Consider the following 127,072-nt stretch of genomic DNA (forward strand, 5'->3'; position numbering starts at 1 on the left):
AGAGGGCGCTGTGTAGGTGCAGCCAGAGGCGGAAATAGGGCTGCAGGGCTGAGCATGCCTTCCTCTCTGCCGCTATGGAAACTCTGTGAGATCCTGGGTGCTGTTCCCAGCCCCTTCCACTGCCAGAGAAATTGCAGACTGACGTTGCGACCCTCCCTGTTATTTGGGAGTGTTGTGGAAGGAGTTTGCACGGCAGCTCTGGGGTCCTGAGGTCACGTGTATAGGCTGCTACAGTGGGGCAGGTTGTTTGTACAGAATGGTGTCAAATCAGAAGCATCTTGCAGGGCTCCTTCCTTAGTTGGGCCACCACTTTGGACCACAGGATGGGAAAAATTCAGTCCGAGAGGACTGGATGACCACGTGGCCAGAAGGATAAGAGTCAGGCATCGGCTTTGGCTGGGTCAGAGAGGATTGGCCAACGTGAGTCTGTTTGAGGAACTTCAATTAAAGACATAAACTTGAGATTGAGAAATTGTTCCCCTGAAGCTGTCCAGGAATCCCTGGGTCGGAGGCAGATCCTTGGACAGTCAGTGAAGCGAGGGAGGGTAGCCCTGGAACCCGGGAGTGGTTTCCTAGGAGTGGGCACCAAGCTCTGGGAAAGCCCAATTTTGAGGTCTCGAATCTCTGCATGTGGTAAGTTAAATGTTTGAAACTAACTTGCGTGGAAACATAGAGTTGAAGCAACAGCATGTTAAATTTCTGAACACTCCCAAGGGAGGGAGAGGGAGAAAACGTAGCCTAGTTGTGAAAGTCAGAAAAGTGAGAAACTGAATGTGTAGATTCAGTGGCCACTTGCATCAAGGTCCTCCAGAGATCACACTGGAAGACCGAGTTAGAGTGCAGGGTGTTTGTTAGGAGGTGCCCTCACCATTGACACCTGTGGAAGGGAGGGGACAAATCAAGAGGGGACACGTTGCCTCCACTGATCCCATGGAGAGCTCAGGAGCTGGAATGAATCATCAGGGCTGCCCTCCGCTTGACATGGAGGCCCAGCCCTCATATTCCCCCCCCCCCCCCCCAGAGTTCTCAGCGGATTTAGGCCACCCTGGGGCTGCACACCATGGATCGTGGGCTCTCTGCAACCGAGGCGATTCCTGAAGAGGCTGCCAGCTGAAAGCACCTGTGGACAGCCCTCCAGCAGCCCGGGCATCTTGAAGGCAGATCCAGGCAGCACATCTCTGTGCCCTTCACGATATATTCCCTGGACGCTTACACTCCACGCGCCCCACCGTTCTCACCCCCTACTTCTCCCGTAATATCTACCCAATGGCCTGATAGGATTGGGGTGCAGGCTGAGAGGAGGTAAAGAGTCCATCCAAGGGACCTAATGGTGCTCAACGTTATGAATATTCCAGTGTTCTTCATGTGATCGATTACTAGTTTCAGTGATTAAGAAAAGATGCTTGATGATTTCAATCTTCTTGAATTTATTAAGACTAGTTTTGTGCCCTAACACACCATCTGTCCTAGAGAATGGTCCAGGGGCACTTGAGAAGAATGTGTATTGTTGCTTTTGGACGGAATGTTTTGTTTGTATGTATCCAAATCCTTCTGATCTAACACTTCACGCAGGCCAATGTTTCCTTATTGATTTGCGTCTGGATGGTATATGCATTGATGTGAGTGGAATATTAAAGTCCTCTATTATTGTACTGCTGTGTCTTTCTCCCTTCAGGTCTGTTAATATTTGCTTTATGTGTTCGGGTGCTCCAATAAAAATATTTTATTTTCTATATGGACTCTATAACATTTATGGCATTTCTTCCTAAACGTATGGTCATTTTCCTCCTCCTTTTGCATTGGTAATTTGGTGGTGTCTTTCTTGGGCACCCTCCCTCCCCCGCCCCGGGGTCGTAACTGCGTCGGGCCCGGAGGGGGGCCAGGGGAGGAAACTGGCCAGGTAACATCTGGGTGAGAGCGGTCCTCACACTGACGCGAGACCCCCGCCCCCCAGCAAGTCACCCAGTCATCTCAGGTGCAGGTGCACAACGGAGGAATCCCATAATTCCACAGAGTTCTCGAGTGGCGCTGCCGATTAACGGGAACGCAACCGGTAGCCGGTTCCACCGGGCCATCGCCCTAAGCCATGCGCGGTGGCGGACACCTCCCGCCCCCGCCACCGCCTCCTCCCCGCGGCCCGGCCCGGCTCGGGTGGGGCGGGGGCAGAAGCTCGGCCGCGGATTGGCCGGGAGTAAGATGCGCCACGCGTTTGAAAGGCCCAATCAGCGCCCGGCCTCTCCTCGCCAGCCAATAGAAAGCCGGAAGGGCAAGCAGAGGGGCGGGAGTCGTTATTTGAACCGGGGCGCCGAAGGGGCCGCGGTACGTCTTGCCGCTGGAGTCGGGTGTGGGTCTCTTCGAGCCATGGAGGGCGAGCCCCTGGGGGAGGACGCGCTGCTGTGGCAGCTCCGGGACAGCCGCCGCCGCTTCCAGACGCGCATGCAGCGGCTGATAGAAAAGGTAGGCCCCCCGCCCCCCAACCGGCCCGCCGGAGTCGGGGAGGCCGGGCGCGATGGGGAAGGGGAAAAACGGGGCTGGGGGCTGGGGTAAGGGTGGAGGCGGCCGAGCGCGGGGCCGAAGGTGGGGGAGCGGGGTGGGAAGGGGAGGGGAGAGGGGGTGGAGAGGAGGCAGCGGGATTGGGGGCGCTGGGGTAGACAGGGGAGGTGGTTTGGGGGCGAGAGGGTGGCGGGCGGGTTTGGGGGGGTCCTGCAGACTTCCAGCCTTGTGCTGGCACCTCCTCAGCCGGGTCAGGGCCTCCTCGCGGCCCTCGGAGCTGAGGGGATGCCCCTTTCTCTCCCGCAGTACAACCAGCCCTTCGAGGATGCCCCGCTGGTGCAGATGTCCACGCTGACCTATGAGACACCCCAGGGTACGGAGCCATCCCCCCCTTCTGAATGTGTACAGTTCCGAGTGTGAACAGGATAGTGTCGTCCCAGAGTTTGAAATGCTATCCCTGCTCTCTTGTGAAAATTTTGTCCGCCTAATAAGAACTAAAACATTCCTAGTTCCCTTGAGCCTATAAATTACTTATTTTTTAAATTACCTATTAAAAACAGAATTCTGCAGATCCATAGACACACGCTGGTTAAAAATACCCCCTGTCTGACCCTGTCGGTCTGGGCCGGTTGGGATATTTTTTGGTTTTGGGGGGGGGGGGGGGGTGTAATTTTTTTCTGAGTTTATTTTTGAGAGAGAGAGAGACAGAGTGCCAGCAGGGGGAGGGACAGAGAGGGAGGGGAGACCCAGAATCCCAAGCAGGCTCCAAGCTCTGAGCCGTCAGCACAGAGCCCGTCCCGGGGCTCAGACTCACAAGCCGGGAGATCATGCCCTGGGCCAAGGTCGGACACTTAACCAGCTGAGCCACCCGAGGCACCCTGTGGGCTGGTTGCTTTAACAGCCAAGGCTGTGTCTCTGTTTCTTCACCTGTCAAATGGGAAGATGGTAATAATCTACTTGATGGGGATGTTGTAAGTTACAGGAGCTCCTTGTGAAACTCTTGGAACAAGGCCCGGCTCTTGTAATCACTCTTATTGACTACTTTTTGACCTGTTTGACCTGGAGTATTAGCTGTCCTCCTTGAGATTCTGAGTACTTGGAGCTTGACCTGAATATAGGGAGAAGGAGCCATTCCGTTCAGTGGTTGATGTTGTAAGCTGACTTAAATCTCCTGGATTCTCTTTGGTAGCTGGGTGAAGAAAGTTTGCACTGGGTGACGTCGGTTCCTCCCCCTCTGTCTTATTACCAACTCATTAGGACCCGCTAATGAAGCCAGATCTCAGTTCTGCCCTGCATTGGACAGACAGGCACTAAAAGCTTCATAAGATCTGCTTCTGAGGTTAAATAAAGTTTTAGCTCTCTGCATTTTTAGCTGACCCAGCCACACCTTGGGTGAAAAGTTTGTGAAGACAGAAGCTAAGATAGTCCAGCTCCAGGCCTCTGTTGCTCTCTGGTCTCATCAGGCAATGACAAATCTAACCGGAAGGCAGGACTCAGGGCTGGGTAGGAATCATTCCCAGGGTGCCATCAACAGGCTTCATTCACTATGTTCTGATGCGCTGTTTACGCAAGGAGTGGTCTGGCCACTCCACATATCTAGAATCCTACTAACTTCACTGCTGAAACTCACTTCTGACTCCGGTTTAATGAGAACAGCCTGTTAAAACGGATCCCTGAGGCCTCTGGCATCGGTGCTGGGTGCAGATTGAGTAGGTCTAACGAGCTCCCGGCTGCTGATGGTACAGTTCCTCTGTCCTGTTGCTCAGCCTGGAGAGGTACTCAGGGGAGCGCCACCGTGACTAGGGTTAGCTGACCACCCTTGTAGCATAAACTCCCGATTTAAGGCAACGCCGTAGGGTGTAGATCGGAGCTAACACTCCCACACCGATTATGACGAGGACAGGAGGGGAGGAATAGTTGTTCGCATGTGTGGATAGCTAAGGTGTGCCCTTTGCTTCTGAGAGTCTTGTGTTTTTGATTCTCAACAGCCCTTTGGGGTAGGTGCTGTCCTTAGGATCATGGTTTCCTAGCAGAGGATGCAGCAAACAGGAAACAGCCCCATGTCACTTAGCCAAATTGGCAAAGCCTTGACCTGACGGAGCACATTTGCTCGGCGTCACCCTGTTCCAGAAAGGCCACAGGGCACAGTGGCCAGGAGCACAGAGAGTCACTCCCCTGGGTTCCCAGCCTGGCTCCACCACGTGGCTGAGCAGCCCGGGCTGGTTGCTGGACCCACTTCTTGCCTCTGTGTCTCCGTCTGGCCAGTGAACTTGGAAAGTAGGAGTTCTGTACAGGTGAGTTGTAGACACCGAAAGAGGTGTACTTGGAAAGTGTTTAGAATAGAGCCTGGAGCATTGTAAGCACCGTGTGTGAACGTTTGCTAGTGTCCTTGCTGGCAACCATCTCAACCCAAGGATCCCTTCTTGTTCACTTGAATTTACCTGGGGGCAAATGGAGGCTTAGGGAGAGATTAAGTATTCTTGCCCGGGTTCTGCTAACGAGTAAGGGGCAGGACTCCTAATCTCCGTGTTTACCCTGCGCTTCGGCTTTGTTCTAGACATCTAGATTGCCCTCAGAAAGTGCTTCCGGTCTATATGTAGTATATAGATTGCTCTCAATAAATATATTTTGAGTACAGCACTTGGCACATGTGTGTTCCTTGTTTCTGCTTAACTCTGTGGCTTAATGACGGAATTGGATAATCTGCCTCCTAGGTAGGAGATTTCCATTAATGACAGATTTCTGTCTAATCTTAATTTTTTTTTAACGTTTATTTACTATTGAAAGACAGAGTCAGAGCGTGAGCAGGGGAGGGGCAGAGGGAGAGAGAGACACAGAATCCGAAGCAGGCTCCAGGCTCTGCTGAGCTGTCAGCGCAAAGCCCGACGTGGGGCTCGAACTCACGGACCGCGAGATCATGGCCTGAGCCGAAATTGGATGCTTAACCGACTGAGCCACCCAGGAGCCCCTGTCTAATCTTAATTTAAAAAAATTCTTTTAATGTTTATTCATTTTTTTTTTTTTTTTGAGACAGAGACAGAGCACAAACGGGGGAGGGTCAGAGAGAGAGGGAGACACAGAATCCGAAACAGGCTCCAGGCTCCAAGCCGTCAGCACAGAGTCCGACGCGGGGCTCGAACCTACAGACCGCGAGATCATGACCTGAGCCGAAGTCGGACACTCAACCGACTGAGCCACCCAGGCGCCTCTAATCTTAATTTTTAAAAAAAAGACTTCCAGCCTCACAAAGATGAGAAACAACAGGTATCAGGAGCGTGGCTTGGTTTCCGTAGATCACGTCTTTCTCTGGCCGATCACGTTGGTTTTCTCTGAATGCAGACTGAACAGACATTCAGCGGTCAGGATTGTTTAAGCGGTAACTTTTCTCTCATTTCTCTTCTGAAGGATTGAGAATTTGGGGTGGAGGACTAGTAAAGGAGAAAAACAAAGAACAAATCCAGGTATTTAATGTCCGTTTTTATTGCTGCCATGTGCTGCCGTGCGGGAATATCGATGTGAATAAAGGCGTAGGTTAGCTGTGACTGCACCGAGGTCGCCACGGGGCTTCTGTTCTAGGTCTTTCTCACCTGAACCCCCCCCTTTTCCTCTAAGGGTTTGCTGAGAAGTTTTTCTCCTGTTGCTCGTCAGGTAGCAGGAGGAGCTGCGTTGATGTTTAAGCCTTTTCTGCCCCCGCTTCCTCTGCTGTAGGCCAAGGGGTTCTTGACAACAGCCCCACATGCAGGGCTGGCCAGTGGGAGAAAGCTGCCCCAGCCCCAGCCCCTGCCCCTGCCCAGCCTTAGCTGCATCTGTGAGCTTAGTTTGTTGGGTCCTTTACAGAAAAGCCCCAACCCAGTTCCTTTGAGGAAAGAAACATGCCTCCTTTCTCTTCTGCAAGGGGAAGAGAGTAGGGAGAGGGTACAGGGTCACGCTTCTTTCCGCATGGAGCTGTTTTCCAAAACACTGTGTGGTTTCTCCCGGGTGTATCCACTGATGCTGGGGCATCTCGGCCTGTTATGTTCACGGGAGGTGCCGATACAGCCTGCCCGCCTCCTGGGAGACCCACGGAGTCTTGCTACCGTCATTTTTTTGCAGAGATGTCTAGAATTCCCTTAACGACTGCCTCCCAGCCCAGAAGCCTGTACCCCAGAACGAAAACGTCAGGGTTAGGGTTCCAAAGCAAGGAGCGGCAGTTCTGAAATAAAATTTCTTCCTGATTATTTGAATCACACCCATAATACGTTTGGTCGTACAAACGTTAGAAATACATACAGCCATTAAAATCAGCCTGACTCCTATAGTCACTGAGGATGTTTTCGTACAATGTAATTCCCGCCTATAATACACATATTTTTACCCCTTCTTCTTTACATACTATACACTGTGATCATTTCTTTTCATCATCCATTGTATAATTCAGTCACACTTCTTTACTTACTTATTCATTAGTTTTTAATCTTTAATTTTTGAGAGAGAGAACGAGGGGAGGGACAGGGAGAGAGGAGCTGGGACAGAGGATCCAAAGCAGGCCCTGCACTGACAGCCCGATGCAGGACTCAAACTCACAAACTGTACCAGAAGAGAGGCCTATGAGACCCCTGCTCTCTCATATGCTAAAGGAAGGAGTGTAGGTTTGTTACGGTGGCTTGAAATGTGTTCTCACTGAATCAAGCGTGTCTTTATCCACTTCCGTGCTTTCAAGGACTCCCCGGTGAAGACTTTCGAGGATGCCCCAGACAGCAGGAGCGGCGGTGACCCCGCGGAAGCCGAAGCCCGAGGTCTGGCGCTTCCTGAGCCCAGCACACGAGTCCTGGGAGTGGGTGAGTGTCCCTGCTCTAGGAATTGGGGTCGGGAGGGACATGCGTCCCTGTGATGGCATTTAAAGCCCAGATTCCTCACGATGACTTTTTCCAAGGCTTTTTTAAAAGTGGGAGCATCTTAAAGTGCCTGTCGCTACTGTCTGCGCTCCCCAAAGGAGCTGTCTTGCTGTTACATCCGTGGCACCTACACAGAAACAGTGCTCAAGCGTTCTTGAGTAGTGGACATACGCCCTCCCATCATTTTTTAACTTATTGCCCCCTCCGTAAAAAAATTAATGTCAAAAATATAATGAAACGCCAGATTTGCCGTGCAGGCCGTGTTTGAACTGCTGACTTTTTTTTTTTTTACATTTATTTGTTTTGGGGAGACAGAGAGAGAGAGCACAAGTCAGGGAGGGGCAGAGAGAGAGGGAGACACAGAATCCGAAGCAGGCTTCAGGCTCTGAGCCGTCAGCGCAGAGCCTGACACGGGGCTCAAACTCCCAAACTGTGAGATCATGACCTGAGCCGAAGTCGGACGCTTAACCGACTGAGCCCCCGCCAGGCACCCCTGAACTACTGACTTCTACAGAACGTTTTGCTGCCCAAACCCCAACCCAGCCTGTTTTCCGGGGAGTCTGTCATCACCATCTTTCTCTCTCTGGTGTCTCTGTCTGCCCTGGGTGCATCTGTTTGAACGTGCTCAGGTTCCACCTTAAGCACACAGAACAGAGTTCACGGCTCTCCCGGTCCCGTGTCCCTCTGTAGCCACCTGCCATGGGTCACTTCCCTTCTCGAACAAACTTACAGCCGATGCCCTGCTCCACTGCTACGCTCTCTTCCGCCAGTTCTGTGCAGGCTCCGGCCTCCATCGGGAAGGCGTAACTCTCCGTGGTCCCAGCCTCCCCCATTGGCGACTCCCACTGGCATTCTGTGGCTTCTATCCCATTGCCCTGTTGGTGGCATTTGAAGCTTCTGGAAATCCTGTAATTGGCCTGTGGCCCTGTGCCCGCTGGGTTTTCTTCCTTCCCAGCCCCTCTTAACTCCTCTCTCCACTGGACGCCCTTTCTTGAGATTGGTCTGAGCCCCTCACTCTGGCAGAACCCCCATCCCAGACCCAGTCTGCATGTGTTTACTGCCTGTCAGCCTCTCTTCTTGAAGACTTTGTCTAAACTCGGCAAATCTAAACTGGAAAGTCAACCTAGCAGGATTCCTATTGGCTCAAGGCCTACCACCGTCTTCCCTGTACAATGAGCCAGACACCCAGCCCCTCCTGCTCTCCTCATACCCAAGACGTCCCCCTCCTGTGCCTTTGCCTCCCACCGTCCCTTGTGCGGCTCTGCCCCCGTGCCCCACCGCACCCCCACGGTACCAGCCCCGCCCCTGCTGACACCTGCCATCGGAACAGACCCCCCCCCCACTTTCACCCAAGCTGTCTACACCGGCTCTCCTCCTGGTAGCAGTTAGCCAGCTGGGTAGACAGGTTTGTAACTGGTCCTGAACCCCCATCTCCTGCCGGCCCTGACCTGCAGCCTCTGTCCGCCCTCCCCAGCCCTCGTCCGGCACCTTGCCTGCTCTAGCCGTCTGTAAAATGGGTTGAGTCCCACGGGGAAAACTGGCGGTCATTCAGGGTAGAATTAGACCTTAAGGAAGGTGTTTATTCGCAGGCGTTATCTGTTGACTGGTGTTGATCGAGATTTTGGCCCCACAGATCCTTAGGTCCGTGAGTTTCTGGACCGCTCAAAATAACTAGAAATGTTTATCCTAGAGCTGCACTGTCCAGTGAGGTGGCTCCAGCCTCCTGTGGCGAGTCAGAGGAACTGAAAGTTAAATCAAATGGAAAATTTTATTTATGTGCCTCACGAGCCACACGTGGCCGGTGGCTGCCATACCGGGTGGCAGGTGGGGAACTTTCTGCCATCACAGACTGGGACGGTGCTGGGCTAGAGCGACCCAGCTCCGAGGACCAGAAGCCACCGAAGGAGCTCAACGTGACAGAAAGCTGCTTCCCTGGCCTCTACCCCCTGAGGCGTGTTCCTGTTCTGATGCATTTGTTGCATTACTGATAATCAGGACAGCGACAGATGGCTGTGTCCTTATTAAAGGGAGCGCCCTAGAACATACTCGAGGGGTGTAAAAACTATTCTTGAGAGGAAAACGCAAGCTTTCTTTAAAATTCTTGGGGTGCCTGGGGGTTTAGTTGGTTAAGCGTCCGACTTCAGCTCAGGTCATGATCTCACGGTTTGTGAGTTCAGGCCCTGTGTCAGGCTCTGTGCTAACAGCTCAGAGTCTGGAACCTGCTCCGGATTCTGTGTCTCCCTCTCTCTCTGCCCCTCCCCCCACTCATACACTCTGTCTCTCTCTCTCTCTCTCAAAAATAAATAAAAATTTAAAAATATTTTCATAAATAAAATTCTGATTGAGATTTCCTTTTTTTTTTTTGCTTTTAGATTCAAAAAGCGGTGATGATGCGTCTTTGTGTCCGGAAGATGTAGTCGCTGGGACCTTCATGGTAAGACCTGCCCTTTGTGACGAAGGGACCGAGCCAGGGCTTGGGGTGCGTGTGTGTGTCCTCATTTCCGGTGTCTTTTTTGAAATCCTCTTGGGAGGCTCACCCTTTGCTGACACCACCCCTCCCGTCTCTGGTCCTGCTTTCACATCCCTCAAGGCAGCAGGGGCCTCCTTCCATCTGGCGCGTGGCAGCCCTTACTGCCCCCGGTTCAAGCCGGATTTCCTGAACTCACATATATGTCGGGCGGTGTTCCCTGTGCAGACGGAACAGTCACAGTTCACGGTGTGCCCAGTACCCTTGATCGAGCACGCTGTGTTGAAAGTTAGGTTCTAAGTTGGTCTTTGCCCGAAGAGACAATGTCATAAGGAAGGTGTTTCTAGGAAGTATTTCCAGGTCAGCCCTTGGAAGCCCATTTAGTCCACGAGGTCACGAGATCAGGCCATTGTTCGGTGTCTCCCAGGGTGCCCCCGTGGTCCCAGGAACCACCTGTCTCCTCTTCCCCCGACTGGGTCTCATCTCCCCTTCCTTCCAGTGGGATGCACGGGGAATACACAAAGCACGCAGTCTGCTGGGGGGTCTTTCCTGGCCCCAGAGTCAGGCGCTAGAATGGCTGTTGTATGTGGCTTTTCTCGAAAACTGCTCTTTTTGTGAAGAATTTGCCCAAACACCCAATGTGTGACCTGTGGCGTCTAACTAAGTAAGGTAGTGACAGGGGTCCGGGGGGAAGGCTGTACGTTTTGGAGCATTACAGGGGGGGGCGGGGGTGCAGGGCTAGGTGGCCCCAGATGTAAAGAACTTCCTGAACAGTGTGCGTGTGTGTTATCCCTGGTCTGCAGCCACTGAGGTGCAGAGAGTGAGGGTCAAGACCCCCCTGTCCCCAGGGCATGGGCAGGAAGGGAATGGGGGGCCTGTCTCCTGAGCCAGAGTGCTGAATGTCCTTTCCTGTGAGCACACTGATTGGGACTAATTCTAATAGTTGAGTCCTGAACTCACCCAAGAATATTCAGATGGTTTTAAATTGTTTCCTAGCAATGCCATCACACACCTCCCAACAGGCTTATGAGGGTGGTCTTTGTGTTTTGGGGGGTTTTTTGTCTTTTTACTTTGGGATTGTTGCCACTGGATGAATTATCTAAAGTTGGATTTCTGGGTCAGGTGGATTTTCAGAGGGGCGGGCCCACTTTGCACCGCTAACAGTGAGGAGTGAAAAATGACTTCGAGGGGCTTCATTTACCCACGTGTAATTAATGAACTTGCCAGCTAGCTCGAGAATCTGAGAGCTCATCCGGACCCAAAAGCTCTCAAGAACACTGATTCTCTCTTGTGTCAGCCTGCAGAGCCCTGGAGCCCTTTGAAAAATGAGTTACGAAGGAAGTACTTGACCCAAGTGGATATATTGCTACAGGATGAAGGGTGTTTAGAGGTAATGTGTTTCCCAGGAGGTGTCTTCATATAATTGAATCATAACCTAGTGATACACCGAGGTGGGTTAATCAGGTTTTTGTTCGCTCTCCGTGGAGCCTGTAAGGAGCCTTTGGAGCAATTGCTTCCCAACTGTTTCCCTCCCAGGCTTGCAGACGGACGCTCACCTTGTGGGGGCGGTCAGGGAAACCCGTGGGGTGCGCCCTCCGTCGCCCACTGTTCTGGGTGGGGGGGCGCTCACAGAAACGTAGGGGGCCCCACCCCCAGGGGAAGGGATTGCTCCCACCGCCCCACTTCTCCCCACTTCCACCCTGTCCACGGTCACCTTGCTGTGGAGCGCGTGGGGGCTCCCAGAGCGTGACCGACAGAGCAAGGGTGCCAACCCTAGTTTCTGTCACGTCTTCCCATAAAGAAAACATCTTCATGTCAAATAAGTAGGAGGTACTCGTTGTGGGATGACTGACTACTTTATCTCAAAGGCAGCAAACAGGAGCATAGACGTTTCCTTACTGTGCTGCTGACCGGCGAGGATGCTGTGTCTGAGGCCCGTTGATTTGGTGGGGGTACCGGGAACGGCCTTTCCCTTTAACCTGGAGCAGCAGGAGGGCATCCTGGGGTGGGGGGGGGGGGGGGTAGCCTGGAGGTCACGTGGGCCAAGTTCCCAGAGGTTACTGACACCTCCCCCCACCATTGCCGGAGGCCTCGGCCGCTGCGTCGGGGAGGAGCAGCCGACCTCACCGACCCGCGGGGCTCGGCACTGCGGCGGGGGGCGTCTGAGGGCGCCCAGAGTCGACACGTGTTCACATCGCCGGCTTCGTTTGCAGTGTACTGGTGACGGAGGTGGAGAGGACGCACGCGTGACACTGACCCCTCCCCTGGCCTCGCCTGCCGGGCCTGCCCCTGGTAAGTGCGACACAGAAACTGCGTGAACCGCCTCCCGATCGCTGTTGGCAGAGTCGCGGCGCCCCTACCGCTGGGCACCCTCTGGTGTGCTTGACATAAACTGTTCAAGACACCAGCACCTAACAGGCGAAAGCCTCCTGTGTAGTCGGCAAACTGCTTGTTTCCCCTGGGACTCCAGCACGCTAATTGCTGGTTAGCTCTTCAGCTCAACCTACTGTGGTGAAAGTTTTTGACTCTCCGGAAACACAGGATTCCTACACCCTCTGCTCGCGTTTATTTGACAGTCAACCTGTTGTCGCAGTGCTTCTCCATCCCCTGCACACCCAGCGCCCACGCCCACGCACACAGCACCCCCTTTCCTTGGCATCGTCTGCAGGTGCCCGTCGCCTGGGTCCCTGCAAACCCCACCCCGAGGCTTTGGCGCCAGGCCACGACTCCCGCCTGCGTCCCTGCCCGCAAACCCTTCCCTGGCTTGGCCGTTCCTTCCGTGTGCGCCTGTTGGCATCCTTCCGTAAGCAAACGCCGAGTCCCTTCGTGCCCTAATTCTGTTCCTTCCTTTATTCCCACATGCTTTCACTTTTTAAAAACAATTTTTTTCTAGAATCAATAAGAACCCATGGGCTTTTTTTTTTTTTTTAATTCACATATTAGTAGCCACTGATGCCCAGTTGTCCCAGATCAGCCTGCAGGAGCCCTTCATGCTGGCTTCCCTGACCTCTGGCCTGCCTGTCCTGTCTGTTTTTGAGCACTTTGTCCCCCCACCATGACCTTGGCCCCACAGGTGTTGCCAGCACCAAAGTCCTGCACTCATTAGGTTCGTTGTGCAGTGCAGACTGATTTCGGAACCACAGCCCCTGCTGCCACATGCTTGCCAGTCTGCTGAAGAAGGTTCAGGAGTCCTGAGCAGCTCTTGGATGCTCAGACAGTATCCCACCAAGGGTGCACGTTCAGAGGATTGTGTTCAAAGTCACTCAGATCCTTTTTTCTCTTTCCGTTGTCATCACTTCGATACGCACTTGGGTTCTTTTTTTTTCTTTTTTCTTTTTTTTTTCTATTCACTTCTAGAGTTCACCTTATCCTTGTTGGTTTAATTTAATTTATTTATTTAAATTTTTTTTTAACATTTATTAATTTTTGAGAGAAAGAGACAGAGCATGAGGGGGATAGGGACAGAGAGAGAGGGATACAAAATTGAAAGCAGGCTCCAGGCTCCGAGCTGTCAGCACAGAGCCCGACATGGGGCTTGAACTCACGAACCGTGAGATCATGACCTGAGCTGAAGTCGGACGCTCCATAGACTGAGCCACCCAGGCGCCCCGGTTTAATTTTATTTTTTTTAATCTATAAAACATTTAACATGGTGTGAAGGTCAAAGCTGTACGAAGAGGCATATTCAGGAGTCCTCTGCCTCCGTCATCTGTCCCCACAGGTAATCGGCGTAATTGTTGGGTTTCTAATCAGACTTTGAAAGGGCATCCAACGTGTAAACCATCACATGGGGGAGGAAGACCCCTTTGGGGAAGCTGGGGTGGAAAGTAGGAATTAGAGTTTGATAACTAGAAAGAAATCTCAGGGGAGAATCTATTCTCACGTTTTCGTGGAGTTTTTTCTCTTGTTCTTTGAATCGTCATCACGATCCACCCTTTTCGTTCTGTGGTCTCTGCAGATGGACCGTCTTGAATGGTAACACTTTACTCTGTGTGTTTCCCTCCAGGACGCCGTGGCCGTGTGTCCGGAGAGAGTCCTGGTGGCCCAGTGAAGCCGGCTTCACGCCCCTGCTCAGCAGACCTGGCCGTGGTGCCTAGAAGTGGCAGTGTCTCGTTACAAGGGACGGGGGGGCACAGCTTCTCAAGCAGCCTGTCCTTCGAGCCCGACGACATCTGTGACGTGACCATCAGCGACCTGTACGCGGGCATGCTGCACTCAATGAGCCTGCTGCTGAGCGCAAAGCCGTCCTGTGTCATCTCCACCAAAACCTCATTTGTCCTTCACAACTGGAGCTCGAGGAGGAGATGCTCCAGGAGCAGAGTGAACAGGACTCATTGCCGAGGCGGCAGGCGCCCTCACAGGGCTTCCCAGGAGAGGCTCCCAGTCCGTGCCGGGCCAGGGAGGGACAGGGGCGCCTTAAGAGATTGTGAGAACATACTGGACGCCTCTGGCCAGAAGACGGGTTTAAAACTGGACAAAGCTTTTCTCGAAGTAAACAAACCCCAAGTCCTTAAATGGGGTCCCAGTTGGAAAGAGTTTGAGGAGTTAAGGAGTTTAACACCCCAGGGGCGTTCTTCATTGCCTTATGGAGACTCCCGTGCAGTGTGTCATCTGGATCAGAATAGATACAAGGCCTTAAAATGGTTAATTTCCCCTGTAAAAATCGTTTCCAGACCAAGAATACTCCCAGGCAAGCGAGGGAATCATTACAGGGAAATTGAAATCAGATTTGATAAGCTTCATCAGGAGTATTGCCCCAGTCCCCGGAAGCAGCCCGTCCTGACTTCCCTCCCGGAATCCTCGGCCGTGGACGTGTACAGGGGTGGTCCAGCGAGCCCTCGTGGCCCCCGGGGCTTCGAAACCCGCAGGCTCAGTGGAACTTTCGGCACAGCAGAAGCTAAGAGGTTAAATGAGGCCTTTGAAGAGCTGGGCGAACGAGCCGGGGGAGCAGGGAGATGCCTGCAGAGAAGGGGTTCCCCTCCCCCGCTTCCAGAGACCAGCCCCGTGCAGAGCCCACGCCGCTCTGAGCAGACACTCCTTTTTCAGGGAAACAATAGTCTTGGAATACTTAGAAAGTCCGCCCCACCCAACAGACCTACTTCAGTAGCAGGGGTGCAGCCTCTAAGCTGCGGCCGAGATCGTTACAAGGAAATAAAAGAAAAATTTGACAAGCTTCATCAAAAGTATTGCCAACAATCGCCTCCGCGGACGAAGGCACTTTTGCGCGTTGGAGCATGTCCAGATAAAGCAAGTTTGGAAGTTCAGTATCAGAGAGGCACCTTAGGAAAATTAAACCCAGACTCTGGCTTCCAAAGTCCCCCAAAGCTGTCGGCGTCACCCCAGCAGAGCATAGAACGTCCACTGCGCTTAACCGCCACCGAGGCTCAGCCATTAACATGCCTTGTGCTCACTGCCGCTAGGGGCCATCGGTCCCCTCCAAAGAGACGCCGATTATCAGATTCTGTGCTGTGTGGACAGTGGGCCAGTTCCCAGGATTCCTCGAGAGTGGTGGGCCAGCCCATCCCAAGGCCGGGGGAGAGGTCGTCTCCTCACAGCCCAGCTGAGAAAAAAAGGTGCGTTTCCGTTCGTTGAACGTGGGTGTTTTACGACAGGATGCTTCTGTGTTCGTTTTCCAAACCCTCTCCAGATTCTTTTCCTTCCGCTGAAATCAGCGTGTAGATCAAGCACATGTCCCTGTGTGAGATGCATCATGGTGGGGCTGGACATGTCCTTACAGGGAATGTTTTACACGTTTTCCCCTGGGATGCATGTAGGGGACTTCTCTGAAAAGCCTCAGGAGGGCTCGGTCTGTCCTTGTCACACTGTCGTTCCCGACCTCTCCTGGTCTCACTCAGAAAACAGCTGTCGTAGAGCAGAACTGATCTGGAGGCAGTGCCTTTCCTTGTGCTTCTGGATTCCCTAGTGGGTCCGGAGCGGGGGCGGCCCGCCGGGGCCACGGTATCCGTGCTGGGCTTTGGGGTGCACCCGGGCCGTCCCACCTCGGCCTACACTTGCGTTTGCACAGATCACTGAGGTCAGGTTTGCACGTACGAGCGCCACTCTGCTTTCTCCAGTGGCGGTGAGGTGGGACGGGTCACCGCGGGCTGTTAGACTTCATCTCGTGAGCTCCGGGCCTTCCAGCGAGCACTTGGTGGGTCTGCAAGCCGGGGTCCCGGACGATGCGGCTCTTCTGACGGGTGCACGTGTGGGGTTTAATGCATTGGTGGTGAGGTTTCCTCTCCCCTCCTCACCCCGTGCGGATGGCCGGCCCCCTCGGCAGTCGTTCAGATGGGCCTCCTCTGCCCTGAGTGTCCGTGTTCTCCTTTTCCACCTGTGCCTGTTTGTCCTGTGGCCCATCCCAGGGGACAGTGCGTTCCTCTCCCAGATGAGCCCCGATGAGCCCTGAGTTGTCACTGTCCCTGCCCCTCAGTGACCCCGTTGCTCCTGCCCTGCCTTTGCCCACTCACGCTTCTCAGCGTTCAGACCCACGTGGCTCCCCTCTCGGCAGGTGTTTCCAAAAACCGCGGGTGCTTTGGCTACAAATGGGGCTGGGTGAGGAAGACGACCCCCTCCCCGCCCCCGAATGAGCCCAGGAAGCCGGCATTGAAGCTGGCTGACCGCTTCATCAAGGTCAGAATCATGGTCCGGTCCTTTGTCCTCTCGCTTCCGCGGTCTTCGGCTGCCCCTGTTTTCTCAGCCTGCAGTCTGGCTCCACAGGCACCACACGTCCTGTGGCCCTAACCACGAGGTAGCCTTCGTCAGGTGAAGCGGACCCGCCTTGTGATTGGTCTTTCTGGTCAAGGATTGAGGTCAGGGACCTCGGGTGAGGCCCAATGTGGAGCTGGAGCAAAGTGGGGGAGTCTCCCAGACCGGGAGAGCGGCCTGCATCCCAGGAGGCCCCGCCGAGGGCCGAGTCATCTGTCTGCCGGGTGGCTGGCTCTTCCCCTTTAGTCCGGGCCTCTGGCTCCTTGCCTGCGCCCGTCTCGGACCAGGCCACCTGCAGGGCAGCGCGGAGCCACGTTCCGAGTCCTGTGGGGTTGAGGCTTTCGGGGACCGTGGCAGGCACTTGGGGGACACCTGACCTTCCTTCTCAGCTGAGAGGGAGTTGGTTTTCACCGAAGGCAGCTCCTCAAGTGAGAGCCGTGCCCGAGGTGGCCCAGCCCCGACCTGTCAGAGCGCTCTTGTCGCTCTGGCCCTGCTTGTCTAGGCCTGCACCCGCTCACACGCACCCTCCTGACCTGTTCTCTATGTGTCGTGCCCCTCAGGCTCACCTCTGTGGCTTTCCCACCTTGTCCCCAGGTTTGCCGGCAGGTCAGGCCACCCGCTGGCCCGACCAGCGCAGCGGGGTCACTGCCCCCCGCCCTCTTGTGCCTCAGCTGCACCCGACCCCTGCTTCCCACCTCGGGAACCCCCCCCCCCCACCGCCTCTCATTCACCTGCCCATGAAGGGCCACATGGAGCAGACACCAAGGTCACGGCCATGAGCCATGCCTTCTGTGCCCAGCAGTGAAGCACGGGGAGAACTCAGCCCTCCGTGGGGTCCTCCCGGCTCCCCTGGAATTTGATAAGTCGCGGTGGCCGCCCCCGGGGGCCTTTCGCAGTTCCGTCTGAACCCGTGATACAAACATACTTAACCATTTCCATATTTTTCTTCTCTCCCTACTTAAATCATAAATGTCTTAAGGGAAGGGACCAAATCTTCCCGAGCTGTGACTACAGAAGGAATTTGAATGGCTAACGTGTGAGTGCTTTCTGTGTGGAACCTTCTTTACACCCGTCTGCCTGAACCCGCACAGGAACCCTCTGATGAGATCGCTGTCATCCAGCAGGCAGGTTCTGTGTCTTAGGTTACAAATAAGCGAATGAAGCTGAAGCCTCGGGACTCCTGAGTCCACACTCGCATTCGAGGCTGGGCCAGGATTTGAAGCCAGTGGGCGTAACGACTGGCTCACCCGCCTGCCCAGGGGCATTGCCTTCGGGTGGGTCTTTACCTCCCTTTCGCTGTTTGTTCAGTGTGGTGGCATTTTCTCCAGTGGACCCACCAATATTTACATATAGGCAGTGGAATAAATATAAAACAGTCCAGCTTTCGGTGGCTTGGGAATTCTAGTGGAACTGTACTGAAATCGTTTCCCTTGTCACTTTTTTTTTCTTTTTCTAAAGGAAAGAACAACACGTCTTTCAACATGGAAGAGAAAAGTGATTTTGTGTTAGAAAAATTCAAAGCTGGAGAAGTACATAGCCAACTTCTTTTAGACTTTTGTCCCTCTTCTCCTTTACGTGTGTGAGTTTTTTGTTTTTTGTTTTAATCCTCAAGAATATGTGAGACTTGGCTTCACTTCCCTGCCCTTCAAAGCAAATTTCCGTGAAATTGGTCCCATTGAAATGACTCTGAGTTCTCGGTATCGAAATTATTTGAATAAAGTTGCTCAATTAAAAGTTTTCGTGTGATCCTTTATAGACCTGTTTTTCTCGTGTGTTCTTTTTAAACTGTAGACATGTCCTGAGAATGCTCTTTATTCCCTGTAGGTAGAGAGCAGCGTTGGAGACGATGGCCCTCGCGGAAAGAGCTGCCACAGTTTAGGTTCAGAACCAGGGACCTGCTCTCTCCCATATTAGGAGGGAGCAAGTTGAAAGTAGCTCACCCATGACAGGCCATTCCTAACCTCTTCATGTTTTTAGCCGAAAACGTGCTGTTCTCAGACAGTCCCGGGATTCTTGCCGCCACAGGCCTCCCCTCGTGGCTCGTGGTTCTCGTCGCCACTGCTTATAATAGGGTACCACGGTGACTTTTTAAATAAAATATTTCACACATTCAGAACACGGTGACAGCCAGTGTGCCAGCCCACGTATTGCCGTGTGTTGTGGATTTCTTGCTTTAAATACGAAGTCAGAGGGGCGCCTGGGTGGCTCAGTCAGTGAAGTGTCCCACTTCGGCTCAGGTCATGATCTCACAGTCTGAGTTCGAGCCCCGCGTCGGGCTCTGTGCTGACGGCTGGGAGCCCGGAGCCCGCTTCGGATCCTGTGTCTCCCTCTCTCTCTGCCCCTCCCCGCCCCACACTCTGCCTCTCTCTGTCTCTGAAAAATGAATAAGCCTTAAAAACATTTTTTTAAATACAAAGTCAGAAATGTTAAATTTTGCACACCTTTCCTTCCTGATACTATGTGCCCCTTTCCGCCTACTCCTTCATGCTGGGACCACATTACTTGAGTGTAGGAATTAGCTCAGGCTGCCTTAACAGAATCCCACTGAACAGGGACCTTACACAGCAGAAACTTACTTCCCACGGTTCTGGAGGCTGGGAGTCAGAGATCCGGGTCCCCGGACAGTCTGCTCTGCTGAGGGCCCTCGGCCTGGTGTCTCTTCTTAAAAGGGCACTAATCCCTTCGTGCAGGCCCCACCCTGGTGACCTCATCTAAACCGAATCACCTCCCGGAGGCCCCACCTCAGATTCCATCACACTGGGGTTAGGACCTCCATATGTGGATTTGGGGGTTCACGTTTGGTCCAGAGCCGTGGGAACCAGAAGGGCTGTGCCGCTCGCAGCAGAGAACATTCCAAGAGCCTTACCCCTCACGGGCAGCTCACTCTTCCTCGGCACAGGCTGGCAAGGGGCTGCTGGCCCAGGCACCAACAAGGCTGGGGTGGCCCCTGCAGTTCCAGACCTTTCCCTTGTGTTCCTAAGAAGAGCACAACCCACTCTCTGCTCTTTGTCGGGAAAAAATACCCTTAGCCAAAACGTGCCTTGCCCGCACCACCACCCCCTCCAAGCCCCGTCCCCCCATGCCTCCTGCCTCATCCCTAGTAGGCCTGTGCTGTTGTCTCTGGCCAGGCCAGGCCCGGCTGCTGCAGAGACTGGGAAACCGGAGGTTTGATTATCATCTACAGGAAGAAGGCAAGGGGGAAGAGGTTGGGCATGGGTCTTAGCTAATTATTATTATTATTATTTTTTTTTTTTTGAGAGAGGGAGAATCTCAAGCAGGTTCCATGCCCAGCACAGAGCCCGACACGGGGCTCGATCTAACGAACCACGAGATCACGACCTAAGCCGAAGTCAAGAGTTGGATGCTTAATCGACTGAGCCACCCGGGTGCCAGGGGTCTTAGCTAATTTATGGGATCCGCCAATGAAGGACCCCATAGGCTATATGTGGGGTGGTCTGTGTCTTCAACGTGCACATAGTACTGCTCGCCTTCTGCAACTTGGTTTCACAAGAGGTGTTTGCACTTGACGGGAGGTGATGGGCGCGGGTGTCTCATATCTCAAGAGTTCAGGTGGCTGGCTCCCCCCCCTTCCTGCTGGATGTCTGCTGCTAAGGACACACGCACAGCCGTGATGCGTGCGTGCGTGGGCTCACCCGTGGCTTACGTCTAGAGGGGCCGGTCGTGGACAGGTGTGTCTTCAGCTTCCCTAATTATTGCCAAATCGCTTTCCCAAACGGTTATTTCAGTTTGCGCTCTGGCGATAGGAGAGGTCCCACCTCCCACATTATTGCCACCAGTCAGTGCCACTTGGGGGGTGTGAGACGTATTGCAGTTTGCATTTCAGGGGTCCTGGCTTTTCAAGCGTCCCCTCAGGCCTCTCTTTTAACTGGCTTTGTTTCTTACCGATGTAGGATATGTTCTGGATGCCCGTCCAATTGTATGAACCAATCTCGTTTTATATAAACTGCAAGTGGCGTCTATCTGTGATTTGTCATTTAACTTTATGGCATTTTATTGCCCAGAAGTTACATGTTAACAGAATCGGATAGCTTAATCCTTTATTTTTTTCTGGCCTTTGCTGTTACCTTTTAAAGAAAACCTACTCTCAGAATAAAAAATACTCTATCGGTGGGGCACCTGGCTGGTGCAGTCGGTGGAGCATGTGACTCTTGATCTCAGGGTTGTGAGTTCGAGCCCCACATCGGGTGTAGAGTTTACTTAAAAATAAAATCCTTTGGGGGCACCTGGGTGGCTCAGTCGGTTAAGCGTCCGACTTCGGCTCAGGTCACGATCTCGCGGTTCGTGAGTTCGAGCCCCGCGTCGGGCTCTGTGCTGACAGCTCAGAGCCTGGAGCCTGTTTCCGATTCTGTGTCTCCCTCTCTCTGCTCCTCCCCCACTCACACTCTGTCTCTCTCAAAAATAAAACATTAAAAAAAATTTTTTTTTAAGAAAATATTTTTAAAAAACACTCTATTGTCTTGCGTCTTCGCTTTCCAAATTTAGGCCTCTAAGCCGTCTGGAAATGTTCTGCACAGGCGTGAAGGGGATTGAAGACTGTTGTCCACACCTGTGGCCCTTTCCTCCGTGCCTGTAGTGAATGGCTTGTCCGTTCCCGCCTGTGTCTGAAAATACCCTCACTATCTATCCCACGGGAGCCACAAAACAGTGGGGAAACCAGTGGGGTCCCGGGAAGCCTGTGGCGCACCGACGATGATGCTTTGCGCTGTCCAGCAGCCCCCTCCCACCGAGGGGCCCGGGGTGGCGGCTGCCTTTGAGAGTCCCGCGGTTACCTGCTCAGGGGGCAACCGCAGACTACTCTGTTGACGGCCTAAGTGCAGGGAGCCTTCCCTGCCCGCCTCCCCTGTCCCCTGCCTGTTGCTTGGACATGACCTTCATTTGTTTCCCCTTCTTGCGCCTCAACCGGGTTCTGTTCCAGGCTTTGCCGGGTCCCTGCCCCAGCCTGTCCCATCCGGCCCCACGATGGGAAGAGTGAGGACAGGCCCGGTGTTGTGTCGCTTCCTGGAGACATCGCCCATCGTCCCCAGGCTGGTGGGCACTCCCCCCTCCCACCCACCCCTGCGCCACTGGGGCACTTCCACCCTCCTTCTTCGGATGTGTATCGCAGTCCCCGGAAGAGATGCCTCTTTTCCCTTCAAGGGTGGGGTCCTGGGGGGCAGGGGCCAGACGGCCGCCTGCCTCCCCTCCCTTCCCGGCACAGCGCCTGGCAGGGGACACACCGTCAGCGTGGGGGGCACAAACGTGGATTCAGACCCTCACACGATCCGGGGAAAGCGGACGTACAACGACCCCATTGGAAGTAAATCCTCCCTTTGCCCCACTGCCTGGGCTCGGGGACGTTGTCACCTTCCAAGTCAGGAATCCGTACTCCAGACGGCAATGGAGCCTTATTTTCCAAGGGAAGCAAAGAAAGGGACACTGATTATTTTAGGACGATGCTTTTTGTACAAACTAAATTAAAAAGCGGCTTGCACGGCTGTGGTTGGGCACTCTGAAGAGGCAGCCTGCGCTTTACGTGCGGACCATCTAGCAAATTCCTTCGGGAGAAGCCAAAAGCTGGTGCTGACAGCAAGTATCCAAGACTTTGAGGGTCTCCAGGGCTGCCCTCCGGACCCCAGGATCCAAGTCCAACTGCAGCTCCTGGAGAGCTGAGAGTGGGCACAAACAGGAGAGGCGGGACCCCGCTCGGCCGTGCCCTCTGCCACGGGCAGTGGAGCTGGTAGGAGGTCCCGAGGCCGCTTGTGCGGCTAGGGGCTCACGCGGGCTGCAGAAGCAGAACCCTTAGTACTCGAAATCAGAAGACGGCAGGGGAGCTGCGTCTACACACACACACACACACACACACCCCATCTCAGCCTTCTGTTACTTCTCTGGGACAGAACTCGCGTGCGGTGTAGACCAGTTGAGGGATTCAGGGTGGAAACATCTCATAGACATTTGTGATGGGGAGGCGGGCAGAAGGCCCAGCGAACGAGCGAAAGGCCTCCCGGGTCAAATCGTTTTCTTCCAGAAAGCCCCCTGCAGGCTCGTCTGTCTCTGTGCGCCCTGATTACACGCCCCCGTCCCTCAACCCCGCCAAAAACAAAAACAAAAAAAAGAAAAGAAAAGAGAAAAACAAAAAGACAACAAAGGGTGCGCTGGCTCTTCCCCAGGCGCTTTCTCTAAATTCCCCGAATGAGGTCGAGGACTCCGTATAATTGAGTTTTCTCTACTTACAATTCCGTAGTGCCGGAAAGTCCAGTTTCTCCAGGTGATGCGCAGGCATCTGCTGCATAATAATTCCTAAAACGAGAGCCAGCGAGATGCTCATCACACAAATATTAGGCCAGTGGGAGATTCCGTTTGACCTTAGGAGGTATCTGTTTAGGATTCCGCTGAAGATGCCTAGCTGAGAATCAGGCAGGTGTGCAGCTGGGTGTGATAGGACGCGTGCCGGGGGACTTCCGCCTGAGTCTGGCCCCTCCTCGGCCTCCTCCCGCTCCAGGCCTGGGTGTGGCCCTCAAGGTCCCTCCTGCATCCGGAGACATCTGCTCGCTCACCTGCCAGGTCGCACGCAGCAATTCTGATCCTTGGCAAGTTACTATTAACGTAGGTCATTGTTTCTAGCAAGAAGCTATAGAGAACAGCAGGCTTTTTCTGAGTCTGCAAATAGACACAGGATGGACAGAGCCATGGAGGATGAGGCCTTAGAGATGGGCTGCTCACAGAGTGGGTTCTCATCTGTCTGATGCGGGAGGGTCTGCCCAGAGAGGACAAGTGCACATCCCAGCATCGCACAGCGAATTATTAGCTGGGCAACTTAGGGACTTTCAGCCCCCTGTTACCTTCTGTCTGACCCAGAGAGGAGATCCCATTGGCCTTTAGACTCTGTGGCTGTCCCATACCATAGCCACTGGCCACACGTGGCCCTTGAGCACTTGAAACGTGACTGGTCTGAATTAAGTGTCAGGTGCCTCCCGCATTTTGAAGACCGTACCCCCAAACTGGAACATACCCCGTTAATAATGGCACATTGATTGCATGTTGACATGACAATGGTTTGGATCTACTGGGTGAGATAAAAATCTATGATTGTTTGGTTTCCCCTCTTTCTCTTCTCTTAACATGGCTACTAGAAAACGTGGGGGTATGCGGCTTGCGTTATCTCTCTGTTGGACCGTGCTGGCCTTGACGCTTCACGCCTGGAAGGTGAGCACATGGTCACGGGAGAGAGGTCTATGGCAGCCGTGACCCAGAGCCCCAGGCCCCGGGCGGCCCTCCAATAGGCCCACGCCCTCAACCTCCTCACCGGGATGGAGCACAGCATCATCTGGAAAACAGTCATCTCCTCCGCCGCACTGGTGTTACTTCGGCCCGGGCTGTTCTCCAGGGCCTTCCAGCCCCAGAAGTGCACACACTGAAACATGGTGGTCATGCAGGCCTGGAGGGGCACAGGGCGGGAGATGGCAGGGAGGGCGCCAGGCAGACCGAGGGGGTTCCCATGGTCTGGGGGTAGGGGTGGGGATGGCAGGGCTGGCGTTCCGTCGAGAACGACGGCAGCCCCGGGAAAGTGTACCTGCGACCGGAGCCCCGCCAGCTACGCAGCCCTCTTGTCCCTCAGTCAGCAACCTCCGTGCCCTCAGCAGCCCTGCCCAGGACCTGCCCCTCTGGGAGATTGGGGTCAGGGGCCTGGCAGGGACAGATAGGACCGGGGTGAGCTTTCTCATTCCCAGACCTTCCCTGAGAACTGCAGCAACCGAGCCCCCCGGCCTCCGGCCTCTGACAGGGTTAGTTCACGGAAGGATAGGCTAGGAGACTGGGCAGGGGGGTGTGGAGAGGGGTTGGGGTACCTATTCGCCAGGGACACGCAGGGCAACCGTGTGCCTGGAACCAGCCAGGCCTTTGCCTCCCTTGTGGCCTCCCCAGCCCCCACCCCTCTTTGCCGTTCCTTCATTAAACCCTCTCGGCCGCCTTCCCAGGCGTTCCTTCCCTGAGGCTCACCCTGCAGGACAGCTGCTGATACAAGGTGAAAGACCAGTGGGAGCCACTGATGGATTTGTGAGGAGAGAGTCTCTGAGGGCTGAGAACTCATGGGCTGGGTCACCAGAGTCCCCGAGGCCGAGCAGGAGTCAGGAGTGCCCCACAGGATGCCCCTCAGCAACCCACAGGTGCCGCCAGCCCACCCCACCCCGCGTGGACACCCGCAACCCTCACCAGGGCGGGACTCCCGGGACCCCGGAACTGGAGACTGAGGCAGTAGTGGAGCGTGAGCTGCTGAGTGCCCCACAGCTCTTGGGGAGGGGACAGAACTGCCCCTAATCTCAGCCCCCTCTCCCCCGCCCCCTGCCCCAGTCCACACAGGAAGACGTGTGGAGAGAGAAGACAGTGGTCAGGGTCACGGGCCTGCACGGGGTGAGGGGAGGCGGCCGGACAGGCAGGAGCTGTGGGTCTCCCCTGCCTCCCCACACCTGAACGGGCAGAAAAACCAGGCCCCCGAGAGGGAGGGGAAACGGGCCACTGAGGAGGGATTTAAGGCAAGTCTGGAGCGTGAGCGGGTCACAACACCCAAGGGTGATGATGGCAAGCTGTGGAATCCGCTGGAAGGAAAAGGAGGCTGGGCAGAGGGTGCCCGCAGGCCGTGACTGGGGGAGAAGACCGCCGTGCCGTGCTCCCCACAGCGCCGAGATGCCTCAGCAGGCCGGTTGGTGGGTCAGCCGGCCGGACCCCCTCCCCAGCCCCACGTGAGGAACGGGGCCAACCAAGAGGGACATGGGGAGGGCCTGAGCCCGCAGACACGCCTACGTTCTCCTTTGGGGACCAGAGGTCCCCACACTCTGGGCCACAAAGAGGAGGGCGCGTCTCACCTGGGCTGCCTCGGAGCAGGGGTCCTGGCAGTGCAGCATGAGGGGAATCCAGGCTTTTTTCACTTCCTCCTTGAAGAAGTGTTTCCTAGAGATCCTGACCAGCTTTGCCAGCTTCCCAAACAGGACGAAGGCTTTTAAACGCAGCAGCTCACTGTCCTGTGGTCGACATGTACAGACGAGTCCTGAAATCCAGGACACAAGAAGCCCAACGAAACCCCAGCCACCTGCCTCTCCGTGGACCCTTTGGGCTGCCTTGGCCCCCGCAAAGGCTTCTGGATCATTCCCTCAGGATGGCGGCCCTCCGCCCGCCACCACCCACGTGCCCAGAGAGCTTCTGCAGGCTGCGAGGCATTAAGAGGAGAGGCTCACACCCTACGAGCAGGGGAGGGGTCCCACGAGTCCTAGAACAAGAGGTTTTGTTTTTCTTTTGCGGGATCCCAGGATCGGCTAACGGATGCGTGGGCACCAAGTCAGACCTGAGGCCCCTCCTGTCCCAGAGCACGTCTTTTGTCCTTTCTTACGGGGATAAGAGGTGCTCGCCCGTGTGTGTGGGCACGTGGGAAGCCCCCAGCGAGGGCCGGGACCGAGTAAGGCCACGATCTAGACTCACGTTGTCGAAGAAGGCCCTGCACCGCTCGGAGATGATGCCGAACGAGGACCCCACGTCGCCCTCCCGGAGCTCGGCCAGGATCTTGGCCAGGGCCTCCATGCCCTCGGAGGTCACGCTGGTGACCACGGGCTCCCGCAGGGAGCCCAGGCACTTCTCCAGTAACAGCTTCCGGTGCTGCCTCACCTGGGGTGCGGGTGGGGGAGGGGGCCACGAGGAGCTTCAGTCCCCACCTGGTTCACCTCCCCCATTGGCCAGAACACACCAGCCCCGGGCCCTCAGCCACCCCCCCTCCCCACCCCAGGCCCTGTACCCTGGGCCCCTGAGCTCAGGGTCGGGCGCAGGACCTTCTTGGGGGCACCCAGGGCCATGTTGCCCAGGGCACGCAGGGAGAGCACCCTCAAGGCCTCGTCCTCCTGGTCCACGCCCTTCTCCAGCATCAACACCGTGGGCTTCAGCAGCTTCTCCTGATACAGAACTGGGTCGCTCATGAACTAGAAGAGAGAACTTTTTACAGTCACCGCCCATACAGGCCCCTTTCTCAGCCTCAGGATGGGACGTGTGATTAGACGCAATGCACAGAATGGTCTCTGTGAAGAGAAGAGGCTTCAGAGCCCCAGCTCCCCGGGACCAGCTCTGGGCTCCTCTGCCGGCCGGCTGGGGCCCCCGGCAAGTCACTTAACTCCTCTGAGCCTCCGTGGCCTCGCCTGTAAGAAGGGGCTGACACCAGTACCTGCCTCACAGGATGGTCGGGAGGCTTCATGGAGAAATACACGGGAAAAACCTTGTACGTTGTGACCTTACGTTCATTCAGTTACCCTGACAAAGCAGCCACCGTGTCCAAGAGCCGTGCCTGCTGGGCCTGGACAGGAGTGCACGAGGAGTGTGAACTTCACTCATCTGGGACTCCGAGAGTCACAAGGGGCCCAGCGCTCAAACTGCCAGGACTTCGGCCAACGGGGACCCCTCTGGCGTGTGTGTGTGCACGCGCACATGTACGCACACATGAATGTGTTTTCGATAAACCTGAAGAGGGGCGCCTGGGTGGTTTAGTCGGTTTAGCGTCCAACTGCGGCTCAGGTCATGATCTCAGGGTTCGTGAGGTCAAGCCCCGCGTCGGGCTCCGTGCTGACGGCTCGGAGCCCGGAGCCTGCTTCGGGTTCTGTGTCTCCCTCTCGCTCTGCCCTTCCCCCACCTCTCAAAAATAAACACTAAAAAAATTTTTTAAAATAAACCTAAAGAAAACGAAACACCGAATTGGTGACTCCAAAATGGGAAATGTACTATCCAGCCTTCTACAGAAAAAGGTTGCCAATGCTGCCCTAGGTGATGTTGGGCGCCTAAAGCATGTTGGGCATCATGCAGCCAACACAATTTCTCCTAAAAGTTTTCTGGCCAATTCCCTCAGGACCCCGAAAGTGCCCCAACTGCACAGAAGGGGAACTGGACCCCAGCAGCCATCACACCCTTCCCCGGTCTTCCTGCCTGGCAAAGCCCTGCTGACCCCTCAAAACCTTCCTGGGAGGCCTCCCCCAGCACCACCGACCCCGGCGAGAGCCAAGGTGCCCTCATCCAGGCTCCTGGGTGTTGCCGGCACTCAGCACAGCACGCCTCACTTAGATGCGCACCCCGGATGGTGTGACGAACCAGTGAATGAACACGTCCCCTACGGGGTGGGACAGTCTCCGCCCCCTGACTCAGATGCCCCTCAGAGCCTGGGCTCTTGCCCCAGAGAGGAGCTGGGGGGGCACCCCCTAGCCCCCACCCCAGCCCACCCAGCCCTCCGCGCCCTGAGCCTCACTTCCACGCAGACGGCCGTGCTGCTGATGCGACAGCTGAGGACATCCGAGTCCATGCCCCTGAGCACCAGCTCTGACAGCCGCTGCCTGTAGCCCTCCATGTTCCGCATGCAGAACCTGCAGGGGGGGACAAGGCCAGGGGGCCGGGAGGGCTGCTCAGCCGCTGCCCTGTGGAGCTGCTCTGGGGCTGGGCGCCCGGGGGCCATGTCTTAACCTCTCTGGGCCTCTCCCTCCTCACCAGAGGGCTTTGGTCAGGGTTTCGCTGGAGTACCCACTTTTCGTTTCCTTTTTATAAAAAGGGACTCGAATGAGGGCCACTCGTGAGTGACCTGGACCCAGGAAGAGCTCTCCGCCTGCCCCCTGTGGCCTCGAGCGAGCCCCACCCTGCCTCTGACCTCACGTTTCCTGCCTTGGAGGGGGAAGGGTTGGAATAAAAGATTCCCTCTGCCCTATACGTTGCCACCCCAGAGTCTGGGACATGGGTCGCCTCGGGAGCGAGGCATGCAGCCGTGATCTAGACCTCCAGCAAGGAGACGGCCCCGCAGGTCCCACTGCCCGGCACGGGGAGCCCGGACGCCCACCTGGCCAGCAGGCCCGCGCCTTGCAGGAACGTGGAGCTAGTCTGCAGGAGGCTCCACACGCCCTGCTCCTCCAGCATGCGAACCAGCTGCTCGCTGCTGAGTCTTCTGAACAGAAGCTTCATGGACTTGATCGTGATCCTGGAGGAAGGTGGGGCTATGTCTCGATGAAGCTTACCCCGGGCGCCCCCAGGCACTGAACCCGGCTCAGAGAAGAGGGGGTCCCCCTGTCCGCCGGGCCGAGCTCAAGGAGCTAAGGGCGATCACGTGGCAGAGTGGGTCCTCGAACAGCAAAAACCACACCGTGCTGAACTCATGTGAGGGAGGGTTGTGGGATCTGCTTCCAGAAGCTTCTCCCCATCAGGAGAGGACAACAAGGCCTCTTGGTAGAGGTGACTCTTGGGATCTGTGACTTCCAAGAGGCGACGTCCAGCTCGGGCCCACTGCTTTGCCCGCCATACCCACCCACCCCCGCCCTCAAGAGCACCTCTGCAGATTGATCTCCTTGGGCAGGGTCCCCATGTGGACGAGTCTCCATGTCTTGAGGACAGGCGACACAGCCTCTGGCCCCTGGCTGCCGCTGAGCTGCAGCAGGAGGGTGTAGATGAGGTCGGGGAAGAGGTCCAGGACCTTGTCGTCCATATCCATCTTCTGGATGAGGAGGTGAATGGTGCACAGGGTCTGCAGAGACAAGGGCTGAGGCGTCAGGGCTCCTACTCTGAGCCCCCACGGAGCCCCGGGGCCCGCCCCTGTGACTCACCATCAGAGGGTCCACCGCGGCCAGGCGCCAGATGTCAGCTTTGGAGGTGGCATTGGCCCTGGGGGTGAACCTCGCCTGCAGCCGGCCCATCAGCCCATGGAGCATCGTTCGGGCAAAGGGCACGTTCTCAGCCACAGCCAGCCACACCTCCGTCAGGTGGCTAACCAAAGACAAGAGACAAGGACTGTGGGTCTCCCACCTCGTACCCTGGCAGGTAAGAGCCCCTTTGGACCCCCAGGCGAGCCCCTGAGTACGGGTTAGACTCCGGAGGCTGAACATCAGGGAGGTGGAGTGAGCTGCCTAAAGGTTGCGTAACTAGAACCCAGGTCCGTGACTCCACATGCTGCTGTCTTTCTCTGCCACGCCCTCCCCCTCGCCCCCGGGAAACTGCGGCTCCACCACTAGGTGACCTTAGAGGCACCTGCCAGGCCTCCTCTCCGATGATTTTATAGGTACGTCCAGCAACAGCTGCCAAGGACCCAATCTGTCGGGTCCTAAGCAGCTTGCAGAGAGCACAGCGCCTCCTGCTCTCAACACGCCTTTGAGGACGATGTTTTCATCTCTGTAGCCCACAGAAGGGGGCAGGAGGCCTGCAGAGGCCAGGTAGCCTGCCAGACTGCATTTGAAGCAGCTCCCCGCCCCCCAAGTCCAAGCCTGTGGCTCTGCCGAGAAGGGAAGGTCCCCAGGATAGGTTAACGGGCCGGGTGTGCACAGGTGCAGGGGAGCGGGGGTCTGGGGGGGCTCTAAAAGGGCTAAAGTGGCAAGTCTGCCAAGATCCAACGGAACAAGGAGAGGCAGACACGGCCCGTGTGAATCCACAAAGCCAATCACACGCTTGGGCTTGGGAGGGCACCTGACCGGGTGCCCGGTGGCGGGAACCGAACGGAGGCGTGGGCACGTGGGCTCATCAGCAACCACTTCTCATAAAGGAGACGTCGGGGTGTAAGGAGACAAGAAAGCAGGACCTCAGCCTGCGACGGCAAGAAACAACCGCGTGAGCCTGAGGGACGACCTGGGTTCCAGAAAATCTCAGCCTGGCCGCCACCCCGTGAGACCCTGAACACAGTCCCCAGCTCTGCCGTCCCCAGATTCTTGACCGTGGAAACTGAGATAATAACAGGGGTTGTTCTGAGCTTCCAAGGTAGGGACAGTTTGTTACACAGCGATAGCTCACCAGTATAGCGAAAGCCAGCGTGACCCGGGCCGCCAAGATCGCCAGCCTCACGGAGGCCACACAGGGGCCTGCACTGCACGCCCCCCCCCCCGCCCCGCCCCGCACTCAGCACTGCTCCGAAAGCCACCGTCCCCCATCAAATCAAGCAATCCGCACTGCCCTCCACCCACAGCACAGCCAGGCCTGCCTTTCGCCCGGGCCAGCCCTTGAGGTTCTGGATCTGAGGCCTCTCTGTTCATGTGACAGCTTGCTGGGTGACACCTGTCCCCTCTCCCTCCACCAACGGTCTCCAGGCCTGTCTTTGCTCCGCAGCCTTGGCTGCTCTGGGGGCAGCGCCCACCCCTTTCTGGGTTGTGCCCAGGGAACCCCGGTACCATCGCAAACACACGCCCCCGGTCAGGTGAGATGCTGCCAGCTGCCTGTGTGACACGGTGACAGAGATGCGGGGACTCAGCAGTCCGTGAGGATAACACCGGGAAGCAGGGGGTCATGAGGCCACCTGAGGGGCATGAGGTCCTGCCAGGTCATCCGTTGGGCACCTGGACATCCCCTCTCAGGGCAGCACTTGGAAGGACAGAGGGACAGGGTGGAGCCCCTCTGAGGCCCGCCCGGGCCTTGGTGGCCACGTCCTCAGGTGTGTCCTAGAGTGGCCCAAACTCAGAGGGTGCCCAGAGTTCTGTTCTCCACAGAGAAGGAAAGGGCTGCCGTGGGCAGGGTCCAGAGGGGACGACTGAGAAACTGCAGGGTCTGGACTCCAGCTCCGTAGGATGGACCTGTAACCCTGGGGTTCTAAGTCCATGGTCCTCAGGGGCCACACCTCCCGCAGGAGGGGCAGGGAGAGCGTCTGAGCCAGCCCAGGGTCAGACGTGGCACCACTCAAGACCCCGTCCTGAGATACGTCGGTGGTGGCGAGGCAGGCATGGCCCGGGGGCTGTGGCTCCCTGTCCGGGGCGCCCACCTCTCCATGGGCAGGGGCTGCCTCAGGAGCGATGTGAGGACCGTCTCCTGGTGGTAGTGCGCCAGCAGGAGGATGCCCTCGATGAGGAGACGCCGCACTTCCGGGTGGTCCGCCACGGGCAGGTGGACCAAGATGGCACCCAGGATCTCAGCCACCTGGGGAGGGGCGGGGCATCACCGGCACAGCCTGGGCCCCCACGGCGTCTGCCCTCCCCCACCGCACACCCCTCCTCCAGGGACTCTCGCCCAACTGGACAGCGGGCAGGTTAAGCCACCAGCTCATCTTTTGGTCTCTTCCCGGATTTTATCATGTCTTCTATGTAGGGGGCAGTATGCTCGGGGAGAGAGAGCCATGGGCGTCTGGCCCACTGGCCACTTACTAACCGGGCTACCTTCAGCGTGTCTCTTTCTCGTTCCAGAACTCCACTTTCTCCTCCTCTTTACAACCAAGGGTTTGGGGAGGCCTTCTCAGAGAGTGTGGCCGGGCCCTTACGTGTCCCTCTAGCCTAGGCGCCCCGGGCAGCCCCAGGCCTCGGGTGGCCCAGCCACAGCTCTGCTACCTTGTCCTCCAGCTCCTTGGTCCGCCTCTGGAGGAAGGTGCCTATCCAGGTGACGGAGGCCTTGTCATGCCACAGGTCCATGGCCCCAATGTTCTCACAAAGCTTCTGGATGAGCGAGACCACCTCGTCACAGTTAAACTGCATGCAAACCACCTAGGACCAGAGCACAGCCCTCCTGGGGTTCAACAACCAAGTTTCGGGCCAACGCCCTGCCCCCACTTGTCATCGCCGATGCCCCCCTCTTCCGCCCGACATCGCAGCCCCAGCCCGGGCCCCCGCCATCTCTCAAAACATCGCCAGGGCCTCCTACCCGTCCCCCTGCCCGGCATCTCACCGGCCCCCTCACCAGCCCGCTCGAGGTGTTACTCCCCCACCTCAAAGACTCACAGCTCAGTCCAGCTTTCACAGGCTTCTTCTGGAAGGTTCCCCAACCTCTCCCACACCTCACGTACCCAACGCCGCCCACCCCACCTGAACTCTGCTCAGGAAGCTTTACCCGAACGTTGCCCATGTTTCCTTCCCTCAAGCTGTGCCCTGAGCCCTGGCGCCTCGTGACATCATCCTGCCTCCCCCCACAGGCCCCCTGCTCCAGAAAGCCACCTCGGCCCCCTGAGGTGGAAGTGACCCCGCCCCTCTGCAGCTCTGAGAGTTTGGGGGTCTAGTGTGCCCATGGGCCAACACCGCTGTGCAGGATCCCGAGTTTAATTCTTCCTGGGGCCCCTCCACCCTCAGTGCAGCACATCATAGGCATGGAGACGAGGTAGGTGGGGACTGTGGGACTGTTAAGTACCTATTACGTGCCAGGCATCACAGCGGGGAACTTACATATCGCACACCGTTTAGATACAGAGGGCGTGGGTTGGACCAAAAGCCATGGGGACTGTGATCCCCTGGAGGAGGACGAAGCCTGTGTGGCCAGGCTGAGCAAGGTCCCAGGCCTCAGACATGGTCCAGGCACTGGAGTCCAGCCCAGGAGCCGACACGACCCTCCCAGCGTGTCACCTTGGCGATTCTGGAAGACGCACTGAAAATCTCCTCCATGTCCAAGCCCTGGAGATCCTCCTTACATTTTGCAAGCTCCAATTCCTCGGAAGGGCCCCACAAAGAGCAGGTCTGGCTTGCTGCGGGGAACACAATTTTAGACACGATCAGAAGGACAAAGGACCCACCCACAGGCCACGTCAAAATGGCTTCCTGCCCTGGCCCATGGGGTTGGGGTTAGGGGCTCCCTGGCTCTGAGGGCCTGGACCACCGTCCAGCATCTGAACATCCCATCTCTTCTTGCCTTTGCTTTCATTGCCCTGTCTCCCCACACCACCTCTGCACACAGCTCAAATGCCTGCTTTCTGGGAGGCCACCAGCTGGTGAGCCAGAGGCAGAGTCTTCCCTTCTGAAGGTCACCACCCCGCATGTGCCCCTGAGGTCATGTCTGGCCGCTTCTGCTGTGTCCTTGGTATCTTTGAGCTGTCGTTTTCCCAGTGAGGCCCCTTAATACCCAGGACATGCCCTCGGTGAGTTGTGCCAAACCAGGGAGCCTCTCCCTCCAGAAACTTCCATGGCCTCTCACCAAGTTCTGCATCCCCTCCATTACCTCTGCTGGTCACCCTTGTTTGTCTATACAGAGAGGCCATGCTCCCCTAGGATTGCCCCACAGCTGACACCCCTCCCAGCCTCGATGTCTTCATGTCTCCATACCATGAAGATCCAGCAGGCTGGACAGGACATCCATCGAGGCCATGCGGGTTCTTGTGTGTGAGTCACAGGTGCGAGGGGCAATGAGTCCAGCCAGCGTGCCAAACTGCCCCAGCTTCAAGGGGATCTGAGGGACAGGAGACCTCAAGGCTCACACCCTCTGTCCATCCATGCACACCAGGGGCTGCCCAGGGGTGGCATAACGGGCAACCAGAGAGGGTGAGCCCTGCTCGAAGGTACCCCAGTGGGGCCCCTGGAGGCAGAGCAGCCAGGATGCAAGGGTTCTGGCTCAGGCCCTGCCCCTCCAGCTGCAGGCCCAGGCTCTATATCAGGGCACCTGCCTTGTTCCTGTAACTGAAACCTGGGTTCAAATGTGAACTCCCCCCCCCTCCCACCCTGCCAACCTAGCTGTGTAGCCTGGGCAGGCTGCTTAGCCTGGTGCCCTCGTGTTCCTCATCTAACGGAGCCTCCCGTTTCAGGGGATGTTGTGAGAATTATGTCAGAAAATCCAAGTGATGCCTTCTGCACAGCGTCTGGCCTCAAACCTAGCATGAGGGTAGGCCCTGGCCTTGCTTTCGCAAGTTCGAGCCCGGCGTCAGGCTCCATGCTGACAGTGCAGAGCCCGCTTGGGATTCTCCCTCTCCCTCTCTCTCTCTCTCTCTCTGCCCCTCCTGCACTCTCTCTGTCCCTCTCAAAATAAATAAATAAGCTTAAAAAATAAAGTGTTCCCTCTCCTCAGGGATCGAGACGGGAACTTTGCTGTGGGTGTCAGAGCAGCAGGCTGGGGGATCAGTGCCCCGGGACTCACGCAGACACCGACGCTCTGCACGTGGATCTGCAGGAGATGGAGATGGAGATTCATGGCCTTCTCCCGCTCCCCTTCTCTCTCCGACAAGATCCACTTTTCCAGGAGCTGTGGGTAGAGCCCAGAACACAGAAGGGGACATTAAAATCCCAAGGCCAGCCTTTCCCAGCTGGCTATTGCCCGCCTTGTCTCTCCCACTCAAGACTCTGACTTCCAGAGGTGTTGGGTGGTTCTGGATACTTCTGCCTCTCCTTCTGGGCACCCCTGCAAGGGAGATGCGGCTGTGGACAGAGAGTCCACAGTCCCCAGCTAGCCTCACCAAGATGGCGCCTGGCTGATGTGTTCGGCCTCATTCCAAATGTTTGCCTGCAGGTGAAGGAGGCAGGATCGTCGCCCACCTTGCACCCCAGGGCCTTAATGTTCACACATGCAGTAGCAGTAGCAGTGCATGAGGCCAAACTACTACAACTCGGAGGAGAAATACATCGATGGTGAGATTCAGAGACCTCAGTACCTCTTTCTTAGAAACTGAGGAACAAGAAGATGGAAAATCAGGAAGGAAAGAGAAAACTTGAACAACACTACCAACCAGCTTGGTCTAACTGATGTTTAGGAACACTCCACCCAACACAATATACAGGTGCACACAGAGCCCTCACCAAGATAGACCATACTGTGCAACAAAATAAGTCTCGGTTGATTTAAAAGGATTTGGGGCACCTGGATGGCTCCGTGGGTTGAGCAACTGACTTCGGCTGGGGTCATGATCTCGCAGTCAGTGGGTTCGAGTCCCGCCTCTGGCTCTGTGCTGACAGCTCAGAGCCTGGAGCCTGCCTCGGATTCTGTGTCTCCCTCTCCCTCTGACCCTGCCCCACTCACACTCTGTCTCTCTCTCTCTCTCTCTCTCTCTCTCTCTCAAAAATAAATAAACATAAAAAAAAATTTTTAAAGGATTCAAATTATACAAAGTATGTCTTCAGACCACAACGGATTTAAATTAGGAATCAAAAACAGGAAGATCTCTGGAAAGTCTTCCAACATTTGGGAAGTTCTAAATAACCCATGGGTCAAAGAAAAAATTAAAAGAGAAATTAAAATGTATTTTTAACTGAAACAAATGGGAACACAACGTATGAATATTTGTAAAATGCAGCAACAAAGAACAAAGTCAGTGCCTCATACTATCTGATCTTGGTCATAAGACTTATTATAACTAACATTACAGTAATCAAGATAGGATGACATTGGTGTAAAGACAGACAAATACATCAATGGAGCAGAACAGGTACCGGATACAGACCCACACATACATGGCCAATTGATTTTTGACAAAGATGCAAAGATAGTTCAATGGACAAAAGTCTTTCCAACAAATGGTTCTGGAACAACTGGTTATCTGTGTATAAGCAAGCAAACAAACAATTTTTTTAATGTTTATTTACTTGTTTTTAGAAAGAGCATGCATGCACGTGAGCACAAGCAGGGGAGGGACAGAGAGAGACGGGGAGAGAGAGAGAGAGAGAGACAGAGACAGAGAGACAGAGAGACAGAGAGACAGAGAGAGACAGAGAGAATCCCAAGCAGGCTCCATGCAGAGTTTGACTTGGGGCTTGATCTCACAATGCCATGAGATCATGACCTGAGCTGAAATCAAGAGTCAGACACTTAGCCAACTGAGCCACCCAGAGGCCCCCAAACAAATTTTGATCCATACCTCACACCATATACAAAACCTAACTCAAAATGTTTCATAGACTTAATTATAAAACTTGAAACTACAAACTTCCAAAAGAAAATCTTTGTGAGCTTAGGTTAGGCACAGACTTCTTAGGTATAACACCAAAACCATGATCCATTAAAGAAAACAAATGATAAGTTAGATTTCATCAACATTTTGAAGCTTCTGTTCTTCAAAAGACACTATGAAATCAATGAAAAATACATCACAGACTGGGGGGAAATATGTGTAAATCACATATCTTATAAGGACTTGCTTTCAGAATATATAAAACCTCTGAAAACTCAATAAGAAAGCAAACAACCCGATTTAAAAAAAAAAAAACTAGCCAATGCCCTTCAAAAATGCCAATATTATGAAAGATAAAGAAAGACTGAGGAATTTTTCCAGATTAAAGGAGATTAAAGAGACGTGGCAGCTAAACACATTGGGTAATCCCGCTTAGAGCCTAGATGGGGGAAACACCTATTGGGGATACTATTGGGACAATTTGTGAAATTTCAGTATTGGCCATTGATTAGAATACAGCGTGGTATCATCAACATGAAACCTCATGATTTTTATCATTGTACCATTTTTATATAAGAGGGCATTCTTGTCCTTGATGTTTGCAAGTAACTCTCCATGGTTCAAAAAGTGTGTGTGTGTGTGTGTGTGTGTGTGTGTGTGTGTGTGTACAACAAGAAAGATAAGGGAAGAGAAAGAAAGATAAAGAAAATGTGACAACTGGTAAGAACTGTGAATCAAGGTGTGAAGGGTATACAGGAGTTCTTTGTACTGTTTTTGCAACTTTTCAGCAAATCTGAAATTGTATCAAAATACAGTTACCAAAACAATTTTTAACACATACCCCTGTTTTCCATAGAATCTGGCCCTCAGACCAGCTTTCTGAGGGGCGTGGCCATCCCTGGCTCTTGGCCCTCCACCAAGGAACTCACATGTACCATTTCCTGCAGCCCTTTGGGGTCCAGCTGCCTCTGCATGAGGCCCTCCATCAGGTGTTCCAGGGCCTGAAGCGCATTTGCGTACAGGGTCTATGGCCAAGAGAGGAGAGCACTGGGCAGCATTGAGGGAGTGTGCACAGCCACCCACCAGGACTCTGCAAGGACCCGTGCCAGGGCTGGGAAGTATGAAATGATCTGAAAACCACCCCTTTACTTCTGCTTAGACTGGGTTCTTTACACCCAAATTCTCATGTGACACACAAGACCACCTCTGAAGAGGAACCCATTTTCCAAAGGAGGAAACTGAACTCCCAGAATCCAGTTCTTCTGACTCCCCATCCAGGACCAGGACTTTGAGGCAGAAATGGCTACCTGTCCACAAAAGATTTGTCCTCCTTCTCCAACTTGTTGCTGGGAAACAGCCATCCAGTCAGGAACTACATTTCCCAGCACCCCTTGCATCTAGGCATAGCCATGTGACTGAGTTCTGGCCAACGAGAAGCGGGCAGAGTGGCTCATACATCCTCGACACCCTTTCTCGTTCTCTCTTCCTCTACCAGACGTCAGTACCCACGGAGACCTTGGGCCACGCATGGAAGATAGTGGGGCCTCTGCCAGCCTCGGTTCCTGAATAATTGCACACAGCAGCTCCCTCTCCACCCCCACTGCCAGCTGGACTTGACTTGAGTGTGAAATAAATCTTCTTGTTAAATCATGGAGATCTCAGGGTTTAGCTGTTACAGCAGCTAGCATTACTTTATACTAACTAATAGAGCCTACTGCACTTTGCTGCACTCACAGATGGTTGAGGATGGTGGGCTCTCAGCCCTGCCCAAGTTATTGGAAACTTCTAAGACCTGACCCAGAAAATGAGGTGGCCCAGAGGGACCTACCTGAATGGACTCATTGTCCTCTAGTGGGGGTTGAAGAGAAATGACAGAGTGAATACTGATATCCATCAGTTCATTGTTTTCCTCTGTGGAGTAGAAAGGCTTCAGACTGCTAAGGGAAGAAGAAGTGGACAAGAGGGGTGGTCAGAGGGGGACTGAGACCCAGCCACCCCACTGCTCAGTCCAGGGTGCAGAGGCATGTCACAGAATGAGGGAGAGACCAGCTTCCTCGGTTGAGGGTGCAGGCATGCATCCCTCCCCAGGTGCCCTGGCTTCACCCGGTCGCCAGTATCCAGTGACTGTGTCTGCGATCGATGGGGAGACCCAGGGACCCAAGGCCAGCTCTCTTTCTTGTTGCCTGCTCTCAGCCTCTCCCTCTCCTGCTCAGAAATATTCCACTGCTACTCCCTGGCCTTGACCATGGACTCTGCCTCAGAGGCTGGCCCTGGCCCAAGGGTTTTCAAGCGGAATACCTGCACCGGCAGCAGAAACATCACCTTGGTGCTTCTTAGAAATGCAAATTCTCTGGCCCTACCCCAGAGCTACTGAATCAAAAACTCTGGAGAGGAGCCCAGCCGGCTGAGCTTTAGTGAATTCTCAGGGGTGGTAGCTGGCTGCCCGATGGGCGCCCTTCTCCTACCCCTTCATCAATAGTTCCCAAGCCTAGGTGCTCACTAGCATGACTTGGAGAAGCTCTGAGGTACCCAACGGCCACAACCAGGCTCTAGGGATCCTTATTTAAAGGTCTGAGGTGGAGCCAGGATATCGGTATTGTTCACAGGTCCCCAGCTGGCTCTATTGTGCCTCCCTGGTTGGGAGCTGCCATGCCATTTTAACTTTAAACTACTGCCCCCCAAAGGGGTCCTACATTTCACCCTGCTGGGACCTCCAGCTCCTACACAGATCGTCTTCCTTTGTGTAAGCCCAGGTCAAAAGCCAGATGCCAATGCCTTCTGATCTCCCCTGTTGTATCAACAGAATTGCATCTTGTTCATAGCCCTTTCTTCTTCTGGCCTCAGATTTTTTTTTGTTATTGCTGTTCACCCACAAATACTCAGCTCTGACCCATGATTCCTTCTGCATGTGTTCATCTTACCTCCGAGTCCCCGAAGACATGTGTGTGAAATTTATTTCAAATCTGCCTATGTGCTGCCTCTTCAAGCAACAGGTGGTTATGAGACTAAACACTGCATCTGCCCCGACGGGTGCGGAATTCCCAGAGACCACCTGGCCACTCTAACCACTGATGTTCCATAACTTCTTCCTCTTCCCTACTTCCCCACCAGTGAATGGACGGCTCCAGGAGGGCAAACCTTAGGTATTATATTACTTTGTATTAACTGCGTCAGTACCGTATCAATAAATGAATTCCTTGACCCCACCCAACCCAACTAGATGGCCCAGCGCCCCAGGGCTGCTGCCCGAGACCCCTGCTGCAGAGGCAGGGAGGCAAAGTGGGTGTGGCCCCCCAAGGAACACTGAGGGGTGGTCTTGGACTTTGCCTCTCCCCACGGAGACACCCGGGCCGGAACAGGGGCCCAGCTCACCTCAGGTGCGAGAGGGCCTCTATCGCCATGGTCCGCACAGGAGAAACCAGGCTGTCGGTGGGTTCCGCCTTGATGGTGGCCTGCCCGGCACAGCAGGGTGGTGAATGAGCCACCCAGAGCCCACCAGAGAGGACAGTGAGTGGGGGGGGGGGCTAGTGTCCAAGGCCTGGCACTTTGTGGGGTGTGGACACCCATACCACGTTCGCTCTTTTCAGGATCACGTGGCCTTTTAGCATTTTCGGGGAGGCGGCAAAATCTGGTGTGAGAAGGAGGGGGCTCCAGACAGACCGGAGCTTCTCGCTCAGGCCCGCCACCTGCTCGCCGTGCGTCCCTGGGCAAACTGCCTCCCCCGCCTGAGCCGTCACGTGTAAAACAGTGCCCGGCTAGCGTGAAATGACACACGGATCGCTGCCGGCCCAGAGCGGGAGCAGGCGTGCTCATTTCCTTCTTGGGGCCTCCTGTTCCACCCCACGTCACTTCCCTCGGGCACAGCTTCCCAAGCAGCTGCGGTGCTTTCCAGGGGCCCAGGGCATCGTGAGGGAGTGGGGAGGTCTGGGGATGAAGGGCTGTGTCTCCCACAACTCTATCAGCCTCTGTCGCGGCTTCTTGCCTTTAGGCAGTTGACATTTTCTAGATCTTACTGAAGTTCTGTGCAAAAAAAAGAGCTTTAAGACCTGCCTGCGGCCGAATCTAGGTCCCCCCCTGTGGAGAAACACACGGGGCCGCCACGGGGCAGACCCGGGGGCCCTCTGTCTCCCAGCCGCTTCCGGGCACCACAGGCTCCCTGGCCATCAAACCCTTTGTCAGATAGACAGATATTGTACTCGGAACTCCTACGGTTGGCTGGGAGCGGAACTGAGACAGGGAGGGGCTTCAGTGACCCCCGCGGCCCCCTTGTCCCTCAGATGCCCTCGGGGACTCTGAAAACCTCTGAGCGAGGAGAAACCAGTCAGTAGTCAGACCCCAAAACCACCCGGGAGCAAGGACGCCTCTCACCCGACTTACTATTATAATGCCAGTGAGGCTCATCTTTTGGGCAAATTCAAAGTCCTCCAGGTCCTTGATGTTCCCGATGGCATCGGTGACCTGCACCACACTCTTCAGGAAGGCCATTTTGAGACAGATGTCCTGCGCCCAGACCAAGAAGAGGGAAAGGAGGTAGCACATCGGGAGTGAGCCCAAAGACTCAGGCTGCCCAAGCCACAGCTCTCATAAGGACCCCGCCACGGCATGAGGACACTCCTTCCTCTGCGCCAAGGAAGAGGCAGAGTCAAGGGCACCCTGAGAGATGGCAGGCCTCGTTCTGTCCCTCGGCCACCTTGCCCGAGCTTCTGCCACAAGGCCAGGGTGCCAGCCAGGTGCCGGACAAGGCACAGCGTTCTGAAAACGCCACCTCCCTCAACCCCCCTAAGAACACCAATGCCGGTCAGCTCACACCATTCACCCGCCAGGGGCACCATGCCCTGCGTGTCGCCCAAGAGACACGTTGAGGTAAAAATCTAAGTTGAGATAAAAATCGTTTTCGCCTTTAAGGCATGGGCGAGCCTTGAGGACCTGAGGCTAAGTGAGATAAGCCAGCCACAAAAAGGCAACCCGTGTGTGATCCCAGTTAAATGCGACGCTTGTGGGTGTCACTTCAGAGAGACGGAGAGTGGGACGGGCGTTGCCAGGGGCTGGGGAGAGGGGGCGTGGGCATGTGTTCAGCGGGCCCAGAGTGGCCGTTTTACGGGACAAAGAACTCTGGAGAGGGCTGGTGGCCTCGGCTGCACAATGATGTGAATGTACTTAACGCCCCCCAACTGCGCACCTTAAAAATGATGACGATGGCAAATTGTGTTATGCGTATCTTGCCACAACTTCAGAAACAATAACGAAATAGCTTTTGCTCCCTTCTGTGCTTCCCCCTCCTTGCCATTCCAAGAAAGTAGCGAGCCTCTCTACATCCCTGAAGACCCCACTCCTTGTCTTGGGTCAGATGCCGGGAGGGGAGGGGGCAGAGGCGAGGGCTGAGGGAGAGAGCGAGGCTGGGAAGAGGGGGCACCTGTCCCGTGACTTCCGGGACCCATAACCGCCCACTTGGCACTGGGCTGGGGAAGGCCGTCCCCTACCTCCCCCTGGAGCCGAGAACACCCAGTTTGAAAAAATGGGCTTCCCCAAAGCTGGGTGTCAGGTGGGACTCCTGGTGCCTACTTGGGGTGGGGGGCGGGGTGCTCGGATTACAAGGCAGGTGGCTCTCTGCCAGCCCGGCTCTGGGTGGGGGGTGCGGCCTCCCGGGGTTACCTGGCAGCTGCTGGAGAAGTGGTGAATGATCTTAGCGGTGATGGGGGTGTCCACGTGGGTGAGGAGCATCTGGGGGTGACAGTACGAGGCCACGCAGCTGTACATGACCATGAGGGCGCCCTTCACCGTCTCCCGCCTCCAGGGATGGTCCTTCTGCGAGCCCAGCCAGAAGAGGAAGAACCACCGGCGGGGGGGGTGGGGGAGGAGAGGGGGGTGTCGGGGTTCAGCTGGCCACCCCAGCTGCATGTGGACAGTCTCCGGTCACATGACCAAAGGAGCCACTGAGTCAGCAGAAGGCGCTTCCACTGATATCTTGAAACGCTCATTCATTCCCTCATCCGTTCAACACACCTTACTGAGCTCCTACTCCTTGCCAGGCCCTGCTCTGGGCCAGGGGCTGTCGTGATGCCGGGATGAGGTGCTACAGGCCACCGAACCCACCACGGAGGGCGCGCAGGGCTGCCCGTGCCCTGCCAGGCCTCAGATACGAATCCACGTCTCAGATCCCGCTTTGTGGAGAAGCTGGGGCAGGGGCCTGGGATGCTCCTGATTCTCTCCATCCAAACTACCAGACGCCCGGGGCGAGGGTCCTGGGTCAAGGCCAAAGCCTGAGGCATCGGTGACTCTGGATGGTTGCCTACTGGGGCCTCAGCCAACCTGTGACCCTGCGGCAGAGGGGCCCCCTCGAGCGGTCGGCCCACGGCTGCCTTGGCCTGGCTCCTGGCTTCTCGGCTCAGTGGCCGTCTGCATGCTTTTGGACAAGCTTCAGTGCTCTCTTCTATATGACGGCGGGCATGATCGCCCTGCACCCCATGCCATTGACCCGTGGAAATACCTACACTGAGTGCTACCTGAGCAGCCTCTTCAGATCCAGTGGGTGTGGGTGAGGCCTGGGACTCTGAATTCCCATCAGCACCCAGTGCTGCTCTGCAGAGCCCACGGTGGGCTAGCGCTCCTTTGCAATATCTAGGCCCTGAAAGGACGCACCCTGAAAAGCTCTGTTGGGGGGAGGTCTCCGGATGTCAGTCATTTTGGGGACAGGTGACACCGGGGGGAGTTTGCTACTGAGATCTAGCAGGCACCTTGGCTGGTGCTGAAAGCACTGGTCTATGCGACCCCCAGAGACTTGACTGTGGAGCGAGGGTGCCTTACCCGCCAAGCCCCGATCTGCCAGGACTGTTCCGACTCCTGGATCCTCTCCTCAAAGTCATGGAGCACATTCAGCACTGTCTTCACCTGGCCACGGGCACACAGGCCAAAGCACAGAATCACACCCTGCGGGCAGACACAGCCAGCGGGGGTGAGGGCAGCGGGCAGCGGCCAGAGGAGGAGCCCCCCACACGTACACACACACACAAGCATATGCATGGACGCCCCTATGCACACACAGGTCCACACACAGACACACACACACACACACACACACACACACACACCAGTACACATATGCATGCATGCTCATGCACACACAAGCTTTCACACATGTGCCCATATCCCCGAGGGACCAGAGGGGTCTGGTGGATGGGGGTGGGGCCGCAGGGCACCTCACCTCCCGGTCAAAGTCGTTGCCATAGTCTGTCTTGTACAGCAGATCCAGCAGCAATGTCTCTACCTTGTCGGCCTCCAGGCCTGTGGCCAGTGTGAAACCCAGGGCCCGATACAGAAAGCCCTGGAAAGGCACAGGAACAGAGGGAGCTTCGAGCCTCTCTCCTCCACCCTCCAGGGGTTGCTGCCGTGGAGAGTTCCCTACGTAACACTCTAGATTTCTTTCTCTCATGCACAGATATCTATGCATTTCGTACATTCTTTGAAATAAACATCGAGGTTATTCTGGAGCGTCGGACTGTTTGCGGGCAAGCGTATTATAAATAGTGGGGACCAAATTTCCCTCCTATGGAAGTCGAACCAGTTTCAACTCACACTAACCAATCTAAGAACACCAATTTCCCCACATTCCTCTGTCACATAGGATGTTACCAGTGAGAGACAGACCATCCACGTTTTCTTGCATTTCTTTGATTTTTAGCAGTGCTGATCACCTTTGCACATTCTCATGATCCTGTTCCTGAATCCCTGTCTGTATTCTTTCCCCATGTCCTATTGGCTCATTTCTCCTGTTTTCTCTTTTATTTGTAAGAGTTTTGTGTGTGTATTTGGAAAAAATACAAAAACAAAAAACAAATACAAAAAACAAAAACAAAAACAAAATACAAAAATACAAAAACAAACATGCATTATTTCATTTAACCCACACAGCATCTCTAGACTGTAAATGCAGTTGCTGTTTGGGGAGATGAAAAACCAGGTGGGGAGGGGTACAACCAGGATATAAAATCAAGCCTGGTCTGGGGCATCTGGGGCGCTCAGCCAGTTAAGCATCTGACTTTGGCTCAGGTCATGATCTCGCAGTCCGTGCGTTTGAGCCCCGTCTTGGGCTCTGTGCTGACAGCTCAGAGCCTGGAGCCTGCTCCGGATTCTGTGTCTCCCTCTTGCTCTGCCCCTCCCCTACTCATGCTCTGTCTATCTCTCTCAAAAATAAACATTAAAAAATTTTTTTAATAAAAAGGATATCTGTCCTTGAATTGACATCAGATAAGATCTGAAGATAGAAGACTATCTGTAAGATACACTTGTTTTTTGTTATTTTACATACTCCCCTACAAAGGCTATCTATTTGGATAAACATAATTTTTGGCTGACACCTGTAAAACCTTTTCTCAGACATCTTCATTGAGATATAATCCACATACCATAAAATCAACCCGTTTAAGGTTTACAAATTTAACGGTATATTCACAAAGTTGGGTAACTATCATCACAATCTAAATTTAGAACATTTTTGTCACCCCCCCCCAAAGGAAATCCCTTGCCCGTTAGCATCGCTGGACACTCCCTGCAGCTTCTGGAAACCACAGATCTACTTTCCATCCCTAAAAAGATGCCTATTCTGGACATTTCAAGTAAACAGGATCATATAATATGTGGTCACTTGCATTCCTTTGCATCTGGCTTCTGTCACTTAGCATAATGTCTTCAAGGGTCATCCTTTCTGTACCATAAATCAGTACTTCATTCCTTTTAATGGCTGAACAATATTCCATTGTATGGATAGACCATGTTTTGTTTTTTCTTTCATCCACTAGTGGACATTTGGGTTGCTTCTGTGGTTGGCTGTATGAATCACACTATGAACATTTATGTATAAGTTTTTGTGCGGATGTATGTTTCCACTTCTCCTGAGCATGTACAACTAGGAGTAGAATTCCTAGGTCATATGGTAACCCTATATTTAACATTTCAAGGAAATGACAGACAGGTTTTCAGAGCCGCTGCCCCATTTTCCATTCACACCAACAATATTTGAGTGTTCAAATCTCTCCACATTCTTACCAATGCTTCTTGTTCTCTGTCTTTTTTCTTATAGTCATCCTAGTGGGTGTGAAGTAGTATGTCCTTATGGTTTTGACTTGTGTTTTCCCTAATGGGAATAATCTCGAGCATTTTTTCGTGTACTTATTCACTCTGCATGTACCTTCTTTGAAGACATGTCTGTTCATATCATTCGCCCATTTCTAAACTGGCCTGTCTTTTTGTTATTGAGTTATAAGAGTTCTTTATATATCCTAGATACAAATCCCTTATTAAGAACTTAATCTGAAAATATTTTCTTTCATTCTTGGGGCTGTCTTTGCACTTTCTTGATGGTTTGACTTTCAACATAAGAGTTTTTAGTTCTGATGATGTCCAACTTAATCTATTTTTCTGTCATCACTTGGACGTTTAGTGTATCTATCTAAGAAGGCCTTGCCCAAAATCAGTTGACAGTAAATGTGAGGTTTATTTCTACACTCTCGATTCTATTACCTCACTCTGTCTGCCCATCCTTATGCCAGCACTGCATTGTCTTGTTCACTGCAGTGGTGTGTAAGAAGTGTTGAAATTGCAACATTTGAGCCCTCCAGCTTTTGTCTTTCTTTTAATCATAATTATGTTGGCTATTCTGGGCCCCCTGTATTCCCACATGACTTTTAGGAGTAGCTTGTCAATCTCTGAAGAAAGAAAGAAGAAGGAGAGAAGGAAAGAAAGAAAAAAAGAAAGAAAGAGAAAAAAGAAAAAGAAAGAAAAGAGAAAGAAAAGAAGAGAAGAGAAGAGAAGAGAAGAGAAGAGAAGAGAAGAGAGAAAAGAAAAGAAAAGAAAAGAAAAGAAAAGAAAAGAAAAGAAAAGAAAAGAAAAGAAAAGAAGCCAGCTGGGTTTATGACAGGAATCACAATGAACATGTAGATAGATTTGGGGAGCATGCCATCTTGACTATCTCATCTTCCAGGCCATGAACACAGGATCCTTTCTGTTGATTGAGACCTTCTCTGATTTCTCTCAACTATGTTCACAGTTTTGTAAAAACCTTTTTACAACAAAATGCACATCTGTGGTCATGAGCCAGTAGCTGGATGAGTCGGATGTGTGGAATAACATCCAGCAATCTACCGGTGGGGATGGGGACAGTTGGGAGTCCAGCTCTAAACCCAGCCTGCCCACTCTTTCTTCCTTTGTCCCCCTCCCAGCCTCATCTTCTTCACAGCCGAGCTAGAACTCAGCCACCCCTTTAGCCTTCCGTGGCTCAATGTCACCCTCACTATTTTCACTATTTCCCAAAACCTGCTCACACATCTCAGCCCTTGCCTGTTGGACTCTGCTAGGAGACCACTTCAGGTGGAAAGTGAGATGAAGGGTGGGGAAGATGGCGACTGGAGAGGAGGCCCCAGCTTCAGCAAAGCAGGCTTTTAAAGAAAAACAACACAAAGCAAGAAACAAACACCCACTGACTTAAGCCACCCACCTCTCCTCCCAGAACCCTGTGGACAGCTGCAGGTACAGCTGGGCTCACCCACAGTGCGGGACTCCATCCCACTGTCCCTGGTGTCCCCTCCCTGTCTGAACTGTCTTGACGCTGTGAGGACAAACCTTCTCCAGGGAGGGGCTGTCAAAGCTTTCGATCTGGTTGTTCAGCTCTTTGCTCAGACGCAAGCTCCAGTTGGAACCTCGAGTCTTCTTAAGGGAGTTTCTCAGAAACTGAGGAGACAGAAGATGTAGGTGGGCAGTGCCCAAGGACCCCAGTCCTGTCCTCTCCCAGGCTGCGGGAGGGCTGTGTGACCTTGAGTGGTGACTCACCCTCTCTGGCCCCCTTCCCCAATCTCCAGACTGCTCGACCCATCGAACCCTGATCCCGTGAGCCTGGAGAACAGCTGTGGCTTTGATGCTGGAGGGAGGAGGGTTACCCCGTGCTGCTTTCCTGAACACATGGTTCCCCGAGTTGGAAGGCTCTCTGTTCTCCCCTGCTGGCAGACACAGCCGTGGACGTGCCTGGTGCTCCCCAAGTCTTCTCGGACAGAAGGAGAATGTGTCCTCCAAGGACTCCTAAACTCCCCATGCCGACCCCGCCGAGGGCCCTCCCGTGCACTCTTCTCCTTTCTCCCGGCCCGACCTCAGCAAGCTGGATCATGTCCTCACCTGAATTAGCTTGTCCTCCCAGGTCTTCTGATTCCAAGTAAACTCAGTATGTTCTGCAGAAAGAAGGCCCACATGTGCTACTTTCTCCCGCTGCTCCCTTCTGGGGACCCCCTCGTGGGTCAGGCACTCGAAGCCCTCCACGGATGGGCTCAGCACATGCTGTTGTCCCCTCCCCACTTCAAGCCAGGTGATTAGTACGCCAGCAGGCACGCGGGGAGGGGGCCCCCGGGCGCCTCACCTTCCAGGTACTTGACCAGCAGCGGGATCTCCAGCTCCCACATGTCAGCCATGGCGGGCGCGATGCTCTGGCTCAGGGTCCTTAGGAGGTTGAGCATGGCTATCCCACGGCCCTCCCCCTTGTAGGGAGATGACATCAGCACCTGGGTGGGGGACGCCCAGATGCCAGTGGGGCAGGGCAGCCCCCCACCCAGGCACTTTGTTCCCAGAAAGAAGAGGGGCAAGATCATGGGCTTTCTCCCCACCCCAGGCTTCTGCAGAGTGTGGGTTAATGCCCAGAGTCAACATAAGGAGCAGAACGCGTGCGTGCAAGGCCCACCGGGGGCAGGCGGGCCCTTGGCAGTGTCCTGGGGATGCGCTGGGGCTGCTCAGAGGCTGAGCAGAGGAATGTGGGAGCACGTTCCCAGCAGGTTCCTGGGCATCCGAGCACACAGCCCCTGCCACATGTACCCAAGAGGAATCAAAGGGGCCTGGAAAGCTCTGTCCTGCCAAGTGTCTAGCTCCCTCCTCCCTTGGGGGGGCTTTCAAGAGAGAGATGCCACGGGCCCTGGCCTCAGTCTGCCCAGGGCACAGCCTGGATGAGCCACTCACCAGGAGACGGGCTAGCAGTTTCTGGGGCGCGGGCAGATCCACTGAGGAAGAAGGAGATGTGACCCTGCTGAAGCTGCCCGGCTGATACTGGGAAACACCCCATGCTCCCATGCCCCTGTGCCCCTGAGAAGGGCTTTGCCCTAGAAGTACTTTCCTGAAGCATCCCATTGCCCCCAGAACAGAGGATGGGTTGGCACAGGGACCAGTGATAGGTCCATAAAGAACATCATTTTAATTGGTTGATCCTAGGAAGAAGGGAGAATTGCGCTTTGCGCTGGGGCTTAGAAGACATTGTGGGGGGGCGCCTGGGTGGCGCAGTCGGTTAAGCGTCCGACTTCAGCCAGGTCACGATCTCGCGGTCCGTGAGTTCGAGCCCCGCGTCGGGCTCTGGGCCGATGGCTCAGAGCCTGGAGCCTGTTTCCGATTCTGTGTCTCCCTCTCTCTCTGCCCCTCCCCTGTTCATGCTCTGTCTCTCTCTGTCCCAAAAATAAATAAACGTTGAAAAAAAAAAATTAAAAAAAAAAAAAAAAAAAAAGACATTGTGGGGGGGGGGGGGGTGCTAGTCCAGAGCCCGGGGGAGGTCATGAAGAAGACCCTTCACCATTTGCCGTCCCTGGGTCCTAAAGGGCTCCTAAAATCACACCCACCACCAGCAACGCCCATCCAGCAAAGCCCCAGCCCCACGAGAACAGCCCCCTTGGAAGAGCAGTGTCACTCCACCCTTAGGTGGGGCCAGTCACTTCTTGGAGAGTCTGACATGGACAGTGCTGCACTGGGGTTACAGACGACTCCCATGGGACCCAGACAAGTCACATGTGGAGAAAGCCTGAGCCTCCATGGGTGAGGTCCTGGGAGGGGTGCAGGGGGAGCGGATGTGAGGAATGACCCGCCAAAGGAAGCTGGCTCCATTTCAACCCCTCCTCAGATATGCTAAGGGCCTCCGGCCTGGCTGTTTGGACTCCTAGACGCTTCCTGGGAAACGGGGAGAGGACACACTCGGAGACACGGAGTGACCGGCCCGCCCAAGCCCCCCAGCCAGCACAGGGACGCTGCCCACCGTGCCCGCTCTTGCTGGCCACGCTGGCCTCCACATCCTTGGTGCGCGGCTGGCGCTCCACCAGGTTTGCGAGACTGATGCAGATGGGAGTCAAGGCCTCGGTGTGATCTGTCTCCATGATGTAGCACAGGAGCTGCAGCCAGAACTCCTGGGTTGGGGGCAGAGGGGCAGGATTGGCGGCGGCATCCGTGGCCACACGAGGTCCGTCAGGCCCGCCCCACGGTGCCGGCCTGTGAGTCCAGGACTGGCTCTAAGCAGGTGCCCCCTGGGCTGTGGCCACCGTGAATCTTCTCACTCTCTCTGTTATTCAGATAAGCTGCCCCCGGCCAGGGAGCGTCCAGCCCAGAGTCTCACGGAGTGGACAAGGATTCCCTCCTGATGCTATCGTGGTAAATTTTTTGGCCGAATCACGTTGTATCGCAATGCAAAGTTGACACCCTCGTTTCCCTCTTAAGCTTGTGACTTCCTTGGGGTTACACGGAGCCCTCGCAGTATAAGCCTCCGTGTCTTCACGTGCTAGGAACTCACTGGATGCTTGTGCAATTAAACAATTAAAATCATATCTACACACACACACACACACATACACACCTGGGCTGCAGGGGCTTGAAGGTAATAGACACATTTCTGGCAATAAGTCAATGGATACCTATTGAGGCCCTCTGCGTGCCAAGCACTGCCTTAGTGTCTGGGGGACTAAGCTCCCATCAAGGACCCAGCTCTGGAACTGGACCTTTAAGGACAAGAGCTCGGGTGGTGGGAAGATGGAGGCCCTCCGGGCCCCGGCAGCGGGACTGGGAGAAGAAACAACACAGAGCTCTGGGCATGCGTCATTGCCCTGTCCGCCCCCTCCACTCCGAGCCTGGTGTGGGACCCACACAAGTCAAGCTGTCGGCTGCAGGGTGACCACTCACATTGGTCATCCCACTGACGGAAGAGGTTATGATCCGCACAGTGTCCATGGTGACTTTATGGACCATCTTCTCCTCCAGGTCCCTCTGATAAAAGCTCTCCCGGCGATTTGTCTGGAAGGCAGAACCGAGGGGTCCCTGCTCGCGGGCGGGTGCCCTGCAGCCTTCGGTGTGGCCTCCTCACCCCCGTGAGGCTCCATGCCCCGGAGCCGGGTCTCCAGGGTTTTCTGGATTCCCTGCCTGGCGTGACTGCGCCCACCCTTACCTACAGCTCACTGCGTCTCTGTGCCTGAACGCAGTCATGAACGCAGACTCACGCAGGTTTGAGCACAGATACACCGGGCGGATTCTTGCCTCAGTGCTTCGGAAACCGCTTCCAAGGCCCGGCTGCGCCATGGTCTGCATATCAGGGCCACTCACCAGTTTGTAGGTGGAGAGAGTCAGCTGCACAGACACGTACTTCAGGCCCCAGCCTTTGATCCTGTCCTGGTAGCCAGACAGAGCCAACTGGCCGACGATGCGGAGAATAGCCATCCTTACCTGTGGGGACGGGCAGCAGACAAGCCGGGGACTGGGATGGGCTCCGGGGGAGAAGGGCTCAGCATCTAACGCCGAATCCCGTGACCTGAGATGGCCAGGAATTGGGGGTGCTCTGGGCGGGAAGGAGCCTCAGGGGCTACCACCCACTCTGCCCCCCATCCCCTGCCTCGTCCAGGGGCGTCCACTCTGCAGCGGGCCCACCCAGGAGCCCTATCTGAGCCTCCCAGAGACACGGAGCACACTCCCTTCTAGACAGGCTACTCCCTTCTCAGGCAGCCCTGGAGGGGACAGCCTGACTCTTATGCTGGGCCCGCCCAGGCTTGGGCTCATGTTTGCAAAACCCTACGTGGGGTCAGCACAGAACAAACCTGTTCTCTCTTCCCTTGACGGTCTCCACATTTTGAGAACAGCACGGCCTAAATCTCCAGCCCAAATCCCACCCCACCCCCCCAGGCCCTCTAGACCCTCGCCCTCTTGGACCTACGACCAGAACTGAAGCTACATTCCAAGGTGGCCATGGCTACAGTGGAGACTGGACTGTGGGGTTTGGGGGGCCTTTATTTGGAGGGCGCAAGGTGTGCGTCTTTCGAATTTCAAGTTGCTTTCTTCGAATGCAGTAAAGGCTACACCAAACCCTCAGGCAGCCACGCAGCTCTGGAGGACTCCGGATTCACCCAGCCTCTCCTCTGTCCAGGGTGCTGGCTGGGCCCCTTCATCGGGCAACTCCAGGTCCTTGAGGAGAGCTGTGGTCCTGCTCCCGTGGGCCTCACACTCCTCCAGCCCTACTCAGTGCTGGCCAGGAAGCTAGGTTTTCCATCAAAGGGCCTCCAGCAGGCCGCCCTCCCCACAGAGCTGGAGAGGAGTGAAGGCCGCCCACCGGACTTCCCTCCGTCGCCCCCTCAGAGTGCCCCAAGCCCCATCCCCTTCCGGGTGTCTGCCCCCGTTACCTTGAAGCGGGTGTCAGAGAGGGTGGTCTTGACCACCCGGATGGCCAGGTAGATGGTCCTGACATTCATTCTGGGCTCTGAAAGAGGAACACCAGCCTGGAGGGCCACCGGCCTCAGAGCTGGGCTCTGAGGAGATGCCCAGGACTCCCAGCGAGACCCCCAGAGCAGCAGGCCTGCCCCCCACCTTCTACCAGGAGCCAGGCATCAGCTGGCTCGTCCACGTCACACCTCTTGAGAGCCTCCGACTCCCACCGCGGCTCGGGGCCGCCTCCCTCAGAGGCCTCGCTGGCCACCTCCCTGTCCCACCCCACCCGGTGCCAGGGGAGAGCATGGCTTTTATGCTTCACAGCTTGGCCTCTGCTTTGTGATTCTCATGGAACCCAGCCGGACCCTCCTTGAGGTGAGAGCCCCACCTACTGTCACTTTAGCACCTTCAGGTGGGCACATGGTGGGCTGGGCACACGGTGGGCACGCATAGACCGTTAAGCACAGCAGGGCAGAGCCCGGGCTCTGGTACCAGGCTGCCTGGGTTCAGACCCTGTGTCTGCCACAACGTAGCTATGTGACCGCAGGTGAATTCCTCAGTCCCCTGTGCTTCAGTTTCCCTACCTTTAAAATGGGGATAACAACAGTACCTCTCTCACAGAGCTTCTGTGAGCAGTAATGACAGCGCTTGGCACACAAGAAGTGCTTTGGAAGCGTTTGTTAGTCATAGAATTGCGGACAGCCGATTGGGGGAGAAGGAAGATTGACAGAGGTAAGACAGAGGGGCGCCTGGGTGCCTCAGTTGGTTAAGCATCTGACTCTTCACATCGTCTCAGGCCGTGATCTCGCTGTCGTGGGATCAAGCCCCGCAGTGAGCTCTGTGCGAACACCATGGAGCCTGCTTGGGATTCTCTCTCTCCCTCTCTCTCTGCCCCTCCCCCTGCCAAAATAAATAAATCAACTTAAACAAAAAAGAGAGAGAGAGAGACAGAGAGAGAGAGAGGGGTAAGAGAGAGCCAAGAGAAGATTCCGGAGAGGTCCAGTGTGGACAGAATTGCAGTCGGGTGCTCGGGCTCACACTACACTCAAGGCTACATGTTACTACAAGTCAACGCTGGTGGAAAAGTAGCAGGCAACCAAGCACTAAGAGAGCAGGTTCCAATTTTGAGTTTTTATCTGCAAGATAGAAACTTTTTTTCTGATTTTAAAAATAACGTGTGTTCATTGCAAAATTAAAATAAAAGGTAACCACGCAACAGTTTGTGTCCTTCCACACTCACTCAGGCAAAACTAAGCATATAGATTTCTTGCAAGTAATCAAGACTATGTAACACCCTACCCCCCACACCATACTATCACCCTCAATACAGAGAGGGCTTCTTTCCCATGAAAAAATACAGAGTGACTATATCCTTTAAGGTTGAGTAATATTCCACTATGTGTATATACTATTCTTCATTCCAGAAATTCCCTATAGAAAAACATTTAGGTTGTTTCTAACGTTTTGTTTGTATGCACGATGTGGTAATGAACGTCATTGTCCAGTTACCTTCGGGCAATTATATCCTTCAGACAATTGTCAAGAAGCTGGACTGTTGAGCCCAAGTTTTGGTCCCTATCCAACTGAACATCCAGAATGCTTTATCAACTTACACAAGAAGCTAGTTTCTTTTTTTTTTTTTTTTTCTAGCACAGGGATTAGCAAAGTATAACCCGCAGGCTAAATCCAGATCAAAGCCCATTTGTGTAAATAAAGTTTTATTGGAACATAGCTCCACTGTGCAGTTTATGACTGCTTTTACACAGCTGAGTAACTGTCACAGAGACCATATGGCCTATAAAGCCGAAAGTACTTTTACTATCAGGCCTTTTACAGAAAAATGGTGAGGCCAACTCTAGTCATTATTATCTCTGTCCATCAGATAAATCTGCATTTTTTTTTTTTAAGAGAAAGGTTCACTATCAGCAGAACGTCCTTCATATAAAGTTGCCCAGTCTGTGCACTGCACAGGGCACTCAGCTGAAGGACTGAACGGGAGTGGCCATGCTCTCCTCACCAAATCATGAACCTGCCGGGCCACGTGCTCCCAGCAAGGGATGTCTTGTCCCAGTTCACACAGAGGCACTGTCTGAGCTGCTGCCTCAGCTGGGGAGAGTATTTCCCTTCTGATAACAGGGCCAGGGTTCTAGTTTGGGCTTAGGGATTCAGAATCAGGAGTTTCAACTATGATTGGGCATTGGGACAGTGGGGCTTTAGGGCTATGCCTACATGATATAACTAGGCCTTACATAAAGCCTTTGATTTAGTTTGGCGGGGGGGGGGGGGTAGTTCTAAGATTCAGATTAAAAGTTGGAGGGGTGCCCGGGTGGCTCAGTCGGTTGGTTAAGCGTCCGACTTCGGCTCAGGTCATGATCTCACAGTCCGTGAGTTCGAGCCCCGTGTCGGGCTCTGTGCTGTGCTGACAGCTCGGAGCCCGGAGCCTGCTTCTCTCTGCCCCTCCCCCACTCACGCTCTGTCTCTCTATCAAGAAATGAATAAACGTTAAAAAAAAAAAGTTGGAAATTCAGACTCAGGTGGAAGCCGGGATTCAGGGTTTGCGGACACACCTTGGGGGGGGGGGGGGGTCACAGTGCTGGTTAGGTTCAAGCACAGAAAATGCGAGGCAACAGACAGCCATGACCCCTTGGCCTAGCCAGCGATGTCAACAAAAGAGGAAATGACCGAGTTCCAGATATGTGTGAGACCCGCTTCCCCTGACTCCCGCCCCGCCTCCTGGTCCTGCTCACCAGCTGCGCTCACTATCGCCCTAATCAGGGTCAATGTCCCCACGCGGATGGCCTCTTGGCTCATCTCCATCTGACCGAGGAAGAATTTCATCAGCTCCTTGGGGTAGGACCGGGCTGCAGGGGGGAAGGTTGCCTTAGTCATACGCCCCCTGGGCCAGACAGATGGAGCCAGAGGAGGCAGCCCTGGGGGGCGGGGACTCCCGGGGGGGGGGCAGGGACTCCCCACCCTCCGCCAGGCTCATAGGGGACCTGGGGGAGCCTCACCGAGGGCTATGAAGCAGTGTACGATCTCCGCCAGGTTTTGGCTGCTGTACTGCTGCTGGGCAGGAGCCTTGGAACACACCTGGGGAGGGGGCGTGCAGGGAGGGTGGTGAGACGACAAGCAGAGATGGGATGCAAGCACGGGGGCGGCCCGGCCGTGGCAGAGCTGTGTGGGCAACCAACGCCTCCCAGCCCCCAGCGGATACGGGAGCCAGATGAATGAGATGGGGGCTCCACAGCCGCACCACCTGCCACCGCCCACTCCCCACGGCAGCACCCCGAGAATGCTGGTGCCCCGCCAAGCTCGCGGCCTCACCTGGACGTGCAGTTCCGTGAAAATGGTGTGTAGTTGCATTTGGGGGACGGGGGTGTTGGTGGTGACGGACGTTTCCAGGATCTGCCTCAAGACCTGCAATGAACAGGCCGATGATTCAGGGTCAGTGAACTCTGGACTCTTGTGGCTCAGAGGGGCCCATCAGCCGGCGGTATCAACATCCCCCCTGGGAGCTGGCGGGAAACGCAGAGGATGTGGAGAAACGGGGACCCTCTTGTACCATTGGTGGGAATGCAAACTGGTGCAGCCACTCCGGAAAACAGTGTGGAGGTTCCTCAAAAAATTAAACATAGACCTACCCCATGACCCAGCAGTAGCACTGCTAGGAATTTCCCCAAGGGATACAGGAGTGCTGATGCATAGGGGCACCTGTACCCCAATGTCTATAGCAGCACTCTCAACAATAGCCAAATTATGGAAAGAGCCTAAATGTCCATCAACTGATGAATGGATAAAGAAATTGTGGTTTATATACACAATGGAATATTACGTGGCAATGAGAAAGAATGAAATCTGGCCTTTTGTAGCAACGTGGATGGAACTGGAGAGTGTGATGCTAAGTGAAATAAGCCATACAGAGAAAGACAGATACCATATGTTTTCACTCTTATGTGGATCCTGAGAAACTTAACAGAAGATCATGGGGGAGGGGAAGGGCGAAAAAAAGTTACAGAGGGGGAAGGAGGCAAACCATAAGAAACTCTTAAATACTGAGAACAAACTGAGGGTTGATGGGGGGCGGGTGATGGGTATTGAGGAGGGCACCTGTTGGGATGAGCACTGGGTGTTGTATGGAAACCAATTCGACAATAAATTTCATAAAAAGAAAAAAGAAAAAGAAATGCAGTCTCTCAGGCTCTTCTCCAGACCTGATGAATCGGATCCTGCATTGTCAACAAGCCCCCAAGCTATTCCCAGGCACAGTGATGCTTGGAAAGTGCTGTGCTAAGCCACTGAGCATGGCATTCAAGGCCCTCTTCCCCTTTCTCCCCTATCCACCTGGCAGCGAATCTCATTCTTTAGCCAGAGTGATCGAAGGGCGGCCCCCTAAATCTATCGTATTAATTTCTGCTCTTTGCTTTTGTAGCTGAGGACCACGCCTCTGCTGTAAGTGAGTGACACAGCCCAGGTCACACCTTCACTCAGAACCCTGCCAAGGCTCCATCCCACACAGGTTACGGGCTATCGTGGGTTAAAGGGTCTCCTGAAAATTCATGTGCACCTGGAGCCTCAGAATGTGACTTTATTTGAACATGAGGCTTTCCAGGGGCACCTGGGTGGCTCAGGCGGTCAAGGGTCCAACTTCGGCTCAGGTCATGATCTCACGGTTTGTGAGTTCGAGCCCCGTGTCGGGCTCTGTGCCAACAGCTGGGAGCCCGGAGCCTGCTTCAGATTCTGTGTCTCCCTCTCTCTCTCTCTGTCTGTCCTCCGCTCGTGCTCTGTCTCTGTCTCCCAAAAATAAACATTAACAAAATTAAAAGAAAAAACAAAATAAGCTTTCCAGATGTCATGAGGTAAGGGCCTCAGATGAAATGAACCATCCTGGATTTAAGATGGGTCTGAAGTCCAACAACTAGCGTCCTTATAAGAAGAGGGGAGGACACGGAGAAGAGACCACGTGAAGAGAGGGGGACGACGGAAGGCTGCAGCCACCAGCCAAGCAACGCATGGGGCCACCGGCAGCCGGAAGAGGCAACCAAAGGATTCCTCTCCAGGGCCTTCAGAAGGAGCGCCCCTGGAACCGTGAGGCTACATTTCTGTTACTTGGAGCCGCCCACCCTGTGGTTCTCTTACGGCAGCCCCAGGAAACTAACACACAACCTCACCGAAGCCTCCAAGACCCTTTGGGATCTCATCCCTTCCACCTGGAACAGCAGTGTTTCTCAAAAATCCAGTGAGTGTGGAGCCCCAGCTTCTACTCAGGTGACACTCCCCCTCCCGACGCGGGACCCAGAGGAGCCAAGCCTGCAGCCTCTCACCTGCGTGATGAACAGGGCCTCCAGGCCGCCCCGGTATTCCGCCAGCAGCAGGGGGATGTAGTCGTACAACTGATTCCGAAGGTCGTCGTTGGGCAGGAGGAGGGTCAGCATGGGCTTCAGGGACTTGATGACCCCCAGCTTCACCTACCACAGGAGCCCGGGAGCCCCAGCGAGGCCCAGTGAGGTCACCCCATCCAGAGAGTCCAGGGCACGTGACAGAGAGGGCCTTGGGAGTAGGCGGGGCCCCGCCCGAGACCCCACAGGCAGGCGACGAGGCCGGACTGTCCCTGCAAGTCCCGGCTCTGTCACTCGGGAGAACCTGTCTGAGCGCCTGAGTTTCCTCATTTGTAAAACGGTCCTACGGCACAGCTCCTCTAGGTAAAACGCACCGTAACAGGGACCCTCCTCCAGCAACTCCTGGGGTCTTTCTCAAGCCAGGCCCCCCGGGGCCCCAGGGCCCAGGCAGGTCAGCTCCTCCATTGATCAGGTCACCGTCTCTCCGGGTTCTGAGAACGAGGCTGGACCCAGTGGTCTCTCAGCCCTCCTTAGCCACACAGGCTGGGGAGCCATGACCTGGGGGAGACCACAGGACCCCCTTGAGAAGGGTGCTTCTCACCTCAGGGTTGTGGTTCCTTAGCCACACGGTCACGAAATAGCGATACATCGGGAACAGCTTCATGGCAAACTGATCTTCCGTCATCACAGGATACACACTGTCCTCCAGATGCCGCAGGTAAAACTGGACCGTCTCACAGAAGGTCTCTATGGCTACAGAGCAGGGTGGGGGCAGTGAGTCCCGAGGGGCAGCAGCCGGACGAGGTCTCCCCGGGCCACCTCCCTCCAGAAGCGTTGGCACACTTCTGTAACCAGCAGGTGAGCGAGATGGCCTCAGACAGCCTAGAAAATGCCTCTCTTCAGCCCGTGCTCTCTGCCTTCCAATTTTTATCAGCTTTCTACCCGTGTGGGAGGGGGGCTGTTAAGCCCACGGGTGTTTCCAGACCCCAGTCCTTGAGATTCACATACAGGGGTCAAGGGTAGGATATGGCTCCTTACTCACAGCCTGAGGATTGTCCCACAGAGGGCAGTGAGCACATTTTGTCTTATTCTTCTCAGGGATCAGGGATTTGGGACCCCCCCGAAACACTTAAGAAATCAAAACCTGGGGCAAGGAGATCAGACCATAAAGAGCATCCGAGACCAGCCCTGGTCGGGCCCAACATAGAGCCATGTTCCCTGGTTCCCTCTCCTGTGAAATCCCGTCGTCCTCCTGAAACGCTCGAAACAGAGCCGGGTAAACCGAGTCACAGAGACAACTTCCTCCCGCTAAGCCGTGTTCCCTTGAAAGCACCGGCCACAGTTCCACCGCCTGTGCCCCGCCGAGAGCCGATCGGGGCCACATGAAGCAGGAGATTGGACAAATGCTCGGGAATAAGTGAACAACCTACCTCCTGTTCAGCAAACCCCTCCACCTGCTTGCCCAGGGCCCTCGTCCAGCCCCCTGGCCGGGCCCCACCAGCGGGCCCCACCAGGCACGTACCACTGCAGATCACCTGGCACATCTTGGCTTCATTGGTGAGTCTCAGCATCGTGAATATGGTGGCCAGGGTGATGCCCATGTATGGCATGAATTCAAACACTGTGCAGGGGGACGAGAGGTGGCAGGGAGTTGGGGGCGGGTCAGCAGGGACAGGCCAGAGGACAAGCCCGCTTCCTGCCACCTCCTGCCTCCACGGGGCCCAGCGTGTGGCTGAGGCCACAGGATAAAGTGTGGAAGTCAGTGGGAGGTGAAAGGAACAAACCGGAAACAAGCGAAGGGGGAGGAAGCAGGAAAGGAAGGAGACCGGGGACAGGGAGACAGAAGGAGGAGGAAGAGGAGGAGGGGGAGGAGGAGGGGGAGACAGAACCATAGGGAGGAGCTGGCAGAGCAGAAAGTCAGGGAGGGGAGACTGAGCCTGGCTCCTGGATAGATGCCTGGCTCTTTACGTGTCCCACCAAGGTCCTTGGATGAACAAAGACACAGGGAGACAGGCAGCAAGAAAGAGAAACCAGAAGAAGGCAACAGGCGGGCAGAGAAAGGAAGGAAACCGAGGGACGCTGGGGGCAGAGAAGAGGCGTTGTTGGGGGAAAGGGAACAGGTGACAGAGCCACCCTCCCCTCCAAGCCCGGCCCCTCCAGCGGCCGTCTCAGAGCAGCTAGTCCCCTGCCCCCCGCCCCACTCTCTCCACCCACCCGGCCCCATCTGACCAGAGCCCCTGCAAAACGGGACACGCTGGCCCCCGGGCCCTTCCTGAGCCACCGCCCTTCTCGCAGCTTCCACACCACTGCCACCCTGTCCCCGTCTCCCTGCCAACTCTCTTTCTGACGTCGGGTTTCTCCGAGCTGGGTTCTGCCCGCCTCCTCTCCTCTGTCTGCAGCTGTGGGTGTGGACGGCTTTGAGCACCACCCACACGCCAAGACCCTGGGAGGAAGGCCCCCCACACCTGCCCTCGGACTCGACTCCGCATCCACCCATCAGCTGGCCACCTGACCCCGCCCCCCGAAAGTCCCACAGGAATGTGAACTCAGTGCACCTGCCCGGCAGCCAGCTGCTCACGCCTGAAGCTGGGAGTCTTCCTTGGCTCCTCTTTTTTTTCCTTCACCTCCAGCACAGAACTCATCAGCAAGTCCCATCAGTCGGAGCCTCATTCATCTCTCTCCGTCTGCGCACCCCTCACCAGCCTGGCCCCAGCCTGAGCCACCATCGCCTCTCACGTACACACCTCTCATCCCTTCTCCACCCACACAACAGCTAGAATGTTCTTCCTGGAACCTGCGTGTCACAAGGCAACCCTGCAGCTTTCCGGGGCTCTCATGGAGGTCCAGACTCTACCACACCCACCAGGCCCTGCCAGCCTCTCCAACCCCACTTTCACCATCTGGCCCTCACCCTAACGACAGCCACAGTGACCTCTCAGTCCTTCAGAGAAGCCGAGCCTTTCCCTGCCTCAGGGCCTTTGCACATGACGTTCTCCGTGCAGAACGCCCTCCTGCAATCTAGTTCTTCACCATCATCTCGTCCTTTCGGGTCACAACTGAAATGTTGCTACCCCAGTGAGGGCCCCTCACAGAGGTGAGGTCCCCTCCCTCCTGATCTCAAACAGCCACCAGGCTGTTCTCGTCACACCACATGTCATCTCATATGATGATGGCCGATTTTCTTGTTTACTTGTTTACCGTCCTTTATGGAGGCGGGACCGAGCGCATTGTACTCACTGCCACGTGCAGCAGGAGCTCAGCACCTGCTGTGGAATGGGGGGGGGGGGGGGAGGGGAGAGGTAAGAAGGAAAAGAGATGAGAACACAAGAGAACGGGGCCTGAGAGGGAGAGCGGTCTGGAGAAAGCAGAGGAATGAAGAGACAGAAATGAGAGGCAGGAACACGGAATCTTGACAGCTGAGGGAGACGTGGAAACGGAAAGAAGGAATGCCAGAGGAAGTAAGGTAAGCGGGGGGATGGTTGAAGCGGAGACAGGGGTGAAGGAGAGCTTGTGTCGGGATGAGCACTGGGCAATGTATAGAATCGTCAGGTGACTGGATGACATTCCTGAAACTGATATTACGCTGGACTCAAAAGAAAAACTTAATATAAATTTAAAAACTAGAAAAGAGAGAAATGGGGCTGGTCAGAGAAGACACAGGCAGTGACCGGAGGGAGCGCCAGGCCGGCCTGCAGGGCCAGACCCCCCCCCCCCCCGCCGCCATCCCGGGCTGAGGACCCGCGTGTGCCTACCGTTGCCATTGGCCAGTTTCGCCAAGGTGATGATGACGAATTCGTCCGTGAGGTTGAGAGGCTTGAGGTGGTGCTGCAGCTCATACATGACCAAGTTGAAGTGGTTGCGGGACAAAGCCACCAGGGTGTCGCTGGCCACCTCTGCCTTCACATAGCCCTCCACCTGCAGGGGACGGGGGAGGGACGTGTGTCTCCACCACCCGCTGGGCTGCCATGAAAACCCTCCTGCCCCACACCTGCTCCAGCTCAGGCTCCGCCTCTTCTTGCCCCCCTCCCCACAGGTCACTGGACCAGAGAAGCCAAGCCTCTCCCTGCCTCAGGGCCTTTGCACATGATGTTCTCCGTGCAGAACTAAATCCTGCATCCACCCAGGCCACCAACATCTCAAGCCCCTGGGCTGGCAGGGGAGGGGGGCAGGGCACCGATGGACCCAGGGCTTCACTACCTCCAGGCTCTCCCTCATCTCCTTGGAGGCGATGGCGACCAGCCTCTGGACGCCCTGATCCTCTAGCTCCCCCTCCTGCTGGATGATCTCCTGGAGGATGTTGTAAATGTTGACTTTGCGCTGGGTGGAAATCTGGAAACGATTACGGGCGGGCGGGAAGATCCTGGACGAGGTTGTGGCGCCTGGGATGGACCCAGCCCTGCCCCAACACAGCCCACCATCTTCTCCCTTCACTGGCCCTCCTCCCATATACCCGTGATTCGCTAGATACGTGTATTTGATCTTTGTCCCCTTTCTGGTTTCTGGCACAGAGCTCCTAAAACCCTTGGGAGTTTCCTAAGTGATGAGAGCCCTGAAAGAGTCCTTTGTTACCTTAATGAGGTGACTCAGAAAGCACCCAAGGATGGGGGCTGCCAGCCAGGAGAACCATCCCTTTCATTAGAGGGTCGTAACTTTCAGTCTTGGAGTGGGGGAGGGCCGGAATCCGAATGCATTGACCATAGCCAATGATTCAATCGGCCGGTGCCTCTGTAATGAGGCCTCTGTAGATCGCAGATCAGGGCTCAGCGAGCTTCCGGGCTGGCAAACACGTGGGGATTCTGGGAGAGCGGTGCACCCCAAGAAAGCACAGAACCTCCGCACCCGTTCCCCGTGGCCTCCCCTCTGCATCTCCTCCATCTGGCCATTCCTGAGTTTGATCCTTTTATAATAGACTAGTAATCCAGCGAGCGGTCTGTTCCTCTGAGTTGTGTGACCCACTCTAGCAAATCAATCAAACCCAGGGAGGGAGTTCGACATCCAGTCAGTCAGAGGCACGGGGGGGGGGGGGGGGGGGGGGGGGGGGGACAAGCGGGGGCGGGGGCAGCTTTGTGGGACTGAGCCCTTAGCCTATGGGATCCGATGCTGTCTCCAGGTGGGTAGGTCAGAACTGAGCTGAACTGGGGGACGCCCCGCTGGTGTTTGAGAACCGCTCGGTGGCGGAGGGGGTGGGAAACCCCACACGCATTGCAACTGGTTCCAGAATGAGTCATACCCCACCTGGGGGTTGTCCTCAAGCCGCCCAAGAGGCAGGCCCTACCGGGTTCCACCCCGGACACCTTTCTCCGCCCTCCCCCCATCCGACTCATCCAACTGGCCCTGGCGGTGTGGCCCGCAAATCTGTTCTCTCTTCCCTGTTCTCAGTCCGGCAGAGTCAGCAAGACAAGAGTCACATGGTCAGCGCCCCAGATTCTCCACACACTTGTCACTGGCCCACTTGAAAGCCCAAGAACGCAGTCCACCCTGGTGGGGGACCAGTCGATACCAGGAAATGTGCCTCTCACTCCCTTTTGATTCCCAGATAGCCTTATCGCCATCTTAAATGATCCTGTTTAAGGTAGAATTGGACAAAGAGACTGTATTCCCAGACCACACCTGGAGACTGGCGATTAAAATAACCCTTATTGAATCAGGCTTGACCAGCTGCTCTTACAGAATGAGTGTGGGCCGTTGACATGGGGGCCATGGCCCGCAAAGCCCTTGGAAAGGGGCCTCCTCTCTGTTGGGAGGGCGCCACTTCCCAGCAGCCCCAGAGGCCTTGGAAAAGGCACCTCAAGAAGGAAGAAATTCACTCAAACTTATATGTTCACCTAGTGAAATCTGCTCCAGAGAGTCGTGGCCTTGTTTGCCTGGTGTCGCCCTAGCGAATAACCGAGGCTTCTAAACTCCAACCAGAGATTCCTCATGAAAATCCCTGGAAGTAAGAAAACTGGGGGGCCTTGGCCGTCCGGTACTGCCTGGCCCTGGACCAGTGTCCCTCAGTCTTTTTTTTTAGATTGTTCCCTAAAGAGCCTTCTTAGACATTTTTTCCTGATTGCACCCCTACCCATGAAGCCTTAATTCCCCGAGTATATGACATATCTGTTGATGTGCATCTCTGTACTTGATACATAAAAAAGTAAGGTTTTCTTCAGAGAATCCATTTTACCCGGGGGTGGGGGGAACAGTATCACCCCCGTGGAGAATGCATGCTCTAGATTTTCAAAGAGACCTCAAGGACACCTGTAGGCTTCATTAACACTCCTGCAGGACCTGTGTAAACAGCCAGGTAAATTTTAATAAGACCAGCCTCCTCTGTGATCAAGAGGCATCTCTGGAGAATATTTATGGTCGCAAGGCAAAAACTGTCAAAGACTTGGAAACTGACCTAAAGACAGGCACCAGAGGAGGTCTTGGGGCTGTCTGCGGCAGCTCAAAGATTATGGGGCCTCAAGCGGGGTGCACCCTTGACCCCCCGTGATTGTCTAGGCTACGTTATCTGGGGACAGAAGCTCAGTCCTAGGAAACTGATACGAATGCAAATGCTTCCTCCCTAGCAACAAAAATCATTGCTGTGCCTGGCAATGTCAACGACTTTTGTCTGGTTTAACAGATTGTGACATTCTGCTGGCTCCTTCACTATTCAATGAAGAACGGAAATCTCCGAAACAGGTTAATTTCGAATGTGCCTACGTGTTTAGTGTCTATGTATTGCCACTGATTATTGACGAGGGCGCATGGGGCGAGCTGAGGACAAAGTACAGGCTGACAGCACCCTCTCCCCACCCCCGCCGGGTGGGATACGTGTGATATTCCCCAGACACTCCTGGCTGCCCAAGAAGAGGGGAAAGGAAAGAAAGCAAATGGTTGACTGATGGAGATCGAGGTCACGTAGGACGGGAGTCTCCTTCAGTTTACGGATGACTTAGTAACGGAAAGAAAAAGGCAATCTTATCCAGAACCTAATCTCCAGAAACCTATAGGCTCCGTTTCCTGGAGCCCTCATATCACCCTCATCGAGATGTGGGTGACGAGTCCAGTGACGAGTCCTTGAAACAGACAGAGTGACCTCCCTCTAGGAGCCCGGCTGCCTCGATGATGACACTTTGTTAAGGGTAAAAGGGAATCTTGGCTTCACGTTATCCTGACCCCCCAGGATCCTGTAAGTCTGCTTTAACATATAAAAATTCCTTTATCTCAACTCCCCAAGATACATGCAGGCAATCATACTCCAAGCCTATGGCCCCCTGATATACATCTGAAGGGTCTCATGACTGAGGTTTTACTCAACAGTTTTTCTAACAGCAGCCAGCCCCTCAAGGACCTGGAAACCTTGCTTCAAAATTCCTTAGAGACTTACGCTGTCCCTAACCCCCTCCCAACCTGAGGTATATAATGAGTTATCTGTCACAACCCAACGCAGCTCTTTCTGCCCACAGGTCCTGTCCCCATGCTTTAATAAAATCACCTTTCTGCACCAAAGACGTCTTAAAGAATTCTTTCTTGACCATCGGCTCTGAACCCCCCCATCACCCCAAAACCCCATCAATTATGGCCTGGGTGTTAATCATGCTCTTAAATGTTTTCTATTTCCCGACACCTCGGGGCCTCGATGACCCTGGAGAGCCCACCCCTCCCAGGCTTAGCCAGTTACTACCAAGAGCAAACAGCTCCCCAGGGAGCATGCTTTTCAAATGCAAACCAGCCAGTCCGAAGCCGGTACCATCCACCTGCTCTCCCACTGGGAGCCACTATCCACCTGCCCCTAATGACCCCAGGGCCACATGCCAGACAACCAGGGACAGCCCCGATACCCAGAGCCCGCTGAAATTGTTCACACTAGCCCATCTTCAGCCTGCTCACCCCGCCTGTCCCCTCCCCCCTCCCCCCACCAGAGACCACAATATAGACTCTTGCCCCCGTTCCCTCCTCGCTCCCTCTGTTTCCTGGCCAACCCTGGTGCTTGCTCATGTGGCCCTGCATGATATGGCCTGTCCCCTCCCCCCCTCCCCGCACCTCCTAATAAACCCACATTTTAAAAGTCTGTTACAAAACCTTTTGCCTATCTTTGCTCCTCACAGCTGCCACCCATCTTTCAACAAAATCAAGCTTTCTCTAAAGAATTCCTACAAAGATCTCCCGCACTTCCCAGCCCCAAAGGCTACAGGACAGTCTACACTCCAGCAGTTCTCAACGTGTGGTCTCCAGACCAGCAGCCTCAGCATCACCTGGGAAGGTGTTAGAAATGCTGATTCTCAGGCAAGCCCCACAGACCTACTGAATCAGTAACTCTCAGCACGGGGCCCAACAATCTGGGTCTTAACGAGCTCTCCAGGGGACCCTGATGCTCTGCCCCAAACTCTGCCCTGTCTTGCCCACCGCGATTTCCCGTCACACCGCCCATCACTCCCTCCTACGCCTTCCACCCCACTCTTGACCCCGGCTAAGCAGTCTCCGGGCTGGCCCAGCACTTTGCACCCGGTTCTCCTACGTCTTGGGTGCCCCAGGTCTACCTGCTTCACTCCTTCAACATCTTTGTGACTACGTTCGTGAGCCCTAGGACAAGAGCTCCCCAACCCACCGTGTCAGAATAAGGCAGCTTTTTAAAAATTACCAAAGCCCCAGGCTCCCATGGGTCCTGTGAGTCAGAGCCTCACGGTCTTGCCCGTGTCTGTGCCCCAGCACCCAGCCCTGTGCCTGCGATGGTCAGTAATGTGTGCTGACCCACGGGTGGCTGGGCTCCGAGGCGGGGCCGGGGGCCAGCGGGCCCTACCTCGGGCACCTGCAGGCAACGGATGAGAGCGTTGATCACCGCGGAGGGCTCCGTGGTGGCCTTCTCCGTGATTATCACCGAGGCCAGCATCTTCCGCATGTCAGGACCTGCCCCCCCAGCAGCGTCCGTCTTTGCTGACCCGCTGTCCATGATGTTGAGGAGGTTTGTGACTTGTTGGAAAGTACCTGAGACAAGGTGGTGCAGGGGTGGCGCTGAGGTGGCTGTCGCGGGAAGTGCTCCCGCGCCCAGGTCATCCCGACGCCGCCGGGGAAGCCATGCTCTTGCCACGATTGGGCGGGGCCTCTCTGTCCTCGTGCAGACAGAGAAACCGAGACCTAGGCTGGGACACGCCCTCAAGGAGTCAATGGCCAGGACTGGACGGGACAGGAATGCAGGGGTGGGGCCGACTTTCTTACCTCCGTCATCGTCAGGCTCCAGGGGTTCCGGGTCCTCCGTTTCCTCTGCCGGGTCCTCGTTTGAGCCTACCACTGCTTCTGTCATCTCCTCCACAAGCTCTTCGGAGACAAGATTTGTATAAAATCGTTGGCGTATCAACACAACCCGAGAGACCACCGCTCCCCCAAGAGTCACACCCTGCATAACCCTCTCCCCTTCAGTGTGGGCAGAACCGGGACTTGGCTAGACCCGTGTTCTAACCAGTAGACCGAGGCCAAGGTGACAGGAAGCCACTCCCAGGGTCATGTGCTCTCATAGCAGCCTCTGTGTCCTAGGGATGGGAGAGGGAGTCTCGCGCTAGCCTTGAAGCTAACGGCGTGGCCTAAACTGCCTGTGGAAGGGACCCTGTGGCAAGAAGCTGAGGACATCAGTCCTCCAACCCCATAAGCTTGGAAGAGAACTAAGCTCTGGAAAGGATGTGTCTGCGCCAACATGAAGGCAGCCTGTGAGACCCCCTGACTCCAGATCCCCGGAAACCGTGCGATGATAGACGGGTGTTGTTTTAAGCCACTGACACAGCAGTGGCTAACTTGGTTAAGAAGGGCCCTTCCTCTCTCTTCTCTCCACACCGAACACTAACGATTAATGAGAAACCCACCTCCGCCGTCCACGTTGCTCCTCTCAAGGAGCTCTCGTAACATCAGCAGCTTCTCAAGGGTTGACCAACAACACAGATGTCAAAATGGAGGACTGAATGCTCCCAGATCCATTCGCTCCCTGACCAGAGTTCCCCAAGCCTGAAACTCCACAGGCTCTTCACCGTCCTGAGCTCTTTCCCTCCTGGGAATCTGTTGAAGAGCTACTCTGGGACTTAACTACTGACCTTTCCTCGGAGTCCCCTCCTGGTTGGGACAAAAATACACCACAAGGAGAGGATGCCTAATACACATAAAAGGTAATGTGGACAAGGGCAGGTGGGTCGTCAAGGAAGTGGGATGGTTGGCTTCTCAGCCGTAATGTGGATGAGGAAGAGGTCTCCTGGCAGGGTGGGAGGGTTTCACTAGAACCATCACCGTTAGGTCGCAGACCCTTGGAACTCTGAGATCTAACTGCCTTCCTGAGTCTTGATCAACTGAGGGCTTCAAGGAGTGCGCAGGGCCCTGTGTTAAAACGCCACATTATGTTGTCATTAGACGTTTCTTTTATCCATATGTGCGGTGGAATACGATGGCCTGTTTGGGAAAGGGGCATAGTGGGAGCGGGCGTTATCGACTACCACATCCCCTGGGGATGCCCTGTTGGTTTGCAAGCTCCACAGAAGCTTCCGGGGTGAAATCTGAAACTGGCCTCTGTACTCAGAGGGCGGGGAGAGACTGAAGAAGCCACTCTATGTTGGCAGGTGGCAGTTTTCATAAGCAGGAGAACTTACACAGGAGTTTCATCTTGGGCAGCATCAGGACAAGTGTATCTCTGCATCCGCCAACCACATCTTATAAGTTTATACAGAGGTCTTAACCGGGTTCAGTCACCTGTACCGTCAAGGTGGCCTCAACACCATCTCAGTATCCCAAAACGATCTCCTTGGATCATCCTCTGGGAGTGGGAAAGGCAAGCAGAACCCACATTCCAAGGACAGGAGAGGGGATGCGAAGCCTCCGATTTCCCAGGTCCAGCTCACAGGTCAGCTGGCAGTCATGTCTTCTCATTGACCTCTTCACTTCCACCCTGTGGTCATAGGACCTCCGGGTGGGAAGATGTGGTCAGGGCAGCTGGGGTGGGATGGGTGACAGAGGGGTCCTGGGAAGAGGACTCTTCCTCCCCAAGGACTGGGTGGCTTACAGGATGGGGCAGGGGGTTCCCCCTGACAGGTAAGAGAGCAGGTACCCCATTTCCTGAACCAAAAGTGGAGCCCAAGATTTTCTCGTCAGTTGTAGCTGTAACAGGCCAGATCAAAAGTTTGAGCAACGAAATATTGGCCTTTGGAAACTTGCTATGCATTACAGAGCAATAGAACAAGACTCAGAGCCATGTAGGTCCACGACGGCTTAGTGAAAATTCCCACTCAAAGTTTGCCCATGCGGCCAAGAGGCCTGCTCCTCAGTCTCTGATAGTGGGATGCTTTTTGCCCTTTGCAGCCCATTTCTACTTCATTGAAGCCAGATGGTTGGAAAATGAGCTTCGCAGGCATGGTGCTAAACCCTTCTTCCCCGTAAAATTCCTGCATTGTTCCTCACTCTGCCCTTTGGAGACATACTGACCAATATGGAAGAGACACAAGAAGACAGTTATCACATGCCTCGCTTTCGTGGCTACCTCTCCCACTCTTCTCTGGGCCTGCTCTTTTCCTTCAAAGATCATTCAAATGACACGGCTCCCATTCCGTTCCACAGACCCTACCTGCCTGCCCGCTGTAAGCAGCTAAGCACAGCTCTCCATGTAGAAGTGGATATAGAAGTGGGTAGGGCATGCCTGCATCCTCTGACAGTCTAAAGACCCAACCCATGGAAGATCGTGGGTTTAGGGCCAGCACTGAATGTATCAGTTAGCCACTGCTGTGTAACAAACCACCTCAAAGCTTAAGGACAGAAAACAACCATTTACTGTTGTTCATAAATCTGTGGGTCAGCTGGGTAGTTCTGTTGCTCTGGGCCATCTCTAGCCATGGAGTTGCTCGTACATCTGCAGTCCACTGGTGGGCTGGGTGAGGGCTGGCTGGTCTAGGACAGCCTCCCACAGGCACCTGGCAGTTGGCTAGCTATTGGCTGAAGAGGCTAGAGTGATTGGGACACATGTCTGTCACACAGTAGGGCTCACCCAGGCTGTTTTTACAGTAGGTAAGTGGGCTTCAGGAACAGGAAGGCCTCCTGACGCCTAGACCCAGAAGTGGTACCCACCCACTCTGTCACATGCCACCAAAGCAGGTCACAGGCCAGCCAGGACTTGAGGGGTGGGGAAATAGATCCTCCTCTCGATGGGAAGAGCTGCAAAGCCACATTGTCAAGGGCCTGGCTATCAGGAGGGGTGCAGAAAGGGGCCGCTTTTTTGTCGCACATACAATGAGTACAGAAGCCATGGAAAAAGTGAGATGCCCCTGCACATACTATCCAGAGAAGACACTAAAGCGATGAGATCAAGGACGAAGAAGAGGGCTGTACTTGGTTTTCTGAAATGAAAATGCTTTTTGGGTTTCTTTTTCAGGGTAGGGCAATAACATTTGACTCCCGTATAATCCATTCATGAAATCGGCCACTCTCGTGTGCTGTCACTCTACCGGGCTACCTCTGCTTCTACAGGAACTAAGTTGAAAATAAGTATCTGTAGAAACCCGTGACTTTAAATGCACGAGAAGCACCAAGGCAGGATGTGGGGAAAACGGACACAACATAAACGTGTAGTGGACACATCCGGGAGCCTGTCCCCGGCTCACTAGCTCCCTCTCCCCTGACCACCGGGGTCAGTCATGGCTTCTGGTGGCCATGTTTTCCCTGTGCAACCCCTCCCTCCACATTCCTGATTGGACGACCAAAAGTTCTGTCATACTGGTGTATTATTTGTGGAATTAGCACGGGTAGCGTAACAGCAAATAAATACAACAATGAAGAGAAGAACACCTAAGAGATAGAATTTCTATGAATTTATTAATGTCTTCAGTTGTGGAAAACATCAGAGAAAATACACTTGTGAGACACTGTGCTTTGGGCTTCCCTCAAATTCAGATCCATTTGGCACACAAGCCATGATGATACCCTTGAGCCCACCACTCATCAATTTTATACATCATTCTTTTCCCTAAAGCCAGAAATCAGACACTGTTCTCAAAAGAACCTGTGCCAATGATTTATTTTGTTAAGTTTATTTTTATTTATTTTGATAGAGAGAGAGAGAGAGAATGGGAGAGAGAGAATCCCAAGTAGGTTCGGTGTTATCAGCACAGAGCTGGATGCGGGGCCTGATCTCACGAACGCAAGATCTCACGACCTGAGCCAAAATCAAGAGTCAGACGCTTAACTGAATGAGCCACCCAGGTGCCCCTAGGTCATTCATTTATTTCAAGTACAAGGCACTATGCCCTAAAGGAACAAATGTTTCCTTCTTTGTATACACAAAGTGACATCTGTGAAGCATGAATGCAAGTTAGGACCTGCCATTAATGGTGACAGAATTGATCGCAACAGTCTACAGAAGCCAGACGACAATGTTAGAGCTGTCCTTCCAGGTAGAGGGGGTAAGACCACCTGGAACCTGTGCCCCCAAACAAGCCTCATTTGCTGAGTAAGAAAAGTAATGGGAAGTGCAGGAGGCACCTGTCCAACCCCCCTGGAAAGTCATCTGAAGTGACGAACGTAGTCCAAATTAAAGATCCTAAAGGGGGCAGAAAACATATTCAAGTATCTCTACCTCTAGATCTGACTAGCAGTTAGATTGCTTTTATTTTAAAGTTTGTTTATCTGTTTATTTTTGAGGGGGGGGAGGGGAGGGGCAGAGAGAGAATCCCAAGCAGGCTCCACGCTCAGTGCAGAGCCCAACTCGGAGCTTGACCTCACAACCGTGAGACGATGACCTGAGCCAAAATCAAGAGTCAAATGCTTAACTGACTGAACCACCCAGGCGCCCCTAGATTGTTTCTATTTAAAAAAAAAACCACGGGGGTATCTCCCTTAGGGCTAAGTATTTCTTGAATAAGCATAACATAAATTTAACGTTGCCTCTGGTTGCAACTTTGGGTCACCTCACTTCCCACCCACCTCTCAGTGTGTCTTAGACTTGTGAGATTTCTTAACTCGTCCTTTTTTCCCAAAGCACTTCCGGCAGCCGAAGGCGCAGCATTTGTACATGATGAAGACAACGCCCAGCACAATGGCCAGGAGGAAGCCGATCACATCCACAGAGTGGTACTGGTACCAGGTGAGATCGTGGGCTGCAGGGCGCAGGTGCGGGGCCCCCTTGTGCCTCATCACGAACTCGACCCAGAACACAGCCAGGTCCAGGGGCTCAATGGGGCGGTCCTTGTGCAGGCTGGACAGGCGCATGATGTTCTCCTTGTAGCTAAACACAAAGACAGTGACGTGAATTCTGGAACACCAACCATACCAACCATCCTCCCTCTAGGCTTGCTGTGGTTGGGAAGGCTCCCAGATTTTACAAACTTGGTAGAGGAAATGTGTTTCCATTATGGCCAAAAAGAACACATACACACACCATACATCTCTCTCTCTCTCTCTCTCTCTCTCTCTCTCTCTCTCTCTCTCTCTCACACACACACACACACACACACACACACACACACACACTAGCTGGTCTTTATCTCTGAAATTAAAAAAAAAAAAAACGTAGAAAGAAAACAAGAAGCCAAAATTATAATATTAAATTATTTGAACCTAGCTTCCTGTTTTCTTCTCTTCTTTTTCATGATATTTTTGTAGGAAATTAGATGACTCTTTATAATAAGAGAAAGAAATAAAGGAAAAGGTCATGTCAGAAATTATGAGCAGTTTCCCTCTCACGGTTTTAAACAATCACATCTACTCAAAGTCAAAGCCATTGGTAAGTGCCCTCGCAAGGTGGCGGCATACTTTCCATTGGTGAAGCATCACACCGTCCAAGTGCTAACTGTAGCATGAGGCTGTGTCTATGCAGCCTGGGAAACAAAATGGGTTTTTGTTTATTTTAGACAGCGTTGGTAGCTGAATCGGAACATCCACGTCCAAACTGGGTTAGATGTTTCACCCTTAGTGTGGATGCACTGTGAGAAGAAAGAGAAGGTAGGGGAGGAAAAAAGGAAAGGAAAGGGAGAAGAAAGAGAAAAATAGAAGACACTTTTATTCAGGAATAATTATGATAATTGCCACCTTTAAACAGGTCTGCCATTTTATTTGGATACATTATTGTATTGTGATAACAATATTTGACCATAAGGCCTGTTAAACATCTTCTTTTGTATAAATCTTCTCTTAAACAAGATAGATTTTCTATAACTTTCATTCACTCATTATTTATTGAGCACCTGTTATGGCCTGGCTGCATCGTCTGATGTCTTTATTTTATGTCCCCGTGTAGAGTGTTGGGAACAGGGAGATTCACAATTAGGTAGCGAGAACTCACAAACAAATGCAGTTAGCTAAACTCTCAGGCTGATTGATGAACGTTTTTAAAAAATAAGAGAACTTTTACCAAGTCATTTTTAGGTTCCAGATAGTCGTCTGTATCACGGAACAAAAGATCAAAATTGCATTACGAATGTGAACCTCAGGAACGAGTTTTGTCAGCACGTGGAGAGAAGTCGGGGTTCCGTGGCGCCGATGTGTGAGCAGCACATCCTGACCCCAACAAGCTGGGCAGCCGGAAGGCGCCATTCAGAAGAGAGGGATGGCACCCACCGGGCACTCTGGGCATTTACCCCTGGGTCACGTGGGCTTTTCTTCTCCATCCATTGGCACCACACATGTGGGCACCCCACCTCTCCCCCATTTTTCCTTGCCCAGCCTCACTGTGTCACCCTGTGCAATGTCTCCTCCCATCTGAACACACTCCAGTTTTCCACATCTGTCCTTCTAACTGATGTCTTTTTCAAGATGAAGCAACTATGGGTGAAGACTCCACTCTCATGGAGACACACACATGCACACGCACTCATACATGCACATGCACACGCGCGCTGTTAATTGTTGGATGAAGTCCACCCTGGCTATCACTTCTTCCCACAAGGTTTTGACCAAGCTGTTACTAGTGAACTTGACATCAATACAATAAATTCCACACAAAGACCATTTGATCTGATGGCTTTTGCCTCTTGAATTCTTTCAGAGCCATATTTGAATAAACTCACCTTTGCTTTATCACAAGCCTTTGGGATATCACATGACACCCCCCCCCCATTTATAAATCCCCATGAACAAAATTTCTCACGGGTTTCAGTGCTAGGGAGAACTATGCTTCTAAGCTCTTTGTTTTTATCTTATGGACACTAGGTTCATTACGGAATATTTCTCTCTTTGTAGAATCTCGTAGAGTAGACATCTACTTGTGACAATATTTTTTAACAAATTGAAGTTTTAAGCCTACCAAGGGAAATAATATTTAAAATCAGTTTTGGGGCAGCTGGATGGCTCAGTTAAACGTCTGATTCTTGATCTTGATCTCAGCTCAGATCATGAGCTCTAAGTTTGTGAGATCAAGCCCCACATCATGCTCTGCACTGACAGCCTGCTTGGGATTCTCTCTCTCTACCCCTCCCCCACTCGTGCTCTCCCTCCCTTCCTCTCTCTCTCTCTCTCAAAATAAATAAATAAACTTAAAAAAATTTTTTTTAAAAACTTTTTTTTTGAATTTTTTTTCAACGTTTTTATTTATTTTTGGGACAGAGAGAGACAGAGCATGAACGGGGGAGGGGCAGAGAGAGAGGGAGACACAGAATCAGAAACAGCCTCCAGGCTCCGAGCCATCAGCCCAGAGCCTGACGCGGGGCTCGAACTCACGGACCGCGAGATCGTGACCTGGCTGAAGTCGGACGCTTAACCGACTGCGCCACCCAGGCGCCCCAAAAAAAAAAACTCTTTAAAATCATTTCTATGAGAAGTTCTCTAGGAATTAAAGCATCCTTTAATGAAATGCATAATAATAATCCCAAAGTCATCTTACTTATTAACTAGGTTTTTATGTATTTGTTTCCACATTTGAATATTTATTGTGAATGAGATGGCCAAGATACAAGTAGTATTCCTCTGTACATTTTCTCTTACCTTTTGTCATTGATGACAGCTTTTAGGGCATTTGCTAAATCTTCAGAAGTCATTTCCAGGACGTTCAAGGTCAATCCAGCCCCCCGGGTCTCCATGCGCTTCGCGTTTTCCATCTGATCACCAAATAAGGGCAGCATCACCATGGGAACGCCGTTGCATATCCCCTCGTATATGCCATGGGAGCCAGAATGTGTGATGAAGGCACGAGCCTTCGGGTGACCTGAGAAGCAAAACAGGGAAGGATGCCAGCAGTCAGGTCACCGAGTTGCACGGTCTGACACCATCTATGCTCTGCAAGCATGCTAAGGACTCAGTGCCATCCACATGTGGCTTTTGCAGAAAGCCTTTCTGCAGAGGAAAACGTGGGGTGAGATACCCCACGAGGTAAAAAGCAACGTGGAATACGTTGGCCATGATATGTTCCAGCTAAATAATCCTTTAGAACAGCCACACGCAAGCCACTTTCGTAATTGCACTTGGGTTTGACCTACACGCCAGAGCCTGCTCACATACCAAGCAGATCATTTTGGGGAAGCCACTTGACAAGTATTGTGTTCTTCGCAAGATTTGGTGGTGGAGTGCCAGTATACCGCCACAGGACCTTGCAGAGACAGGAACAGAGTTTAAAAACACAATGATTCCGAAACATCTGCCACAGTAGCTAGAATGTAGAGTCCACTGAATGAACATAACCTTGGCAGGGGAGGGAGGTGTAGCAACTGGGAAGGCTCCTGGGGACTGGTAACAAGCTGTGAATTTGTGCAAATCCACCAAGCTGTACATTTATGACTTTTGCACATTTCTGCACTTGGGGGGAAAGTTTACTTAATAAAACGAGTGGGTGTAGAATTATAGGCGCAGCAATATAAGAAATGAATCCTGTGTCCTGACCAGCAGCTTTTTTTTGTAGAAATACTCCTTATGTAACATGAAGAAACACGGTCCTGTTCATTTTGTCGATAAAATCAATTCTCCTTCATACGCTGTTGACTTTCTTAGAGAAAATGAGACCTCCAAGGAAAGCAGACCGCGGTTTAACAGAACAGTGGAGAGTGACATGGTAAAAAGACCTTGGGATTAGTAATCAGGAAGTCGCAGGGAACCCCAAGCCTAAAGTCCAACTGATAGGATTAACTCCGATACCAGAAGTCTGGGGTTCCAACTCTTGTGAAGATACAGATACAGAAGGTACAGAATTGTATGGCATGTTCTTACTGTCTGAGGTATTTTGCCCAAAGCATCAGCAATTTCCATAGCTGTCTCCTTGGGAATGTCTGAGACCATGGAGCCCAAAGAGAAAACCACAATTCCATGCTCTCCAGAAGCATTAACATAGGCTTCAAATTCCTAGAACCAGAAGAGAAATTTACAGTTAATTTTCTTCTCACGTTCTTTGGGAACTGCATCCATTCAGCTATGAATCCCATCTCTTCATGTTAAGAATATGCGTGTCTCTCTGTGTGTGTTAGAGACACACGATATTAGCGCATGTTATAGACTTCCTTCCCCCGTTATTCCTTCCACAGGAGGAAGGCTTCTTGCTTATCTGGTTATCTTCTGGGTCTTCTTTGAGATGCAGAATCCAGGTAGTGTGCCAAGTTCCCAAAGGAAAGGCAATCAGAGGGAAGACCAGATCCACTTCCCAGGGGCTTCAAGCATCTGAGCGCATCTTGGGAGAAAGCAGGCTTTCGGGAAAGGGATTGATGGAGAGAGCAGCAGGCAGTGTGGAAGGAGGGAGGAAAGGTGGATGAGTGTCACAGAGAGGGGAGAGAACCGTTTAGCAGATTGGTGAAGGGAGACATTGGGAGAGAGGAAAGCTGCCCAAAGAGAATTTCAGAAAGCTTTCTGCAGACTCTAAAACTCCTGCACAGCCCCCTTAAGAAAATCCACAGTAAAGATGTATATTACTTTTCAAGGCTTCTGGAATATTCCTTTTATGTTGAAAGAACGAATGAGTCAAGGCACGAAGCCGCAAATAGTGTTGAGGATGAGGCTCACAATTAAGGAAAACCCTCAAATAGCCAAGACAACCTTTAACAATTCTTGCTTTCCCACAGCCAATACACGGGGGTGATTGGGGATCATATTCATGTCAACTCAGTGCTGAAATTTAACCAGTCAACCTGGCATTTCCCCACCTTTCCTGGAGAAGAGCTTTCTGAAGAATGGAAGTCAACTTTCCTGCCTTAGCAAGAACATACAGAAAGACACCTGAATCTCTCTTTGCTGCTTTCATAAAGTACTGTCGAAAGCAGAAAATCTCCCTAAGTGTGAAAGATACAAAAGCGGAAGAGAAAACCTTGCTAAGTGTGCATCAGGATCTGAGCCCCCTCTGTGGAGTTCAGAGAAGGTCAGGGGCATGTGAGAAAACCCTGAGTACCCAAGCCACCAGGGGGAAGGATAAACAGGCAGTGAGTCTCAACCCACCCAGCACATGACCCCCCCCTGGAGTGTTCATGTCCCGTTCCAGAGATGCTTCCGTGTCCTGATTCCTTCGAGCAGTATATCCTTCGCCGCCATCCAAGGAAGATTCCAGCTGCAAGGCGGCTCCACTCCTCCAACCGTGACCGCCATCGGGCATTGCAGCCTTGGCTGTTAGGACAAAGCTCAAGACAAAGCAGTGGGGCTTGTTTCTGAAGACACTTCTGGACCAGATGACCCAAGGAACAAGGAATGAAGAGCAGAGAGGGGCTGTGTGACAAGCCCTCCACCTGGGCCTTGCGTGCAAGACCACGTCATTAGAAAACGGCGGGGTCTAAGTCAGCCTTTCCCATTGCGGATACTGCTCTATTGCGACGAAATCATCTTCTTTTTCAAGGAGCAACTTTTTTTTAATGGAGTGGGTTTTGGTGTATTTGAACTGCGAGTGGTTTTCTAGTGAATAATGAACCTGACAACTACTGGAAGATGAACGATCTGTGGTTCCCGTGGATGAAGCAGGGGGATGGGATCTTAGAAGTGTCTGTGTGTATAAGAGTGAGAGACAGTGATGGTGGGGACCCCACTAGTAAGTGCAGATCACAGATTATGACCTATCGAGGCCCTACCCCTGAAGTAATAAGGAATCGACTTTAGAGAAGGATGTCAAACAAAAGCTCTGAGAGGTAGCAACCAAAAATTAATCCAATCAGAATAGCAGTATTAGCTGCATTGAGTCATGAGTGGTGGCTGTGACCCCCGGAAGAGAGTAAGGAAGCCCCCAGACTCAACCCTCAGCGATAATCACAGCTCAGTCTGATCTGACCCCAACCTTCAAAGCCAACTCCAGAGTACTTGGTCATCAGGCAAAGTACATACACACTCAGGCATGCACACATGCATGTGCACAGGCACACACACACACACACGCGCACACACACACAGCATGGCAATCCCACATAGAGGAAACAGAGCAAGGTGTGAGTATGGCAATTTCCCCCCAACTGTAGGTTATCAATGATCTAATTAACTCCCTTAGAATCTCCCAAATGGTTTTCTATGTCTCCCAAGAATGCCACGGATATTGAGACTGTGTGATGCGGTAGGGTTTGCCCAGAACTGAGGGGTTTCCTGGGATATGACACTTTCAGTCCCGGACAGACCAGAACACTGGCCACCCCGGAGTGACACGTAGAAGACTTCTGACAGGCCTCAGCACACATGATTTTAAGGGACTTTTTTTCAAATTTGGTTCAGAGCATGGCCAGGAAAGCCCCAACATGTCCTCAGGGGTGAGCCTCCTGCCTGGTCCTCACCCCCATCCCATCCCAGCAGCTCTCTTCAAGGTTTCTAGCTCCTAGTGGCTGTGTCCTGGGCCTTCTCCATGGGGCTCATCTGAAAGGTTGGGGAGGCCAGCATCATCCTCCCCACTGCCATGCTGCATTTTTGGTTTGTGGCAAAGACCTCCTAAGGATGGCTTTTCTGAAGTCCTTCCTCCCCAGGATGCACTACATCCTTCTTTCCTGGGGAAAGATGGCTCCTCTCCAAGGACCTTTTGAGCTCTTTCTCCTGAGTGAAGGTACATGGCTTATCTCACTTCCCAGGACCTTCCCTCCTGCATGAAACCCATTCTTCCTCTAACTATGTCTACAAAGGGCCATATCTGGTTTCACCTCCTTGCACACTCCTCCACACCCACTCAGCACCCAGCCAGGTGTGATTACCGTAAAAAGGAATCCACAGGTCCGTAAACACCCAAAGTTAAATAGCAAGACTAAAGTTTAAATGTCACAGAAGTTCATCTACAGATCACGGAAGGGCAAACTGCAGAGCTGGTGTTGTCATGGGCAACGTCCACTCTCGGCAAGCTCTTCTGGGATTTAATAATGGTGAGGTCCACACCCTACTGGCAAAACTTCCCATGAGCCTGGCCCTAACTCCACAGACTCTGGTATGGTCAAAGAGTGAGGGGGCGGCTGGGTGGCGCAGTCGGTTAAGCGTCCGACTTCAGCCAGGTCATGATCTCGCGGTCCGTGAGTTCAAGCCCCGCATCGGGCTCTGGGCTGATGGCTCGGAGCCTGGAGCCTGTTTCTGATTCTGTGTCTCCCTCTCTCTCTGCCCCTCCCCCGTTCATGCTTTGTCTCTCTCTGTCCCAAAAATAAATAAACGTTGAAAAAAAAAATTTAAAAAAAAAAAGAAAGAGTGAGGCGGTGTGTTAACTGAAGATAATCCTCGATTCCTCCACCTCTTATCCCCTTCCAAAATGCACGAGGCCACCTCTGAAGTGAAAACACCTGCCCACCTCATTGAAGTCTTTAACAGAGATCCTAGCTTCTGCTGAGAGCTTAGTATTTTGAGTTCCAGGCCTTTATTAGATTTTCTCTTCCCAAATGGCTTCTGTTTCTCAAAACCCTTGGTAAACATTTGGCATGTTGGAAACCAGTTGCTTTATCACTACACATGCAGAGCCACTGACAAAGACCACAAGCTTCCTTGCTCACCACTCTCTCTTCTCTCCACCTCTAAGTCTCTGTTCTCACCCACCTTCTCTTTGGGTGTTTTCCTCAGACCCAACATGTCTGGGTGGATATCATCTCTGAATCGCTGCTGTCCACAACGATGGTCTCTCACTCTGAGCGGGGAACGATATCTTGGAATTCTTGAGCTTCATTCCTTTGCTCTTAATGCTGTTCTACTATCTTTTGTCCATCAGGCATCCCACACATGTCTGATGCCAGGTGTGCTTTCCCTATAGAGTAGGGACTTCCCAGAGTCCCTATGGACTCTCCTTCAACGTTTATTTATTTTTGGGACAGAGAAAGACAGAGCATGAACAGGGGAGGGGCAGAGAGAGAGGGAGACACAGAATCGGAAACAGGCTCCAGGCTCCGAGCCATCAGCCCAGAGCCTGACGCGGGGCTCGAACTCCCGGACCGCGAGATCGTGACCTGGCTGAAGTCGGACGCTTAACCGACTGCGCCACCCAGGCGCCCCTGGACTCTCCTTATCAACTAAATATTGCATCTTTATTCTTGAAGATCAGGACTTTGACCAAGAGCATTGGGACCAGCACGATCTCTGCTAAAGGAATGGGAGCATGGAGTAAGATTCTTTAATTAACAAAGGGGATGTGGGGTGCCTGGGTGGCTCAGTTGGTTGAGCGTCCAACTCTTGATTCCGGTTCAGTTCATGATCTCAGGGTTGTGAGATCAAGCCCTACATCGGGCTCTGCACTGAGCATGGAGCCTGCTTGGGATTTTCTCTTTCCCCTCCTCTCCCTCTGCCCCTCTCCCCCACTTGCACTCCCTCCCTCTCTCTCTCTAAAATAAAAAATAAACAAAAGGGAAAAAAGAAAATGAATAGCAACTTGACAAACCAGCAAAAATCAGGAAAAGGAAAAATGACCACATAAAATAAAAAATAAAGTAAGTTGGGAAAGTTAGAATCCAATCTATCAATTTTTAAATGAACTGCAAACTGGCAAAATTCTCTCAACCAGGTTAAAAATATCAGCTCCATGTTATTTAAAAAGAAAAAAAAGAAAACTTGAAGACAAAGGGGTGCCAAAAAGACACTAGGGAAATAGCAAGATAGTGCAGGAGCGGTGATATTAATATCAAAAAAGTGGAATTTCAAGTTAAAAATATTAAGTAGGACAAAGAGGGCTTCTGCAGGTACAGTTACAAAGTACAGTTTACAAAGACATTCTCACACTGAGGCTTGTTTGCACCAAACAAGGCAGCAACTAACACTCAGTCAGCACAACTCACCACTTAGAGAAATTTACAGGGGAAAAAATATATGGAGGGGCACCTGGGTGACTCAGTCGGATGAGTCTTGACTCTTGATTTCGGCTCAGGTCATGATCTCATCATGATCTCATGGTTCGTGACATTGAGTCCTGCATCAGGCTCTGGGCTGACAGTGCAGAGCCTGCTTGAGATTCTATCTCTCTCTACCCCTCCCTCCTCTGCCTCTCTTTCTCTCTCTCTCAAGATAAATAAACTTTAAAACACACACACACACACACACACACACACACACACACACATATATATATATATCAATAAATGATGCTAAAAACTATGATACTGAGAAAGACAGTTGATAAAATTCTGTAGCCACTCCTGTTAAACATCCTAAAGAAGAAAATCATTTAAATAAATAAAGGCTATTTGCCAAAGAACAATGGCAAACATAATACAAAATGATGAAATGAAAATCAATCTTCAGGGGGCACCTGGGTGACTCAGTTGGTTAAGTGTCTGACTCTTGGTTTCGGCTCAAGTCATGAGCTCACAATTCATGGGTTCGAGCCCCACATCAGGCTCCATGCTGATAGTGTGGAGCCTACTTGGAATTCTCTCTCTCTCGCCTCTCTCTCTGACCCTATCCTGCTTGCATTCTTGGTCCCTCGCTCTCTCTCAAAATAAATAAACCTTAAAAGAAAAAAAAAGAAAATCAATCTTCATTACAATCAGGAGCAAGAATCCTCGTGATTGCCAACATTATTCAGTTATTTTGAAAGATTCTAGTGAATTCAATAAGACCAATATTTGAGGGGCGCCTGGATGGCTCAGTCGGTTGAACGTCTGACTTCAGCTCAGGCCATGATCTCATGGTTTGTGGATTCAAGCCCCACATTGGGCTCCATGCTGACAGCTCAGAGCCTGGAGCCTGTTTTGGATTCTGTCTCCTTCTCTCTCTGCCCCTCTCCTTCTCCCACTCTGTCTCTCTCTCTCTCAAAAATAAATAAACATTAAAAAAAAATTTTTTTTAAATAAGACCAATAGTTGGCATGGAATTTACAACAAAAGAAATCACATTTTCTTTATTGATGAAAGCCAGCCTACTGGTTTTTTAAATGACAGAATCAATATTTTGAGTTGGCTGAATTTTTATTTGGGGCTGAATAGTGAGTAGATAACCAGCTACAGGCAGAAATGGAAAAACTATCACATTCACAGTAATGACCAAAAAAAAAAAAAAAAAAAAAGGTAAAATACTTAAGAAAATCTTACCCAGAAAGGAACAGAAAAATATGAAGAAAACTACAAACGACTTGATCTTTGGTTAAGGTAATATTTGAAGTAGCACCAGGAAGAGCAAGACTCTGGAGTATAAATTTCCTTGCTAATATATATTAGGTGACAAACAGAATAACCTGCGGCCCATAGATACCATGAAACATGGAACGGTTTTAAAAACTAGATATAATATTTAGAACCAAAAGGACATTCAGGACATACTGATAGGTGAGCAGTGGGGATATATTGTTACCTTATTCGTAAAATGAAGAACAAAAACTTACCTACAGGTACCTATATTTGTATGTAATTGTAGGAGTCCAGAAAACTGGTGAAGATCACTGCCTATCTGGTGACTAGTCCTCAGTTCATGCCCTTTGTTGGTTTTCATTCATTCCTTTAACAAACATTTGGTAAGCGCCTATTAGACTCTGATATTTACGCTGATATTTACACCAATCACGGGCAGACCTTTTGCCAAGTGTTAAGGATGCAGTGACGGGCAGAAGTGGTCCCCGCCCCCACATGTATGGAAGAGATGGTCAATAAACAATTATCTAAATGAAATGACTGTGGTATTTAATGGGCTATGAAGGAAATAGCACAGGACGCTATCTTGGAGAGAAGGACTCCCTGAGGAAGTGATATCGCAGCTCATCTGAAAAATAAGAAGACAGCCACCTCACAAACTCAGGCACAGCATCCCAGAAGGACAGACCGTCAAGTTCAAGGGTCCTGAACCGGGAAAGATTTTGGAATGTCCCAGGAGTAGAAAGAAGGCCAGTGTAACTGGGGACATTCCATGCAGGTTTATAAACAAACCCTTCTATTTCAAATGGAGTTTCTATTATGCATGCACATCTCCAAAGTTTTAAATTTCAAAGTAAATGTCAAACAATCATTTTCACTTGGATCCTATATAATGATGCCAAAAATATTTCTCTTTAATTTCACTCTTAACTTGGCCATGCTGACTAGCTCTCTTTCCTTTGATCTATGATGTGCCCACTGGTTTGGTAATATTTCACCTTTTCCTATATATGAAAGAAAATTATGACTGGTTTTCTATTAACATGAGGTTTTGTCGTTTTGCTTTCTAAAAACTCAACACCATCTCCTTTCTTAAGCAGATAACCTCGTCAGGCACATACTTCTCCAACAGGCCTGCTGGTCTGTTGGGGTATCAGAATCTTATTGGTAGGAGTCACCAGATGTCGCTTCACATTATGGGGGAGGAATCAGAGCCTCACAGAGGTGATCTGGTCATGCGGCAACGGAATGGAGGCATCCACACAGCACTGGAATTCTCCCGCAGGGATCTTTCTGCTTTCTAGAGTTTCTCCTTGCCGTGACATTAACATGATCATTTAAAATGTGAATCACAATGGAGTCACCCTGGAAATAAGATTCAGTGCTGTCTGAGGGTGAGTAGAGTCCCTTTAGTAGAGGCCAGACTCAGAATCTGCAAAGTGCCTAGGTTACCAATGGATCCTCAACCAATACTTGTGAAATAAATGAATGAATGCCCACTGAAATGTGACCTTCTTGGAGAATCCTTCCCAACCTCCCAACTGACAGAGACTCTCCTGCTATTCTCTATCACCTCCATTGAGATGTGGGAAGAAGATTGTGAATGCTATGTTTTTGCATCCCTCAAATCTCTATGGGAAAAAAATTAACTTAGCAGCATTGCAGAGGATGAGACTCAGGACCTTTCTGCCGAATGCCAGGATCGGACTGTCTCATGTTTACTTATTAGAAGACAGGGGACTGCAGGACCCGGCTTCCTAGCAGATTATCGAGTAACTGGAGCTTCAACACCAGAAACATAAAGGCAACTTGTGCCACCATGGTCCATAGATGTCAAAGAATTATTCTAGCAGTCTTGAACCTTGGGTGTCTAACCCAGTCAAGGGCAGGAAGGTGCATGCTGCAGATTTTTGTGCTCTGCAAGGATCCCTGAACTCACTGCTCTGTGCTTATGGCAATTAACCTTTGTTGCATCTAATTGGTTACTCTCCACTGGAGCCCAAAGTATGCTTTCTTAAAGTGTCCTATACAAAGAAATAACCCAGAAGATGATTCCCAAGACAGATACAAATTACGACCCCAGACCGGGGAGATTTGTACAGCAGAAACTAACGAAAGAGGGCATGTGACACTACCTCAGCGTGCTCATTCAGCATTTGTCAGGGGCAAGTTCATCCATCCAAAGTACTTGCAAGGAGACAGGCTTGTAAAGCTCCCCCTCAAATACACACCTGGGACAGTGGCTTTTTGCTGGCACAGTTGATCCCACCAATAAAAACCATGTTGGGCATGATGGGCCTGGAGTAATCCTTTACAAAGTCACTTTTGAAAAGCCAGACCGATGCGGAGCCCATAAGGTCCTGGACAGTCACATCTTTCTGAAGGACTTCCGAAGCAAGTGACGCATATGGGGAATAAACCACATTGCACAGGAAGCCCTCTGACACAAGGATGAGCATGTTCTTCACCCGCTGTAGGAAAGTCATGTGATCTGAGTTAAGGGACAGAACCCTGGGCACATAGGATGGTGGGCTGGGGCAGCGGGTACCTTGAAAATCTAGGCCGCATGGCAGTGAGTTCAAGAAGAACACGACAGGCAGTGCCAGGCGCAGGGCCACGATGGGGCCACAAGGAAGGAAAGGGTCTGTCAACACGGCATCGAAGCCGCTTTCCGCCAGGGAGGCCATCAGTTCCTCGTCGTACAGCAAGTGGGAGCAGGCAGACAAAAGCAGAGCAGAGTCCTTCTTGACCCTCTTGTATGTCTTGACCACACGCTGCAGGAAACGCTTCTTCTCAAAAACCTCGAGCCCGAGACCAGTGAAAGACGCTTCCACGTCCTCCCTCTGGAATGGGACGGGGTAGCTCTTCAAGGTGTAAAACGCTCCTTCTTTAATGTACACGGAGGCCTCAGGAGCTATGACCACTACGTCGTGTCCCCGCTGGTGCAGCCGCTGGATGACCCCGAACAAGCTCAGCCAGTGGCTGCCGTCCATCGGGACCAACAACAGCTTCCCGCCCTGGGACGGAAGGGGATTCAGGGCACACAGCAGCAGGCTCAGCACAAGCGGACGTGGGCCCCGGGACCTCGCTGCCATGGTTCTCCTGTATCGGCTACCGAGCCTCTCACCTGCCAAAAGTTTGCCCTCCTCTACTTATATGTCGCAAGAACCAATCTACACTCAAAGTTAATGTTTGATTGTATCACATGACTGTCGCTGTCAGTCAGCTAAAGATCGTGCAACTAACGAGGGCTAAGAGCTTTTCTAGGTCTCTTTCCCCACCCCCCAAGTATTTTTATTTTGTATTTATTTACTTTCAAGTTCTTATTTTCATTCCAGTTAGCAAACCTACAGTGTAATTTCAGTTCAGTTCATTTCAGGTGTACAATACGGTGATTCAACACTTCCCTACATCACCGGGTGCTGATCAGGACAAGCGTACTAGGTTTCTCATTAGACAACAACCGTTTGACTGGCTGGAACTCTTTTCCAACCACTCAGGTCCCGTTCTTGAGGGGCCAGAGAAGGGAATGCAGCACCAGCACCTTTGAATGGATTAGATGAGTATTTCCACGGACCAAGAGAGTGTCACCATAGAGGGAGAAAAAGGCTATGGGGTGACAAATTAGACTTCCTTTTCAGGAATGAAATAGAAAGCAAAATATGTCTTTTTAGAAAGGAAAGAACACGGGGTAGCTGGGTGGCTCAGTCGGTTGAGCGTCCGACTTCAGCTCAGGTCATGATCTCTCAGTTTGTGAGTTCGAGCCCCGCGTCAGGCTCTGTGCTGACAGCTCGGAGCCCACTTGGGATTCTCTGTCCCTCTCTCTCTCTCTCTCTGCCCCTCTCCCCCTTCTCTCTCTCTCAAAAATAAATAAGCATTAAAAAAAATAAAATGGAAAGGAAAGAACAAGACACTGCAAGCCTACTTTGGGCCCGTGGTAACCTTGAAGAACGTTCCCCACAGGTGACTCAGGGCTCTCTGCCCAATCACTGCCTCATTTTTTGATTCATTCACCCAGAAAAATACCTACTGAGTCCAGCGTGCACAGCGCTGGGCCTGGGGCTGGGGCTGGGGTACCAGCAGAGATGAGTCCAGATGAGTCCCCCACCTCCCCAGAACTCTGGTTCCACCGGAAGGGACAGACTGACGACGCAAACAGGTGAGCAGATGCATGAGAGGCACGCCAGGAAGGAAATGAACGCCGCTGGCTAGTGAATGGCGGGAAGGGAAAGCCACCTGAGTGTGCCACACACAGAAGGCCTTTCCAGGGCAGATCCGCGTTCCCTCAGAGAGGCAGTGAGAGAGCACTCTGTCAGTCAGAAACGAAAATCGGTAAGTGAGCAAAAGTAAGTGAAACCGTGCTTGTCACACAGCCCCAAGGCCCAAGGAAAGCAGATACTCTGAGAAATTCTGATGACCCCATTGAAGCAAAGGGGAAAGGTGAACAGAAACAGTAAGAATGTATACTTACTGAGCACGCACTAGGTGCCAAGTGTGGCGTTTAGCACTTTACAACACATCTTATGTAATCCCCAGAAGTATCCCCTTAAAGCAGGTACTATTATTCCCATTTTATAAAGGAAGACACTGAGGCTCAGAGACACAAGGTGATTTGCCAGAGTCCTGAATTTACTAAGCGGCAGACTGAGATCCGGGCCCCAAGCGTCAGAGCGTAGAGACCTTGCCCTTACCTACAGCTCCCCCTGGCTTCTAGCAGTTCCCAGATCTTACAGCCGGGTTCAAAATGTACAGCCAACTAGGAGTCAGAAGGAAAGCTGTGATTGCCAAGGTCATTACTCAATTGAAATAAATGGAGAGAAGGCAGAGGGCAGGATTTGGGGACCAAGCAGAATGTGCTCCCACAGCAACACCCAGCACTAGCTGGAGCCCCAAAAGATCAAGTGAAGGGTCAGAGAGCAAGTATGGGAGTCGCAAATAGAAATGCCCCTCCCTGGGGCACGTGGATGGTTCAGTTAGTTGAGCGTTGGACTTCAGCTCAATGATCTCACAATTTATGAGTTCAAGCTCCACATCGGGCTCTCGGCTGCCAATGCAGAGCCCACTTGGGATCCTCTGTCTCCCTTTCTCTCTCTCTGCCCCCCCCCCCACTTGCTCGCTGGCTCTCTCTCAAAAATAAAATAAACATTTTTTAAAAATGCCCCTCTCTAAGAAATGGCAAATCCAAGTGCAGACAGAACTGATCACCTTGCCCTTTCTTTTGGAGATCACTGCTGTACTCTACAATCCCAGGATGAGAGCACAGACCCTGGCATTTTGACCATGGACGTCACTGGCCACCCATATTCAGGGACCTGTTAGAAGGTCATGGAGAAAATGCTAACTTTAAAGTTTTGATGTCCTGTGGGGCATATTCACAGGGCCTCCCTCATTCTGGTGCACAGAATAGGTACTCAAGATTTCCCTTCCCACCATCCTTCCTCCACAGACATCCAGTCTGGTACTTACTTGTATATAGGTGCACTCCTACACACGGGAGCTCCAAAGCTCCCCACCCACACCCACCCCACCCCAAGCACTTTCCATTCTCCAGGACTAAGATTCCGGGTGGGTAGCAAAGAGGTAGCAATGTTTTGGCTCCTTGGGTGTACCCCTATCTGCCATTCTGATTCACAATCCAATTTAAACATTAAGGGCAATCATTCTTCTGAACTCTCAGTGTCATAAGAGTTCATCTGTAGATTGCCCAGAGCAAAAGGGCTGTAAACCCACACAGTCACCACTGTGATGATTTTATGACTTTCCCTGCATCATTCAAAGCCTCAGAACTTTTTGAGACCTCTGTTGCACCTGCATGGTTTGGGGCCATGACTCTACCCTTACAAGCAGGGTTTCGGCTTTGGAATCATTCACTCAGGTGGTTTTGCAGGAAGTAAATACTCAGTAAATGTTTTTTGTACAGAGGTGTCTTCCCTTCTTCCCTTCTCCTTTGCTCAAGGCCCCATATCCATGCAAGCAACTGCTGGATCCACTGTCTCAGAGATGCCATAGTCCTGTATCAGGGCCTCAGACCCCAAGGCTCCCAACCCCCGTCTACCCTCCATCAGCTGCCCCCTGCACTGCCCTATCCCACCACCATCCCTGAAACCTTGGTCAACAATCTCCTAGGACCCAGAATAAAATTCAGAGTCTTTGGGCTTGCCTTCAGAATTCACTGGAATGGACCTCGAGCTCACCTGTCCAAGCTCATTCCTCCTCTCCGGCCCTTTCACTAGACCCCTCCCTCTGCCCCTTTCCCTCCAGTCATTCTGGAGCACTTGACCTTTCCCAATCATGCTTTTCCCACATTGCTTGGTTCACCCTAGACTCTACTCCAAATCTGCTTCCTAATACTGTTTATTCCTTGATTATAAAATGTCAAATCCACAATTATAGGATTGTATTCGGTCCCTCAAAGTGACCTAAAGTCAGCAGTTTGTTCTGGTGACAGAGTGTGCCTTTTTGGGTCTACTACCCTTTATGATGAAATATGACAGAGTTCATTGGTTAATCATTTTCCTATTAGAGCTTAGTGACCTTTATTGGTGCTGACTTACCATTTATTAAAGCAAAAACTACAGTGTCAGAGAATAAGGAGAAAATAGAGAGAAGTCAGAGGTCCAAAAATGCCAAAAAGAAAATCACAGTCAAGGTAGAGCAGTTTTAGTGGAAATGATTACTGCCCCCAAGTTGACCAGCACTGTAAACACAGCAGCAACTTTTTTTTAATGTTTATTATTGAGAGAGATAGACAGACAGAAACAGAGTGCAAGCCGGGGAGTGTTAGAGAGGGAGACACAGAATCTGAAGCAGGCTCCAGGCTCCAAGCTGTTAGCATAGAGCCCCATGCGGGGCTCAAAGTCACAAACCTTAAGATACGACCTGAGGTGAAGTCACACCTCTAACTGACTGAGCCACCCAGGTGTCCCTATTGCCAGCAAATTTTACTAGTTTTGGTATACTAGACCAGGAGTTCTCAAACTGTGGGCCAAAGCCCCAAAGGAATACCCAAGAATTTTTTAGGGGAATTTTGCAAAGTCGAAACTATTTCCATAATACTATCTGGCTTTTTCACTCACATGACCTCTTTTATGTACAGTGGAGTCTCTCTCTGGCCACATCACCTGTACTATAGCAATAGATTGCCCGCAGAAGCAGAAGAATCCAGTTCTCTTCTTTTAAACCAGAGAGACACAAAAAAATGTAACATGATGCCCTTCTTCAGTAATTGTTTTGTTTTGAAAAAGTTGTTTTCCCATAGAAATATGATTTATCTTAGCGTGTAATGGTTTTATTGCTATTAAATTGACTATTGAGGGGTTTTTTTTAGTGCCTTAATTTCTAACGGTGTTAGTATTGATTGTTACAACCTATATAAACTAAAGCAAAAGGGTCCTGGGGCCAAAACACAGGAGAACTGCTGTCCTGGACAAACGATGTGGGTGACCTTCAGCACAAGGTCAGACTAAACGCACCGCCATCAGTCTACGCCCACCGGGCAAGGGGGGGGGGGGTGTCTGACAGAAAGCCTGCTTTAAAAATACCACTCTGCCCCACCGCCAGAACGTGGGCCCCCACTTGCACCCGCTAACTTCCTCTTTTTCCATTGGGATTTGTAGGTCACAGGCCCCAGCCGGAAGGCGGGTGGGTGGGGCCAGGTGGTGGGCGGGGCCTCGGTAGGCGGGGCGTCCGCGCCCAAGCGAACCACGCCACAGAGAGCCTCATCGGAAGCGCGGCAGGTCCCGCCCCCCAGCGCTGCATTCTGGGATGCGGCCTCGGCCAATGCGGCCTCGGCCAATGAGGCGCGGGCTACGTCACAAGGGCTCCCCTTCCCTGCTGCCTGGCGTCGCGGGGCACTCGGGCCCGCGTCCCCTCGTCGTGCCCGTGGCCCACGGGCCGTGCCGCACCCGCGTCCACCATGGTGGACTACTACGAGGTGCTGGGCGTGCCCCGCCAGGCCTCGTCCGAGGCCATCAAGAAGGCGTACCGCAAGCTGGCGCTCAAGTGGCACCCCGACAAAAACCCCGAGAACAAGGAGGAGGCGGAGAGGCGGTTCAAGCAGGTGGCCCAGGCCTACGAGGTGTTGTCAGACGCCACGAAGAGGGACGTCTACGACCGCTACGGCGAGGCCGGAGTGGAGGACTGCGGCGGGGGCGGCGGGGGCGGGGGGCCTTTCCACGACCCCTTCGAGCACGTCTTCACCTTCCGCGACCCGGCGGAGGTCTTCAGGGAGTTCTTCGGCGGCCGGGACCCATTTTCCTTTGACTTCTTTGGAGACCCGCTGGGGAACCTTGTGGGCGGTCGGAGGAGCTCCCGGAGAAGCAGAAGCAGGGGGACCGCGCCCTTCTTCACAGCCTTCAGTGGATTTCCAGCCTTTGGGGGTGGTGTTTCTTCTTTTGATACAGGATTTAGCTCCTTTGGTTCCCTGGGGAATGGAGGCCTTTCTTCCTTCGCCATGTCTTATGGTAGTGGTGGGACCGGCAACTTCAAATCCATGTCGACTTCCACCGAAATCGTCAATGGCAAAAAAATCACCACCAAGAGAATCATTGAGAATGGCCAAGAAAGGGTGGAGGTGGAAGAAGACGGAGAGTTAAAGTCCCTGGTCATAAACGGCAGAGAGCAGTTGCTACACATTGACGCCAAGTAATTCCAGTCCAAGTTGAATCCAAAAAACATTGTGAGGAGCAGCAGGACTTTTTTTTTTTTTTTTTTTTTGAAGATTGCAAGTGCACTCTACTTTCAGAACAACTGTACTCGAGAATTTATAAACAGTTCATGCCGATGCCTATTTGTTGTTATTATTGGGACCATACAAGTCAGACCTCCATTTGTCTTTAGAACTTGTTGTAAATACCTGTATGCACTTTGCTATTTATTAAACAGAATCCCGAGGCAGATGCTGATTATTTCGTAGTATTGGGACAAAATGTTCACAGCACCTTGAACCTTGCCTTTCCATTTTGTTTGAAATGTGAGCCAGGTAGTTTGCTCTGAAGTTAACGTTGCCAAGATAACTCGTTTTACTTCCAATTTTTCAACACATGGTAGTGAAGGATGTGAGTGTATTAATCCTTCTGGCTTAAAGATGCTTTTTAGTCCCACATAAATGCCAGTGACTAGTAAGAGTTTTCCGGTTAAGTGTAGTATTAAGTGTAGCCTTTTTAAAAAACAGGTTAACCTGACAAAGTGGTGTATTCGGTTCCAATGGCTATTGGAACAAATTACCACAAATTTGGTGGCTTAAAACAAGGCACATTTATTCTCTTAAAGATCTGGAGGTCGGAAGTCTAAAGTGAGTTCCATGGACTGACATCAGTGTTAGCAGGAACACGTTCCCTCCAAAGGCTTGAGCAAAATGCTTCAGTGAATTCTTCACGGTTACATGATTAGTTAACAACATCCTTAGGATGCTGTTCGGGTCCCGTAAGCAGTAAACCAGTGGTAGTGATTACTCAAAACCCAACACAAATAGGATTACTAGCCTGTACCCAGCTTGGTTCTACAACTGTGATTTATGGAAATGTGGAAAGTAGTTCCATAAAACTACACAAAACTATCCCATCGCCATGTGCAGAATGTATCTATTTTAAAATAGGTTGACAAAAGCCAGGAATATTGGAGAGCCTGGGATACTGATCGGGTGAGGCAGCATATGCATATTGGAGAGAATACATTTCTGTTGCCATGGTTTATCCCCGTCATGAAAACTGTTTTGGGCATGGCTACCTTGGGATAGCCCATCACAAAATGTGCCATCCTTCCCCTTTGGTTGTGTCTAAGGAAAAGTGTGCGTAAGACATGGGAACAAAAAGGCAACCGAACTGGATAGACTAAAAGTGCAGCATTATTTGTAATTCTTTACAGGAAGCCCATGTGGCCTGAGCACACTTAATTAAGAACATGTGAAGTTGAGTTAAGCCCAATCCCCATAGAATGGTGTGCATACAAGACCTAGCAGGAACATAGGATTCAGCCATTACTATCCCACAAGGGCACACAGTCTGTTAAAACCACGTCAAGTGGTCACTGAGATCCTGGACAGTGCTTCTTAGCCACTAATTGTACAAGAAGTATTATAATAAAGAAGACTGCCAGAGCTTTTAAAAAAATGAGTTCATTTGCCTGCCAGGCAAGGGGACTCACCAGTGAAGATATTCATCGTTGTTGGTGGGGAGGGGAGGAAGAGCAGGGGGAGAAGGGATGTCAGGAGTTTCGAAGTGATAGGAAAGTGCGCATTTTCATGGTGGTTATGCTAATTAAGGGTTAACAACTACTGCTCTGTGTAGGACACAATAAGTGCATTTGTGTCTGTACAATTGGTTAACATAAGTCTTCATTGTTCAGGAAAGTCTTCAGTTGGGTGGCATACTGGGGTCACTCAGAAGTCATGGATCTCAACAGCTCTAGTGGAAGCAACCTACAATGGATGAGTCAATGGATGAATATAAAAGCAAAATGTGTATCCATACTATGGACTATTATAGCCTTAAAAAGTAAGGATATTCTGACCTAATGCTACAATATGCATGAACCTTGAGGACATTAGGCTAAGTGAAGTAAGTCAGTTACAAAAAAGGCAAATAGTGTATGCTTCCATTTGTATGAGATGCCTGGAGTGGCCAAATTCGTGAAGACAAAGTAGAATGGTGGCTAGTTATAACAGTTGAGGGCGAACAGCATCCAGTTTTGATATATCTGAATTAGTGCTGCTAAGTGGAAAGTTGCCTTTTACAGAAAAAGAAACCATTTTATTTAAAGAATTTTCCAAATTGAAAATCTCTTTTAAAAAATGTCTTGGCCCCAGAATCACAGTCCTGTATATCAATATTCCTCTTTTATGGAAAGGCTTGAGTGGGCTTTCAGAGTGGAGAAAATGGCATTTCCTTTGGTGCAAAAGATGACCATCTCAAAGACCCTGCAGTGGACTCTCCATGGACTCACTAGCACTTTCCCACAGAGCAACCCCAGTTAAATAAGGAAGTAGTTTAAGACACCATTTTCAGAATTGGGGATGTCACGGTTTTTTAAATAGAAAAAAAACTTAAATATACATTTTTAGGTGTATCTATGGAACATTTACAAATGTTAATAATAAGTTACCGATCATAGAAGCCACTAGCTACACGTGACTACCAAGCATTTGAAATGCAGCCAGTCCAAATTGAAATATGCTGTAAGTGTAAAATACATACCAGATTTTGAAGATTTAGTACGAAAGCAAAAGAATGTAAAATATCTCAGAGCACTTGGGTGGCTCAGTTGGTTGAGCATCCAACTCTTGATTTTGGCTCAGGTCATGATCTCACCATTAGTGAGATTAAGCCCCACTCTGGGCCCCATGCTGGCAGCACAGAGCCTGCTTAGGACTCTCTCTCTCCCTCTCTCTCTGCCCCTCCCCTGCTCATGCACTCATGTTCTCTCAAGCACACGCATGCTCTCTCCCAACATAAATAAACTTTTTAAAAAATAATGTGAAATATCTCAATAATTTTATGTTGAGTATATGTTGAAGGTATAATGTTTTAGATATATTTGATTGAATAAAATATATCAAAATTAGTTTTAACCCTCTTCATGCCTTTTTTTAAACATGCCTACTAAAATTTTTTAAACATTCTCTGATTAAAATATAAAACGATTAGAAAAATAAGAGAAATATAGCTAATATAAACCTTAACTATATGGGAATAAAGAAACAGCTTTGAAGATAGCCATGAGCTTAAAGAGAAAATCCAAACCATTGAGTTACCAAAAACAAAAAGGAAAAATATATGAGCAATTTATGTGAAAACCTAGGAAGCACAGGAAAAGTTTTATGACCTTCAGTGTTTCATTATTAAGAAAACTCTAACAGGAACTTAATGCTTACCAAAGGAAAACTAGAAAAATAACTATAACTATAAAATAAACCAAAAGATACAAGAATGACAATCACTAATAAAAAGAAAACTGGAATTAATGAAATAGAAAATAAAAATAGTAAAAAGAATAAGCAATTCCAAAAATTATTTCTATGAGAAAACCAATAAAAGAACTCCACCCATCAGAAATCTTAAGAAAGAGGGGCGCCTGGGTGGCGCAGTCGGTTAAGCGTCCGACTTCAGCCAGGTCACGATCTCGCGGTCCGTGAGTTCGAGCCCCGCATCAGGCTCTGGGCTGATGGCTCAGAGCCTGGAGCCTGTTTCCGATTCTGTGTCTCCCTCTCTCTCTGCCCCTCCCCCGTTCATGCTCTGTCTCTCTCTGTCCCAAAAATAAATAAAAAACGTTGAAAAAAAAAATTTTTTTTTTAAAAAAAAGAAAAAAAAAAGAAATCTTAAGAAAGAAAAGGAGCAAAAATATGAAAGACTTAGACTTTGATCTTTCATATTTGGAGAAAATTTCCATCAAGTACCGAAAGAAGTCACATCTAAGGGTAAACCAAAGTAAGGGAGACAAAATCTCAAAGTAAAAAAGAATTTAGTGGAACAAAAGTGATAATGGTGTGCCTAGCACGTATAATACTTGAGAATTTCAGTGTAAATGATCTTTCGCATACCAAATAAATTGGCACAAACATCTAACGGTCTCCAGATGACATACCTTGTCCTGCTGGGCACTTTTTAAATAATGATAATAGATAATATTTATTGTATGCTCATTGTGACAATAGTCAGGCCAGAATAGTTGGGTCACCTGCCCACCTGCCCGTTCAGCTAGAAAAACGGGAGTGAGAATTTGAACCAGTGCAGTTAACTCCAGAGGATATATTTACATAGCAACACTAAAAGAAAAGAGCACCAGTTACTTTTTAAATGCCTTCCTATTTTTCAATTTTTACAAGCCTAATATATATATTTTTAAGTGAATAAATGCATTGCACAAAGGAAAAAGCCAGATAGTGTAGCTCCCTTGTGGTCTGAAGCAAAAAGAGAAATGGCATTAGAGTCCTGTGCAATAATATGTACATAAATAAAAAGAGATACAGAAGTAAGAATGCAAAAACTATAAAAGATCTAAAGTCATGGAAGTTAATATAAAGTAAGTGAATATGGCATAAATGGGGGGAAAAAAGATGGCTAACTCAGTGGATTAAGAAATAAAATAGCTCCCATGAGTCCTATTTCAATTAAACCCAAATATCCAGGATTAATGTCAGATGCCTCTGAAAGTATTAGTAAAGCAATAATTTCTACCATGGAAACCTGGGCTGGGAGGGTGGGCCTGGTGATGCGGTCAGCCCTCCCAACAACCCTTTCCCCTTTTAGACTCCATTCTTTTCATCACCGTCCTCCGCTTCACTGGGTTTATAGGCTCCTAGTTTTATCTCTTCCTTAGTCCCTCTGACCAACCTTTGATGACTTCAGCATCCCAAGCCATTCAACCGACCTGCCATGCAATTCTGCTAGCCCCGAGTTATATACCAGATATCAACACCTGGTCGGGAAACTTGTCAGCACAGCTCCCTCCCTGAAAACTTGAACTCGGTTACTTTCTCGGGTCACAGAGACCCCACCTTCTCTCTTCTGCATCGTCTCACTTCCCCTTAATTTACTCAAGCTCTCAGACACTCCTGCTCCCTTTTGGTGTTTAGGTCTCCTATGATCACACTTTAGACCCTTCCAAGACGAAGCCACTAAAAACGACCGTGTCAACAAACACAATGTGATAGTTCCTTTGTCCTCCAGGATGAGCAAACACCCACAAGCAAAACCTCCTGATGGATCAGCCCACAACTCGGTGTCTCTGCTCCTACACAGCTGGAGAAAATTGCACAACTATGAAGACGGCGCCTGCCTGGAAGACAGTCTTGGTTGACTCAAAGCAGCACTTGCCAATCCTATCACAGACGCTCACCCCTGCCTCTCATTTTTCTCAGTGACCCTGGCAAACCTTTCCTGCATTAGTGGAGGCACTTCAACATTCATCTTACCAAACTGTCAGGAGAACGAGAGATAGACATCTTTAGAAAGACTGGTAGATAAGTAAACACCTGGAAGTAAATTAAGAAAAAAAAAAAACAGACATGTGTTCCACTTGGAACATTGTAGGCATCCATACAGACCTGTGATAATGGCTTCCTGTTGGCACAGTTTATGCCCCCGATGAAGACCATGTTGGGCATCACTGGCCTGGGGTAGTCCAGTACAAAGTCTCCTCTGAACAGCCACACGGATGCAGAGCTGAAAACATCCACCACCGACACCTCTCTCTGCAGGAGCTCAGAGGCGAGGCTTGCGTAAGGAGTGAAAGCAACATGGCAAATGTACTTCAGGGACAGAGGGTAGAGCATGTTCTTGACCCTTTGCAGGAACGTCATGTGGTCTGAATTCATTGTTAATAGCCTAGGAATATATGAGGAAGGGTTTGGGCACTGCGTGCCCTCAAAATCTAAGTCGCAGGGAACATAGCGCAAAAAAAACACGGCAGGCAGTGACAGGTACTTAGCCAGGACTGCCCCACAGGGGTAAACAGGATCTGTTAAAACCACATCAAAGGAACTGGAGTTCAGGTGCCCGATCAGGTCCTTGTTGTACATCAGCTCCTTGCAAGACCTTTGAAAAATGAAAGAAGCAGTTTTCAAATTTTCCATGATTTTCAAAAACATCTTTAGAAAATGTACTTTTTCAAAAACCAGATAAGAGTGGCCCAGAAAGAGGTCATTAAATTCCTCCTGGGTGTAGGGAATGGTGTAGGTCATCAGGGTGAAAAAGTCCTCTTTTTTGATATGCAGATTCACCTCTGGCGAAACGACCACTATTTCGTGGCCTCTAGCATGGAGCTCCTGCAGGGCCTCCTTCATGCTGAGCCAGTGGCTGCCATCCATGGGCAAGACCAGCACCTTCCCACCTTCAGCCCGGGGCCCGACACACAGGAACAGCAACAGCCCCGTGAGCACCGGCAGGGGAACCAGGAATCCTGCAGCCATGTCCGTAGAAGCTCAAAGCAGCTGACTTTTCCAATCAGGCTGTGTCTCCTGCATTTATTTCCATCATCTTTATCTTATCATTGAGTCACTCAGAAGGGCAAGTAACTGGCAGGCAGTGTGTCTTCCTTATGTTAATCATTACAAACTAAATCTATCCCAGTCTTTCACCACTGGCCCCACCCTTCTGCTTGCACAGAGGGAGAGATCAATTCCCTGTACGTAGGGAAAACTCACCTGCCTTCGCTGCTCTCTCCAAGGATCATTCTAACTCACTCTCTTGCTTTTTATCCAATTCTCAGAACAAGACTGTGGATACCGCTTCATTGGCTCTCCTCCTATTTCTCTGTTAATGGCGTCCTAAAGGGCTGTGACCAAGCTCTGAGGAGTCCCCAGTGCCCCAGTCTCCAAGCATAACTAACCTCTCTGGTGGATGTGCCCTTAACTGACAACTCTTAATGCTCTTTCCTCCCATGCACGGGTAACATGGAGCACACCCAGAAAGATCTATAACGTTGCTAAGGCAGCTCTCTCTAAACAGGGAGTGCAACACTAGCTCTTTGGTTTTGTCCGTTTTTTTTTTTTTTTTTTTTTTTCCATATCAGGACGTCTCTTGCAATGGTCAGGAAAGACTTGAGGTGGCTGTCAAATATGGAAATATCTTGAAGGATCCTGCGTTGGAGACTCGAAGACAACACAAGTGTTTGTTGAGCATTCTATATTTACTCCACGAAATAAGAGTTGCTGTTCTCTACAGCATAAATGGGCAAGGTGACCCTTAGCGATGACCTAGTGGGGGCAGAGAGCACCCTCGTGCAGGGCATGCTCACCTTGGAACAAGTGGACACCATGACCCAGCCTCGACTCAGGCTCTGTCTCAACTCCTCTTCTCCAATCTTCTGCTATTCTGTTTAGGGATGGGGGTCGTTTGCTAATAACTTCCTTGCCCCACCCTCCTTCCTTTGAAAACCATCCATTTTGTACAATGCCTCAGAGCTCCCCTCTGCTTGCTACATGAAATGCTGCCGATTCATGAGTCCTTAATAAAGCCAGTGGATCTTCAACTGTACTCAGTTGGATTTTTTTCTTTAGCAACTCCAAGATATAAATCTGGCTAGAATAAATAAAGGAGACATATACCATGCTGGATGGTTAGATTTAACATTGAAATGCTCCTGGTTTTGTCCCAAATTAAGCTATATATTTACAGATGGGAATTTTTAACATGACCAAAAACTATTTTTCAATTCACTGAGAAGCATTTCTGGCTTCTGGTAAGAGGAGTCGCCCCTATCAGACCAGTGGCCCCACAGAAAATGATGATAAACTCCTGTAAAATGTTAGGCAGCAAGCAGAAGCGTGCAGAAACTAAAGGGGAAAGGGGGGATGGGATGGCATAAGGGTGGCCAGGAGCCAGGGTAGAGTTTCCCACTCTTCTGAGCACTCACTTCTCCTACTTCTGCCCTCACCCATTACATTGCTAGCTCCTCCCTGTTAATAGGGGATTAAGATCCCATTTGTAGCCATGTAGCAGAAGATGGCCAGCACCTCAGTCAACCCACTACCCACCATCGGGTCTCTGCCCCCCTCCAGAGCTTGGACCAAAGTTCTAGAGGTCATCTCTTCCTGCTGTCTCTGTCGTAGTGCCCAACCCATGCCTTGTCTGCCAGCCCCGAAGCCAGCAGAGCAGCGGGCACCGCACATCCTTCTCCGACCTCAGCTCTTCTTCCAACCTTCTAACTAGACCTTCAGCCTCTAGTTAAGCTATGGAGTCCCACCAAGCCTCCCACAGTAGCAGCCCACCCATCCTGCAGTCATTTGTTTCTCTTCTCTGCCACAGAGCGCTCTGCACAGTGGCTCCAATGAGTGCACCAAACCAGCCAGTGTTTTCATGTGTCCCCATACTCATCTGGGGGTCCATAAGCATCTGACATACATGCCACCTCCCACAGAAAGGCTGATGGCCAACTCGGGATTTCTCCTGTGACACCTCTTTCCCAAAGCCCGTTTCTTCAGTTTCCTGGCTGGTTCACCAATTGTTGGCTCACAAATTGGTCACTGTACATGGAGGGCAAGGAGAGACCGAAGACAGAGGCAGACCACTCTAGATTGATGGGTGTTGGGGTTAATAAGCAAGGGAACTTACTCACAAGGCTTGTCTTGAGTGGCTGCAAGGTCAAGTGATCTTCGCCCCTGCCTGCCAAATCTTAAGAGAGCCCTTAACTGGGTTCAGTCATGTATACCATCCACATGGTCTACCATCAACAATATCTTCCTCTCTCAAGGCTACATCCTCGGAAACAGCTCCCACTGTGATAACAGTGGACAGAGCATACATTCCGGGGACAATGGAGGAGCAGAGAAGCCTGGATTCAGCCCCCAGATGTAACCCAGCATGAACATCCTCCCAATTGCTTCCTCCAACATTCAATAAAAACAACAACAAAAACCAATTTTTTAATTTGCAAAGGATTTGAATAGATTGTCCAAAGGTCAACAAGCATATGAAACTATGCTCCACATCAATAGTCATCAAGGAACTGCAAATAAAAATGAGATATCAATTCTCCACCACTAGGATAGCTGTACTAAAAAAACTTTTAAATGCAAAATAACAACTGTTGGCAAAGATGTGGGGAAACTGGAATATCCATACATTACTGGTGGGAATATAAAATGGTGTAGCCACTGTAGAAAACAGTTTGACAGTTCCTCAACAAGTTACACATAAAATTACCATCTGTCCCAGCGATTCCACGCCTGGGTATATACTCAAAAGAACGGAAAACAACTGTTTTTTTTAGTTATTATTTTAATTTACATCCAAGTTAGTTGGCATATAGTGCAATAATGATTTCAGGAGTAGAATCCAGTGATTCATCCCCTACATATAGCACCCAATGTTCATCCCAACAAGTGCCCTCATTAATGCCCCTTGCCCATTTAGCCCATCACCCCCCACCCAAAGCCCCTCCAGCAACCCTCAGTTTGTTCTCTGTATTTAAGAGTCTCTTATATTTTGTCCCCCCTCCTTGTTTTTATATTATTTTTGCTTCCCTTCCCTTATGTTCGTCTGTTTTGTATCTTAAATTCCACATGAGTGAAGTCATGATATTCATCTTTCTCTGACTGACCAATTTCACCTAGCATAATACATTCTAATTCTATCCACGTTGTTGCAAATGGCAAAATTTCATTTTTTTGATTGCCAAGTAATATTCCATTGTGAATATGTACCACATCTTTATCCATTCATCAGTTGATGGGCATTTGGGCTCTTTCCATACTTTAGCTATTGTTGATAGTGCTGCTATAAACATTGGAGTGCATGTGCCCCTTTGAAACAACATATCTGTGTCCTTTGGATAAATACCTAGTAGGGCAGTTCCTGGGTCGTAGGGTAGTTCTATTTTTAATTTTTTGAGGAACCTCCATACTGTTTTCCAGAGTGGCTGTACCAGTTTGCATTCCCACCAACAGTGCAACAGGGTTCGTCTTTCTCTGCATCCTCACCAACATCTGGTGTTGCCTGAGATGTTAATTATAGACATTCTGACAGGTGTGAGGTGGTATCTCATCATGATTTTGATTTGTATTTCCCTGATGATAAGTGACATTGAACATCTTTTCATGCATCTGTTAGCCATCTGGATGTCTTCTTTGGAGAAATGTCTATTCATGCCTTTTGCCCATTTCTTCACTGTGTTATTCATTTTTTGGGTGTTGAGTTTGATAAGTTCTTCATAGGTTTTGGATACTAACCCTTTATCTGATATGTCATTTGCAAATATCTTCGCCCATTCCATCAGTTGCCTTTTAGTTTTGCTGATAAAAACAACAGTTAAACAAAAATGTGTACACAGATGCTCATAGAAGCACTATTCACAGCAGCAAAGAGTAGAAACCCATCAACTGATGACAGAAATGTCCATCAACTGATAAATGTATAAATAAACAGCGGTCCACCCACACAATGGAAAATTATTCAGCCACAAAAAGAAATGAAATAATGGGGCGCCTGGGTGGCTCAGTTGGTTGAGCATCTGACTCTTGATCTCGGCTCAGGTCATGATCTCACGGTTGGTGGGATCATGCCCCGTGCTGCTGAGCTCTGTGCTGACAGTACAGAGCCTGCTTGGGATGCTTCTCTCTTTCCATCTCTCTCTGGCTCCCCCGCCCCCACTCACACTCTCTCTCTTTCCCTCTCTCAAAAAAATAAATATTTAAAAAAGAAGTGAATTACCAATAGATGCAACAACATGGATGAACCTTGAAACATTAAGCTAAGTAAAGAAGCCAGATATAAAAGTCCACTTTTGTACGATTTCATTTCTTTCTCTTTTTTTAAGTTTATTTATTTATTTTGAGAGAGAGAGAGAGAGAGCGAGCAGGGGAGGGGCAGAGAGAGATGGAGAGAGAGAATCCCAAGCAGGCTCCACAGAGTGCAGAACCAGACACAGGGCTTGAACCCACAAACACGAGATCATGACCTGAGCCAAAATCAAGAGTCAGGCGCTAAACAGATTGGGCCACCTAGATGCCCTTATACAGTTTCATTTCTATAAAATATACGGAAGAGGCAAATCTATAGATGGAAAGCAGATTGGTGGTTGCCGGGGGCCGGGGAGGGCAGAGTGCAGAGTGACTACTTACAAAGGTATGTGCGCGTCTTTTGGGTATGATAAAAATGTTCTGGAACTAGGTAGTAGTGATAGTGTACAACACTGGGGGGATACTAAATACCACTAAACCGCACACTTTAAAATGGTGAAATTTGGGGCACCTGGGTGGTTCAGTCGGTTAAGCTTCCCACTCTTGGTTTTGGCCCGGGTCGTGAACTCACAGTTTTGTGAGTTCAAGCCCCGCATTGGGCTCGGTGCTGGTGGTGCAGAGGCTGCTTGGGATTCTCTCTTTCACTCGCACTGTCTCTGTCTCTCCAAAACAAGCAAACAAACAAACAAAAACCCTTAAAATGGTGACATTTATTTTATGGGTATTTTACCACAATAAAGCAAATGGAGCAGGCACTTTGAAAGATAGTCTGGCAGTGCCTTAAAGATAAAAAATAGACTTACCACACAGCCCAGTTATTCCACTGCTAGGCATGTACCGAGAGAATTGAAAACATACGTCCACACAAAACTTGTACGTGAATGTTCACAGAAGCAGCATTCATAATGGCCAAAAAGTGGAAAGAACCCAGAAGTCCATCAACTGATTGGTAGATACACAAAGTGTGGTATATCCACAGAAGGAAATATTATTCACCAATCAAAATAATGCTACACCATGGATGAACCCTGGAAACATTCTGTTAAAAAAAGAAACAAAAACCCAGTCACATATTCTGTGATTCCATTTGTATGAGGTGATGAGAATAGGCAAATCCATAAAGACAGAGTGCCAGGGGCTGAAGAGTGACTACTAATGGGGCCAGGGTTTCTTTCAGGGGTGATTGAAAATATTCCCAAATGGATTGTGGTCATAGTTGCACAAATCTACAAATATGCTAAAAAAAAAACCCGAATTATAAACTTGCCATGAATGAATTGTATGCTCTATGAATTATATCTCGGTAAAGTTGTTTGCTTTTGTTTTAAACCCACTTAATCTCATTCTCTTAGAATTACATGAATTAGGAATCAAACAAGGTTCGAGTTTTTCAGATACTCATGTTGAATACTTTTTTAAAAAATACTGACTCATTAGCTATTCTGGATAATTACTTATTAACAGAAACAATACTGTCAAAACGCTCTGCACGTCTAATCAGTCATAAAGATAAACACATTTCAAAACCCTTTTTGAGAGGAAAGCAAACCATGAAATGCATTGTAGACATTGGCATAAGTCGTGTATTTCTAAAAGTGCATATTAAGAATGACTTGGCATTTTGAGGTTTTCTTCCCCTGACTTGCCTAGAATTCAATCCTCAGCTGCCCAATAAATGTGGACACTGCAGCCCGAGTGACTATTACTTGTAGAGACCCCTGAAGGGAGACAAGATGGCTCAGACAGTGGGCCCTGCAGGGTAGAAGTTACTGATATTCACGTGGAATTTATTTAAATCAGTATTTCTCAACGTTAGCGCCAGTGCCTTTTGGGGAAAAAAAATTCTTTGTTGGAAGAGGGTGGGTGGGTATTTCTTGGCTTCATAGATAGGGTTTTTAATAGCATCCGTGGTCTCTATCTACTAAGTGACACTGTCATCCCCTAATTGTGACACCAAAAATGTCTTTAGACGTTGCCTCCCAGGGGACAAAAATTGCCCCTGTTTGAGAACCACCATCTAGATGATTCCAGAACCCAAGAGGGGGAAACCTGGGAACGCAAGAATTGGTCCTGAGGAATCGGGAGCTAGCTTTCTGAGAAAATGCTCCCCAAAGCGTACTGCGAGGAAGCAATGGTTACATCACCTCACAGAAATTCTCAGCCGGCATTGAGCTAAGGTCCAGAGAAGAGAGGGACAGGGACCATAGCTTCCCCCGATAGTCCACAAAGCACCTTCACACGCTGCCCATGTGATCCTCAAACAACCCTGTGAGGAGCGAGGCACATGCTCTCAGCCCCATTCTAAGATGAGAAGGCTGAAGTCCAAGGCCACATGGCAAAGACGAGGCACCTGAGATCGGCTGAATTGTTGTTCAGTCTCCTTTCCTCCCTTCAGGAGGCTGCTACTCTCCAGGTCTTGTATCCCTGGAAAAACAGGCCAACAGTGTGGTCTCAGGGTGAGAGAGTGACAAGGGAGTGGGTTCTCACTGCAGCCTGTGACCTTGGGCACCGCACTTGGTTTGCCTGGAAGCTTCGGTTTGCTCGTTCGTGTGAGAATTGGACTGTCTCCTATCTGAGGGGTCTCCATCCTGTTACTCCAGCCTAAAGCAGCCTGTCCTGCATATGTTGTGTGTATGGTTTTCAAAGTTCTCCCGCAAACACCATCATACCTGCCCCCAACCCCAGAGTGTCCCCATTCCGCATATGGAGAAATGAACACCCGGAGAGAAGCCACCTGCCTTGGCCACACAGCTGGGCTTGAATGCAAGGCTTGTAGCTCTTACTTGACTAATGTAATGGGGGCGAAGGAGGGATCCCAGGAGCCAGGATGGGAGGGAAAGTTGCCCCTTTCCCACCCTGGCTCAGGTTCATTCCCTCTGTGCAGCTGTGCAGAGAGGATGTGCTGGTCCAGGAGCCTGAGCTCCCTGGGTTTGTGTGGCCCCAAAAGGGAGAGTGGAAACCTGTCCTTGAAGCTTTGAGCAGTTCTCTGCTTTGTGAGTGGAAGAGACTAGAATTTTTCTCTGAATTCCTTTGTTCTAAGAAAAACACTTCAATGCCCCTTCTAATAGTGACATCAAACTCTCTTCTAAAATGGGGATATTGGAAACCTAAGGAAAAGAAGTTAGCCATGGGAAGGATGGGTATCAGTTAAGAAGCAAGTACAACAGAGAGACTGTTCCAGCATCTGACCTGGATTGGAGCCCCTCTTGGCACAGGGAAAGGCACCTTTGAGAATGTGGCCTGAGAAGAACTGCTCTGGGGGCAGGTGACAAGGTGTATGGGGCTGGAGAGGGGGCCCTGGGTAGGGCTGGGATAAGCCTCAGGACATCTGAGGCTGCCCCAAGGTCCAGCCTCTGAAGGTCTCCCAGTGGAAACCATCAACCAGGCAGACAAGAAACCAGGGAGCTGAGGTGGCTGAGTCCCTCCCTGGGCAGAGGACCCAAGAGAGTCTGTAGTCAGTCACTCTAACATGGGCACTAGGAAGTGATCTCTTGCTGTTCCACACAAGCAAGAGTGGGAGCACACAGGTTACCCTGAGAATAATCACACTTCCCCAAACTGTGAATCATAGCATTATGCATGGACCGTTCTCCAAGCTCTGGCTTTCAAAAGGCTCTGCACATTAGCAAGAGCGTAATAAGAAATTTACTATCCCTGTTTTAGAGGTAAGCCAAGAGTTACCTATAAAACATGCTTGCTGATTTCATAAGCAAAATTGAATCTCGTTGTTTATTAATTTGAATTTCTTGGATTATTTCTGAAGTCAAATATGCTTCCAAACTTTTCATGGCCACTTGCATTGTGGTTACAGATTACCCAACCAATTATTTGCCTACTAAGGAATGTTTGGTTTTGGGGGGGGTTTTTTCAGCTATAAATCAGGACTTTATTTTTCCTGATCTATGATGTATCTTCTTTTTCAAGTACTTTTTTATATGAGGTTACATAAGCGAATTAACTATTTTAAAGTGAACAATTCAGTGGCATTTAGTACATTCACCATATCACGCAACCACCACCTCTACACGATCCTAAAATATTTCCATCACGGCGAAGTACAAATTTTTTTTCACAGTGTTGACCTGGTTTGATCAGTTAATGAAAAAACTCTGACTCTGATCCCTTTAATTCCTAATTTAAAAGTACAAGTTGACAATTACATGTTGCATAATTACATGTTGCATAATATGGTGACATATGATGTCACATCATAATATGTTGGGATGACAACTGAGATCCCAGACTAAGTTCACGATGCTCAAAAAACACATTCACCACCATCTGGTTTTTCGATACGACTAAATACATTTCTGTTTTTGCAAAAATAGAATGGTCGGTAACAAAGGTAACAAAAGTGCTATTTTTTTCCTTCTTATGCCAAATTCTTCTTATATTTTTGCTTATGAACTAACTACTTGGTTCAATTTTCCTGGCATATGGTATTTCTATTCCGTGCCCCATGCCTTATAGAACCAGTCCAATTATGTTCATTTATTCCACATTCCTGCCAGCTCTCGTAGGTATGTCCAGCTATCCCATGTGTCAGCAAAGAAATCACCCGATGTTAAAGAAGAGGGATAAGGGTCTTTGGGACCTACTTGAGGCTTTCTTTCTGATGAAAAATGCACTGAAAAGGAGAATTCTGGTGTGAAAGAGTGATCTGAAGCCTTTCGAAGGTGTAAATATTAAAACAAAAACAAAAACAAAAAACTCACAGGCTTTTACTTTCCAAATAGCTCTGGGCTCTCTTCCCATACATCAGGAAGGCATCTGAAAAGACATACTTGCCTTAGGTCAGAAGTCAACATGCTTTTTCTATAAAGGGTCAGGTAGAAAATATGTAAGCTTAGTGGGTCACTTACATCTCCCTCCCGTATTCTTTGCTGTTGCTGTTTTTAATATCCCTTTGAAATTCTTAGCTCTGGGCCATATAAAAAACAGGCCTCTGGGCAAATTTGGTCCACTGGCTGTTATTTGCAGATCTCTGGTTCAGAGTTCTGGGAAAGAGTGAGGCACAGAAGTGGAAGAATAGTTTCCACACGGACTGTCCTTTCAGATCTGTGTCCCCCTCCCTTTTTTTTTTTTTAATGTTTACTTATTTGTGAGAGAGAGACACACACAGAACACAACTGGGGGAGGGACAGAGAGAGGGAGACCCAGAATCCAAAGTGGGCTCCAGGCTCTGAGCTGTCAGCTTAGAGCCCAACATGACCCTTGAACTTACAGACCATGAGATCATGACCTGAGCCAAAGTCAGTTGCTTAACCGACTGAGCCACCCAGGCACCCTCCCTTTTTTTTTTAGTTTATTCATTTATTTTGAAAGAGGGGTTAAAAGAAAGAGCTTGAGCGGGGGAAAGGCAGAGAGAGAGAGAGGGAGAGAGACAGAATCCCAAGCAGGTTCCACTCTGTCAGCGCAGAGCCCTACCCAAGGCTTTACCTCACAAACCATGAGATCATGGCCCGAGCTGAAATCAAGAGCCAGATACTTAACCAACTGGGCCACCCAGGCACCCCTCAGCTCTGTGTCCTCTTGGTCAAGGCTTCACCTGTTTCTTCGGCAGGTAGGTGTAGGGTTTGGACTGGAAATTTCCAAGACTCGTTCTATGATTCTATGACTGTCCCCAGACAACCTCACTAAAGATACCGCCTTGCCACGCATGTACCCTGTCTTCATTCAAAGCCTCTCCATCATTCAGAACCTCAGCCTCTGACCCCCTCCATGCGAGTCCACTCCGAGCCTGGCATCCCCTTCCTCAGGAAGCCCTCCCAGGTTGGCTCAAAGAGCCAAATGCATGAGGGAAGATTGTGCACGTGAGAACGATGTCTGCCCATGAACACACAGAGCGATCAAAGAGAAACAAAGCCACTGCCCTGAGACAGGACTCCCTTTTCCTTGCAGTTGGTCCCTCCAATGAAAACCATGTTGGGCATGACTGGTCTGGGATACTCAAACACAAAGTCGTATCGTAACAGCCAGACGGAGCCCTTCCGATACAAGGTGGGTAAGTGCACATCTCTCTTGAGGATATTGGATGCAAGGTCTTCATACTTTGAATACGAAGGTAGGTCTCCAAGTAATGAACGAGGTAGTTGGCCACCCGTTGGGGGAAGGTCATCCGGTCTGAGAACTGAGTGTAGCATCTGGGAATGTAGGATGCGGGGTTTGGGCTCTGGCTGATAGCATGCCCCAGGGAGCGTGGGAAGCCCCTGAAGAGATACATGGAGGGCAGGCCTAGGTACTCTGCCAAGATCACCCCACAGGGCAGGGCTGGGTCTGTGAAGAGGGTGTTGAACTTGCTCTCCCTGAGGAAACTCAAGGTGGCGAGTCCTCCAGGAGGCTCTAGCAGTTGGCGAAGTACGTGTCGGTAACAATCATGGTATTCCTGTCCTCCCTCACAGCAGGGTTCAGGAGCCACCTCTCAGCGAAGTGACTGTTTCCAAAAGATCAGAAACGGTGCTCTGGCTCTTCCCGGTCAAATGGCACTAGATAGATTTTTCTCGTGTAGTGTTTGGATTCCTTCAGAAGCAGATTGACCTCTGACACCAGCACTACCACGTCATGTCCCTTCTCACTGAGAAGCTCAACTGCGTCCTTCAGACTGAGCCCGTGGCTTCCATCCTGAGGAACCACCAGCAGCTTGTCACCTACCACCTCACTCCAAAGCGCTAAGAGGAAAACCCCTGCGGAAACTTTCTGAAACGCGTGGGGGAGGCAGGCCATCACGGGGGGCAGGGGGGGCAGATACAGGCAGCAACAAGGATAAATAGTTTACGATCTCTCAGCTTCAGGGCTGCCGGCTACCTTCCCTCAACTAACCACTGCTCTTCACAGCCCTTGCCTACCTCTCCTGGCTCTGAATTTTGCCCTTTGTTTTAAAAGAACCTAAATTAATATTAACCATTTTCATACACACGGCGAACTTGAGCCAATGGGGCCCCTTACCAGCTTTCACCTGAACCCCAGGTTTATCTTTCTCTTTCTCTCCACCATTGTGCCTCTCCTTCCCAAACTCAGTCACACTTTGAGGACAGCTTGGGAGGCCTCTGGACGCTGGTGGCAGTCCTCCGTCCTGAGCTGTCTGGATTCCACAGCAAGGCGACGATGTCCACGCATGGATAGCTATTAGTAATTCTCTACTTCCTCAGCTTTTCTCAGAAGGGGCGTGTCAACAGATGCCAAACTCACGATTTGACACACCACACAGCTGCCCAGTCCCCATCCTGGTGGCCCGGTTACCTCAGCAACAGCTGGATTAGAAGGTGGGCCACAGGAAGCCGAGTGGGCACAGAAGAGTCTGATACAACTGCCCCCCACACTCTGGGCAAACCACCATTGTTTGGAGTTTTCTGTTCTATCAGAAGACAGAATCTAATGCTAAATATATGTGCTCTTGGGGCCCCTGGGTGGCTCAGTCGGTTAAGCGTCTGACTTTGGCTCAGGTCACGATCTCACAGTTCTTGGGTTTGAGCCCCGCGTCAGGCTCTGTGCCGACAGCTCAGAGTCTGGAGCCTACTTCGGATTTTGTGTCTCCCTCTCCCTCTCTCTCTGCCCCTCCCCCATTCACCCTGTGTCTCTCTCTGTCTCTCAAAAAATAAATAAACGTAAAAAAAAAAAAAGAATTACCATTCTAGATCAGGGGATGGCAGGGACATCCCCTGAGGGCAGGGACAATATTTCTTTTGTCGTCTGCTGTATGCCAGCGTCTAGAAGAATGCCAAGCATACAGTAGACTCTCAATAAATGTTTGCTGATTAATGAACTAACCTTTGGTTTGCCTACCTGTTTTATTGTTACATTTCATTTTTGTTTTTCAAGTGGTGAGAATTCACACATGAAATTTAAAGAACCATCGCTCTTTTTTGAGAAGAAACTGGTCAACGACAATGTGAGCAGGTAACCGGTCACTTGCCTTTAGGAAACTCAGATTCTCAGTGGAGCCAGCACGTGGTGAGGGCCCTGGGGCAGGAGTCAGACTACCTGGAGTCTGCTTCCAGCCCTGCCACCTGTCAGCCCCAGGCATGACCCACCTCTTGACGGTCAGGTTTCTCAACGGAGATCCAGAGAGAAAGGGTCATGTTTATCCTGCGTGATATATCACATGGCTGAGGGAGGTCCAAGAGGATGATGGATGTGGAAACCAGGCTTTCCAAGTGAAAGGTGAATCCTAGCCTGGCTAGAACAGATGCACCCAGAGCTAGTCACGCACAGCTAGACTGACACACTAGTGCTTGTTGGCACCCATGCCTGTTGGCTCAGGAGGCATGTTGGGACCTAGGAAAGGAGAAGAAGCCTGAGGAGTGGCGTGCCAGGACTGGCCCCAAGAACTCGGCCAAGACACAAATTAATTGCAACCTCACAGGGGGAGGGACGCCAGCAGGGTTTCCCACTTACAATGATCAGAGGCAGGAGGGTGACAGCAATCAGACCTCAAGATGGTTACAAAGCGAGCACAGAGCAGGTGCACCGCTCCAGGCAGGCAGGGGCTGAGCAGGTCCTCTGTAAGAGCAGTACATCCGGAGGGGGAGAGGCTTATGCAAATGTGCGGAGGTGGGAGGGGAGAAGCAAAATGTGCTACAAACCTGAGATGCTTCACACCAGACCCCCCACTTCTGCCGAGGACCTTGGCCTGGGCCCTTCCTAGCAGAGCCCTGCTCTGGTCTTTGTGTTGCTAAACAAGAAGTAGGTGGAAAAGCAACTGGCTTGTCTGGGAGGCCGTTCTCTTTCCCATCAGGTCCACAGGGACGTTCACTGGAGGCAGGAGACAAAGGAAAGGAACTAACCCCACTTTGCAAAAATCACCAGAGAGCCGTCTCGCAAATTACGAAAGATTTAGGGGCACCTGGGTGGCTCAGTCGGTTGAGTGTCCAACTTCGGCTCAGGTCATGATCTTGCAGTCAGTGAGTTCGAGCCCCACGTCGGCTCACTGCTGTCAGCTCAGAGCCTGCCTCAGATCCTCTGTCCCCACCCCCTCTTTGCCCCTCCCCGGCTCGCTCTTGCTCACACTCTCTCTCTCTCAAAAATAAATAAAAAATTTTTAAAAAAGAAAGCTTTAGAAAGCATTTCTCTTCCTCCTTCCGAGAGCTATTTCTAAGAATGTGTGTGCACACAGGGCAATGGGAAGAAGAATCCAGTATGTCTAACAGTCCCAATGATGTGGAAACCCTAAAGGTGAGCTACCCTGGAGACCAGACCTGCCCTGGGCGGTGCTATGGAGCTCGATGTGTCCTCAGGCATCACGGAGTATCCAGGAGAAGGCCAATCTCTTCTCAGGGATTCCTGCAGACCCAACAACTAAGCATGGGTCATGTATCAGTGGAGACAAAGAGGCAGATCTTGGGATGAAACCTGAGGTTTCCCAGAGGACAGCAGAGGACACCGGGCATTTTGAGTAGAGGGGAGTCGTAAAGGCGAGCATGGAGGGAATGACAGGATAGGAGCAGGGGAATGTTAGAAAGGCTGCCCTTTGAATTACCCACAAGCCTGGACCTACCAGATTTAAAAGCCCCTGCAAAGTGCCTGAGACCTGAAAAAAGACATTTGCTGAACGCAGAACACAAAAATGGCAAAATCAAATGAATAAATGTTTTATTAAACAACTACACAAATATATCTCCATGCGAGTGGTCCACGGTGGTTCAGCTCATCGAGTGACATGGCCAATGTGTGTGATGTGGGATCCTGGGGCAGGTTAATCCATTGAATAGGGTGTGGGGACAGAGCTGCAGAAATCAGTGGTCTTTGCCCAGGTCCCGGTGCACATCCAAAATGGTCAAGTCTGAGTCTCCATGGGTGGGACAGGACAGTCTAGAGAGGTATGGCTTGCTCGGCTGGACATCTCCAGTGGACATTTATTCTACTGTAAGGGCTGTGTCTGTGACGGCCCTGGGAGGTCCCCATTGATGTGGGTGGTGGTCCCAGAAGCCGGGAGCAGAGAGGAGGGGCACGGGCCACTAATTAGTCATGACAAAAGGACTACTCAGAGGGTACAGACAATAAGACTTTCACCTGCCTGCATTTACGAGATTAAGAGCCCCTCGAACACGGGGAGAAAGAGGACAAACATGCCTGGGTCCCAAACATTAAAGACCTCGTGATATGTGGTTTCATGCCACACCGGCTTCTCTTCTTGGCACGCTCTTCCCCAACTCCTCCCGAAACTGCTCCTCCTCAGCCTGCAAGGCCCCCTATTACCAGTTCTCTTTAAACCCTTTACTTTTCTCCCAAAGTATGTTTCAAGATTTGTAATTGATCAATGTCTGCCCGCCCTACTGGGCAGCAAGCCACGCACACAGAAGGACCTTCTGTGTTAGTTAAATCACTAAAAAAAAGGAGGAAGGGGGCATACGATTCTGTAACACCACAAAACCAACAAAAGTCATGCCCACTCAGTGATTAGAAGCCATGGGGTGTATTGGGATGCCTGGCTGGCTCAGTCGATGGAGCGTCTGACTTCGGCTCAGGTCATGATCTCACCGCTCGTGAGTTCGAGCCTGGAGCCTGCTTGGGATTCTGTGTCTCCCTCTCTCTTTGCCCCACCCCCGCTTGCACTCTGTCTCTCAAAAATGAATAAACGTTAAAACAATTTTTTTTTTTTTAATTTGGAAGCCATGGGGCGTAAGTCAAGCCTGCCCTCGGCAAATTTCACCACATGTAACATTCCCCAAAGACCACAGGCAGAACATTTTCTGAGATGTTTCCAGTCTGCACAGGGAGGGACTCAAGCATAAAGGTTAGGCACATGGGCTCTAACATCAGAACGTCTGGGCTCGGATTCAGTGTACATGAATGTTCACAGCAACATTACGCACGGGAGCCATCAAGTGGAAACCACCAAATGCCCATCAGCTTGTAAATGGACAAACGGAATGTGATGTCCATACAATGGAATATTATTCAGCCGTAAAAAGGAATGAAGTACTGACTCATGCTACAAAACAGATGAATCTTGAGAACTAAGCGAAAGAAGCCAGTCACGAAGGACCATGTGTTGTGTGATTCCACTTCTATGAAACGTCAGAACAGTCAAATCCACAGAGGCGGAAGGTAGGTGAGTGGTTGCCAGGGGCTGTGGGATGGGAATGACTGCCAAGGGGGACAGGGGGTTCCCTTTGGGGGCGAGGAACTGACCTGGAATTAGACAGTGGTGATGGTTGTTCGTATCTGTGAAAATACTAAAGACCACTAAAATGCACATTTTTAAAGAGCAAACTTTACAATACATGAATCGTATCTCAATTAAAAAAAGAAAAAAAAAGAATGTCTGTGTTCAAATCCCCCTTCCTCACTTCCTACTGGTGTGACCACAGGCAGGCCACTCAACCTCTGCGCCTCAGTTTCATTATCTGCATAATAGGACTAATAATAATACCAATGTTCACTGGCTTTGTAATATTTAGTTTGGAACCTCTCCCTAAGGGTACAGTCCACCCATCTGAGGCTTAAGTAATTCATGGGAGGCTCCCAAGAAGAGGGGATTATTGACATCTGATCGTGTGCTTGATCATACGATTGATGTTAATATTGTGGAGGTAGGAAATAATCTGTGCTGGGAAATGCATGTGACCCACCCAATTATGGCTGTCACTGGTTCCTTACTGCATACCAGGCGATCTACATGCATTGTTGCATTTAATCTGGAAAAGAGCTCTGGACGGTGGTACTACCTTGTTCCTGTTTTACCTATTTAGAAACTACGGTTCTTCTCCAAGCTTACATCGCTGCTCAGTGAGAGAACTGGAATATGTATGAACCCAGGCTGGGATGGTTCCAGAACCCACGCGCAAAGCCTGTATACGGTACCTCCTCCTGAAGTCCTCCGGTGCCTGAACCATGGTGGGGGATTCAAGCCTCACTGCCTCACTTATTAACTACCCACGGCCACCAGGCATGAGTCAGCCAGTACACGTCCCTCTTTGCAGAGCCCTAGTGACAGGGCTCAAGGTGAGGAGGTGACACAGACAGGAAAGACATGGGTGGGAAAGGAGATAGAGAAGGGGAACAGAATAGCGAGGCGAAGAGGGGTGGGGGAGATGGGAAAGGAGAAGGGTCTGCAGAGGGATTTTGTGAAATCCGAAGGCAGTTCCGTGTGCCTATCAGCTGAGGTCCTCTGGGCCCTTACAAGCTAGAGAAGATTGAGTTGAACACCCATTTAACACCGAGTCAAGAGCTCCAGCCCTTCCCCATCAGAGTATAACCTTCTGAGTCCTGTGTGCAGCTTCCGATGATTCCAGGTCTTCCCTTCTCTATCTTCTGTATATTCTTTTATTTCAAATCAAACATAGGACCCAGCCCCTTCATACCATCCCTGAAGCAACTGTAAATGCCAGGCTGTTTCATGCTCCTAAGGAAGGAGCACAGAGAAACCTACTTAAAAGCACAAGTAGAGGGGTGCCTGGGTGGCTCAGTCAGTTAAGCGTTCAGCTCTTGGTTTCATATTAGGTCATGATCATATTAGGTTCATGAGTTCGAGCCCCGCATCAGGCTCCATGCTGACGGTGCAGAACCTGCTTGGGATTCTCTCTTTCTCCCTGTCTGCCCCTCCCCTGCTCGCTCGCGCTCTCTCTCTCTCTCTCTCTCTCTCTCTCTCAAAATAAATAAATAAACTTAAAAAAAAAGACTTTTTAAAGCACAAGTAGATACTCTTGTTCCTAAAAACCCTCTTAGCCACCAGCGATCTCACTTATGTGACCCCTGATGGTGACCAGTCTGCTCTGCTCCATTCCCTAACACTGGGAGGTCTCAGAGAGCAGAAGTGAATATTTGGAAAGTGGTTTGACTGAAACATAGGGCACACACAAGCATTTGCCCCTAGCCCATCCTGCAAGGTGCTTTGTGTTCATAATAGGAGGGTAAAAGTCCACAGCCTACGGAGTCTGACATGGGACACATGCCATTCGTCCTCTTTAAGCAATCTTCTGAGGCCCAAGCTCCTCAGGCACACCTCTCTCCTCCAATTTCTTCGTTCATCTAACAGATGTGTTATGGGCACCAGGCTGAGTGCTGGGGACAGGGCAATGGAAGAGCCAGATGTGGTTCCTGCCCTTGTGAAGGTTACAGCACAGAGAGGTGTAACAGACACTATACAGAGTTGTCAAAGAGTTCGTTAATTGCCACTGTGATAAAAAAGTAAAGGTGATGGGGCGCCTGGGTGGCTCAGTCGGTTAAGCGTCCGACTTCGGCTCAGGTCATGATCTCATGGCTTGTGAGTTCAAGCCCCACGTCGGGTTCTATGCTGACAGCTTGGAGCCTGGCGCCTGCTTCGGATTCTGTGTCTCCCTCTCTCTCTACCCCTCCCCTGTTTGAGCTCTGTCGCTCCCTCTCCAAAATAAATAAAACATTTAAAAAAAAAAAAAAAAAGATGATCTAAGAGGCGCCTGGGTGGCTCAGTCGGTTCAGCATCCGACTTCAGCTCAGGTCATGATCTCATGGCTTGTGAATTCGAGCCCTGCGTCGGGCTCTGGGCTGACAGCTCGGAGCCTGGAGCCTGTTTCGGATTCTGTGTCTCCCTCTCTCTGCCTCTCCCTTGTTCACGCTGTCTCTGTCTCTCTCAAAAATAAATAAACATTAAAAATTGTTTTTTAATAAAAAAAAGTAAAGGTGATAGCAGGCCTCAGGTAGGGTGGAACATGGGGGTGTGAGAGAGTGGAAGCAGGCAGTATGGCAGGAACATGAAGAAAGAAAGGGCTACAGGGAGAAGCAGGCAGAGGCTAGATGACACAGAGTCTGGTCAACTGCGCCAACCATGCCTGGGATCCCCAAGTCCGCACCAAAAGGTCATTGGCTAACGTTCGTCCAATCTCACCCGTGCTTGGTCACTGGGTCTTGAGTCCCTCAGGACTGCTGGGAAGCCAAAGCAGACACGTGACAATGTGACTCTCCACCTGAAGAGTCAGATATATGGTGCCTTCCAATGTGATACAATACAAAGTGCACAGCGCTGGGGATGAAGCTTGCCTGTCAAACAGTGGAACATGGACCCATCAAAGCCACGCCACGCCGACTTCCAGTTTCCAGGAACGGCTTCCCCACCACTGCCAGGGAGCAATCAGACAAACTAGAAGAGGGGTCGTCCTCCAGGACACTGACCCAGTTACTGCAAAAAGTCACAGGAGTTTTGAAAAGGGAGGAAATGGTTACAGATTAACAGAGTGTTAGAAGAAATGATGCAAGGTGGGAAGCTGTTTGTATTTGTTTGTTCAAACAAATCAACCTTTGAAAGATACGGTTTCTCTTTTTAAAAACATTTTGGTCAGGGACACCTGGGTGGCTCAGTCCGTTGAGCCTCTGACTTCAGCTCAGGTCATGATCTCACAGTTCATGAGTTCAAGCCCCACATGGGGCTCTGTGCTGACAGCTCGGAGCCCGGAGCCTGCTTCGGATTCTGTGTCTCCCTCTCTCTCTGCCCATCTGCTAGAACTCTGTCTCTCTCTCTCTGTCTCTCTCTCAAAAAAATAAACCTTAAAAAAAATTTTTTTAATTAAAAAAAAGAACATTTTGGTCAAATTCACATGACCTAAAATTCTTCATTATCATCCTGAAGCTTACAATTTGGTAGCATTTGGTACAGTTGCAGTGCTCTGAAACCACCACCAAGATCTAGTTCCAGGACATTTTCATCACCCCAAAAGGAAACCTCTTCTCATTCAATGGCCATTCCCCATCCCTCCTCCCTTGAGCCTTTGGCAACCCCGCATTTGTTTTCTATCTCTACAGACTTGCCTATTCTGGATCTTTCACACAAATGGAATCAGTACATATGGCCTTTTGTGTCTGGGTTCCTTCATTTAGCATTACGTTTTCAGCGTCTAACTGCATGATAGCACGTCTCAGGTCCTCGTCTGTTGTTACAGCTGAATAACATTCCACCGGATAAATAGACCACATTTTGTTTATCCATTCACCAGTCGAAGGGCATTTGGGTTGTTTCCGCCTTTTGGCTGTGATGAACAGTGCTGCTATGAACAGAAACCTTTTCTGTTTCTGTACTTGTTTTCAATTCTTTTAGGTACATCCCCAGGAGCAGAATTACTGGGTCACGTGGTAATCCCCTGTTTCACTTATAGGAGAGCCGCCAAACTGCTTTCCACAGCAGCTACACCATTTTACATTCCCACCAATAACCTGTGAGGGTTCCAGTTTCTCCACATTCTTGCCAATACTTGTTCCCCCCCCCCCTTTTTTTTTTAAGTATAGTCATATCAGATATGAACTGGTATCTCTTTGTGACACTGATTTGCATTTCTCTAGCATGTAAAGATGAGCATCTTCTCATGTGTTTGTTGGCCATTTAAATATCTTCTTTGCAGAAATGTCTATTCAAGCTGTTTCTCCATTTTTTAATTGGGTTGTTTGTGAGTTCTTTGTCTATTTTGGATACGAGAATCTTATCAGATACATGATTTGCAAATATTTTCTCCCATTCTGTGGGTTGCCTTTTCGCTCTCTTGATAGTGTCCTTCAGTGTATCAAAGTTTTTTCAGGTTGATGAAGTCCAGTTTATCACTTTGTTTGTTTCTCGTACTGGTGGTGTTTCACTTAAGAAACCATTGCCAAATCTAAGGTCGTGAAGATTTAGTCCAATAGTTTCTTCTAAGAGTTTTATAGTTTTACTTTTATATTTAGGTATTTGATCCATCTTACTTTTTATATATGGTGTGAGGTAAGGGTCCAACTTAATTTTTTGTCTGTGGATACCCAGCTGTCCCAGCAATATTTTGAAGAGTCTATTCTTCCACCATTGTACAATTTTGAGACCCTTTGTCCAAAGTCAATTGGCCACAGGTATGTAGGTTTATTTCAAAATCTGTAATTCTATTCCATTTATCTATATCTAGAAAACATTTTTTTGAGACAACTGGGGAAATTTAATCATAGCCTGGAAATTAGATAATATTAAAGAACTGTTGATTTTGTTAGGTGTAATAATGATATTGCAGTTACAGAATAAACAATTTTTCCTTATTTTTTATATTGAGTGAGTCTTTAGGAATGGAATGACTTGTCAAGAACTTCCTTTAAAAAATAACAGCCAAGGGGCACCTGGGTGGCTCAGTCGGTTGAGCATTTGACTTCAGCTCAAGTCATGATCTCGCAGTTCGTGAGTTCAAGCCCCACATCAGGCTTCCTGTCATCAGTGCGGAGCCTGCTTCGGATCCCCTGGCCCCCTCTTTATGCCCCTCCCCTGCTTGTGCTCTCTCAAAACTAAATAAACACTAAAAAAAAAAAAAAAAAAAAAAAAAAAAGTCAAAAATTGTTAAGAAAGAAAAAAAAGGAAAAGATGAATCAATACAGCAAAATCTAGAAAACTATTAACCTAGGAATGGACATATGGGTGTCTGTTACTCTACAGTCCCTCCTGTGCCTGTTTGAAAACTTTGATGATAAAAAGTTGAAATAAATAATGTTGGTGAGAGATGCTGTGTTTCCCACTAACAGATAAACTTAAATTTGAATTTTGGAATGAAGCCAGAAGCTAAGAGAAATGGGGAGGGCACGGATCTTTTATTGCCGTGTAAACTCATCCTGCCTCCAGTTCTCCAGAGCTGGAACACCTACCCTGATTTGTATAGGCTGAGCCTGGATTCTTTCCAGCTGGACCCTGCAATCAATTCTGATGGAACGCACCAAAAATTGGAAAATACTGGAAGTGATTTTTCCCCCATTAGAACTATTTTAATGTTCTTCTGAAGGATGATGTCATCCTTGTGATTTAGTTACATCCTTGAATATACAACTCCCCTGAACAGACTAAAGGAAGTTTTGCTCTAGGAGACCCTTAGGAAAATCCCCCTCATGGAGCCTGAGCCACGGCACACGGACACAAATACACACATGCATAACACACACTGTCATCAGGCTGTGTTTCCTTCTATGGGACAGATGAGGTTGAGACTATGACTCCTATTCTCAAGCAAGATACAGTAAACGATGTCCCTTTTCTAAAAGACAGCCTGACCCTCTGAAACAAGGCAGGAGAAATTTACAGTGTCCACAGGTCTTTCGATGAAACTTACTTTTGCAGTTATGCTGTATCCAATGCTCTCCTTTTTTTATGTTTGTTTATATTTGAAAGACAGAGAAAGAGACAGACGGTGTACAAGCGGGGGGAGGGGCTGAGAGAGAGAGGGAGACACAGAATCCGAAGCGGGCTCCAGGCTCTGAGCTGTCAGCCCAGGGCCCCAAGCAGAGCGGTGAGATCATGACCTGAGCCGAAGTCAGACACTCAACCGACTGAGCCATGCAAGCACCCCCGAGGCTCTTTGTTAAAGGGCCCTCTTTGAGATCAGAATTCCTCTTTTAAGAATTCTGTGGGGTGCCTGGGTGGCTCAGTTGGTTAAGCATCCAACTCGGTTTTGGCTCAGGTCATGATCTCACCATTTCGTGAGTTCGAGCCCCACATTGGGCTCTGTGCTGACAGTGTGGAGCTGCTTAGGACTCTCTCCCTCTCTCTGCCCCTCCCCTACTCACGCTGTCTCTGTCTCTCTCAAAATGAATAAATACACTTAAAAAAATTTTTTTAAAAAGAATTCTGCTTACTTTGGGGTGCCTGGCTGGCTCAGTCAGTAGAGCATGTGACTCTTGATCTCAGGGTTGTGAGTTCAAACCCCATGTTGGATATAAAGCAAGAATTATACCTACTTCAAATTTATATTTATAAATATGTGCTTTAAAATAGAAGCACGTAGGGGCGCCTGGGTGGCGCAGTCGGTTAAGCGTCCGACTTCAGCCAGGTCACGATCTCGCGGTCCGTGAGTTCGAGCCCCGCGTCAGGCTCTGGGCTGATGGCTCAGAGCCTGGAGCCTGTTTCCGATTCTGTGTCTCCCTCTCTCTCTGCCCCTCCCCCGTTCATGCTCTGTCTCTCTCTGTCCCAAAAATAAATAAAAACGTTAAAAAAAAAAATTTTTAATAGAAGCACGTATTTATACATATATAACCTTTTACATCTATAAAACCTCTCATATATATATCCTCTAGTAGATATATAAAGCCATATGTATTTTAGATACATTTATAAATATGTATAACCAAGCATAGACAGAGCTATATATGGTTCAATACATTTTATAGATCTCTGTATGATAGGGAGCTATAAAAACATATACGCCTTTAGATATCTCTAAACCCCTCTGAGCGACCCAGTTCAGCCCTGGTTTGGGAAGCTGCAGGACCCCACCCTTGGGTACCGGGGTGGTGCTCGGTATTTTCACTGATACAGAGCAAACCGGGGAGGCCCAGCCCCTCAGAATCCTGCGACTCGATCTCCTTGCCATCGAGACAACCACAGACTGTTCCTGCCAAGAGCAGAAAGTCGTGCCTGATTGTGACAGGTCTAACCACCTGGATTTTAGAAAGAGCATGATTTCACTTTGCCATCACTTGGCTGGAAAGTTACTTATTCATCAAACATCTGCTGAGAATGTGCTGGGTCCTGAGCATGAGACTAGACACCTAGTCTAGGGGCTAAGAAGGGTCCAGGGGGTATATGGGATGTCTTTGGTCCTTCCGCTCAATTTTACCGTGAACCTAAAACTTCTCTCAAAACATGAAGTCTATTAAAGAAAAGATGGAGACTCACCCCCGGCCTCCAGGAGAGCACCTCGGGCAGGGGAGACAGACAGGCAAATGATGCCGTGCCCAGCGAAGGTGACACTCCTCTGCCAGCTGTCTTATTAACCGCCCAATGAGCGACGGCGGAGGATTTAGACCCACCTGCTGTGCCATCACCACACAACAGCCACAGACAGGCGCCTTTGGGCCACCCTTGGCTTGCTTCTACCAGCCTGGCTTCGTTGGCAGCAATTCCAAATTCATATCAGCTAGCTCAGCTGAGGCCACCCCTGCCACCCTTGGGCCGCACGTGGGTTCCCTCTGCTCCCAGCCCCGGGTACTGGATGGCCACGCTGGAGAAGGATTGGCTCTTGCTCCTTCACACCTTCCCAAGGCTGGTGTGGGCCCCAGCTCTGTCCTTAGCCTGAGCGGGGGCCGGGCTAAGGGACTTGGTTCTCATTCCGGCCCCTGGCCTATGGCCGAGAGACCATAAACGGGCAAAGCAGGGCTGGCCCTGGACTATCTGCGAGGTTTGACGTCCACTTTTCCAATCAGCCTTTCTGACCCAGGTCTGATTCGCCTCCTCTCCGGAGCCTCCCTGATTTCCCTGGCCACGGTTCCAGGCTCCCCTTTCTGTGCACTTCTGCACAATGTGTGGGTATTTCCACTTCCCGAGTCTATCCCCTGGACCAGAGCATCCCCAGCCCTCTAGCTATAGCACAGACCTAGCCCCATTGCATTCTGAATGCAAGATGGAAAATATCAGTGTAGAACCGTCACATCTCAGCATCTCTTAGTAACTTGGTTGATAGCTTCCCAACAAAGTCTGTGAGTTGAGTGTCTCTTCCAGGAGGAAAGAAAAGGCTTGTGTTTTCTACCTTTGGGAAGCACTAGTTGAAGCACTCCTGGGCTGTGCAGGGGAGAGAAAGCTCAATGATGTGACCCAGGAAATGTTCCATCCCTTTGCAGGTGAAGGACAAGGTTCCCCCCGCCCTCATCCCGCTCCACCCTCCCCTTCCTGCACAGGGAAAAGTCGGAAGTGAGACAACCAAGGAGAAGGGGAGTCAGATGGGCCAGGACAGAGATGTCAATTGGCCACATGGGTAGCCATGTGCAAATCCTAAATGAGGAGCATCAGGGGGTCAAGAACATTACAAAATTACCTTGCTTCCAATGCATTTGTTACGGATGGAAAGATGCTTGTGGGGGAATGTTGGAACCCCAACTGTAGTAGCATGAACATAATCTTTGCATCCAACCACAATATTTTTCTTTAAAAAATGAATTCAGGGGCGCCTGGGTGGCTCAGTCGGTTGAGCGGCCGACTTCGGCTCAGGTCATGATCTCGCGGTCCATGAGTTCGAGCCCCGCGTCGGGCTCTGTGCTGACAGCTCAGAGCCTGGAGCCTGTTTCAGATTCTGTGTCTCCCTCTCTCTGACCCTCCCCCGTTCATGCTCTGTCTCTCTCTGTCTCAAAAATAAACATTAAAAAAATAAATTAAAAAAATAAAATAAAAAATGAATGCAAACACAAACCATGGGTCCACAGCTGATCAGAAGGACTTTGGTTATCCCCCAGATGTTTTAAATTTAAATGTATGACTCCTGTAAGTAACCCTGCTTTGTAACAGTAGCATTCATTTACAGTAACATATTTCTTACTACCTGGTGGTGTAATGGTTTTTTTTTTTTCAGGATGAGTAGAGTATTACCATATTTCTAAAACTTAAAGTTTTCTTACCAGATTCCCCTTCTTCCTCAATTGTCTCACTTATGACTTTTCCCTAGGGGGCCCAGAAATCTTGTTCCCCACCTCTGAGGGGATGGGAAAATTTGAGCAACCTGTTTTTTGTATGGTCCGTGAGCTAAGAATGGACTTTGCACTTTTAAAGGGCTCTAAACAAAGAAGCAAAAAAACGAAAAAAAAAAGATTGCAAGACAGAGATTGTATATGACGTGCAAAGTATGAAATATTTGGCTCTCTTGGGACACCTGGGTGGCTCAGGTCATCGAGCATCCAACTTCAGCTCAGTTCGTGGTTTCCCAGTTCCCGAGTTCAAGCCCCACATCGGGCTCACTGCCATCAGCGCACAGCCAGCTTAGGTTTCTCTGTCCCCTTCTCTCTCTGCCCCTCCCCTGCTCACACTCTATCAAAAATAAATAAAACATATAAAATAAAATATTTGCTTTCTTGCACTTTACAAAAGAGTTTGCCAATCTCCGATGTAGCATCGTAAATTTAACAGACAAGAAACATTGTCTGCTACAACACTTAAATTCACTTGTAACACATGTATGATGGAAAGTGCTTAATTACTCTTATGCCCCCAACTTTTCCTCATATAAATGAGATGCATTATATGAGACTATATACCCTACAGGCCAACAGATCCCTTGATTCTCATTTGCTTGCGGTCCTGCTAAATAAACCCTCATTATCATTTTAGATTTCTTACATGGGGGGGGGGGGTGTAATCTGAGTGCAACTTCTTCAGCTTTGTGAAGATCCTGATGCCCACAGTGGGCAGGCAAGGTGAGCAGAGCCCCTTACAAAATGCTATCTTTGCCAGACGTGGTTCAGGCTGTGAGTAATCCGAGGTATACAAGTCCACAACACAGATTTACTGAGGGCACGATCCATTCCTAACCACTCCTGAGTTCAAAGGGGGAAAAATCAGGCTCCCAGTATATGACAGAATATGACTTTTACAAAATGTACTGAACCTTGCAAGCATCCAGATCAATAGATAAAATGTAGAGTATGTCCCTGGCAAAATAAGTAACTGAGGGGCGCCTGGGTGGCTCAGTGGGTTGAGCGTCCGACTCTGGCTCAGGTCATGATCTCATGGTTTGTGAGTTCGAGCCCCGTGTTGGGCTCTGTGCTGACAGCTCGGAGCCTGGAGTTGCTTTGGATTCTGTGTCTTCCTCTGTCTTTGCCCCTCCCCCACTCTTGCTCTGTCTGTCTGTCTCTCTCTCTTTCTCTCTCAAAAATAAATAAACATTAAAAAAAAATTTTTTTTAAGTAGAATGAAGCCAAGAGGCTAGTGTGGTATGGGCCTGCAATTTTAGGAAAAAAATCATCATAATAAAAATAATTAACTGAGGGGCGCCTGGTGGCTCAGTCGGTTCAGCATCCAACTTCAGCTCAGGTGATGATCTCATAGTTCATGAATTTGAGCCTCTCCATTGGGTCCTGTGCTGACAGCTCAGAGCCTAGAACCTGCTGAGGATTCTGTGTCTCCCTCTCTCTCTGCCCCTCCCACCCTCGCACTCTGTCTCTCTTTCAAAAATAAACAAACATTAAAAAATAATAATAATAAAATAAAACAGAAACATGCCACCACGTGTTTCATCCGGATTTAGATGTGATTCATTTACCAGGAATCTTTTGTATTTGCCAAGACCTTTTCAACTACAATGACTGAACCCCAAATCAAACTGACTGGACCAATTACTTAACATTATTAAATGTTTGTTTATTTATTTATCTTGGAGGGGAGGGGCAGAGAAAGGGGGAGACAGAAAATCCAAGGCAGGCTCTGCCCTGCCAGTACAAAGGCCTATGTGGGGCTTGAACTCATGAACCATGAGATCATGACTTGAGCCAAAGTTGGACACTCAACTGACTGAGCCACCCAAGCACCCCATGGACCAACTATTTAACGTTATTCATGAACTATTGGATAATTGTTCTGAACTAATTGTTCAACAATGTTTTGGAGGTACATGCTCCAATAAAGCAAAATGAGAGGTGTGAATATGGGGAGGGATTATTACTTGCAGATAATATTGTATACCTAAGAGTCTTACAAACTAATAAGAGAAATTAGTAACATGAATAGATACAAGATAAATCTGCAAAAACCAACTATTCTTTAATTACTAATAATCAGTTCAAATAGTAATGAAAAACGTCCTGTTCACAATCGTTTCAAAAATAATAATACGCCTAGGAATAAATTTTAATAAGAAAAGTGAAAGACATGGGGCGCCTGGGTGGCACAGTCGGTTAAGCGTCCGACTTCAGCCAGGTCACGATCTCGCGGTTCGTGAGTTTGAGCCCCGCGTCAGGCTCTGGGCTGATGGCTCAGAGCCTGGAGCCTGTTTCCGATTCTGTGTCTCCCTCTCTCTCTGCCCCTCCCCCGTTCATGCTCTGTCTCGCTCTGTCTCTCTCTGTCTCAAAAATAAATAAACGTTGAAAAAAAAATTTTTTTTTAAAAAAGAAAGGTGAAAGACATGTAAAGTAAAATGCAAAATTTTCTCAATAGACTTAAAGATCTGAATAATTAAAGAGAAATAGTTCAATCCTAAATAGGAAAATTTCATAGCCTAAAGATGTCAATCTTTCTCAAATTAATAAAAGCATTTTATGTAATATAAACAGAGCCCTAATGTTTTCATTTTTATTTTTGGAACTAGATAAGACCTTTTTCTTTTTTATTTTAGAGAGAGAGTGAGATCAGGGGAGAGGGGTAGAGGCAGAGAGAGAGAATCTTAAGAAGTCTCCATGCTCAGCCCGACTCAGGTTTAGATCCCACAACCCTGGGATCAGGACCTAAGCTAAAATCAAAAGTCAGACGTGGGGGAGGGGCCAAGATGGTGGAACAGCATGGAAGTTTTTTTTGCATCCCTCATCCCTAAAATGCAGCCAGATCAACACTAAACCATCTTGCACACCTGGAAAACTGATTTGAGGATTAACACAACAATCTGCACAAACTGAACCACAGAACTCGGCAGGTATGCGATGCACAGAGGTAAACTGGGGAAGAGAGAAGCCATGGAGGGCAGGGAGCTGTTTTTGCTTATGGAGAGAGGACAGAGATGGGGGGCAGGGGGAGAATATGGGAAAAGCACCCCCCCCAAAAAAAATCAGCTGGAGAGAAAGTAGAAGAGTGGAAACATCTGCAAGGGACTGAACAAAAAAGGGAAAAGGAGAAAGGAGAAAGGAGAGGGTTTAAATTCCATTAAGACTCTATAAATGGGGGGAGCGCAGAATCTGAAACTCTGCAGTTAGATACCTGGTGGTGTTCTGGTGGCAGAGGCGAATCCGCAGGAGCAGAGAGCAAGGTCCAGGGGTCCTTGGGCCACACAGGGAGTGGTGGGTCCCCTCCTTGAAGGACATTTGGTAGAGGCTGTGAGGCCTCCCCACAAACAAAGGTCCCAGTGGACCCTGGAGAACAACCACACTCACTGGTGCTGGAATGAGGACGTTAAGGGTGAAGCCTGGCACCAGATGTGTGTTGTGATTTACCATGATCCCTGAAACGATCACCCAAACTTTTTCTGGAGCACACTGGCACCCAGCCACAGTCTCTGGGCATTGGCAGCAGCATGGCCCCGTGAACGTTCCTGGGGGCAGGCCAGAACCTGGGCACTGCTCAGCGAGAACTTCCCCCAGATGGCCTGAGCAGATCAAAGCCACAGTCCCTCAGAAGTGAGGGGCTGCGAAACACAACCCCATCTGACATCAAACTCAGCAGGGAGGTGCTGCATGCAGGCTGACAGCTTCCCGGATGGAAGCTGAAGACAACAGAGGGGTGCTTGATTGCCAGTTAGGGAGAGCACAGAGTTCTGATACTAGAGACTGGGCAGCTGGGCGATGCCACTTTCACCCCTCCTGTGCATGCTCATATATGCCTATACGTGTCACAGCAATCCATCCCAGTCAGCTAAGCAGTGGCATCTATTGGAGAATGGAGCCATTACACTAAGTCCCTCCCAACTGGGCCAACACAAGTCTCTCCCCCTGCTTAGTTTATGAATATAAAGTGCTTCATAGTTTGACTTCTATGGAAAACTGGATGTAATTTCAATCGTATTTTATTCTGTTCACTGGTCCATCTATTCAGCTTTTTTCAATGTGAAATTACAATGTACTTTCAATGTACTTTTGTTGCATCCACACGACTCCTGAAAAAGAATGCTATGGGCACCAGTGACAGTCACAACAAAGCTTATTACAATGAGAGGCAAGGCCGACTGATCGGGACCAACACTCTTGATAAGAGTGTGGCCCCGAACAGCTGGGGTACAGAGTTTTTAAAGCTGATCACATCGTTTTATCATTACCTGGGAACAGAACAGAGAAACAGTTCCCAGATGAGTTAGAAACAGTTGCCAGATGAGTTAGAAACAGTTGCCGAATGAGGTGTTTATTTTAGACTTTCTGCCGCTAAGTTGCAACCAGAGGATCTCCTTGACCTTGTCTCTGATGCTCTTTTCTTTGAGCTTCTGTTTCCTACATTGGTGAAGCCTGATTTACAAGAGTATGAAGCGTGATTTACAAGAGTAAACAAGGCTGTTATCTTTTGACCTTCAGTGTCAGAACAAAGCTGTTATTTTTCAAGCTAAGCGTTAGCCCTACACTACAATTTTAACCCTTACACTTTCACATTAAAAGTAAGGGGATGGAGAATCATCTATCATGTTAATGCCCACCAGAAGAGAGCTGGAGTAGCCATACTTATATCAGACAATCTAGGTTTTAAAATAAAGACTGTAACGAGAGATGAAGAAGGGCATTATATCACAGTTAAGGGGTCTATCCACCAAGAAGATCTAACAATTGTAAACATTTATGCTCCAAACATGGAACACCCAAATATATAAATCAATTAATCACAAACGTAAAGAAACTCATTGATAATAATACCATAATAGTAGGGGACTTTGACACCCCACTTACAGCAAAGGACAGATCATCTTAACAGAAAATCAACAAGGAAACAATGGCTTTGAGTGACACACTGGACCAGATGAACTTAACAGATATATTCAGAACACTTCATCTTAAAGCAGCAAAATACACATTCTTCTCGAGTGCACATGGAACATTCTCCAGAATAGATCACATACTGGGACACAAATCAGCCTTCAACAAGTATAAAACGATTGAGATCATACCGTGCATATTTTCAGACCACAATGCTATGAAACTTGAAATCAACAAGAAAAAATTTGGAAAGATTACAAATACTTAGAGACTAAAGAACATCCTACTAAAGAATGAATGGACTAACAAAGAAGTTAAAGAGGAAATTAGAAAGTACATGGAAGCCAATGAAAATGATAACACCACAGCCCAAAACCTCTGGGACACAGCAAAGGTGGTCCATAAGAGGAAAGTATATAGCAATCCAGGCCTTCCTAAAGAAAGAAGAAAGACCTCAGATACACAACCTAACCTTACACCTTAAAGAGCTGGAAAAAGAACAGCAAATAAACCCAAAAACAGCATAATACAGGAAATAATAAAGATTAGAGCAGAAACAAATGCTATTAAAACAAACACACAAAAAAATAAAAAACAAAAGCAAAAACAAAAAGCAGTAGAACAGATCCATGAAACCAAGAGCTGGTTCTTTGAATGTACTAGCAAAATTGATAAACCACTAGCTAGTTTGATCAAAAAGAAAAAGGAAAGGACCTAAATAAAAAATCAAGAATGAGGGGCGCCTGGGTGGCGCAGTCGGTTGAGCGTCCGACTTCAGCCAGGTCACGATCTCGCGGTCCGTGAGTTCGAGCCCCGCGTCGGGCTCTGGGCTGATGGCTCAGAGCCTGGAGCCTGCTTCCGATTCTGTGTCTCCCTCTCTCGCTGCCCCTCCCCCGTTCGTGCTCTGTCTCTCTCTGTCCCCCCAAAAAATAAAATAAACGTTGAAAAAAAAAAAATTTAAAAAAATAAAAAAAAAAAAATCAAGAATGAAAGAGGAGAGATCACAACCAACATGGCAGAAATACAAACAATAATAAGAGAATATTATAAGCAATTATATGCCAATAAAATGGGCAATCTGGGAGAAATGGACAAGTTCCTAGAAACCTATAAACTACCAAAACTGAAACAGGAAGAAATAGAAAATTTGAATAAATCCATAACCAGCAAAGAAATTGAATTAGTAATAAAAAAAAAATCTCCCAAAAAAACAAGAGTCCAGGGCCAGATGGCTTTCCAGGGGAATTCTACCAAATATTTAAGGAAGAGTTAACACCTATTCTTTTGAAGCTGTTCCAAAAAATAGAAATGGAAGGAAAACTTCCAAACTTATTCTATGAAGCCAGCATTACCTTGATTCCAAAATCACAAAGAC

At 50.5% G+C, this 127,072-nt stretch overlaps 5 protein-coding genes, 1 long non-coding RNA gene and 1 pseudogene across 15 annotated transcripts; 3 read left to right on the forward strand and 4 right to left on the reverse strand.

The window, feature by feature from the left end:
* The first annotated feature begins 2,292 nt into the window (after nucleotides 1–2,292).
* On the forward strand, nucleotides 2,293–18,614 carry HJURP (Holliday junction recognition protein). Of its 2 annotated transcripts, none has more exons than XM_047872832.1 (9): nucleotides 2,293–2,457; nucleotides 2,800–2,866; nucleotides 5,899–5,954; nucleotides 7,193–7,310; nucleotides 9,740–9,801; nucleotides 11,132–11,224; nucleotides 12,048–12,126; nucleotides 13,841–15,407; nucleotides 18,364–18,614. In XM_047872832.1, exons 1-9 carry the CDS (start codon nucleotides 2,362–2,364, stop codon nucleotides 18,365–18,367), a joined length of 2,142 nt encoding a protein of 713 aa, XP_047728788.1. In that variant the 5' UTR covers nucleotides 2,293–2,361; the 3' UTR covers nucleotides 18,368–18,614. The 2 variants fall into 2 exon arrangements, with proteins under 2 accessions (XP_047728788.1, XP_047728787.1); XM_047872831.1 differs by lacking the exon at nucleotides 18,364–18,614 and adding an exon at nucleotides 17,998–18,276.
* Nucleotides 18,615–21,960: 3,346 nt separating this feature from the next.
* On the reverse strand, nucleotides 21,961–66,792 carry MROH2A (maestro heat like repeat family member 2A). 9 transcript variants are annotated; one of them, XM_047870845.1, is made up of 42 exons: nucleotides 66,705–66,792; nucleotides 66,067–66,165; nucleotides 65,651–65,835; nucleotides 61,081–61,170; nucleotides 60,636–60,798; nucleotides 58,406–58,504; nucleotides 57,485–57,636; nucleotides 56,869–57,012; nucleotides 54,872–54,964; nucleotides 54,559–54,637; nucleotides 54,295–54,408; nucleotides 51,523–51,599; nucleotides 50,456–50,575; nucleotides 50,039–50,149; nucleotides 49,125–49,272; nucleotides 48,068–48,108; nucleotides 47,478–47,619; nucleotides 47,240–47,292; nucleotides 46,694–46,801; nucleotides 43,281–43,400; nucleotides 42,884–43,006; nucleotides 41,732–41,884; nucleotides 40,457–40,579; nucleotides 39,452–39,531; nucleotides 37,908–38,016; nucleotides 37,009–37,104; nucleotides 34,336–34,440; nucleotides 33,531–33,654; nucleotides 32,838–32,956; nucleotides 31,836–31,988; nucleotides 31,277–31,431; nucleotides 29,145–29,304; nucleotides 28,872–29,065; nucleotides 28,388–28,525; nucleotides 27,809–27,923; nucleotides 26,355–26,501; nucleotides 26,011–26,193; nucleotides 25,401–25,556; nucleotides 23,846–23,977; nucleotides 23,097–23,199; nucleotides 22,774–22,839; nucleotides 21,962–22,205 (listed from the first exon to the last, which is right to left on the reverse strand). In XM_047870845.1, exons 1-42 carry the CDS (start codon nucleotides 66,745–66,747, stop codon nucleotides 22,084–22,086), a joined length of 5,037 nt encoding a protein of 1,678 aa, XP_047726801.1. In that variant the 5' UTR covers nucleotides 66,748–66,792; the 3' UTR covers nucleotides 21,962–22,083. The 9 variants fall into 9 exon arrangements, with proteins under 9 accessions (XP_047726800.1, XP_047726801.1, XP_047726798.1 ...); XM_047870842.1 differs by having other exon boundaries at nucleotides 37,908–38,013; nucleotides 61,081–61,212; XM_047870843.1 differs by having other exon boundaries at nucleotides 37,015–37,104; nucleotides 61,081–61,212.
* Nucleotides 66,793–67,194: 402 nt separating this feature from the next.
* LOC125172584 (uncharacterized) lies at nucleotides 67,195–72,353 on the forward strand. The gene is made up of 3 exons (XR_007154758.1): nucleotides 67,195–67,726; nucleotides 70,847–70,951; nucleotides 72,232–72,353. It is a non-coding gene; the product is annotated as an uncharacterized LOC125172584 (long non-coding RNA).
* On the reverse strand, nucleotides 69,666–84,979 carry LOC125172580 (UDP-glucuronosyltransferase 1A1-like). Its single transcript, XM_047870850.1, has 5 exons — nucleotides 83,492–84,979; nucleotides 75,001–75,132; nucleotides 74,299–74,386; nucleotides 73,786–74,005; nucleotides 69,666–71,092 (listed from the first exon to the last, which is right to left on the reverse strand). Exons 1-5 carry the CDS (start codon nucleotides 84,353–84,355, stop codon nucleotides 70,795–70,797), a joined length of 1,602 nt encoding a protein of 533 aa, XP_047726806.1. The 5' UTR covers nucleotides 84,356–84,979; the 3' UTR covers nucleotides 69,666–70,794.
* Nucleotides 84,980–89,175: 4,196 nt separating this feature from the next.
* On the forward strand, nucleotides 89,176–89,907 carry LOC125172583 (dnaJ homolog subfamily B member 3-like). The gene has a single exon (XM_047870852.1). It carries the CDS (start codon nucleotides 89,176–89,178, stop codon nucleotides 89,905–89,907), a length of 732 nt encoding a protein of 243 aa, XP_047726808.1.
* Nucleotides 89,908–93,645: 3,738 nt separating this feature from the next.
* LOC125172582 (UDP-glucuronosyltransferase 1A3-like) lies at nucleotides 93,646–97,265 on the reverse strand. Its single transcript, XM_047870851.1, has one exon. The coding sequence runs from the start codon at nucleotides 96,163–96,165 to the stop codon at nucleotides 95,161–95,163; it is 1,005 nt and encodes a 334-aa protein (XP_047726807.1). The 5' UTR covers nucleotides 96,166–97,265; the 3' UTR covers nucleotides 93,646–95,160.
* A 9,018-nt stretch (nucleotides 97,266–106,283) lies between these two features.
* On the reverse strand, nucleotides 106,284–107,157 carry LOC125173006 (UDP-glucuronosyltransferase 1-6-like; annotated as a pseudogene).
* Between the last annotated feature and the right edge of the window lie 19,915 nt (nucleotides 107,158–127,072).

This window comes from Prionailurus viverrinus, chromosome C1 (genome assembly GCF_022837055.1).
Source record: "Prionailurus viverrinus isolate Anna chromosome C1, UM_Priviv_1.0, whole genome shotgun sequence".
In the NCBI taxonomy this organism is placed as follows: domain Eukaryota; kingdom Metazoa; phylum Chordata; class Mammalia; order Carnivora; family Felidae; genus Prionailurus; species Prionailurus viverrinus.

Bases quoted from the DNA above. Each gene is read 5' to 3' on its own strand.
- HJURP (XM_047872831.1), top strand. From the start codon at position 2,362: ATGGAGGGCGAGCCCCTGGGGGAGGACGCGCTGCTGTGGCAGCTCCGG. The intron at 11,225-12,047 runs GTAATGTGTTTC...CTTCGTTTGCAG, and splicing joins AGGATGAAGGGTGTTTAGAG to TGTACTGGTGACGGAGGTGG. The intron at 15,408-17,997 runs GTGCGTTTCCGT...CTTTTTCTAAAG, and splicing joins AGCCCAGCTGAGAAAAAAAG to GAAAGAACAACACGTCTTTC.
- MROH2A (XM_047870841.1), bottom strand. From the start codon at position 66,747: ATGTTACGAGAGCTCCTTGAGAGGAGCAACGTGGACGGCGGAG. The intron at 57,637-58,405 runs GTACGTGCCTGG...CCTGCTCTGTAG, and splicing joins GTGCCAGGTGATCTGCAGTG to CCATAGAGACCTTCTGTGAG. The intron at 48,109-49,124 runs GTGGGCAGCGTC...CTTCTTCCTCAG, and splicing joins GGCCAGCAAGAGCGGGCACG to TGGATCTGCCCGCGCCCCAG.
- LOC125172580 (XM_047870850.1), bottom strand. From the start codon at position 84,355: ATGGCAGCGAGGTCCCGGGGCCCACGTCCGCTTGTGCTGAGCCTGCTG. The intron at 75,133-83,491 runs GTGTGTATTTGA...TTCTGGTTCTAG, and splicing joins GCAAAAAGCCACTGTCCCAG to GAATTTGAAGCCTATGTTAA. The intron at 74,387-75,000 runs GTAAGAACATGC...TGTCTCTGCAAG, and splicing joins TGGGCAAAATACCTCAGACA to GTCCTGTGGCGGTATACTGG.
- LOC125172583 (XM_047870852.1), top strand. From the start codon at position 89,176: ATGGTGGACTACTACGAGGTGCTGGGCGTGCCCCGCCAGGCCTCGTCC.
- LOC125172582 (XM_047870851.1), bottom strand. From the start codon at position 96,165: ATGGCTGCAGGATTCCTGGTTCCCCTGCCGGTGCTCACGGGGCTGTTG.